Below are 144,179 nucleotides of genomic sequence, written 5' to 3' on the forward strand. Positions count from 1 at the left end.
TCACCTTAAGCTGAACAAAACACAAGATGGAGTGAAACTCCAGCACGAATTTGCTGGGTATGTTTTTTAATAGATGAATGTTCGTGCCTTCTTTATGGAATGTGTACTATCAAATGGTTTCTTTTCTACACCCAGGACTGGGAAATTGTCTGTGAAGGGCCAGCTAGTAAACAGCTTGGGGGTTGAAGCTGCAGGACGCTGTCTGTCCTATGTGCACGCAGTGTGAGAGGAAGAGCCCCAGCTCCAATAAACCTTATTTATGTGATGGTGGAGCCTGCTGAGTTCAGGTGAATGACTAGAAGAGGAGTAAGTTCCTGGAGCTGGCTTTACAGGTGTTTTTGAGTTGCCATGTGGGTACTAGGGACCAAACTCATGGCCTCTGAGAGAGCAGTCAGTGCTCCTAACCAACAGACCATCTCTCCAGCCCAGACATTTCTGTCTAATGACACTAATGTCTTCATTGCCTTGTCTACACTCACTTCTCCTGACCAAACTACACACTTTCCACACCCTTCCACTCTGTGTTTCTCTTTCTTTTCCTTTGGTGTTTCAAGACAGGGTTTCTCTGTGTATCCCTGCTGTCCAGATAGTTATTAAAAATGTGGATAAAAGCAACAAAAAATAATGATGCCCAAACCTGACTGCTATGCTGTTTTCAAATCTCCTTCAACACATTAATTAGTTTATTACTTCTAAATTTGTCCTCACTCAGAGTTTGAGGACATGAGCAGAATGTAGACAAATCATTATGCCAGAAGATAATGTAAACTGAATCCAGTAATTTCCAGGAGAGTCCTTGTTTGTGCCTGAAACCTGAAGAATGTGTGTGGCCTTCACTGTCCATATTTCTCCCAGCATTCTGTTTGTTCAGTTTGGGTGTCTTTGGGGGACAGGGATATGGAATTTGATGATTTTTTTCTTTCCTTTTTTTTCACAGCACATCATTTTATTAGAAAATAACAGTGAAAATCAGCAGCTTAGACGCTATTTATCCTTTCACTTTATTTTTTGCTTAGAGAATCCAGTGAGCAATTTATCATTCATTTATTGATCTGGGGCAGCACTGTCTAGCATAGTTAAGGTCTTAAGTTTGATCCCCAGATGTATAATAATAAATAAATAGTTTTTAACAAAATACCTCATAATAAACAAATCCAAATCACTTTCGAATTTGGTATCACCTTCCATGCAGATAGCTGTGCAATGGACTAAAATTCTGTCCTTTAGGGAGTAGTTTTTTCTCAAAGACTCCAGAATCTTCCTTTGACAATTGATATTGGAATTCACTGATGTAAGTTTTATGTTCCTAATACAACAATAGATGGAAGGTTTAGTGTTGAAACAGGGTAAAAACACCCCTGGTTTTGCAGGCCATGTCCTGGCGTGCTGCTCTCATCAGTCTGGAGTGTCCCCAGGGTGAGTGTGCTGGCTAGTCTGTGTCAACCTGACACAAGCTAGAGTTACCTGAAAAGAAGGAATCTCCATTGAGAGCATGCCTCCATAAGATCTGGCTGTAAGGCATCTTCTTATCTAGTGAAGGATGTGGGAGGGCCCAGCCCTTTGTGGGTGGTGCCATTCCTGGGCTGCTGGTCCTGAGTGTTATAAGAAAGAAGGCTAAGCAAGCCATGGGGAGCAAGTCAGTTGTAAGCAGCACCCCTTCATGGCTTCTGTGTCAGCTTCAGCTTTCAGGTCCCTGCCCTGTTTGAGTTCCTGTCCTGGCTTCCTTCAGTGATGGACATACAATGCAGAAGTGTAAGCCCAATAACCTCTTTCCTCTCCAACTTGCTTTTTGGTCTTGGTGTTTCTTCATGGCAATAGAAACTCTAAGACAGTGGGCAAATTCATTTCCTTAGTGTTCAACCCTTAGTAGGTCTTTTCACATCTGTGTGGAGAACAGGAAGAGGTGACTTTTCATCTTCAGTGATGGTCTAACTCAGCCTTAGCTATATGATGCATCTTAAAAGAATATAGGCACTGGGAACATTAAGTGAGAAATATTTGAGGGTGTGTTGAAATTAATTCTCCAGGTTTCAAGCTCAGGTTCCTGATATTCTTGGGTGTGCAGACAGAGATGTCAATGAAAATTCTTTTTTTTTTTTTTTTTTTTTTTTTTTTTTTTTTTTTTTTTTGGTTTTTCGAGACAGGGTTTCTCTGTGTAGCTTTGCGCCTTTACTGGAACTCACTTGGTAGTCCAGGCTGGCCTCGAACTCACAGAGATCCGCCTGGCTCTGCCTCCCGAGTGCTGGGATTAAAGGCGTGCGCCACCACCGCCCGGCTGAAAATTCTTAGAGGGTGTGATGTTTAGCTTTAATTGGCAACTTGACACAATCTAGATTCTCCTGCAAAGAAAGTTTCCATGAAGCATTGCTTATATCAGATTGGCCCATGGAATGTCAGTGGAGGATCATATTGATTGTACTAGTTGAGGAGGGAAGACCCACCCACTGTGGGTAGCACTATTCCCTAGGTTTGGGTCCTGGACTGTAGAAGTCTAGAGAGGAGCCCAAGTGCCAGTAAACATGTGTGCATTCATTTCTCTTTGTTCTTGACTCCGGATGAGATATGGATAATTGTTTCAAATTCCTGCCACCTTGACTTCCTTATAGTGATAGACTATAACCTGGAATTGTGAGCTAAAGCAGATCCTTTCTACTCTAAGGTGATTTGGGTTGAAGTGTTTCATCACAATAGAAATGAAGCCAGGAAAGATGGAAATCCAGCACAAGAAACTTGTACAAAGGCAAGTCAAGGTGCCCGGTGTTGTAACCGCCATCTGGCAGACACAAGGTTCATTACACCTGCAGAGGAGTGGGGACTTCACAGCATATTGTTTCAATTATTATTAATAGCCAATCCTCACTGGCAGCTTGCCTCCAAAAAATCAACATGTGACTTAGAAACAGAGCCTAGGCTGTAAGTAAAACTCTGTTATTTATTACAAATCCATTTTCCTTGCATGAATATGAAGTCTCCTTTGTGGTAGCTTCTAGACAGCTGGAGATAAGAGGATCTGCTGAACGGCTTGAACTGTAGCTTGGTTGCAGAACATTTTCCTTGTAGGTACAAAGCCCTACAAAGTGGTTCAATTACTAGGACTGCAGCAATTAAACAAATAAACAAAATCTTAATTAATTAATAAGGACAAAGTGCTGAGAGTTAAAATTCTAAAATTAAAACAAACAAACAAAAAAACTATTAAACCAAGATTGGGAAGATGGCTCAGTGGTAAGCAGGAGAACCAGAGTTTGGATCCCAGGACACACAAAAGCGCTGTATGGGCATGGTGGCACACCTGATATTCCCAGAGAAAGCTAGCTAGTGAGACTAACTATGTTGGTGAGGTCTGTATTTGACTGAGATACTGCCTCAAAGGATAAGGTAAAAGAACCCCTGAGGAGGATTCCTGATGTCACCTTTTTGGATTTTATATCATGCACACATGTATATATGTACACGCAAATGCATGAACATACATGCAAACACACCAGCACATACATAACACAAACAAAAAGAAGATGAAGGAAGAGGAGGAGAACTATTGAATCAATCCACAGAGGACCAAAGATGAATGATGTAGTCACAGCAGAGAGAAAAGTGTGTTCAGCTGAGAGCAATACCTGACTTCCATCAGATCTGACATATGAATGTAGAGAAGGTCCAGAGCTAGAGATGTTCATGAGCCACAGATCCTAAACAAGCAAACATCTGCCTCTGTGGGAATCAGAATGTGTGGAGGTCAGTACTAAGACTAAAACAGATGCAGGTTCAGACCATATAAACCCCTCCAGGTCAAAATCTATAGGGTAGTTTGCTCTGATCCTGCAAAAAAAGCATCATTATCTGTTTCAGAAAGACTCACTGGACAGTCCCCAAGCACAGCCTCATCTTTCCACTTGGACTCTGCCATGTCTTTATATAGCATGGACAATTACATGTTTATTATCTTCTGCCCTTTGAGGGGTGCATGTGATTCCACTGAGCTGCACCCTTCCGTCTCTGGGCAGCTCTTCCATCCAGGACATGCCCATGAGAGTCAAGGGGTCTCATATTCCCAGCATGTTCAGAATTGTTATCTCCTTAAAGCCCCTCTTGTATATAAATACTACCCAGACCTCCAGGAGCTGTCCTCACCTTAATATTACAACAGTATAATACACTCAAGACTGTGAACACATAGGCATTATTTTTACCTAGACATAGTTTGAAAATAATTCAATTTCAGGGCACATCTTGCTCTTAGTATCCTACTTTATAAACATATCACTAGATATTCACAGAAACTTTAATATACATGTATTTAAGATTAAATATTAGTTTGAAGGTTATCAGACATTGTTGAAATCATCATAATGTAGTTAGAAGACATCAGTGACTTAGCTGTGCCCCTAGTAGCCTTAATTCTATAGCACTATGTTGAAATATTATTAATACAGCAGGTTGCCTTTTTTTCACTTTCTGTAATATATCTTGTGTACTGTAATGGTGTGATCCTGAGATGAATAGCCTTCTCATGTACCTGTCCAAACCTGGGCCACATCAGTCCCTTCATCCCTCCGGCAGCTCTGTTTGACCACATTGGTCTCCAGACAGGGCTGGGCTAATAAAATCCTGTTGCCCTGATAGTGCTCTTGTGGTATCATATTCCTTAGATTCTTGTTTGCGATGCACATCACATCAGATTGCACCTTGGGGAGCTAAGATAATGAATGCTTGCTACATCCATGTTCTCCAAAGAGCCGGAGAATTGCTGATGCAGTGCAGGGTCTGTGGAAGTCTGTGTTGATGTAGTGATCTGCAGGAACTGGAGAGAAAGAGGATATTTATCTCTCTTCATTACAAGCATGCACACATCCACGAAAATGCACAGGGATTACATTTTTAAGCCAAATGGAGGTGCTGATTTTTAAAGCAGTCAAAAAAGGTTTGCCATGGCCTTCATTATCGATGGTTCCTATGCTCTGTAAAGGTGCTGAGAATTAGACAGTGCTGAACCATGCTCTCTAAGAGAAAACAAAAGATTAGACCTCTGTCTGCATGTACCCACATGTTTCATTTGGTCAGTCATTTATACCTGCACCAACTTATTTGTTTTTCTGTCTAAAACAAATTAATTACCCTGAACCGTGACAGCCTGAAGGGAGACACTTAACATATCATGCCTATTTAAAAATACAGGTTTTCCTGTAGATATGTATGTGTAGCATGTATATGTAGTACCTGTAGAGGCCAGAAGAGGGCACTGGATCTCCCAGAAGTAGAGTTATAGGCAGCTGTAAGCTACCACATGGGTTCTGGGAACTGAACCCAGACCCACTGCAAGAGCAACAAGTGCTTTTAACTTCTGAGCCATCTTCCCAGCCCCTATTGTGGTGCTTTACATTTAGAAATGCTGGCCAGCACTTTAGCACCACAGAGCAAGCTCACTGGCAGGAAGCAAAACACAAAGAACAGGGGGACCTATGGACCAGGGAAAGGGCATTTGTTCCCAGAGAAAGCCCCGAACAAGAAGGTAAAGCCTCAGCCTCTTCTTGTTCCATCTCAGCTAGGAAAGAGCACAGGGTTGGTTTAACTTTTTCACACAGCCCATCTGCAGATGGCTGGAACAACTCAGGGGTGTCCATTTGGGGTTACAAGCAGGCAAGAATGCAAGTATGGGTTCTGTAGGTAATGAAGATGGATCTTCATGGATGCTCCCAGTCCCACTGTTGCTGCAGGTAGAGGGAGGGGCCTGAGGTTGGTGTTTGCTGCAGGAACATTTCTTTTGGGGCTCACCTCTACCCTATGAAGGGCATCCAGGAAAAGCAAAGATGCCCAGAAAAGAAACCTTTGACCTACCCCAACCTATACAGAGTGAGCTGTGCATGAACCTTAATCTCCTCATGGAATAGAGTTGGACAGAGCTCCATCCAGTTTAGTACTAGGGAACATCTGGCTCCCATATGTGACTGTTTTTAAGGACTACTAGATGCCCACAGAAGTTTTAATCTCCAGGTATCTCCAGTTCAATGCTGGCTTCTGAAGACCTGAGATATTATTTCATGGAGTCTTTTAAGTTGTAATGAGATAGTATTAAACAGCAATGGCCTGGATGGCTCTTTCTCCATCTGCATTTGTGTTGCATGACTTATGCAGGTTTCTAATCCACATTAATTTAGGCCTAAGCTGCAGTTCCTTTGAAAAATCACTTTGGTGATTCAGACTACTGCTCATAGTATGACTTCACTGCAAAAAACACAGGACCACATTTCCATACAAAGCTTTTGGAAACCCTTGAAAGAGCATAATGACCCCAAGATATAAGAGAAGTCACTGCTGATTTTTAGTCTCTCTCTCTCTCTCTCTCTCTCTCTCTCTCTCTCTCTCTCTCTCTCTGTGTGTGTGTGTGTGTGTGTGTGTGTGTGTGTGTGTGTGTGTGTGTGTCCTGAACTACTCCAACAGTCGTCAGCTATAAACAAAATTGTCATCCTTTGGTAGATGGAATCTCTGACACTTATTTCTCTCTCTCTCTCTTTTTTTCCCCTTTGAGAAACTTCATCTCTCTTTGTTAGAACACATTTCTGCAGACTGTCAATTGCTTTTCTGATCCTTAATTGACTTCTCTACTTTCTATTTGAGAAAAAAAATCAACAAGGTCACAGAGAAATCTGCACATGTCAAGCAGGTGTGATGCCATCCTTGGTCTAGATTTTGTCACCTTTCAATTTGAAGATGAATAGACTTGAATTGGAAAGGCAAGGAAAAAAAAACAACACATCAAGAGGAAAGAGGCAAGGATCTAAGCAAAAGTAAATAATAATGACAACGACCACAATAATAATGGTAAATGTAGAAGCAAAGAAAACATCCTCAAAGATCAATATGATGAGGTACTCGGTTTTCACTTTTTCTCCCTTTTTAAATTTCCTGAGAATTTTATAAGTGTTTTAATCAAATCTACCCTTTACTTCCTCCCCTTCAACTCCTACATTCCACCTACCACTTTTGTTTTTAAACTCACTGAGTCCATTTAGTTCTGCTGGTATTTGTGCAGGGCTAGCTACTGGAGCATGGGCAGCCTTTCAGGGGTAATATCCTTCCAAAAGATGATGGAAGAATAAGACTGTATTGCTGAAGACACCACATAATTGAGACATAGGATATAGAGAAGTCAAGCTGGTACTGATCTGGAAACATCTCTCTACTGGCTAGCCCTCAGAGTGTTACAATTGTGATTTTATGCATGATACTAGAAGAGAAAAGTAATCAACCGTCTTTTCTTGCTATGAAACCTGTGAGCTACAATAACCAGCCTGGTGAGATCTGCCCAGTGGTGCAATGGTGGCAGGACTGGTATAGGAGTAAGCAACCACGTTCTGGTTAGATGTAAGGCCTGCTCCACAAGGTCTAACTCGTACCTGATATGTTAGTCAGACCAGAACCTGTGGCTAGCTCAGTCATAGACCCTAGGAGAGAACCTACTATTATTTTGATAGCTGATGGAGTGTTTTGCTTTGTATTTTTGTATATGAGTGTTTTGCCTACATGTATCTCTGTGCACCATGTGTGTGTCTGGTGCTATAGAGGCCAGAATAGAGCACTGGGTTCCATGGAACTGGAGTTACAGACAGTTGTGAGCTATCATGTGAGTGCTGAGAACTAAACTCAGGTCCTTTGCAGGAGCAACAAGTGCTCTTACCTACTGAGCCACATCCCCAGCCTCTAGATTATATGGTTTTTGAAAAATGAAAAAAATCAATAAACTTTTAGCAGAAAAAAAGGAGCAGAAAAACAAGATAAATAAAATATAGACATAAAAAGGGACATTCAAACCAGCATCACAGAAATACACGGGAATGTTAGGGACTACCATGAACAACTAATTGCTAATAAATTTGAAACCCTAGAAAATTCTGATAATTTATTTCTCTCTCTCTTCTTTTTCTTTTGAAACAGGGTTTCTTTGTGTAGTTTTGGTGCCTGTCCTGGATCTTGCTCTGTGGACCAGGCTGGCCTCGAACTCACAGAGATCTGCCTGGCTCTGCCTCCCGAATTCTGAGATTAAAGGCATGTGCCACCACTGCCCAGCCATATTCTGATAATATTTTAACCTACTAAATCATGGTGACACAAAACATCTCAACAATAATTAGTAACAAGATTGAATCATTAATGCAAATCTTCTGACAAAGAATTTTTTTCATTGCTGATTTTACCAAAGTTTTACTGAACTAACAACTAATGCTTATTAAACTATCTCAACAAATCAAAAGGGAGGGGACCTGGCAAACTAATTCTTTAAGGCATGCATTACCCTGACATCAAAGCCAGACAAAGGAGCACAGGGAAAGGAAAATGCAGACCAGTATCCCTGATGAACACATATGTTAAAGCTCTATACAAAATCTTACAGACTGAATCCAACTATATATCAGAAAGATTATATTCTATAAACAAGAGGGACTTACCCTAAGCATGCAAAGATTGTTCAATATAAACACATTGATTAATATACCAAGGTAACAGAATCATGGACCTAAATGTGGCCATCACAAAATTACATAATAAACAGTAAAATTCAACAACCTTCAAAATCAAAACAATTTCTAAGAAAATTAGATATAAAATTCCATGTGAGAGGAACTGTAAACTAGTAAAACCACTTTGAAAACCAATATGGAGGCTCCTCAAAAAGTCAGAAATTGAGCTACCACATGATTCAGCTATATAACCCCTGGGCATGTACCCAGAGGTCTCTGTATCTCACTACAGAAATACTCATACTCATTGCCACTCTGGTCACACTAGCTAGGAAATTAAATCAACCTGTATGTCCATCAACTGATACTGAAAATGTGATGGATATACACAATGAAATATAAACTCGGCTGTAAAGAAAAATGAAATGATGAAATTTGAAGGTAAATGGATGAAACTGGAAAAGAAATGACAGAGTGAGGAATTTCTGGCCCAGAAAGACTGACACCATGTGCTCTCTCTCACATGTGGGTCCTAGCTTCAAACTGTTGTTTGAGTGTTCAACCTTGAGCATAAATGGAAGTCAGGAAACTAGAAACAGGTCGTGGAAAGGAAGAGGGTTATAGAGTGTAGGTAAAAATGAAAGTATAAATGGGGACTTCTACTGGGGGGGTGTGCAGAAAGGCTCAGCAGGTAATGGAGTGATGGGGTCAAGATATGAAGGCTCAGGGAAGGTTAACTGAATGAAGTGAGCTGGAAGAAGCTACTTGGGAATGAATAATCCTGCAATACAGGTAAAAGAACACGGTAAGAAAACATGTTGATAAGAATGACCATGGAGCTAAAGCATAGATGGGGTAGGATGGTAGGAAAGAGGAAGGATAAGGGATGGGCTAATTGGACCAAGAATATGTAAAGAAAATTTATGAAATCTCCCTAGTTTGTAAGCTACAAGACTTTAAAAAAGGAATCTGAACAAAGGTACTTCACAAGGGTGAACAATGCTGCTACCAGAAGACATAGATAATTGGAGGAAAATCTCAGTGCCAGGCAAGAGTTACCTCCCTATGAATTATCAGTAGTGGTGCTTCAGGGGCATCTAAAACAATACAGGCCATTGTCATTGCTTTTGATTCCCATTGTAAGTTAGACAATAAGACCCGATTGCTGAAGATGCTATACATTTTGGTGGCAGATTACAGAGAGATCGATCTTGAACTAACCAGAAAGCTCTCTGTGCTGTTAGCTTTCATAATGTTGGTGCTATGAAGGCTGATGGGGAGAAAGGACATTAATGGCCTTAGACAGCACTGGACCCCTCGTGCTACAATACTGACCTCCCAGGAAAGATGTGCCCACTGGTGAGACAGGGACAAGACTGTTTATTCGGTAACTAACCCCTCTCGTGATTGGACTGGAGGCCTGCTCCACAGGAGGGAATTCAAGCCTGGTGCCATGAACATGAGTAAAACTCATGGCTACGGTAGTCACAGCCCACGCAGGAGAACCTACTTTGCTAAGTGGACATGCTGTCAAACTGCCCTCTAAACAGTTGTTAGGTTTTTATCCTTGTGTTAGTACTCTTCTCAACCCTGGCCTGAGAAGCTTCTGATTGCAGTGGATATAGGTTAGTGCAGAGACTCATTACTGAGTCTGAGAATAGTTTTGAGAGTAAGCAATTATGGGTGTCCTGTCATAGATGAGACAGCTATATCAACCTTCCCTCCCAACCCCAAGGCTCAGGGAACATCTTAGAAGAGGGGGAAGAAAGACTGCAAGAACCAGAGAATGGGGAAGAGTGCTGTGAGATGATGTCCTCTGGACATGGCACGCTGTCATACACATGCACTCACAGCAGCTATGGTTACTTGTACAAGATTGAACCAGTTAAAAACTATAGCTCAGTGTGGTGACACCTGCCTTTAATCCCAGCACTTGAGAGGCAGAGGCAAGAGGATCTCTTTGAGTTCGAGGACAGCCTAGTCTACAGAGCAAGTGCCAAGACAGGCAGAGCTGTTACACAGAGAAACCTTTTCAAAACCAAAACCAAAGGAAAAAACCCCACAAAAAACCAACCAACCAAGAAAAAACCAAAATTTATAACATGGAGTGGGGTTGAAGGAAGCTTCCAAGGCTCTACTGCCAACCGAGGAGCTACTGGCAGTTGATGGATGGTTACTGTAGAAGGAAGAGTCTCCATTCTTTATGAGTGTAGCCACTGGGAGGTTCCCCATGCCCCAGTGGATGAACCCATGCCTATGCTTCATATATAAGCAGCTGGTAAAGGACTCATGGGGTTTTATGTATATGCATAATATGTAAAAAGAGGACATGAAGTTGAGAGGAAGATGTGCTGGGGGACATCCAGTGAGAGTTGGAAGTAAGGAGAAGGGATGGCTATAATCAAGATACATTGTATATATGTATGACATTTTCAAAGAAAAAAAATGACCTTCTATCCAATAAAATGTTGGTGACCTATATTAGCATCGGGGCATGCTACGTACAGAATGAATAATGTGAATCTTTCTCAATAATATTGACAGATCTTAGTGTTACAACAGTGAAATATTGTAGAAAAATCTCATTAAGTCATTTTTCTTACCTCAGTAAGACTCATCGGATTACTAAGGTAATAGGAAATAAATGAGGCTTTAAAATTTCTGAATTCCCTTTCAGTAACCACGTTGGTGTTCTCATTGTTACAAATTAACTGCTAGTGCTGTTCATGATAAGAACATCCTATCTCACTAAAGCTGGAGTTTAGATAAGTGTATCAATAAACCAATCTCATCTTCATTCATAAAACTAATTTCTAGATATGGATACTTAGATTGCTGAATCCTCAAGTATAAATGGGACATCTATATCACACCCCCTTCTCCCAAGGCTCAGGGGTCATGATGGAATAAGGAACAGAAAGGTTTGAAGAGCCAGAGGTGGTGGATAACTACAAGGAAATTGTGTCTTCTGGATACAGCAGTGCAGGTGCTCTTGGGAACTCACAGTGGTGGTGACAGCATCCACAAATGCTGTGCAAGTGGTACCAAATTCCACATGGAAAGGAGAGGTGGGCATGAAGTCCCACTCTTAGCTAGGGAGATATTTGTAGCAGATAGCTGATGACTGAGAGAGAGTCAGTTCTCTTTAAGGGTGTGTGTGGCTCCTAGTGGACTGGCCTCCCTCCAGTGGAGACCACATATCCAAGAGTATATAGGCAGTGCAAACTGAACTTGATGTATTTTTTTTCCTTTTTAAAGACACCAAGTAAGGTGTGTAGAGAAGTTGAGGTGGGCCTGGGAGGAATAAAGGGAGGGCTAAATATGATCAAATTGAATTGTACAGAATTTTCAACTAAAATATGAGAACAATATTGTTACTTCAATGTATTAATCACAAAGTTAAAAATAAGAAGGCAAACCATTTTGCATTAACAAGTTTTTAGAAGATATTTGTGTCTTAAATTGGTGTTTAGAAAACTAAGTCTATATTTCATGTCATTTTGTTCTTTGATTCAATTCATTTAGTATTTCTGAATTCATCACTTAAAGTCCCTAAATGTTTTGTTTGCTTTCTATAGTTGGCCCCTCTTGACATTGTGTTCTAGATGTATCTCTACTATATCACTCTGGAAAATAAGAATGTATCTCTAGAGTGGAGTGATGTTTATAAGACAATATAATGGACTGCCAGAAGCATCAAAGGCTGAGGCCTACTAAAATTCTGTGTGTCCATGAGCATTCTGGAGGAGAATAGAAAGTGAAATTTGGTGGAGATTCGGCAATAATTGCACAGCATCCATCTGAAAGTCTGCAAACTCAAGCTGACCGTGCTTGTGAGTGACCTAGCTTCTGATGCCACTTTCTCCAATGGGTTTTAGGAGAACCTGGGGGTATTGTACTTATTATTAAGCCCAGTAGACAGTAGTAACCATGTCTGATTTTCTGGAATCATCTTTATTTATTGATGACTCCATTAGAAAATGAATAAGTCTGGTAAGTGAATGCAGTTAAGTTGCAATATGCAAGTCAGCATATAAAAACTAGTGACATTTTTGTGCACTAACAATGAACTTGCAGAGAAAGAACTGCAGAAAAAAACCCATTCCCAACAATACACACATGTGCGTGTGCACCTGCACACACACCTAGAAAATGTCAGATCAGGCAGGCTAAGACTGAACACAAGGCCCGAGCCCTCTACATCTGACCATGATAGAGAGAATCTCACTGGGCCTGCCATGACATGTCCAGTGTTATAACTCACTGGTCACATATCTTCAACAAAACTCAGTGGTATTGACATATTCTATTAGAAGAAAACCAAACTACAAATCTATATAGTTTGCAGAAGTATCTGCTCTCCAACACATGTAAGTACCATAGTAGAGCTACTTTAGAGGAAGGTCTCTGTTCTAGTTTCTTTCTGTTGATATCATAAAACATTGACCAAAAGCAACTTGGGAGGGAAATGGTTAATTTGGCTTATACTTCCAGGTAATAGTCCATTATGGAGGGAAGTTAGAACAGGAACTCAAGGAAGGAATTTGATAGCAGGAACCATGGAGAAAGGCTGCTTGCTGTCTCCCTTTCTGGCTTGTTCATGCTCTTTTAGCTTTCTTATACAATCCAGGACCACCTGCCTAGGGAATGGTGCCTCCCACTATGGGCTAGATCCTCTAATATTAGTTAACAATCAAGACAATCCTACACAGACATGCTCTCAGGCCAATCTAATCTAAGCAAATCCTCAGTCAAGGATTTCCTCTCAGATGATTCTAGGCTGTGTCAAGTTGACAATTACAGATAAGTAGGACAAGCTCCTAACTTTGTGGGAAAAAATATCAAGAATCCCAAGATCACCAGGTGATAGGGAGGAAAAGAAAAATGCAAGTGAGAAGAGACAAGGATGACTCCTACCACATGGAGACAAGCCAGAATAAGGATAAAAGGCAACAGACTCATGGCTTTTGTGTTCTAGTAATGCTGAATGCACATAGTTGCCTATCTCATATGGAAAAAGGTGTTTCTGTAATCGAGCACTTATACCAAGGTTCATTTGGAATTAATCCAATTCTAAATCTAATCTACATTTAAGAAATTGTATACTATTGGATATTCTAGAAACCTATTTTTCCTTTTATTATGAAATTCATCTAACATGAGCCATCATGAATCTTAGTCATTTTAAAAAGACATTTAACATGGAACACATCATTTAATCTCTCACAATGTGGAGAAAGAGCTAAAATAGCCAAATTTGAAAGGGTGTATTGCTACATCTCAATAGAACTGGTAAAAGACATTTCTGGCAAATTCTAAAAAAATTACTCTTTTAAAATTTCATTCATCAATAAATTATTATTATTATATGTCTTATAAAGTAGGAAGAAAAATGCAGTTAATTTTAGTTTTACAAAGCATCATAAATTTAAGAAAAAAACCTTATGAAATATCACCAGACTTCATATTATTGAGAAATTAGATATAAAATGTAAAGTGTTTTTGGTATTTATCATGAGAGAGATAAGGAGAAATTTAGCAGAAATTAGAGATGACAAAAGGCCACTGGGCTGGAAATGAGAGTCCTATCTCTGCCTCTATTTAATGGTGATGGTATCTCAGTAGACAAGACTTGGAAGTCACTCTTCACTCAGTAAATATTAGTGGGTACCTCCTCTAGTCAGTCAGAGGACACCAACAGAAAAGGAAAAGAGCATACCACACGGTATTAGTCAGGGTTCTCTAGAGGAACAGAACTGATAGAATGAATGAATGTACACACACACACACACACACACACACACACACACACACACACACGAGGATTTATTAAAATGGCTTACAGGCTGTGGTTCAGCTAGTTCAATGATGGCTGCCTAAAAATGGAAGGCCCAAGAATCTAGCGGTTTCTCAGTCCTCACGAGGCTGCATGTCTCAGCTGGTCTTCAGTGTAATTAGGAATCCCAAACAAGTAGGCTCTCCTGCCAGTGAAGGAGTGGACTTGCCAGTGAGAGCAAGCAGGCAAAGAAAGAAAGCTTCCTGGTTCCACGTCCTTGATATAGGCTGCCAGCAGAAGGTGTGGCCCAGATTAAAGATGGAACTTCCTACCTCAAAAGATCTGAATTAAAGTGTATCATCCCACCTGAAAAGACCCAGAGTAAAAGTGGGTCTTCCCACCTCAAATGATTTAATTAAGAAAAATGTCTTCACAGGTATACCCAGACACGGGTTTAAGTTAATTTCTGACATAGTCAAGTTGACTCCAAGAATAGCCATCACAAGTCCACACCTTGCCAACTTGACACATAATCATATGTCCTTGTGTTATGCTTAATTTCCAAATGAAAAAAGAATCAGGCAATAATTACTAATGTAATGTAACTCTCCAGTGTATAATCACAAATATGTTATGTATTTAACCAGGTCATAATTATGCCTAACGTGATATAGCCAGTACAACTATAAACACATTATAAATTTTAGAACAGATGGAAATGTCCCTTGAGGAACATTCCTTTAGTATCTGAAACTTAAATATGATAACCACTGATATTCTCTTCATTGATGTTATATTATATGATAAATAAATCAAGGGAAAAAACTCAAATACCTATACACACATATTCTTAACAAAATGAGATGGAAACACTGATGTCAATTATAATCATCATTTTCTGCAATTGGTCATATAGCCTTAGCTGGTATTTATAATTACTTTCCTCTGCTACCGATTCTAGTAGGCCTCAGCCTTTGATGCTTCTGGCTTCAGCAACCACCTCAGCAGGTCTTGGCTCTTTTCCTGGTGAAGTGACCCATATCTTCATTCCTGAAGGGTCTGTGCCCTAATCCTGCCTGGATTATGATTTGTAATTTCCCATTGACTTTAATTACAGGACATGGTAGCTATAAGAGATTACCTAAATGATCTCCTACAGAATAAGCATAATCTTTTTTACCTACATTGTGAAGAAGCAATCCAATTTTCCCTTGGCAATATGGATCACCAACCCTCCTAACCCTTATTCTTTTCTTAACCTGTTGGTGTAAGGGCATCAGAAGCACCAAGTACCCAAGGAGAAGTCTGAGCTTTCAGTCTAATAGAATATTTTTTGTGTCTCCTGGCAGGTGCACTAACTCCTGTGGAACCAAGACTCATGGGAACAGAAAGCAAAAATATTCCTAGTGGGTCACTAGGGGTAATAGTGTGTGGAGCTACTCCCTTTTCCACCCCGTGACCTGGGCCATGGATCCTGGATGTGGGAGAAACCATCTTGTATATTGGCTGCTGGTTCAAAAAGCATATGCTGCCTTCTGGAGAACCCTTCAGGCTGCTGCAACCTAATGGAACTGTAACTATGTCTTTAAAAGTCCATTCTATTTTTCTATCAAACCATCTGCTTCAGGATGGTGGGGAACATGGTAAAACCAGTGGATTCCATGATCGTGGGCATACTGCTGTCCTTTTCTGGCTGTGAAGTGAGTTTCTTGGTCAGAAGCAATATTGTATGGGATACTATGACAGTGGATAAGGCATTCTGTAAGTCCAAGGATGGTGGTTTGGCAGAAACATTTTGTGCAAGAAAGGCATAACCAGAATAAATATCTACTCTACTAAGGACAACGTACTGTCCTTTCTATGGAGGAAGTGGTCCAATGTAATCAACCTGCCACCAAGTTGCTGATATGCAGCTCAGGTTGTGTGGTAACTTTGTGGCCCATTGTCAAATGTCCATTTTCCAACAAGGCCCAATAGCAGGCCAAGAGCTGTCTTTCAAAGAGAGTAGTTGTCTAAAGACAATGGTAGAACCTTTCTCCTAAATCCCAAAGATCTCTTCTGTGATTCACCTATAATGGCTTTTCAAAGGCTCCAAACAGCATCCCTATCTGCCACTGACATCTCAGGTACCATCAGGTCTGCTGGATCATATGGTCCAATTGGTAGAGCAGCCTGAACAGCCACCTGGACCTGTTGAAGAGCCTTCTCCTGTTCCAGCTCCAACAAATAGCTAGCAGCTTTCTGATTTACTTGGTGTATGGGCTGGAATAACACCCAAGTGAGGAGTGTGCTGTCAATAAATCCAAATAAGCCAACTAAACATTATGCTTCTTTCTTGGTGGTGGGAGGAGCCAGATACAATAACTTATTCTTCACCTTAGAAGGAATATGTTCATATGTCCCACACCTCTGCACTCTAAGAATTTCAGTGAGGTGGAAGGCCCTTGGATTTTGGTTAGATTTATTTCTTATCCTTTGGTGCATATATGTGTTAACCACTGGTCCTAAGTGGTTCCTATCTCCTGCACAGTTGGTACAATCAGCATAACATCATCAATATAGTAGAGCAATGTGATATTTTGTGGAAGGGACATGATCAAGATCCCTTTGATCTACACAAGGCTGGAGAGTTAATATATCTTTGACATAAAACTATAAAGGTATACTGCTGGCCTTGTCAACTGGAAGTAAATTGTTTCTGGTGGTCCTTACACACAGGTTCTGAGAAAAAGGCGTTTTCTAGATCAATAGCTGCATGCCACGTACCAGGAGATGTGGTAAACTGCTCAAGTAAGGACACCACACCTGATGTAGCAGCTGCAATTGGAGTCACTACTTGATTGAGTTTTCAGTAATCAGCTGTCCTTCTCCATGATCCATCTGTCTTCTGCGCTGGCAAGCCAGGAGAGTTAAAGGGAGATGTGGTGGGAACCACCACCCCTGCATCTTTCAAGTCCTTGATGGTAGCACTAATATTTTCACCTTCTCCAGGGATGCAATGCTGCTTTTGATTCGCTGTTTTCCTTGACAGAAGAAACTCTAAAGGCTTGCATTCAGCCTTTCCAACCACATTCCACAGGTCAGAGAAACAATTTCTGAGTATATTTATCCCAAATTACACATGCTGGGACTGGGAAATTACCACAGGATGAGTTTGGAGACCCACTGAACCTACTAGGAGTCAGACTTCAGCCCAAACTCCATTCATCACCTGAACTCTCTAAGTCCCTGTTTTAACTCGAGGGTCACGTGTTCTTCAGGTCTTCAAGAATCAGCATAAATTCTTAACCAGTACCCAATAGAACCCTGGAAATTCTGATTGCTTCCTTCCCCCCAGTGTATAGCTACTCTTGTAACAGGCTATGGGTCCCTCTGGGTAAGGACTGGGAAAGGCTATATGTCCCCCGTCTTAGGGTTTATATTGCTATGAAGAGACACCATGACCACGGCAGCTCTTATAAAGGAAAACATTTAACTAGGGATGGCTTACAGGTTTAGAGGTTTAGTCCATTATCATCATGGTGGGAAGCAAGCAGGTAAATATGGTGCTGGAGAGGGAGCTGAGAGTTCTACATCTTGATTTACATGCAGCAGGAAGTGAATGCTACACTAGGCCTAGCTTAAGCATCTGAGACCTCAAAGACTGCCCCCACAGTGACATACTTTCTCCAACAAGGCCACACCTACCCCAACAAGTCTGCATCTCCTAATAGTGCCACTCTCTATGAGGCAAGCATTTAAACGCATGAGGCTATTGAGGTCATTCCTATTCAAACCACCACATTTCACTTCCTGACTCCCATAGGTTTATAGCCATATCAAAATGTAAAAGTGCATTCAGTCCAACTTCAAAGGTCTCCATAGTCTATAACAGTCCCAAATTTGTTTCAAAGTCCAACATCCAAAGTTTCTTCTGAGACTCATGCAATCTCTTAACTATAATTCCTTGTGAAACAAAAATGAAAAATCAGATCACATACTTCTAACATACACTGGCACAGGATACACAGTACCATTCCAAAAGGGAGGGAAAGAAGCATAGACCAAATACCAGCTGGGCAATCTCCAAACTCCATCTCCGTGTTTGATGTCAAAGTTTTCTTCAGATCTCCAACTCCTTTTGTCTTTGTTGACTAAAACATACCTCTTTCTCTTGGGCTAGTTCTACTCCCTGTTAGTAGCTTTCCTTGGCAGGTATCCCATGACTCTGGCATCTCCAACATCTTGGAGTCTTTAATGCAACCCAGGCTTCACCTTCAAAGCTTCATACAATGGCTTTTCTAGGCCTCCATTCAGGGACACCCCTGACACATTCCTGACCTCATTGGCTTTCCTTAGTTGCAGAGGAAGATTCCATAACCCCTTTCTTCTGTCCTTGACTCTAGAACCATGTGACTGAAGCTGCTAAGTTCTGCTGTTTGCTGGGGCTGGAACATGGCTCCATTGTTCAACTATGTCTTTATTAGTTTTCTGTTTTTGATGTTTTCCTTCACTACTTAAGCTTGGCTCTTTTGAAACTTGTTAAGCCAGCTTAAGTTTTTAATTGAGTTAGGACTACAAAAAGACCAGTTTCCTTATATGACAGCAGAAACAAATATTTGAGAAGATTTATGAAATTTTTTCCTGTTGGAAATATGCTATACAATTAGAACAAATTACAATTTTTTGGGGGGACATTTTTTTTCCTGAATGATTCATCCTTCTTCAGATGTCTATTTGTCCAGTGGTCTTCAGATTCATTAGTTGGATGCTTTTATTCTCCTAGAAAGACAAAAAGATAAAACCCTGCCCCAACCATAACTTTGGGGACTTTCCTTTTTGGTGGATTATGTCTGATCAAATGAAAGACAATTGTTAGTCTTATAAGTTAGTTTGGATTGAATGGCCAGACTGTTTGATGAACTATTGCCTCTCCTAATCAAGAGGTCTCTCCTGATCAAATCTAATATTTATCAATCATGACAGAATCCATAGCTTTTCTTCTCCTGTGGAAACAAAAGCAAAACCTCTTCCCCAATGTAACACATATTCTGGTATCCATTCTGAGGTCAACACATCTGTGAAGTATACAGGCTGATTTAATTAGATAGGTTTATTTTCCATTATCTAATGTCTCTCTGCAGCTGTCATTCTTTTCTCACTAGCATTTAAAATTTTAAATGTAATAAAGCATTGTGCAATTGAACTCTAAGGATCTCTATTACCACTTTCTGTTTATTAAGTTTATCTTTTAAAAGTGTGATTAGATCTTTCTATAACTGCTTGTCCAAAGCCCTGGAAGTCCCCCTCAGCCACTCCTTCTCTCTTCCTGTCCCTCTCTGACTTCCTCAGTCCTCCAACAACTCTATGGTTAATCCTAGTGCCAATCACTGACTCTGTCCTTGATTCAAGGTGGCTTTATTGGCACAGTGGAGTGGCAGTGAGAACAATTCTCCAGTAACACTGCTTCTCACCCTAGAGTCAGCCACCCCCTTGGATTTTTCCTTTCCAATAAATCTCTTGAGTGAGGTTTGGAGTGCCACTGGTGTGGCACTTTCTCAGGAGCCAGAGTGGAGCAGAACAGTAACACTTTCCCTGGGGAAACTTTCCCCTAGCAGAACAGAGTTGTTATACTTCAGGGTACCTGAGCAGAGCTGTAACACTTCTTCAGAGTGAAGCAGAGCTGTAAGATGCTATGCTTACAGTGACTTTGTGGCATTCCTTGGCTCCTGACTGCCAGGATACCTTTCCATCCAAGCTCCAATGCTTATAAAAAATACCCAGAATATTATGGACTGCAGGTCTGGGCCACTGTGGCCTAGTCAAGGTGATACATAAAAATAATCACATTACAGTTGTTTTGGGGATACAGGCCATGGCCAGGTTTTCTGAAACAGTTCATTTCACCCCTTTAATTGGGTGCAGTTTCAAATGTTCCAGCCCTGAGCATAAGATTTCCACAAGGTTGCAGGTGTGGGGAATAGAATTAAATGTTCTTATCGTAGGATTCCCAAGTGAGACGGGCTTTGTGCCATTTAAGAGAAAGGAAACAGTCCACCTCACCTGCAGTTCCCAGACACCAAAATAGGACCAAGTAATCACATGTAAAACTAATAAGTGAGTCTGAATAGAGCTCATCTGTGAGGGGAGACAAACCGGTTCTTCTGTATGTGTTCAACATCTACAGCCAATCTCTACTCTCTAAGCTTTCTTCATCCACTTCCAAAACCCAGTTACCCTTCTTGAGGAGAAGTCATATGTACTGTAGTAAGCATCTCTTCTGTCTGTCTTAGGTCCCCAGGTTTAGAAGATGGCAGTGGTCACCCAGCATAGGAAATTCAGTTAGCTGTGATCCTGTAGTGAAAGAGGTACCTCCTTCAAAGACTATCTCAGGCCTAATTTCTCCTGGGTTCTTCTCACAAGCTCCTCTGCTTGCTGGTGAAGATCAATTCTTCTTGAAGTTGCCTTCTGGGGCTCCCTAGAACCTCACAATTAAAGACCCTCACTTTCTTCAATTTTCCCCCAAGTTTTAGTGTTTCTACACAGAAAAGACCAGGAAATGGCTTCATGTTTTGTACACCCATCCTCATGCTTGTCTGCCCCATGTCTCAGCCAAAAAACCCTTTATCTTTATTAAAATGGTCATGCATTCTTTCTTCTTCTCTTTCCCATAATCCTCTCCTGCAGGCACTCTGCCTACACCCACATCCAGCTGAGCGAATTGTCCCATGGCTCACTAATGATGTTTACTCTTCTGAGCCTTTTCTTTCTCCAAGTTTCATTTGCACAGATTCTGTTGCAGCATCTTCAATGTCTGAAGTCTTCTAGGAGATGTCTTGTCCAGCACTAATCCCATTTGGTGCATTTTGCATTTCAGATGTGGTAGTTTTCATATCCAGAAATTTGATTTCTGTTTTTAAAATAACTGTCATGCTTCTCCTTCGCTTCTGAGTACATGAAATAACATAACGAAAATGATCACTCCTGTTCTGCTAATTCCAACAAGAATGTCTTTCTCAATATATTATTGCTGTTATAAACAGTGACTTTCTGCTTCGCGTTTGATAATCTCTGATGGATGACAGGCTTTGTGAATTTTTAGCTTACTGGATGTTAAATATTTTTTGTATTCATATAAATAGTGTTGATGTATCTACCACCAAAGTTCCTGGACTATGATTAAGTCTTTCAGGATTTTTGTTTTTGTGTTGAAACTTTATTGTTCATGCTAAGATCAGGGAACAATTATTCCAGACTCTCAAGGAATGACCCTTCAGAGTACTATATCCAACACACCATTAACTGAAACAATCTAGTCTTGTTGGGGGGGGGGGCGCTCTAACCCAGGTACTGAGTGAGCCCTGGGCACTGTGATCTCCACAGTCTCTATCCTGGCCTTGGTGGCTTCCTCACATGTCTGCACTGGATAGGTCCCCCCATGTGTCTGGATTGCTCCCTCTATGCAGCCCCTTTACTTCAGACATTCTACCAAGCAAACTCTCACCCTGACCCCTGAGGTCTTGTTCTTTCTCCCAGTTCAGGAAGTTAGCTGCTCTGTGCCAGCTACACCTGCCTTCTGTGTGCTCAGGTACCACAAGGCAAATATTCAGGATGACTGAAAAGTTGCTTCTGTCCCTCAGGATCTGTCTTCACCAGTCTTCAATGTCCAATAGTTAAAACCATTTTCTTGCAGCCTTTTCCTGTTATTTGGTGACCTGAGCAGAATAACAAAGCCAGTCTCTATTAAACTATCAGAACCCCAAACAGATCTCACTGCCTCATGCAGCCACCTTAAAGATGAGGAATGAACAAACCATAAATCCCTTTCTTCAAAAGTGTACAGTTCATTCAAAATGACATCATTACAGATTGACCTCTAATTCCAGAATGTTTCCATCATTGTCTGTGCCTATCAGAGGTAATTTATATCCAGCATCCTTCAGTGGTGAAAACCCAGGCACTTATTTTCTGGCTCTAGGGATTTTCCTGTTCTGGACATGTCATATAAGTTGGCTCATATGGTAAGTGTTCTTTCCTGTCTAGCTTCTCTCAGCAGATGGTCAAAGCTAAAGTAGAACTAACAACTTCCTGGCTATTTCAAATCTGTCTCCAGGGCTGGAGAGGCTGGGGATTATAAAACACTTGCTGATCTCACACAAGACCTTGGCTCAGTTTCAGCACCAACATGACAGCTCACAATCCTCAGAAACTCCAGTTCCAGGGTTCCTGCTCTCTGCTTGTTGTAGGCTTTCCAGTCAGGGAAACGGGACACCAGCACCTTTGTGCAGAAAGCCATTTACCATGTGGTAGCACAAGCTCTGAGAAACTGTTTTCCTCAAAAATAGACCCTATTAATATAGGAGGACATAGCCATATATATAATGACATAGCGTATATGTTCGTGTGTGTGTGTGTGTGTGTGTGTGTGTGTGTGTGTGTGTGTGTGTGCGCGCACGCGCGCGTATGTATGTATGTATGTTAGGAAAGATGCAGCAGGAACTGGAAAACTTAATGATTCTCTGTATTTAGGGAAATCTTTCCAAATCAAAATATGCCCATAAACCAACTGAATAGAGCCTCAGTGGGCATCCAGGGAAAAGAACACAGACAAGAATAGCCCTTTGCAGAAGAGTGACTAATCAAACAAAGAGCAAACAACCACAAACAGCAAGAAAACTAAGCCCTGGGATTGGAAGATCCAACTCCCAGCCTTACTTCATTGTATCATTCAAAGGATTGGGTTTCAACAAAAAACCAGGAGACATACAAAAGAACAGCAAGGGACAGCCCCAAGGTCAGCCAGTGACCACTCTAGCCCTCCCTGGGTTTCTGAGAGCATGCTCACAACCTTCTACATGTTCACAGTTATGTGTTTCTAGACCCCCAAGAGTGTGTCAGAGCTCCAGAAAGCCTGTCAGCAGCTGGTTCTCTGGATTTGCGTTGAATGGAGGCATTATCCCATTGTTTGTTCATCTGCCATCAGCAGCTGAAGAGCCATCTGTAAATCGCCTCTGAACAGTTCTGACAGGTGTCCTCTGGGAAAAGGCTTGTTGCCCTGGGCCAGCTCTAAATCAGATGGTCAAATGAAATAAGCCACCCAAGTGCTGTCTCTGGAGATCACTGTTCATGACAAATGTTGTCAGTGCCCTGGGAATGAGGCTTTGAAAGCCTTCAAGCCTAGATTGCTCACTCTTCTCGCTTCTAGGTTGCTTGCTTCCTCCAGAGCTGGGTGACTAGCCTTCAGAGCTGTCTCGAGGATCCAAAGAAAGTGACGAGGAGGTAGTAAACAGAGACTTCACAGGACCCAATGGGTTTGCTGAGATTCATCTATTTTTTTTTCTTCTTGAGCTTCCCATGAGTCTTTGGCTAACTTCCTAGTGCTCTAGAAATGTGGATATATTTTCCACTCTGCTGCCATCTCTCCTACATAGCTTTTTGAGAATCAATTCAGAGAAGGTTGAGCATAGAAAGTATCATTATAAGTATAAAGTAAATATGTAAAAGGAGTCAGACCCTCTTCAAAACTGTTTTAAAAAGGGAACATGAGGTTGGGTGGGTAGGGAGGTGAGGAGGGCAGTGGGGAGGAAGGTGAATAAGAACAAATTACACTGCATAGGGTCTTAAATAATTAATGCAAATATTATTTCACATAGACGTTTGCTGCATACATAATATATATGTATGTATATATGAGATCGTACTCATTTATTATGTATGTTACAAAGGCTCTTCTTTTTGAGGCTGAAACCCCAGTGTACTTCAGTGTAATTTGACAAGCAGGAACTCACTAGAATATATGAATGTGATGGTTAAGTTTGATGGTCAAGTTGATTAAGAGACCACTAAGTGATTAGGAATGCATGCCCCTGTGTGGGGGAGAGTGTTTCTAGAGGTGCTTAGACTAGTAGAGATCCGAAAAAGATCTCCAGCCCCTAGAACCTCCCTTGATCACTTCTTCAGTCAGTTGATGCACAGAGACCGACTAGCCCATGCCCTCATCCCCATCAATACTCAGACACAGAATGTCCCCGGACAATCATTTAACCCTGAGCATCCTTTAACCACCCTGCATAGAAGGCAAGCTTCCATCTCCATCCATCAGGGAAACGCAAATCAGAATCACCCTCAGCTTCTATCTCACCACAGTTAGAAATGAAATTCCAAAGCAAACAGGAAATCAGACAGTCTTGATCACACTGGAGGAAGTGTGGGGAGAGAGGTAATCCAGCGATATTTAAACACAGGGATGGCCTGTTGATTAGGAAATGCTGGTGAGGGTGTGGGGGAAAGTGAGTTAGCACAGCCTCTGATGGGAAGCAATGTAGATGTCCCTAAAACAATAACAATAAACCCACCAATGTCTCAGTTACAGATCTCCAGGGCTGGTGACCAGAAGGATCAAAGTCAACATGGAATAGAGACACCAGTGTGCCTCGTATACTGCAGCCTGATTCACAATAGCCACACTCAGTAACCAGCTTCGGTGTCTGTCAATAAATATCAGTCAAATTTTTATTATTTTCATTAGCAAGTCTTTCTAAAGCTTGTATTACCAGTCAAATTTTTATTGTTTTCATTAGTAAGTCTTTCTAAAGTTTGTGTCTTATCAGTCAAATTTTCATATTTGGCACACTTATCAAACCATTTTTAAGGATAAAATATGAATTACCAAATTGATAGTAATTAAAATTAGTATTATGTCAATCCCAGCTAAGTGGTTTATCTCTCATTTATTTTTTTCCATTTGTAAGCCATGCATATTAGCACTAAACAGGGTCCTAACTGCCTGCATTGTGATATTTCTGATTCTTAACATGGGAAAGATTCCCCTGCCACCTCCTTTAAAAAAACAAATGAATTTCCCCTTTAAGAGTTCCCGGTTGTCTCCCCTGATCTGCTGACACCGACAGCATAGTGGGGCTGTGCGTGGGTAATCAGCTGCAGTGATGATGTTTGACTGTGCCATCAGAGAGGGCAGGCAGAGTGAGGTGCCCAGAGCCATGCTAACTGCATGCCTGGGCTGCAGGCCACTGTGACTGCTCATGTGCCATGTGGGGAGGGGGATGATCCATAGGAGAATCCTACATGGCTGGGAAGCAGTGTGAGAGGGGGACTGAGTGCCTGCCATGAGCAGGGAAGCAGGATTGTCCTGCCATGAGCAGGATTGCAAAAAACCCACTGAGGCTGTCACTGTGGCAGTGGCAGCTCCACACTGGACGCCAGATATTGTGACTTTTTATTGTTTTATTAAGAAATAAAACTTGGGAGTTAAATATTAGGGATAAACCTGAGAGATCTACAGAGCAACAGAGAGAAGATCACTTCCTTTCTTCTCTACCTTCCCAATCTGTAGTAGAATATTTTAAGGTGTGTTATTTTGTTTATGTTGCATTTGTTTAACTCTGTGAAGCTGTGGTACTGTGCCTGTGCAAAATACCTGATGATCTAATAAAGAACTGACCAATAGCAAGGCAGGAGAAAGGATAGATGAGGCTGGGAGGGAGAGAGAATATATAGAGGGAGAAATCTGTGGAGGAAAGGAGTAGCCAGAGAAGGAGGAGGTCTCCAGGGGCCAGCTACCCAGCTACACAGCAAGACACGGAGTAAGAGTAATATTTATGGAAGTAAAAGATTGGGAAAAGCCAAAGGCAAAAGGTTGACAAAATAAATTTAAGTTAAGAAAAGCTGGCAAGAAACAAGCCAAGCTAAGGCTGGGCATTTGTAATTAAGAATAAGCCTCCGTGTGTGAATTTATTTGGGAGATGGGTGGTGTCCCCAAAAAGAGTAAAAAACAAAATGCAAGACCAATTAAAAAGGCTGTGCATCTCCTTAGGCCCCTCCTTATTCCTCCTGTGTGTCCCTCTAGCTTCCTGAGTCAGCCAGAAAACTTGATGGTCCTCTCCAGCCAACTTAGTGTGGACTTTGCCCTCTGAACCCAGGTCCCACTCCATTTGTAGTCTTGGATCAGCAAACCAAATAAATCTCCAGCAACAGGTAATTCCTTACTGAAGCACTTATGTATGGGTATTTATTTGTGTGGGTGCAGATGTATGTACAGGTGCATCTGCATCGATGCATATGCATGAGGAGCCAGAGGTCAACCTCTGGTGTTGTTTCTCAGGGTCCACCCACCTTCTTTGATCTAGACAGAGTCTCTGATGAGAATCTGGGGCTCAACATAGTAGGCTACACTGGCTGGTGAGCTCACCCAGGAGTTCCTTCTGTCTCTGCCTCCTCAGAGCTAGGATTATGGGCTCATGACAGATCCCTGGCTTTTTTACATGGCTTCTGGAGATTGAAGGACATCCTCATCTTTCTGGGGCAAACAATTCACCAACTGAATTAACTTACAGCACCTATGGAAACATTTTGTAGTCATCATCTGAAAATTCTTGTTAGAGTTCCACCAGCTGAGCTATCTTCGGGCTGGATCCTGTCCAGTGACTTCTCTCCTGTTGTGACTTCCCTGGTTCCTGGTACAAAATATGATTTCTAAAAATATTCTGTGAACATCAGAGTATGTCAGAAGCCTGCATCCTATTTGTCATCCTCTTCATCAGGTGGGTGGCCTGCCACCAAGAAGTAGCATATTATGAGTCAGGCTCATCTTCCTGCTGGGCTCAGGGCCCAGGTGGGAGAAGTGACTGGTCTGACCTGCATCCTCTTTTCCATCTCATTGATGCCAGTTGGAAGTGAGGATGTTGGGGTCACGATAGCAGATTCCTAAGCCCTGGACCTTCCCTAAGTAATGAGAATTTCTGGGCAGCCTGTCACTACAAGGTTAAAGATCAAACCCATGGAAGTGCACACAGTAGCTGTTTCTACATGTCTGTCTAATTCTTGGGCCATTCATGCATGCTGCCTCCAACCAGGTACAAATGATCATGTACTTCCATACATTAGTGCAGGCCCTAGGTGGGCCAAACAGGCACTTTGCACATGTTCATCCCTGAAGGAGACCCCCCACACACACACAGCAACGGTTCACTCCTGGACCCCAGGTTAGGCACAAACAACACCCAAACACCTGTTTTCACAGAGAGATCTTTCATTAAGTGGGAAGAAAAGTTAAAGTGGCTGCTTTCTGACTCAGGCAGAAAACAGCAGCCAATGACCTTGCAGGTGTCATTCTTAAGAAGAAGAAAAAGGGTCTGTGTTAGAATGGGCTAAGATAGGGTGGTATATTTTGATTGGGCATGTTAATTAGGTGAGTTAAAGGGGCCTTTGATTGTTGAACTTTCATACTTTCATAGCTGGACCTTGGTAGTCAGCCTCAGGAGGAGGGAGTGGTCATGAGGAAATAGACCTTGGTGGCTACCTTTAGGAATGTAATCTGTAAGTTTTTAGCAAGGCAGAGGGAATGGGAGAGAAGTGCAAGGCCAGCCAGAGCCATGATTGCCATGTTCAAGCTGGCCAGAGTCCCTTCAATCCCCACAGTCCAGATAGTGCAAGCATACTATCACGTCTATTGCTAGTATTCAAGCACACATGTGAGTGCCTGGTACCTGCAGAGGCTACCAGAAGGGGGCATTGGATCTACTGGAACTGCAGTTACAGAGGGCTGTGAACTCTCACGTGTGTGTGTGTGTGTGTGTGTGTGTGTGTGCGTGCGCGCGCGCGCGCGCGCGCGCGCGCGCGCGCGCGTGCTAGGATCTGAATCTTGGTCCTGGAAAACAAAATAAAACAAACAAAAAAGCCAGCCAGTGCTCTTAGCCTCTGAGCCATCTCTCCAGCCCCAACAATCTTTTTACTGGAAGTGGAGTCCCTGGTCTGAGCTGGCCACCTTTGTGATATGCCCCCCCCCTTCCCCAGAACGGGACACTTTGAGTTTTAGCTACTTTGCTCTGATATCCTTGTCTCCCAAGAGATCAGAAGGATGGAGCTTTTGCCCCAATTAAAGCCTGACATCTGCTTTTGTTTACACATTTATCCTCCATAGAGACTGTACTGGGTGGTTTTGTGTGTCAATTTCACACAAGCTAGAGTCCTCAGAAAAAAAGAGTCTCAGTTGAGGAAATGCCCCCTTGAGATCCAGCTGTAAGGCATTTTCTCATTCAGTGATCAATAGAGGAAGGTCCAGCCCATGGTGGGTGGTGCCATCCCTGGGCTGCTGGTCCTGGGTTCTATAAAAACATGGGCTGAGCAAGCATGGGAAGCAAGCAGCTCCCCTCCATGGCCTCTGCATCAGCTCCTGCCTCTGGGATCCTGCCCTGTTTGAGTTCTTGTCCTGACTTCCTTCAGTGATGAACAGCAATGCTGAAGTGTAAGCCAAATAAACCCTCTCCTCCCCAGCTTGCTTTTTGATCATGGTGTTTTGTTGCAGCAATAGAAACTCTAAGACAGAGACCCACATCCTACTTAGTACTTGTCACACCTCTCAGACTCCCTCCATCTGTGTGTCACCTGTCGCTGCTCTGCCTTTGAAGCAGAGGGCAGTTTGGGAAGAGGGAACTCACATCCCAAAGTTTCAGGGCCCCAGTGACTGAAGTCTTATGTAGCTGCTTGCCACATTCTCTCCTTCACCCATAATGCTCCAGCTTTCCATCACTGCCCAGGCAGCCCTTTGACAGTGTCCAACTTTTCAGTTTGGGTCAACACACATGGCTCTCTGGAGTGTTCAGTTAAGTAGTTATTGAAAGACCTCTTTTCAAATGGGGGTCTCACACGGCTTTCCGCTCGTTAACATCCATGCAAGTGCCTCGTTTTTTTTTCCTTTATTCTGCATCGTGACTGGCAATGACTGTGTTCCAGCTGTCTGCTTACTTGTTATTTGTGTGGCTGATGGACCGTGGTGAGAGCCCTGTGATTGCCAGGGTCATGGCCATCTAGCAAAACTGTATCTGCAGTATCCCAGGGCGCTCAGGACACAGTGGGGATGTGCTTAATGAGTATGGACTGCACCAGACTGCCTGGGTAGCTGTTACAATAACTTGCCCTTACTCATGATCACTTGGAATATTGATTGGAAAGTGTTTTGTTTCATGTACAATTTTAAAGTTTGTTCATATGCACAGGAAAGGGAGAAATGATTCGAATCAGTGCCCTGAATCCAAAAAAATTAAATATTTAAAATATGAAGGTGGTAACATGTCTCCCTTTTCTGTTTGATGGTGACTTTTTAGGTTGCCCCCAATCCCATCAATGTTCCCCTCTCTTTTTCCGTTTCTACAAGTCCTTTTGTCAGCTTGACGAAGACTGGAGTCATTTGGGAAGAAGGAACTTCAGTTGAAGACTTGCCTCTATCAGATTTGCTCTTAGCCAAGTCTGTGGGGGATTTAATTGAGTAATGATAGATATGGGGAGACCTGGCCCTGTGTGGGAAGGTGGTCCCGGGTTGTATAAGAAAGCAAATGAGCAAGCCAGGGGGAGTAAACCAGTGAGCACTTTCTAGAGTCTCTGCTTCAGTCCGAGCCTCCAGCTTCCTCCCTGCCCTTTAAATTATCTACCAGCTGGAAGTGGAGTTCTTGGTTTTACCTGGCCGTCTTCACAATCCCTCACCTGGTAGGGACACTTGCAGGGATGGATTGTAAACTGTAAGATGAAATAAAACCTTTCTTCCCCAGGTTGCTTTCAGTCATGGACTTTCACAACCACAGGAAGCAAACCAGGATGCCATTCTCAGGAAAACAATCCCTGTCCTCTCTTTAAGCACCGCTGTAAGGAAGATGCACAAAACCTGTTGCTTCCAGGAAGGTCAGGGACAAGTCTCTAGGGAATAGCCAGCTCCCGTGTGCATGTGGGAAATGGTGGGGCTGTGCTAAAACATGCACCTTGATGAGTGGGATGTGGGTACTCAGGCCTTTGCAAAGGAGTGCCTCAGATCCGTCAGTGTTCACCCACACACTGCCTCTGCAAAGGCAGAGAAAGAAGCTGAACAGGAAACAAGGGGCATATGGTCACCCAAACAAGAATGGGAAGGTTTCTTTGGGACTCAACAGGGTAATGATGGTACAAAATTGCTTTTTTAAAAAATTAACCTAATGGTGAGCTTTTAGGTTATGGCAATGGAAGGCTGCTGTGGGGGAGTCACTCTTCCTTGGGCCATGTCCATTAGTAGGTTGCTCATGCCCTAGTATATGACCCCACATCTATGAGCAGTGATATGAGAAGTGATAGTTTACAAATTGGACTTAGTGAATTTTTTAAAAAGTAAAAAATAAGGACATGAGGGTGAGGGGGAAAACGTATGATAGGCAGAGTTGCAGGAAGTGGGGATAAATATGATCTATCTATCTATCTATGAATCTATCTATCTATCTATCTATCTATCTATCTATATCTACACATACACACAAATATATATATATATACATAAAATTTTTAAAGAATTATTCAAAAAAACTAGTCTAACGCCCTCTTAAACGTTACACTTTAACAGTTCACAGTCTCTAGGAGATGTTGCTTATACTTCCATCCCAGATAATTAAGATATAATTCCACACTCTTCTCAGCATTTTGTTCTTTCTGCCTTTACAAATGAATGCACATTATTTCAAACATGTACGCCCCGGGTGTATATACCTTTGTATGTTAGCATGAAGAGGCCAAGTAAGACACTGGGTGCGTTCCTCTACCACTGTCTACGTGATTGCCTTGGGAAATGGTTTCTAACTGAAACGAAAACTTGCCCTTTTGGCTAGGCTGGATGACCAGGAAGCTCTCTGGATCCAGCTGTCTCCACCCACCAGTGTGAGGTTATAAACATACACAGCCATGCCCAGCTGTGTGTGTGTGTGTGTGTGTGTGTGTGTGTGTGTGTGTGTGTGTGCGCGCGTGTGTGTGCGTGTGTGTGTGTGTGTGTGTGTATGTGTGTGCGCGCGCGCGCGTGCACTGGGGTTTCAAACCTAACTGCATGTGTTTTCAGAGTAAGCACTCTTACCCACTGAGCCATCTTCCCAACTCTGTATATTGTTTTAAAAGGTGAAGTTCTCGACAAATAGATCAGCCAGTGGATTTTCAAGCTTAGTTTATAGATTACTGTGGGTAATTGTTACTGGACAGGAAGATCCACCCTTACAAATCCAAGTGATGATGACAACAAGTCCCTTGTGATACACAAAAATAGGCCTGACGGCTCTGGTGGCAGGCGTTACCATGCTCACAATGCCTCATCTCTCACAGTTGTATGCTTGGCTTTCCCCTGCGGGCCATGACTAGTAGCATCACTAACCTGAGGCTATGGAATTCACTGGATGGCAGATCTTAGAAAACCCAGGGCAGAAATATATAGTCAACTGTCTCCTAAGGGCTCACATCTCAACCCTCAGAACAAAACCAAAATGATGCTAAAGCTGCAGATACACATGGAGCTGGGTCTAGAGAATCCAAAGGATACATACATTCCCTTCCTGCTAAGAACTACCAGCTACTCACCCCATTACTGCCTCTTGCCCATGAGACACAAAGTTGAAGCTTCACAGTCAAGCACTCAGCCTAATTTTTCTCTGCATAACCATTTGTTGTATATGGTAAGACCGAGTGAATTCTTCCTTCATACCATTGCTTGCACAGGGCTGATGGACCAGGGCACTGAAAACATTCTTCTTAGGATCTCAAAGCAAAAAGAATTATCACTGTTGCTCCCAGGAGTTTCCATCCAGTCCCAGTCAACATTCGTCCTGCTGTCTCTTGCAAGATAATGCCGAAGGTCTGCAGCATGTGGCAGCATCCAAGTTCATCAGCTCACAGCTCGCCAACAGTCCATCATAGCTCTGAGAGAGACCCATATGGCTCCACCCCTCCTTGCTGATGTATGGGTCACTGATGGATTCTTGGAAAGAGCCAGTCATCATCTTCAGTTGTGTGCCCACTGCTGAATCCACCAGACTCCAGTGGATCACTACCACCCTGTAGTCACAGACAGCCCTGGTCAAAGTCTTTGGGTCACAGAACAGAACAGAATGGCATGAACATGGGGAATGGAGTTGTTAGGAAGGAAGTAAACTCAATCAGGATGTGAGGGAGATGAGAGTGAGTGTGACAGAAATAAGTATTCATTAAAAATATGTATATAAAATTTTCAAATAACAAATTTAATAAAATATAAAAAGGGTGAATTTGAATATATTTGTAACTTTGCAAACATTGCAAACAGTGATTTAATACATTTTATGGTGCCTTTATTTATTGAAATAAATAAAGGGCATAATGATTAGAAAGCTAGAGTTTGCATTGGCTGACTTAAAGGTCTGGAGCTGGGTGGTGGGATGTTTACACAGCATGGAGAATGCACACTGATGTTAATTTAAATGCACATTTAAATGTTAATGTATAGTAAATTGATAAGCAATATTATTTAGAAACAACCTTTTCTCTTAGTTGTGTTTTATTTACACTATTGATTCACTTACTCAAACCCTTCTATATAGAGAAGGCAAGAGTGAACCATCCCAGGATTTTGCCAAATGAATAAGTTTCTACCAAGGTATTTTACTTTCTTCTTTTGCTGTTGTGATTAAATATTTTAACAAAAGCTCCCGAAGGGAGAAAGGATTTATTCTGGCTCAGTTCTAGTACAGTCTATCATGGTGGGGAAGTCAAGGCAGCAGGAGCTTGAATCTTATATCACATACATAGTCAGGAAGCAGAGAGCAACCAGTATCTGCTGCTGCTCAGCTCCCTCTCTGCTTACACAGTTCAGGATCCCAGCCAGTGGATGGTGCCACTCACAGTAGGCAGGCTCTGCCATCTTAGGTAATGCAATCAAGATAGGTATGCCCAAAGGGTCATCTCCCAGGTGATTCTAACTCCATCAAGTTGACAGTTAACACCTACCCATCACACTAACAATTCAGAAACAATTAATCATTTGAACTCCAGACAGTCCCATTAATATCAACAAAATTTGTAAAGGCTCTTAATGACTTTATTATTTTATTTATAAAATGTAGCAATTCATTTAATTTTTCTGAAATTGTGTTTTTATGTACCTGCAAGTATGGAAAAAGAAAAGAGGTGGAGGAAGGGAGAGCAGGAAAGAGAGAGAGAGAGAGGGAGAGAGAGAGAGAGAGAGAGAGAGAGAGAGAGAGAGAGAGAGAGGTCCATGTTACTATATTAAGTTGATGCAGATCTGCAGATCTTCCATTGTCAATGGAGCCAGCTATGGTTTTGAAGAGGTGTGTGTGTGTGTGTGTGTGTGTGTGTGTGTGTGTGTGTGTGTGTGTGTGTATGTGTGTGTGTATCAATAACTTCTGGAGAATGAGAATCATGGAGTCCATGAAACTGTCTATACTGGAGCTTGTAGGTATCTGAGGAGTTGAGATTGCACCTGAAGGCACAATGTGTGAGCCCTAGAATGGAGAGAGGCTTCTGTTCCAAGCTGAGAAGCAAACTTCCTGAAATTGAGAGTCTGGGGCAGAGAATGGTCATGGGGCTGGCAGACTACATTGATTGGCATATATTAAAAACTTAGAAAGGGGCCAGATGAGGAAAACCCAGTGAGGAGACAACTGGCAATCCTTTGATGAATTCAACCAACATGGTTTCAGACACTCAAATCATAAGAGAACGAAGTAGACCATGCCAATATGAAGCTTAATAGAGTTTAGAAACAGTAACATGGGGTATTCAGCTTACGTAATCATCTCAGAGGCGTGCTGATCTTATGAACTCTCACTGGAATTCCCTATTAAGCAACATTTAAAGAATTCCAAGATTTTTATATTTAGCTTCTCAACATTTTTCCAAATTATTTCTAGAAACCAGTTTCAGAGGCCTGCTAACCACACAGCCAGGAAGACACAACACTCCCACTCCTGGTACCAGTTCTTTGTGTCAGACTTTTAATCACCATGAAAAATGCCCAAGAAACAATTGACAAGAAGGAAAAACTTATTTTGGTACCTAACATGACAGAGTTTAAGTCTACAGTCACTGGTCTAATCTTTCTCGCCTTGGTGATACAGAACATCATGGAGGATTGGCATGGTGGGTCAGACTTGAAGCAGAGAGAAGAGACAGGAAGGACCCAGGGCAAGACATGGCCTCCAAGGATATGTCCTTCTGTGGCCTAATTTCTCTGGCCAGGTCCAACTAACAAAGTTTCCCAGCACCCCTAAAATAACTCCATCAATGGGAGACCAAATTTTTAACTTATGAGACTTTGGGGGCACATTGTAAATCTAGCTATATATCTTCCTTACATATTACACCTCTGTTAATAACTGACAGTCTATCTGGAGATAACACACAGCAAGTGAAGACTATATATATATATATATATATATATATATATATATATATACACACACACACACACATATATATATATACACACACAGACACAGACACATGTGTACACACACACACACACACACATACATATATGTATATGTGTGTCCATATTTGGGTTGATAAAATGCCAATTCCTTTATCTGTGGTATTTCAGACTCTTCTCATTTTCCACATGAAATATTAGTGTGCTTCCCTGTGTATTATCTGTGGCCCCCTTCTATTTATTTCCAATTGTTATAGATTTTGTAAAATTAAATTAAGGCCATGACTGTTAGCTCGTTCCACCTAATATGCCTTATTCCAGGGTTCTCTATGGAAATAAATAGAGAAATGTTGCATATAACTAGTGAAGTTGATCAGAATTGCCCTGGGCAAGCAGGAATTGCAATATACCACTCTTCTCTCTTCAGAAAACAGACATGACATGGGATTTGGCATAAGCAAGTTTGATCAGGGAGGGGTCTCGTGTGAGGGAATGAGGGAGGTCTCATGTAGGGTAACCTGGACCCCAGTGAAGGAGCATGGTGAGAAGCCTGCATGCCTGGCAGATCTGAGAAAGCTCTTCAGGAAATCTTCACACCATGGCTGGATATAGACAAGGCCCAGCATCTCCCAGGAGTAGGCCAACATGAGGACACTTGCCAGGACAGACTTGGAGGAAGTTGGAGAGACTAACACAAAAACGTAAGAGACAGAGGCAGTGGTTACTTTGTGCTTTGACGTGGAGACCCTACAAGGGCTTTCTCATGTGTTCCGTATGAGACTGATCACTCAAGAACAACCAAGAGCAACGATGTTGTTGGTCTAGTTACCAGTGGACGCTGAGACCCCAAAAAAGGAGTGATTAATTGTACCTTAAAGTTGCCTAGGGCTCAGGATAGGGTATTTATCTGTCAAGTCCCACTGTCAGTTACCTAGGGTTGCCAGCAGGGACATGAGCTCAACTACCCAGGGGCAGGGACAACCTGCTGGCCCCATCCCTAAAGAGAATACAGGAAAAGCCCTTAGTCTATCACCTGACCCAACATACTTAACGGTGAAAAGTCAAGCTGGCAAGCACAAAGGAGGCTTATTGCCCTGAGGATTTGGGCAGAGAATCCAAAGCGTCTGCTTCAAAGTACTAGACAGAAGGAAACACGAGTGTCCACCTGACACTCCCTGAGAGCCTTCCCTCCAGCAGGTCATTCAGAATGATCTCCTTATGACAGAGCCCAGGCAGGGTTGCTATGTGTGCATGCTTTAACAAGTAGAGATGTCTCGGACTCACCTATCCCTTGTTTCTGCCATTATCAGAAAAGCACACGAGTCCTCAAGAGAATGCTGCCTTTGCATCCAAAGAACTGCATTCCTTCTTTCTGCTGCCCACCATGAGATTCTAAAAGCTTCTAAGTTTTTTTCTCCTGAGCTCCACCCCCCAGTCTCTCTTTATGGGATGCACTGAGAAAATCACTTCAAAGTTAATTAGTTAGATTGTCAAGTGAGAAGGCTTAATGGCCCTAAAGTTAGGGAAATAAGGTCCAGGAGTGTTAGGCTTCACAAAAGAGCTGCATCAGCATTGCCAGAAGGGGCTGAGGGACTCGGTGTGGAATCTGCTCTAGGGACAGGTGGTAAGTGCATGATGGGAATCCTCTACTGATGAGACAGAGATTCTGCAGAATAGAGTGGCTAGAGCAGCTTCTGATTGGGGAAAAAGGCAATCTTGGAGTCTGGCACAGGTAACTCGAGGCAGTGTGTTCAAGTAGGGTTTAATAATGGCAACGAGATCAAGGTGGTGTGCTCAGCCTAGTTTACCTGCAGAGGGTCCACTATGTACCCATAAACACACCCGCCTCAGCCATGGGACTTCAGAGTGCAGAATTCCACACTGTGTCAAGTCATTGGTTATTTTCTCATGACCTTATTGGATCTGGCAACACTGCAGAGTTGGCCAAGATGCTGGGGTGATGAATATATGCTTGGTATGAGTGACCTGTACAATACTATCTCTCCATAGAGTACCCATGAGATACTCACCCCATGCTCAATAGACATTACTGCATTCTAATAATTAATTGTGGACATAGTCAGAAGCCAGGGTAAGGAAACTGTCATTGTTTTGAGTGCATTTGTCTCTGTCCTACTTTTAGATTGATGAGGAAGGATTATCTGAAATAAACTCCACCTGCTCTTCTTTCAGCCTAGACATGAAGGAGGCCAGCATTTTAGCTCCACAAAGCAAGCCCCTGGTTATCTCTCGTGCCTCTGGGCTAGAAGTGAGTCTGCCTTACAAGTGGTTTAATGAGTACATTTAATCAGTAGACATGCAACGTACCACATGCAACTTTGTTTTTGTATTCTGCATCCTTCACTGCCTTGTGTGAAAGACAGAGTACCAAAGCAGAGAGAGAAATGAGTAAACTTTAAATATTACTATGAGGGCACCCGGAGAGTTGGCTCTGTGGTTAGGAGCACTGGCTACTCTTGTGAAGGACCCAGGTTCAGTTCTTAGTACCTACCTGGCAGCTCACAATAATCTATAACTCCAATCCCAGGAGATCTGATGCCTGTTTCTAGCCTCTGTTGGGCTCCAGGCATGGATGTGATACACAGACCTACACACAAGCAAAATACCAATACACATAAAAATATATATGTTTAAAAAATATCAGAACCTGGAATTGCCACAGAATGGGTTGGTTGACAAACACAATGTCAATGGCACAGTGGTGACTTTATTGCTTATTCACTGGAGTAAGCTGGTAGACTTGTAAGTGTTCTGCTCAGGTGGCCATTCCTTCCTCAGAAATGGGCACTCAGCCCTTACCATGTTTTCCATTCTTAGCTGAAGTTCTCTAAATGGTAGACTATGCACGTTCTAAGCATGAGAGGAAACGAAGTGGAATGAAGCAAATATCACAAGGCTGTGTCACTCTGAAGACTGAGCTTCTGTCTACACTGACCTCCATATCCCTGTCAGGGAGAAAGCGAACAGGTATTGGCTAATTCACTGGGGCTTAGCTTTGAGGAAACCTCTGTGACAGTAGCCATAGGGTTGTCTGAGTTTGCCCTAACTTAAGAGCCATGTTGTTGGTCTGAATGAGAAATATCCCCCTTGTAGTCTCAGACATTTGAGCACTTGGTCCCCTGTTGATGGAGATGTTGGGAGGGTTAAGGACATGCGGCCTTGCTGGAAGAAGTTCATCATTGACCAGGCTCAGGGCGGGGGTTGTTAATAGCCTAAAGCTTTGAACCACTTCCCGCTCATTCTCTCTACTTCCTGCTTGCAGTTCAAGATGTGAGCTCTCAGCTTTCACCTTCCTGTTTCAGCCAACATGCCTGCTGCCTGCCACCAAGCTGTCTCCATCATTATGACCTCTATTTCTTTGGAACCATAAGCCAAAATAAACTCTTTCATCTATAAGTTGCCTTGGCCATGCTGCTTTATCACAGCGACAGAAAAGGAACTGATGCAGCCATTAAGAAGCCCTGAGTGATTTGAGGGGCAGCAGCTGCACTGTAGAAAAGTACTATGTTGCTCACTACGATTCCCAAGAATGGAAGGAGCCAGGAAGAGGGCAGGCATGGGGCAAAGGAAAGAAAGAGAGAGCTTCTCCTCTCTCCTGGCTGTGTCTCTTCAGCCAGACAGAATGTGATCTATTGTGGGGTGTTGCTTGCCCAGGCCTGAAAAAAAAAAACACTAATGAATACCACTATATCTAGAAGCTCCAAATTTCACTGCCCAAAAACACAATTTATCAGTAAAGCTGGCCACACAACACTGAATTTTGTAACTCCTATATTAATTATCTAAGAATGTATGTGGCAGGTGTAGTAGTATGCTTCTGAAATGGTCCCATGACCCCACTGGAACTGAGCTGTTTATCATGCAACAGCAAGATCTTGGAGACAGTGTCATCTGCTTTTCTGCTACAACAGACAGTGCACTGAGTGGAGCTGGCTGTACAACAAAGATGACTTCTTTGCCAGTAGAAGAAAGTATTTGCATTTTCCTTGCAGCTTATAGAACAGCATGAAAGAAAAGATATGAATAAAATGATAACTGTGAAACAAACAAAACTCAGGGGACCCTGAGGTCCCATTAATATACCATGAGGCATGGCTTCTGCTCCAACACGGTGACAGAGGAGTCATTGTGCCCACACTCACAAGAAAAACCCACAAAGTCAGTAAATTTCTCAGATCCAGAAGAGAGTTGAGTTTTCAGGGCAAGTTGTCACCTGGTTAAAATCAGGATTCTTTCTGAAGTCACAGCCCAGCTCTGCTTAGGTGGAGCAGAAGCTTCTGGAGACAAACTCCAAGATGTAACGATGGTACCAGGATTTGCCAGGGGGTGCCATGGTGTGATGTCTTGGGTGGACTCACAGCCTCAGGGATCTTTCTGAGACCCCACAAAGTGCTCACAAGGAAGAGCTAGGAAAGTGTTGCTGTGGCTCTAGAAGACAGGAGGGCTGGGAAGATGCTTGGTGGACAAAGATCTATGACAAGCTCAAGGATGTGAGTTCTGAACCCCAGCACCCACACAGAAGCTGGCCACAATGCACATCAAAGTCCTATCACTGACAGTGGGGACACAGAGATGGGCAGATCCCTGAACCTCACCAGCCAGTTACCTCCAGGCTCAGTGAGAGACCCTGTCTCAAAATATAAGGTAGAGAATAAAAGAAAACATCCAGTATTGACCTTTGGCAGGTGAGTGTATCCCATATTCCTATGGACAAATACATCATCATACACACAAAATACATTTTAAAAAGAAGGCAAGGAGGGGCAGTCATTGTGATAGGCACCTAGAGCATCCTTGAAAGAAGAGACCTATTCTCCAGGTGAAAAAAGTTAGACCAGACACTCAACCTTCCTTGAGAGGGTAACACTTCCTACTCTGGACTCCAGAACCTTGCCTTTCTCTCCAAAGTGGTAAATAAAGCCATGACCAGTGAAGATCACTGGCCACTCAAATGCTGAGATATAATTACAGGATGAGCGGGTGTTCCCCCTATGCCACACCTGATACACATACCCAGTTCTGGAACCCATATTGGGTCCATCCCATAATGGTCTTCTCAGCTGAAAGACACGGTCTTTCTCTGAGGAGTGTGTAGGGAGGCACAGAGCCAACCTGAGAAACCAAACAGAGCTACAGGGACTCTGAAAGCCCTCGTCCGCAGACACGAGCATTTGATCCAGCCTGTCAGATTATTAACAAAGAAAACTCCCACAATAACGTTTGTTCATCATACTTGCTGTCTACCACAGCACATCTGGCCTTCAAAGGAAATTTGTTTTAAAATATTTTAGATGTATTTATTTTATTTTATGCATATAAGTATTTTGCCTGCATGTATGCATGTGCAGAATGTGCATGCAGTAGCCATGGGAGTCAGAAAAGGGTATTGGAACCCCTGAAAATGGAGTTGCAAATGGTTGTGAGGTTTGTGGGTGCTGGGAATTGAACCCGGGTCCTCTGTAGGAGCAGCCAGTGCTGTTACCCACGGAGTAGTCTCTTTGGGCCCCTTCCTTGGAAATTTTAAGGTATGACAAATGGTGAGGGGGACAGAAAATACACAGCAAGTATCAGAGCAGACTCAGGTGTGATGAGTATTTATCATATTGGGCTTTTTTCTTTTGTTCTTGTTGTTGGTTTTGATTTTCATTTTTGTGTGTCTGTTTTTGTTTCTGGGAGAGAGAGAGACAGAGAGAGAGAGAGAGAGAGAGAGAGAGAGAGAGAGAGAGAGAGAGAGAGAGAGAGAGAGACACAGACAGAGAGACTGAAGTTGGGTATAAGCAAAGTAGGGACTATCTGATAGGAGTTGGGGGAGAGGTAAACATGATTAAAAGATATTTTATGGAAATTTTTAATTGAAAACAACCACTGAGAGAAATGAAGATTGCCTTCAGCAGGCTCCTCTGTAGAGATGGCAAGCCTGAGAAAATCACCAGGGGCTGGAGGACAGGTCAGTGGGAACTCAAAGATGTAAACATGTATATTTAGAATTCCAGAAGGGAAGCCCAAGTGAGGAAGAAATATATACAGTAATGATAACACAGAAACTTTCAAAATCAATAACAGACACAAAACCACAATCCAGAAAGTACAGAGAATAACAACTAAGTCTGAAGAGGCATGTCCCTTCCAAACTGCAGGAGGCTGAAGATAAGGAGAAAAATCTCAAAAGAAGTTATTGGAATCAGAGAGAGAGAGAGAGAGAGAGAGAGAGAGAGAGAGAGAGAGAGAGAGAGATATGGGGGAGGGGGATGAAGAGGAGAGATGAAAAGAGAGAGGAGAAGAGAAGAGAGGAGAAAGGGAGATTTTTTTTCCAGCTGTAAAGAAAAAGTCATGTTGGTTGTAAAACAATGGATACAACTGACCAGTATCACATTGAGCAAGTTAAGTCAAGACTCAGACAAATACTGCCTGTTCTCTTTCACTTGCACACCTGGATTTTGTATATACATATAAAATCATATATGTATATTTGACATAAAAGTAGAAGCAAAACTGTCTAGAGGAAAGGAAATTAATAGAGGAGGAGAAGAGAGGTGAGGGAAGGTGGGGGATGGGGATGATGAAACTTTATTATGTATTTGTATGAAGAAATGTTCCCCATTTAATGTGGTACCATGTACAACAACTATACATCAATTTTAAAAAGGTGTAAAATAAGTTAACATTTTCTACACAGGAGCAAGGGTAAGGATGACATCCGGTTCCTCATCAGGAACCAAGGGCACAGGAGGAGGAGAGTGAAAGACAGACATGAGTAAAAAGATGGGGACCAAAAAAGCACAAGCTTGAAAAACAAAAGTGAGGAGCCCTGGGAACCAGCCACACAGACCCCCACAAGCAGGAGCCATTTAAAGATGGCAGAATCAGAAAGGGTGTGGGAAAGAAAGAAAGGTTAAAAAGAATCTTCCTCTTTTCTCCGTCGGCGCTAAAGCAAATTGTTCACCATGGGCATGAGTGTGTGTTGATCTGTTTAGCATACAGTTAGGTGGAGGAGACACAGTGATAGCAACGGAGTTCTGTTGTTCCAGGGTCGGGTGGGAGCACTTCCTGTGCGCTCTGGGCTTTCCAAGGCTGGCTTTAAAACAATTGCAAAATGAGTGTGGTTACATGCTAAGATAGAAGAAAAATGGAATCACATAAAATGGTCAATTAAAACCAAAGAATACAGAAAAACAGGTAAAAAGAGAGCTAATTTGTAAAATCAGTTAAAAACCCAGGTAGATGTTAATCCAGCATATCCATGACACTTTCAGTGTAAATGCCTAAAGATAGTTAAAAGACAGAGGTTTTTAGAATGGGAAAATCCAATGGCTATAGTCTCCTGTAAATGAATTAGATACATGCCGGGATAGCTGAAGGGTTTATGAAACCACCCTCCCTGAGGGACTACTGGGGGAGTTGTTGGGAGAGGGGTATCATTTTCTCCAGTGGGGTAACCATGGATAAGTAGTTTATTCTCCAGGAAGTAACATCCGACCCTGCTCATGCAAGCAATGCTGATTAAACATAGTGTTCTATACACTAAAAAAGATAACATAGTGGAGGGGTCTCCTTAGGGAGAAGAAGGGTTTCTGTAGAAGAGGCAGGGTTATGAGATGTTGAGAAAGGGTGATGGAGACAAAAAACAACTGAAACTCATTATATATATATGAAACTTTAAACTTTTATTTTTATTTATATGTATGAGTGTTTTACCTGCTTGAATGTCTGCATACTATGTGTATGCTTGGTGCCCACAGAGGCCAGAAGAGGTCACTTGACTCCTGGAACTGGAGTTAGGGAAGGTTGTGAGTTGCTATATGGGCATAATTGAGCCTGAATTTTCTTGAAGAGCAGCTAGTGTTCTTAACCCCTGAGCCATTGCTCTGGCCTCATAGGTATGAAAACCTGAAATAATTAAATAAAAATAAACTCATTAGAAATGCAGAGAGATCAAAGATAAAGGCATAATGATATATATCCCATGCTAACAGTAATTTAAAAAAAAAATTCACAGAACTGTGTTAAACTTGAGCAAAGCAACAAAAATTATGAAGAAAAAAATCAGGTTCATACATAATGGTAACAGGGTCAGTTTTCCAAGAACACTCAATTGTTCTAAATATTTGTCCATCCTGCAGCATCAAAACCATCCAGCATGACGTAAAAGCCGACAGAACTAAAGAGAGAAACAAATTTACTGATGCAGTCTTTCAGTAATTGATAGCTCAGTCTGGCAGAAAATCAGTAACAATACAGTTGATTTGAAAGACTATCAATCAACTTGATGTTTTGACAGGTCTAGAATACCATACACAAAAGAACATCACACACATTCTTCTCAAACTCTCCTAAGACATCCACCAAGGTAGGTTACACTGCAGGTCATTAAATGAATGAACAATGGGGAGAGACCAGAAATCATACAAAAGCTTTTCTCAGATCACAGAGAAATTAAATGAACCTAGAAACAGAATGATGGCTGTACAATCCCCAAGTATCTGGAGACTAAACCCAATTCTAGGGCCAGCAAGATGGCTCAGCAGGAAAAGGAACAATAGAATATTACTCAGCAATGAAAGTAATGAACTGGTGAGACATGCAATCATGTGCTGGATCTCAGAAACATGTCATTCTGTGAGGGCTTCACAATGTAGACCCATTTACAGAAGATTCTAGAACAAGTGGGACCATCTACAGTAACAAAATGAAAACAGTTATGTACTGGGGAGATTATGGAGAAGAGGCAAGCTGCACCCTTGTGCGTGGGGTGAGTGGGCTAATTTTTATTGGAGCATTGGCTGTTCAAGGGCTTGTACCTGTCAAAACAGATGGTCGTTTTACTCTATGCACATTATACCACAAGAGAAAGAGCAGAAAAGAAATAAAAGGAACGACTTGGAAAGACGGACTAACCCAAAATCCACTTTGCAGGAACTTCTAAGAAGAAATCTGTCTGCATCATGGAATAAGAATGAATTCTGTTACCCTAAAATGTTAACTGGTTATATCAAAATCCAACATATCTCCACGAAAACTCACGAGACAGGTTTGACAGCTTTCTGGCCTTTTCTTTTGCAAACTTCCAAGCTTGTAGATAAAGCCTGTTTCTGAGGAGCAACAGGACACAGGCAGGCGTTCATGGGGAGTCTAGGGGCCACTATCAGCTGCCTGCCTGATCCTTCCCAAGGCTCTGTTCCCCCCGAGTCACTGAATTTGCTGTCCAGAGGGTGTGAGGGAGAAAGGGGGGTGCTGATAATCACATGTGACCCCACAAGTCAGGACCCAGGAGTAGACGAGGACCGGAAAGAGTGGACAGGAGGAACCGTGCGAACTATGATGAAGCACCGTGAGTGATATGGCCAGGAGCCCGTGCCACTGTCTGCCCTGGTGGACCCCTGCTGCAACGTCAAAGACCTTCCTTGCAGCACTAGTTCCAGATTTGGCCATCTTCCTTGGAAAGCAGCAGCTGCGAAACTTCCTTCAGAGAGGCAAGAATCAATGAAAGAATTTGCTCAAAGATTCTCAAGTGGAAGTGGCGAAGTAGATTCTGCCCCCAAACCAAGCTCAGCCCGCCGCAGAGCTCCATGGAGCTGCTTTTGAATGTGAAGATACACCTAAAGGGGGTCATACTAAGTTGGAACTGAGCACAATAAATAAATAGCAAAAATAATTTCAACAAATAACTGAAGACCCCTCCCCCTTCCAGCTTGGTGAACCGATGGGCTTACCGGAATTGCTTACATTATGGATGACTGACTCAAAGGCAGTTTCATCCTGTACTACTCCGTGAGCTTATGGAAATAGTACATGAACTTGGAAGGGGAACATGGAAAGGGGTTGGGGGGGTGGTGGCAGAGAGCTGGAGGGGAAGTGAGGGTTAATATGACCGGACTAACTGGAGCTTTAAGAGAACTCACCCCTTTTCACTGTTAGAAGGGTTCCTAAGGAGTGGGCTTGTACCAAACCAAAGTGCCTAAAGGCTAAGGGTATTCCGGACCTCTTCTGAACCTAGTCTTCCTGCACACTATGTGCACCATCCAATTAAGGATTTGGGTTCAGAAATGAAAGCTGAACTCTGTGCCTTGGCATTCCATCCAGATTTATTCAAATCCAACTAAACATCGTGAAAAAAAATCTAGAAAAAAAACCCCGCAAACATCTTGCTCATTAATACAGCTGTACCCAAGTGTGCTCTTGGCCAGAGTGCAGGCTGTGGTTCTAAGCTGTTGCAATGCAGTCTCATGAAGCCTCTGCGCTTTCTTAGTTTGTGTGCCTGCATTCTCAAGGGCGGGGATTACTCCCACCTGTGTCCAAACGCTGCCTAATTAAACCAGGACTACATCGGTGGAAAAAAATAAAATAAAAATAAAGTAAATGGGGGAAGGATGGGTAGCCAACTGCAAAGACTTAGCCTGCAGGAAACAGTAGTGTGTTCCCTGCCCTCCTCAGTTACCGCCCCAGTGAAGTGGATGCTGGGCAAAGGAAGCCCACCTGCTTTCTGAGCCCAGGCAGGCATGCAGGGTGGAAAGGAGCCTGCATCCCTCAGCTGTGGTTTTTAGGAACCTTGCCAAGGATCCCCGAGTGTCAGCCCTGCTCCTCCTCCGCCCCCTCCACTTTCTCGCCCTCGCCAGTGCAGTGGCTCCTGGTAGAACCTCGCATGCCACCTCCCGACCATCCCCGGGGTTGGCGCCCCGAGCAAGGAGCAGGAGCTGCAGGGGAGCGCGGCCCCTTGGAGTTGCTTTTTTCTTAACTAAGCCCTCGCGGAGGGGCGTGCCAGGATCTGCACCGTCTACACTTGCAGTCCTGACTGCTGTGGGTCTGGAGAGCCTTGCAGAGACCCCGCTGGAGCTCAACACCACCCCCCTGGGGTCCTGGCCCTGTGGCTTTGGCGGGTGGCATGTGAGTGAGCACGGCTTGACTTCCCCGCCTCTGGTGCAGGGCAGGGCAGCGTGGACATCTCGCACTCCCCACCCAGCTTCTTGCCCCTCCTCAAGTCCTCCTGGAGCTGCGCCCACTTCTGGTCTGTAGAGACCTGGACTGTTTCCCAGCAAGGCAGCCCTGGGCAGAGCGCCCTCAGAGCGCCTGGCGCCGGCCAGGGCTCCCTCCAGGGTGCGGGCTGCTGCTCCGAGGGCTCTGGGCTGCGGATCCCAGGACTCTGCGCAAGGGAGCTCGCAGAAGCCTGGAGCCCGCAGAAGCCTGGAGTACAGGTCCCCGACTGGAAAAGGAGGACGCCTGGCACATCTCCCCTGAGGCGCGCATCTGCATCGCCAGCCTCCACTCTCCCAGGAAGTTTGCAAGGTAGAGGATCCCAGATTCCCAACTTCTTGCGAACATGAATCAAACAGCTGGAGCCTCCAACAACGTCAGGTGTCCCCCGGGGAAAGGCCATAAGGTAAGAGACCTGAGATGGAGGGGAAAAGACTGTTGTGCATGTCTCAAGAGTGGCTGGAGATTCGCATGCATTAGGAACTGCCATGCATTTCTCCCCAGCACCAGTGTGTCCTTCAGTGGCGACAGTAGATGAATGGCGCGGATTCTTGAGGATGTGTGATATTTAACAGACTCAGAGCCAGCTAGCTAGAAGGGCTCCGTGTATGTGACCCTGGGCTTGGAGATGCTCTGTTGCTAGTCTTCACTGGTTCAGGTCTAGTGAATGCAGCTGTTTGCTTCTATTAAGTTTTCCAGGAGGATAGGACTGCAGGAGGCAGAGCCCCTGAATCAGGTCTTCCAGACTGGAACTCCCAAAGAGACTTTGCGCTCTTGTTGGTGCCACAGACACGTGCTATGTTAACTTTAATAGACCAGTATGTGCCTGCAGTTATTCCTAGGAAACTAGTGCAGTTCAGAGAAGGGTCATTCAGGGTCTAGCAGGAGCCTCCAGAAGCTAACACATAGGGTCAGGGCTTGGAAATGTCTACTTCCCACACTCAAGGGTGCGGATCCAGATAATTCCCGCGCTGGTGTCCAGCTGCAGTCTTCCCTTGGTGGCATCTAGTCACCTGTGGTTGTCTTGTGAGCGGTTGCAAGCAAATTGCTTAGCTGGATACCCAGGAGAGCACACACCAATACATGTGCAACTGTACTTGCCAAATGTTTCAAAGTGTTTAAGGTAGTTTTTAATCTAAAGGCAAATACTTGGAGTATTTGTTATGCCGACTGGATGGAAGCTGTCAGCCTTTATCTTGTGTTTTCTGTGCCTAAACTTGCATATACATTACAGACATGTGGCTATTGGCATGTCAGGAAAATGTTGCCATAAGGATCTGCTTGGTGGATTTTGGGGTGTGGGGTTAGGGTTAGTAATGACATTGGACTCATTTGGTGGCTAAGGGAAGCCATGATCTGCTACATTAATATAAGAGGGAGCTATGGCCATAGTATACTTTTATTTCAGATGAATAGTTAACTGTCATTTTCCCCTTATCAGATCTGGATGAAATATTTTAATCAGCAGGTCATGTGACTGACCTTTGTTCTCATGAACTATGATCCGATCAGTTCCTGGTTCTACATTTACCTTTCTTAATATCCAGAAGAAATGTCTTTTAAATCCATAATGGCTGACATTATAAGATTTTAAATTAAAAAATAATAAAGTTTCACACATTGGTGATTATATAGTAGAGACATCTGTGTGGTTCAGAAGATCATTCAATAATTTCTTAAAAGAAAAAAAGAAAGATAGAAAGCCTTTGGTTCCACTGGCAAAGTGCCTTTTTGGCAGAATTGGACTGCAGAGTATCGACACCAATAAACTCTTCTGGGAAGTGTTGGAACACATACTACCAGCACTTAGAAGGTGCTAGATAGAGAACCCCTTAGTCACAAGCCAAGGATTGGCCCGTTCATTTGTGGTGTGTCTACACAACGTTAAGTCCATCAACCTCATTAACTCAGCAGTAAGTCAAGATCAATCCATCATTCATGTCAATCAGTCAAATGCAACTCTGTGCTACAGCCCAAGAACTGAGGTGCTAAGGAAGATCTTAGGTGATGTTCACTCTCTTCAGAGTTCCCAATAGCCTACCTTTTATGACCTAAAGTCTGTGGTGGCTCTCCACTGCCAAAGTCAAGGTGATGTCAGCTAAGGAGAAAGATGGTAAGTCCTGTTCTTAGAGAAGAGCCCCGTGTAGGGTGCTGTTTTGAAAGTGTTTTACAGGGAGATTGCAATGGTAGAAATGAGGATAATGGTGGGCTGGCGCCCTTCATGATTAAGAACAAGTCAGCAGAGGGTCTTGGTTGTCAACAATGCGCAATACTGTTTGTACTATATGTGGTTTAGGTTACAATGTTTCTAAATAAAATAAAATTCAATAATATAAGCTTCCTTTATTAGAAGTTTGAAAGAAGTTGCTCCCACTGCACCTGCTGCTCTGAGTCATCTTGGGAGATGACCATGATGGACTCGCTTGATCAGACATCATTCATCCACTAATAGAAATAAACCACCTTAAACTGGCCAATCTGTTAGAATTTGTTCTTGCACAGACAATTTTTTTTGTGTGTGTATTCCTATGTGCATGGTGCATGCATGTGATTGTGCATGAGGAAGTCAGAGAATGACTCTGGATGTTGTTTCTCAGCCACCATCCATGTTTAGTCTTTGAGATAGGGTCTCTCACTGGTGGAATTCTCCAAGTAGGCTAAGATGGCTGGCTGGTGAGCCTTGGGGATAGTGGTTCTTGACCTTCCTAACCCTGGGACCCTTTAATACAGTTCCTCATGTTGTGGTGACCCCCCAACCATAAAATTATTTTCATTGCTACTTCATAACTATAATTTTGCTACTGTTATGAATCATAATGTAAATATTCTCAAAGACAGGGATTTGCCAAAGGGGTCACAATCCACAAGTTGAGAACTTCTGCTCAAGGATCTGTATATATCTGCCTCAAACTCCAGTCTTCAGACTTGCAAGCACTTTCCTGACTCAGCTCTCTCCCAGCTCAGTGCAGACAGTCCTGGAGGGGCACCTTGTCTTGTAGGTGGCTACTCACTGTTGGAGTTCAGTTGTGCTGAGACATGTTGTCAGTAGATTTATTCTCAATTACTGAGGGCTCAGGACTGAGAAACAAAAGCTCTTTGTTGTATCCTACATGCTCCTAAGTATGATACAATTGACCACCTGCTGAGGGCTATGGAGGGAAGCCATCATGTTGTCCTCTGCTGTAGGCAATCATCACTGCTACAGAGAAGTGAAGTGAAGAAGGTAAGGCCACATGGGATGATAGAGAAGTATTTTCCATGGGGCCCTAGAGTCACTCTTGAACTGGGTTGTGGTACTGGACAGTGCCTGAGACTCAGTGAGTACTCATTAGCAACCAGGGCTAATTGTTGTGCAAGTAGCCGAGTCTGGACTAACAGGGGGAGACTGCCCATGGTCTGAGTCATGCCACAGCATCCCCTGTGCTGTTATGGACTCCTGGAAACTTACAAGGGCTCTCCATTCTTGAGTGAAGGCAGCAAGGTTGAAGTTTTGTAGACAATGGGAAGCTTCAGTTCTGGGGACCACACTGTCACCTGCTGTGGTGGCTTGAGTGAAAAGGGCCCCCACAGGCTCACAGAGAATGGCACTGTTAGGAGGTGTGGCCTGGATGGAAGAAGTGTGTCACTGGGGATGAGCTTTGAGGTTTCAGTTGCTCAAGCCAGGCCCAGTGTCTCTCTCTCTTCCTTTGAATCAGGATGTAGACCTCCCTTCTCCAGCACCATGTCTACGTGCACACTGCCATATTTCCCGTTATGATGACAAAGGACTAAACCTCTGAACTGTAAGCTAGCCCCAATTAAATATTTTTCTTTATACGAGTTGCTGTGGTCATGGTGTCTCTTCACATAGATAGAAACCCTAACTAAGACATCTACACAAGAAGTAGAGTCAGACAGCCAGTGGGAGAGAGTCCCAGGCAAAGAAGGATTTCCTTTCCTCCTCAGGACTAAGGGAAAAACCATGGCTCTTATGGAGGATTTTTGCTTACAGGCCTGTCCAACCTGAGGCCCTAGGCTGCTTGAAGCTCATGAAAGCCATGACTGTGGCCCAACAAAAGCTTATAAACTTACTTAAAACATGAGGTATGTGCACACACACACACACACACACACACACACACACACACACACACATTGGGTGCACATGTGGAGGCCAGAGGTCAACATAAAATGTCTTCATTCACTGCTCTCCATCTTGATTGCATTGCTCTTCATTTATTGAACCTCCATCCATTGAACCCGTAGCTCTAATTGGCTAGACTGGCTGGCCAGCAAGATCCAGAGATCTTCCTGTCTGAAACCCCAACCCCCTCCTCCAAAACTTGGGATGAAGACACGCACAACTGTACCTGGCTTTTCTCTTGGGTGCTTGGGATATGAACTCGGTTCTTTATGCTTGTGCACCAAGTACTTAAGCCACTGAACTAGTTCTCCAGCCCCACGTTATGATTATTATTTGTGTAACTTGACTGTGCTGTTCTTTTAAAAATATGTTAAATGTATTATTGCCTGCTTTTGAGACCCTTTCCCTTCTACTGGGCTGCGTTTTCTAGATTTAATGTGAGGGGATGTGCCTACTCTTACTGCAACTTGTTATGCCATACTTGGTCGATAGCCTTGGGAGGCCTGACCTTTTCTGAAGGGAAATGGAAGAGGAGTGGATCTTGGGGAGAGGAAAGGTATGGGGGAAGAATTGAAAGAAGAGAGGAGGGAAGGGAAACTGTGGTTGGGATGCAATTTATGAGAGAAGAATAAATAAATAATAATTTTCATAGCTGGATACAATGTATCTTGATCATATCTATCTTCCCCCTCCAACTCCCTTTCCTCTCAACTTCATGTTGGACCCCTCCCCCTCAATGCCACTTCTTTCCTTTATATAACCCACTGGGTCCAATAAGTGCCGTTTGTCTGGGCACAAATGTAAGACCAACCACTGTGACATGAGCAACCTACTAGAAGCCACACCCCTTAGGAAAAGTTAGTCTCCAGCACAGCAGCTATCAGCTGTATGGCTCCTCTGCTAGAGGTGAGCTAAGTAAGGATCCCTTCCCCCACCTATGTTTGAAATTTAACTGTGTTTATCTTGTGCAGCTCTTATGCAACTACTATGAATTTGTGTGTGCAAAAGCCACATCGTATCCAGAGGACAGCATTTCTCAGAATTCTTTCCAGCAGCCTCAGGCTTTTAATTCATTTTGTCTTATTGTCCATGATGTTCCCTGATCCTTGAGAAGAGGGAGCAGGTTGATATTCATCTACGGTGGCGCATTCACAGTTTGCATGGTTCTTGAGTGTGAATGCTGTAGATGATAATGTCCTTTGGCAATGTCAGAAAGTTGGACATGCCTGGCAGCTTTTCTGAAAGAGGAACTAACTTGTGGCTTTGTGTTGTCAGTCTTACTTTAGCATCAAAGCAACGATTGATCAGTCCTCTACCTCTGGAAGCTGTGGAGTTAGCCATCCAAGCTTGCTCAGAGAAACTCAGTTTTACCAGCACATCATGAAATTAGTTCACCTCTGTGTAGGAGTTTTATGTGGGGCTTCCTTGTAGGATCTTCAATGGCTTCCAGGGTGTCCAAGCCACTTACACAAGCCCCTGAGGGCTTCTGCAGTGACAGCCTTCTGTCTGCTGTTCTCTCCAATCCCTGTCATCTCTGAAATGACACTTCTGAAAACTTTAACCAAGCTATTTACATTCTGCTTTTAGTGCTTATTTCACTAAAATGGGGTAGGTTGGGTAGGAAAGATGCTACCTGTCGGCTCATGTGTGTGTCACTTTCACTTGATATGAAATGAAAAAAACATCTATTAATGGAAACCATTTTGGATCAATCAGATGCTATTTTGTGGAATGATGTGAACCTGTATTTTCATTCTTGTATGCCCTTGGAAACACACATATATGTACATACGGATTTTTACAGGTAGAAGGACACATTTATTGACCAAAGTAAACTGGTATTACAATACTGCTAATAAAATTCCTGCACATGTATTTACAAACATACCTAGAAATGAAAAACAATGGTTTACTTCAAAATAACTACATCATATAGAAATGGGGTTTAGAAGAATCATTCTCTTATTTTTTTCTGGGTACAGAATTCGATCTAATACGATTTTGCTTGTCTTTTGGCACTTGAAAAATAGTGTTCTACTGCATTCAGGTCTCATTTTGTTTGTTTGTTTGTCTTTTTCCTACTGAGACATGAAACTGGTTGAGTTCTTGTTCTCTGACTGGGATGTATCATCTTCTCTATCTATTTTCAAGATTGCATCACTGTCTTTGTGTTTCCACACTGAACTGTCACGTGGCCAAGTATGACTTTGTTTATATTTACCCTGCTAGTAGTTCAGAGATCATCTTGAATTTTCAAATGCATCACATTTTGGAACTTTGTGGCCGCTGTCTCCTCAATGTCTTTTTCTCCTGTCTCATTCTTTAATTGTCAGGGTGACAAGTGTCTGTGTGGCTCTGTGGAACTCTGGGCCTCTTGTAAGAATCTGTCTTCCAGGACAAACTGCTGCTGAGACCTTGTGCGCTTGCTTGCAAGAGTCCATGACAATCTGGCCTGTGGGCTCTTGGCATTCTCCTCTGTATGGCGAGGTGGGAAGGAGTCTGGGACCCTCATCTGATTGTCCAGTCATTTCTCCCAACCAGTTGTATGCAGTTCTGCCTGAGTTGCACTGGCTGTAGCATCTCGGGGATGGTAGAGTATAATATAGGCTGGGAAGACAGGGAAGGGCGCTCCATCTACACAAACCCAAGGGAGTCATCCTCTATGCTGGTGCAGCCTTTCCAGGGCAACTGTTTCTGGGTCACCTCCTGTCAGTCACCTTTCAGCTGTGCTGTGGGAGTAAGCCTGGTAAACTCATTGATACCACACAGCCATGCCGTGGGAGTAAGCCTAGTCAACTCCTTGGTACCACAGAGTTGACTGTGGTGGAATCATACTTTGTTCTGTTGTTGGGATCTTGGGACATGGGAGTTGGCATAGTTCCAATCTCCCTCAGGGGGCGGGGGGACCTGCAACAGACACTCATTAGATTATCCCTCTACTTCTTCTCATATTTGGCTATAACTGCTGCTCTACCTTCACATTTAATGACTCTTTCTTTTCTTCTCTATTCTGCTGTCGGCTCACTCAGACATTTGCTTTTGATGCTACTTTTAAAAAATTATTGTAATTTCCACTTTGTTCCTTTTCCATACTCCTGATTTCTTGTTTGAAGCCATGATGCTTTTTCATCTATGGTAAGTACCCCTTTCTTTGATGAACCCCATTACTGTGACCATTTGAGACCCTTGTCTGATTGCCCTAACATCCCAGTGTCGCATCTTGGGATCAGTCAATGTAGACTGCGTTTTTCTCCTTGGGGATCTATCGTATGCCTCTTTCCTTGCGTTTAAAGTCCAACTTTATCTTGGGCATTTTTAGCATTTGGAAATTCTGGATTCTCTTAGGTTTCTCTGATGATTTGTTGCTTGTTCTTATGAATAATTTAGTTGAGTGGCAACCCAAATGCAAATGTTGTTCTTTCATCCTCACTTAGGTCACTGGAATCTTCCCAGTGTTTGTGTGGGTGCAGCTGGAGTCTCAGGAGGATCGAGGCTCAGCACTTGAGGTTGCTTTGCTCTTTTCTTAATTTGAGAACTCCTCCTCCTCTCTCTCACTTTTTGGCTTCTACAGTTAGTGCACTCCTGTTCTGCCCAGAGTCTGGGGCCTCTCCCATGCTTCCATGGCTTTTCCTTCTGTGTTTTGTGTACAGATGCTGACATCCTGTGTGTGATAGTTCAACCAGAGATTATTTTATCCATGCTGAGCATGCAGCTGCACCTTTGTCTTTCATCAGTAAACTTGGTGCCCAGGCTTAGCATCACATGCTCTGTAGGTCACACCCACCGTGGTCCTTGAGTTTCAATTACAAATCAATAACTCACAGTTTATTTCTTCCAATTTTTAGCTCAAACTTAACTTGTCTCTGTGACCTGGGGCTCTGTCCAGGGGAAGAATAGGAACCTGGGCTTCTTTTTTTTCCAGTGTGGCTGCCATCTACCTTCTCCTCAAGAGGAGACTTTGCTTAAATATTTGCTCACCTCTCCTTGCTCATCAGAGCTGGCTCTCTCTTCCCTTTCCTTTCCTGCTGGTTCTCTCTCCTCTCCTCTTCCATACAGCTTGCTTAGTCTAAAGGTTTCCTTTGTTATGCCTGCCCCCAATTAGGAGCAGTGCTTTCTTATTGTTTTAGAATTTCATGCATGCATATAATATCTTGACTAAATTCATCCCCATTCCTTCTCCTTTCCCTCCTATCTATCACTTTTTCCTCCCAGCTTTGTGTGCTCTGTTTAAACTCCACCAAGTGCACTTAGGGCTGCATGTATGTGCATGGGCGTAGGGCTATATCTACAGGAATATGGGTAGACTCTCGAGACTGAAGAAAACCAGGGGTCCTTCCTCCAGCGGCCAGCAGCTGCAATAGTTTCTTGGGTAGGGATGGAACCGTGGGAGCTGGCTTTTGTCTGATTGGTCTTGTGCAGGTCTTACACATGCTGTCACAGCTGCTGTTTGTTCCTGTGTGTAACCACTCTGGCATTCTTGTCATCCACCCTGTCTTCTTGTTGTCTCATCCCTGTCCTCCTTCCTGTTTCCCTTCCTCCTCTTTTGTGACTCTGCTTGCTTGGATCCACAGAGCTTTTTCCTGCTGGGATGTCTCACTTGGTTTCTAAACATTTAGACCCACACTCCACTGGAAGCAAGCAGCCTCCTCGTCTCCATGACATGGAGGCTCTGTCCTCCATTTCCAGACAGCTTGGTCACTATCTCCCTTTCTGGAAGGCCTTTTCTCAAATGATTAAATCATCAGCTGAGTCACAAGCTGCCCTGGGCCAAGAAGAGCTCAAGTGAGCTCATGGCTCCTCGGTGATCCCGCTGTGACACACGATGTCTCCTTCCCTCCCATCTCCTCCTTCCCCACATTGGCAGGAGTACAACGTCCAACTGACTCCTCTAAGAAGTTTCCATTGTAACTTCTAGGACCAAGAATCAGCCCCCAACTTGTTTTCTGCTTTTTAAATTCACCCTTTCTACCTGCTCTGACCTTGGTCCCACCTGTGTCTGAATCCTCTGATTTGATGATCCTAAGGGTGGCATCTGTCACCTTCTGTGGCAGCACCTGATTCCTCTTGTGTTTGCAAATCTCCTATACCTAATATGGACTGTTTGAAGACAGGATCTAGTCTAGCAGGTCATTTCTCTCCATCCCCTCATTTCTTCAGCTGAAGTGATTAATGAGAGAGTCGGGGTGCTCTCCCATGGGCTCCCCACTCCCATTCTTGTCGCATTTGCCTACACCAGACTGTTTTGTGGCTTCTCTGTCCTGCTGGAGGAAGATCAAGGGTCACATCCAGCCTACACTAGGCACAGGGCAGCCTGTTGAGTAGCCTGAAGATACCTCCTCAATGCCTAATATTACGAGAATGGATGTTGCATTCAGTGTGTATCTTCCCCATCACCCTTCTTATACTAAACCAAAAAAGTCTACTTGTTTGATCATTTCTGAAAGAAACAGGAAAGGGCACCATATAAATAAAAAATGTAAATTCTTTTTACTACCCAGGAACTAAATCATCCTGAAGGATTTTAGAAAGTTCAATGTGGTACATAAAAGATAAATTGCCTTAATGACTTCCAGTATATCAGTGAAAATCTATTTATGTTATTTTGGTTTTATATTTTATTGATTTTTAAAATTTTAATTGTCCCCATTTTCTGAGTTAAATGCATAAAATGAATATAAGCTCATGCATAAGTTAAATTTCCAGGAATAGAAAGCAGTAAATGAGTAGTAATTGTTTTCCTGGTTTCATTTGTTGGATTTTTTTTAAGTCAAAAGCTGAATCTTGAGTGTACCACATGGCTGGTCCCTCCCCAAGGGCTTCCAAGTATGACTCAACCAGCCAGGGCTTGAAAATACTTGGGAAAATGTGTTTCCATGATATGGACTGTGAATAGACTGTTTCTCTTGTCATCCCCTACACAATATATCACCACAGCTATTTTACAATATTGATAGTGTGTTACATGCTGTAAGTAACCTAGAGATAATTTAAATGCAGGCAAATATTATACCATCTATACGGCTATAGATGGTTGGTGAACATCTGATGAGTGGGATTTTATGGAACCTCCAAACTGGACACTATCTTTGCATGTGGGCTTGCAAATCTATTTAGTCAAGAGAGTAGAAGAGTGTAATGTAACTCCTTGCTCGTCTTCTGCTGAGTGTGTTAGGGCTTCAGAATGCTTGTCCTGTTTTCATATCACAGCCATCATGTGATGTGTGCCCTCTCCATGTTGACCTTCCTTTCTTATGACGATTCTAAAAAGAATATTAAGGAACTATAAGGCATACAGACATTAGTAATTTAAAATTACACCAGACCAGGTATACACAGAGCCACAAATATCCACGTTCTTCCTTGTATTTACTTATTTAGTTATTTTGAGATAGTCTCCTAGACCTCACATGAGCCTCAAACTCTCTATAGAGCTAAGGATGACCTTTAAGCAGATCCTTCTGCTTCTACCTCCAGAGTGCTGGTGTTGCAGATGTGCTCACCCCACTCACTATTATGCAATGCTGGAGACTGAACCTAGAGTTCTGTGCCTGTTGGCAAACACTCCACCAATTGAGCTACATTCCCAGACCTTAAAATGTTTTGTAATACAAAAAGTCTGATAAAGCACTAGGCCATTTTAAAGCATCTTAACCGCCCATACGTGGAGAGACTTGCCTCAGGATTGTTACTGGAAGAGTCTGAGAGCAGAGAACATGGAAGGCAACAGACAAGACCTTGTTAGCTGAGCTGAGTGTCATGTTTGTCACCTGTGGCATCCCAGAATACTTACTTCTGAGAGTGGAGGACATCCAGCTAAGCCTTAAGGGTCTATCAAGATTTAATTCTGTTAACATTCCAGCCTTCAAAGCATACAGGCCCACTGATGGCCATTAGAAAGCCAGGGCTGAGCATAGGGACCAAAGGAAGTTCTCTAGTGAAATATTCTTAGGAAGGAAACCAGTACCAGTGGGTCCTTCAGCCTCTGGAGTTCACTCAGTTGAAGGACATATCCAGTTGCCCAACTAGTCTCTTTGGGGGTCCCTACCACTGTCCTTTATTTTTTAATGATTACCTAAATAACTACATAATCATATAAAGCACTTACATTAATGAAGTTCACACTCTGTATCTTAAAATCAATATCAAATATGGTGATAACTACTTCATTTGCTCTTAAAATATCAAGACACTGGGAGACTACAGTTAATAACTTAGTTAAGATATAATCGCCTGTACAAATTCACATTGTACAGTCAGTAAGCTCATGGGTAAGTATGCACACACCCATTAGAACACTGAGGAGATTAAGTATCATTCCAGAAAGTTCTAAGTGCCTTGAAATCTCTTTTCTGCCCCCCCCCACTCTTCCACAGGAAAACATCACCTTTTCTTCAGTTATTATATTTTCATTTTCTAACATTTTCTATGAGAATGCTAAAGTGTGAGTACTTTTGTGACAACTTTCATTAAGTGTAGATTTTTTTCAGATGCGTTCATATTATTAGCATGTATCAATAGTGTACTTCGGGCCTATGTGCCTCACATTGGCCAGGTTCTGGATTTGAACCCTAGAACTACCACATAAATCATTTGTTTCAGAGTAATGTGGGATCATGTGTCTATACTGTGATTATTGTGTCTTCTTCTATGATGGACATTTGGAAGCTTCAGGTTTGGGGATATTGTTAACAAGATGTTATAAGCCTTTGTTCACCAGTCTTGTATGGGCGTAGCTGGTATCTCATGTAGATAGGAGTATCTGCAAGATATGGTAGGGATGTGATTAGTGTGTATAGGGGCCATGTCCATGCAAAGGCCAGAGGTCAAATTCTGAGTGTCATTTTTAAGAAGCTGTCTACCTTGTTTTTTGAGACAGAGCTTCTCAATGACCTGGAACTCACCACATAGACTAGGATAGCTGGCTAGGAAGTCCCACATACCTACCTGTCCCTACCTCCCTAGTGCTGGGATCACAAGCACATTACAAGGTCCAGGCTGTTTACATGGCTTCTGGGACTTGAATCCAAGTCCTCATGCTTGTTTGGGGCCACTTTACTGACTAAGCCATCTCCCCAGCTCCCGGATTAGCTTGTTTTAAAAGTTTAAACTGTCAAATTGTTTTCACCAGTGGCTCTAGACTTTTACTTTCTACCCATGTATAAAAGACTTCTAGTCTCTGAATCCTTGTCAGGGCTCAGAATGACTTCTTTTTTGCTGATAAGCATCTCAGCAGGTGTCTTGGGACAGTTGAGATACATATTTTACCAGTGACTGTGTTAAGCAGCTTTTCATGCTAGTTGTCTATACACAGATTGCTGAGGAACACATGGAAATCTCTGACCCATCCCCAATGGGCCTCTTGCTTTCAGTTGGGTTGAGAGTTCTTCATGAATTATCAAGCACATGATTTGCTAAATGTTCCTCCTCTTCCATGGTAACTTTTGAAGAATATAGATTTATACTTGGGAGGTTTGTATGCAGAAGGAAAAACCAACTTTGATCCTTCCCCACCTCTGTATGGAAATATTTGCTGGGTCATAAATACAGATGTCAAACTTGAAAACTTAAAAGATCCAGAAGGATGTCTGGGATGGCATTCCGGCTCAGTTGATCAATTTCACAGGCCTTCTCAGAGAATTAAGTTGGAACTGCTTTCCTTTCTTTTGTTTAAACACCCCTGTTTTATGGACTTCTGATTTGCATTTTGTTTTACTTATTTGAGGTTTTTTTATTCTTTCTTCCTTTCTTAAAGCAAGGACTGAGGTCATTGATTTAGGTCTATAGCCCTATTTAACATAAACTACACACTGTTTTGCTTTTTTAAAATATTTTATTTGTTCTTTGAGAATTTCATAGGTGCATACAACATATTTTGATCTTATTCACACTATTCCTCCTCCAACCCCTCTGCACTGTGCCTACAATGCATTTCCCTGACAATTCCATGTCCTCTTCTTTTCATTGTTTTTCATATTGAGTCCAGCTAATGTGACCGTGGGTCTGGGCCATTCGTCCACTGGAGTTCCAGCAACCTACTACTGGTCTCCACACCCTAAAACAAAGATGACTGTCTCTCATGCAGTAGCTATCAGCTACCAATCACTCCTCAGCTGGAAGTGGGCCTTTACGAGACATCCCCATATATGCTGAGATTATGACTGCCTCAATCTTGTGTAGGTATCTACAGCTACTTTGAGCTCCTGAGTGCAATGACCATGTCGTGTCCAGAAGACAGCTCTCCTCCAGTTCTTACCTCTTACTGCCATAGCTACCATGACATTTCTTGGGCCTTGGATGGTGGAAGCCTGATACAAATGGCCCGTCCACAGCTGAGCACTCATAGTTGCTTATAGTTGACACTTGGACCAGATAAGAGTCTCTGAATTATCACTGCCCATTGCAAATGAAGCTTCTCTGACCAAAGCTGAGAGCAACACTAATCTGTGGTTATAAACAAGAATGTTTAGGAGGCAGTTCGACAGCATTTAGCATGGCAGAAACAGATTTCCCCTTAGGGCCTGTGACCTCCCCAGTCATGGGTCTTGACCATGTTTACCATACCAGATGTGAAATTCCTTCTAAACACGATGTTTACCATTCTAGGTCTGAGTTACCTCACTCACTATAATAATTTCCAGTTCTATTCATTTTCCTAAAAACTTCATAACTGTAATTTTCTTTACACCTGAATAATATTCCATTGTTTATATGTATGGCATTTTCATCATCTGCTCATCAATTGATGGGCACCTGTGTTGGTTCCATTTCCTGGCTCTTTTGGCAGTGATGAACGTGGATGCACAAGTGTCTCTGTAGTAGGATATAGAGTCAGTTGGTTGTGTGCCCAGAGGGGCTACAGCTGAGTCATATGGCAGTTCTATTTCTAGATTTTTGAGAAAATTCCAGACTGATTTCCAAAGTGGCTGCACCAGTTTGCACCCCCACAAATAGTAGATAAGGATTCCCCTTTCCCCATATTCTTACCAACATTTGTTATCATTTATGTTTCTGTTTTTGGCCATTCTGATTGGGGTGACATGAAATCTTAAACTCATTTAAATGTATATTTCCATGATTACTAAGGATGCTGAACAATTTTTAAAGGGTTTACTAGCCATTTATATTTCTCTCTCTTTTTAAAATGAGAACTTTTCGTTCAGTTTGATATCCTATTTTTAATTGGGTTATTGGTTTTCTTGATGTTTTTTGTTTGTATGTGTTTTGTGTGTGTGTGTTTGTGTGTGTGTGTGTGTGTGTGTGTGTTGTATTGTCTAGACACTAATCCTATATTACATGTGTAGATAGCAAAGATTTTTCTCCCACTCTGTGGGTTTTCTTCATTGGACTGTTTTCTTTGCTGTACTGAAGTCCTTTAGTTTCAGGAGATACCTTTTGTCAACTGTCCATCTTACTGCCTGAACTACCGGAGTCCCACTCAGAGTCCTTACGTGTATCTGTAAATTGATGCATATTCCCTTTGGTCCTGGAGAAGCTTCAGGTTATCAAGTCTTATGTAAGGTTCTTGATCAATCTGGAGTTGAGTTCTGTTCAGGGTGAGAGATAAGTATCTAATTGTTCCAAGGCTTTGGATGCATCGTCAAGTTATTATTTGGTTCTCTGGTGTTTTGATGGAGGCACTTCACTGCAAACTTTCCTCTCGGTTCTGCCTTCAGGTACACCATAGATAATGTTTTAGTTTTAATTCAATTCTAGAATAGTTTTTATTTCCTTCTTGATATCCTCAGTGATCATTAGACATTCAGCAGTATACTGTTTAATTTGTGTTATTTCCTGTAGTTTCTTCTGGTAATGATAACTAGCTTGATTCCATTGTGTCAGATAGAATTCAAGATGTTACTTCAATTTTCCTGTATTTCTTGAGACTTGCTTTGTGTCCTAACATATGATTAAGTTTTCACTTTTTCTGAATGTTGAAATCCAGTTTTTTTCCCTAGCACCATTTATTAAAGATGTTGTCCTTTTTTTCTCCAATATATGTTTGTGACATCTTTGTCAAAAAGCAGGTAGCTGTAGTTGTGTGGATTTACATCTGGGTCCTCTATACCTCTGGTCTGTGTGTCTGTTTCTCTGCCAGTGACATGCTGTTTTTATCACTATGGCTCTGTAGTATAATGTGAAGTCAGGTATGTTGATATTTCTTATGGCACTCTTATGATATGTTCAGGATTGCTCTGACTATCCACAATTTTGGAGAAAGTTCCATGGGCTGCTAAAAAAGAATGTGTATTCTTAATTGTTCGAATGAAATGTTCCCTGTTTATCCATTTTACCAGAAGTAAAGTTCTATGTGAAAATGTTGTAAATATTTTAATGTATCCTTTACTATATTAGAAATTCTAATCTTAAAATGAAATAGTACTAAAAGTTGTAATTGTAAGAAAATTTGTTCTATACACCTGTCACATTTTTAGGATATCTTTTGATATAAACACCATTCCCATACATTAGGTTTTTCATATCTTCTTGACAAATCAAGGCATTTATCCCTGCTCAATGCCTGTCTTTGTCTCATTGAGCAGTACTTCATTTAAAGACTATTCTGCCTCGTGTGAACATGGCTGTGCTATGCTGTCCTTAGTCTCCATCTTCATGGACTGTCTTTTTCATTCTGTCACATTCAGTACATGTGTGACCTTAGAAGTGAAGCAGGTCTCCTGCAGGTAACATATTCATGAATCTTTTCATTTAAAAATAGCCATTTTTCAGTAATTCAATCAAGGGCCCAGTGGAGATGGGCACACTTAGCTTTTGCTTGTTGGGAAAAGGTTTTCTCCCCTGTTTCTGAAACACAACTTTGCTAGGTAAGAGATTTGGTTGATACACATTTCTCCTCAGTACATGGACAAATTCTTCTGCTGTCTCCTGTCCTGCAGAGTGCATTCTGTGAAGTCTGCTGACAGCTCTATCTTGCTTATCTCAGAATACCTTCTTCTTACTGATTTCTAGTTGATTGATTCTGTATCTTGGTGAACTCCTTTTAGGGCCAAGTTTGGTGGGAGGACTTTTCTGTATGGGGATGGTTTTCTTTCTACAGACCAGGAAAGTTTTCATCCCCTCTGTCTTTAGATATAATTTCTCTCTGGCCTTTTCTCATCTTGCTGAAAATTATACTATATGTATAATAAATTTTGATGATGCAACATAATTACATCATCTATGATGACCCTTATTATAGATAACTAGGCAGACTCCGTTCTTTTTATTGATGTAAATTGATTTTCTCTTTTTTGATTGGGTAGCTTCAAATGGTCTGCCCTCAAACTAGCTTCTGAAATTTTGTATAGCATTTTAAATTATTTTCTTTCAGGGTTTACATTTGTTATTTTATTTGTACATTGTTTAATAAAAATTTAAGCCATATATTCCTGAAGGTTGATGAACATCTTAAACATTTTTATTAGTTTAAAAATATTATTCATATGTTTGTATCCATGAGTCTGTCTCTCTCTCTCTCTCTCTCTCTCTCTCTCTCTCTCTCTCTCTCTCTCTCTCTCTCTGTGTGTGTGTGTGTGTGTGTGTGTGTGTAGATCAGAAGACAGTGTACAAGACTCAATTCTCTTCTTACTCTACTTATTGAGTCCAGTGATTACAAGGTCATCAGGCCTGGCAGCAAACACCCTGACCTACTGATCCAGCTCGCTAACACTCCATGAGCATTTTCAGGAGGGCCACGCTCTGAAGTACCTTGCTGTCTGTCATTTTATGGATGCTTCATTCTTTGGGGTCCTTTACAGAAGACACTTTAGTTTCTTTTGGATGAGTTGTGACTCTTGAGTCCCTGTGTCTTACTGCTGGTGTTTGCACATATGTGGAGGCAGCTGCAATATTGACTTTTACGGAAAGGATAGGTTTTTCGCTCTTTGTTCTAGCCTGTGGCTTGTATGGACCCCCTTGTGATAACCTTGGGCAAGCAGAGCTTGCTTTCTGGTTCTGTGTGTGCCTGGGCAGCTGACTTCACTCTGAACTCAGATGGGGCATCTGTCTTGGCCCAGCTCTCCAGCAACTCTGTTATGCAGCCAGACTGCTGTGGTGGGTGGATGGACACTGAAACTGCTCTAACCCACCTGGGCCCCAGGGTGGGCTCCCTGGCTAGAAGGTATCACTCCGAGTTCAGCAGTTGGGCAAAGTTGCTGGAGGTGCCTCAAATTTGGATGGACCAATTGCTCCACAGTAGAAATATGTACTTGTGATTCGTCATCCTGTATGAGCCTGTGGTGATTTTAAGATCCCAGGACACACTAAGTTTCCCTTTATAGCAGAGGAATCTTTCTCCCTAGAATCTCAAGCACTTTCGAAGCAGGAGCTGAAAAGAGGGCCACTTTCCAGGTTATTATTGCATGGGGCTTGCCAGAACTGAATTTATCAGACAAACAGAGGGTGTCTGTGAGGCTTTGTGACAAGAGATAAAAGAAACAAGAGAAAAATCAAACTTTCTGGCATCGGGAGATACACTGGGGACAGAATGGAAATGCTGCTTGCTCTTCGGTTTTGTTTTGTTTTGTTTCCAGAGGAGTGTCAATAAGACTCTTCTGTGTTGGCTAATAACGTTTTACTGCTAGACCTGAGGTTTTGTGACCAATCAGCTGGGCAGTTTGCTTTGGCATTAAGTGAAGTTCAAAACAGGAGGACAAGAGCCTGGACCCCCAGGGGAGTCAGGAAATCTAGGTTATATCCATAATGTGTCAGGCTTTTTTTTTCCTTTTAAGTACTTTGTATGGGTATTGATTTATTTTCTTTTGCAATCAAATGAACTCTACCAAAAACGCTGTGTAATTCACAAAGCACCTTGCAGGTTTCTGTAAGCGCTGGGCCTGACCTCCAGCCCTGAATGAGTTGACCAGTGTTACATGGAATAGCTTAAACTCAGGAAGCAATCAGCAAGCATGTATTTAAACACTTCTAAACAGAAATATCTGAGTTTTCAAGGTAGTACACCCCTTTCTGGTCTGTTTGAATTATTAATGGTGGGATTGATTGAGTTAAAATGCCCTGTCCAGTTTAGGGTGCGTTGACAAACGCCAGCTTTCACTCAAACCTAGGCTCCTCTTTCTTCCAGGCTGGCTTGCCGGAAGTGTAGTTGCGTGAGCTGGAGGTGGGCAGGGCTCTCCTGGAGCTGGGTGGAGCTCTCTTTGGAGGTGAGCAGGTCTCTCCCTAAAGCTTCTCCTCTCCAGCATATTCATTCTTCATCTTGAGTTGACTTGTCTCGGTTTCTCACTTCTCCAGGTTTTGGATCAGGTGACTTGCAGAAAGGTAGATACAGTGTCACATGGGGGTGGGTCTCTATGGATGTGGTGCATACACACGGATGACCATCGTTTCTTATGGGGAGCTTCCTTGAGAATTTCCCTTGAGAACCATACAAAGTAGTGAGAGGTGGCTGTTGCCTTCTCTCCAGCTGTGACTGTCACTGGCGCTCTTGTTTCCTGTGGTCCCCCTCTATTAGTCACAAACTTGTCAATGTGATCCTTCCACAGTGACTGTTGACTTTCTCACCCCACATGTACCATTTCCAGTTCAGGAGAAACAGCCTCATTTCCCCACCATCCTGAGTACAGAGTGCTCACTACATTACAGTCTTCTCTTGCCAGCGCTGAAACTGAGAGGTGATGGTGGTTTCAGCTTCGTGACCCAGACTTTTTCTGGGTGAAGGGCAGTACAGATGCTAATGGGTACCTACACTCCAGATCACAGGGGTGCTGTGGGCTCTCTGAATGGGTTGTCTCAGCCCATTATCTGGATGTGATGAGTAAAGGCTATAGGTTTCCTTATGCTGATCCAGTCTAATGAAGATGGCAGGGGCTAAAGAGGATTAAAAATGCATGCTAACCATTTTCATACTATTTTATCACAGATGACTTGACACTGTAGGGACACTTGGCAGCCATTTTTTTACAGTTTGTAACTGTGGAGGTACTGGTGAAGTTGTTTGCCATTCTGTTGGCATTCGTCTTTTATTTCTTTGGATTCCTGGCAGTTGAAGGTACCTGCACGTAGTAATACCATCTCAGCTCTTCCTACATGCTCACAGGGTGATTCTGGCTTACCTGATTTTAAAAGGGGTGTTTTTGAGACCTGGGTGGGGTAGGACACAGCACTGTACTTTTGACCATGTTTTGTCAAGAGAATTCATGCAGCTATAGCAAGGGAAACCTCCTGATTATTTACATTCTGAGAACACCAGTGTACCCTGAGTTGAGGTTTTACATGTTGGCTTTGTTTGCAACAATCAACCATCATACAAAAATATTAAATGGGGAATCCTAGAAATAAATAATTCCTAAATTTCTAGCTTCATGCTTCTCTGAGTAAGGTGTTATCTCTCCTGCTGCCCAGCTTCAAAATGGGTAGGTGGAGTCATTGCCTCCTGGGGGCTGCACCCTCATCCCCTCTGGTCATTCACTCCATCCTCTCAGTGATCAGATGCACAGTGTGGCCATTCTTGTCTCCCTTGGTGTACTTGATAATGACTTGAAATGCAAGGGCAGAGATGCTGGTAGCTTGGGAACACTGAAGAGCAGCCCAGAGAGAGCATGCTCCCTATAAGTGAAAGGTGCACTGTAAGAAGAAACTGTTTCTCTTTCTTTAAAGATTTATTTCTTTTAGTTTATGTGTATGAGTGTTTTACCTGCACGTATGTCTGTGCACCTTTTATGATCCTGGTATCTGTGGAGGCCACAAGAGGCTGCCAGATCCCCTAGAACTGGATTTATAGGCAATGTGAGCTGCTATGTATAAAGGGTAAAAACATCTCAGTTTGGCAAATGCTTGCCAAGAAACCCCCAACCCAATTCCTCAAGAATAACTTCTGCCACTTACCAGTCTATCTGAAACTGCAGAGGCAGGACTAAAGCCAGAAAATTGTCCACTGAGCCCCCACCCTGATATTCTCTTTCTTCCCTTCAAGCCCCCTAAATCCTCTAGCCCCAGGTGCCATACTGCAGTCTCCACTTCCTCCGTGAGACCGTGACCCTTCAGTTGTTCCGATTGAAAGAACAATTCTGCTTCTGGAGATGACCGTCTTCTGTCTTCTAGTTCCATGTTCCCTCTATCACTTCCTATCTAATAATGCAGGTCCTGCCAGCTGAACTCTAGACCCCTAGGAGAACAGTAAGTGCTCTTAACTGGTCAGCCATCTCAAGCCCAGAAGAGGTTTTGAGAGAAAGGCTACATTCCCATTACTTGTGGTAAAATTGCTTTGTTTTATTATTGATTGTTGTCCTCTTACCATGACTAATATACAAATTCTATTTTATAAGAAAAAAAGAGCCATAGTGCATACAGACTCTCCATGCTACCCATGATTCCAGGCATCCACTGAGTGTCCTGGAGCATGTCCTCTAGGGCTAAGGAGGACTGCTATACTACAGTTGTGTATTCACACATAAGAAATGGGGTTTTTTGATAGGAGTCTCTTTCTTTCCCTACTAACTCCCTGCCTGTGCTGCTTTGAAAACACTTTTGTGCATCTGAGTCATCCCAAATTATCTGGAGTTTCTAGCTACAATGCAGATGGGTAGTCTGAGTGGAGCATGAGGTTCCTTAAAACAACTCCCAACGGATGCCTGTGCTCACACTCTGGGTGACAGGAAACTCTTTCTTTGGCTGACTAATCCATGGTACCACGCACTGTGTATGAATACCAAGAGTCTGTGGACATTTTGATGCTGTGGAGAAGGTCTTAATGGTAATTTGATTACTATAGTCTACTATTAATTTGAGCTGTGATTAAAAGTTTTGATGTCATTTATGTGGAAAGGGGGATTGTAATAGGAACAAGGGCTGGGGTTTTCATGCTTAATTTTGCTACAACTGCCCCAGGCTATGAGCAGGCTTCCATGTGTCCATCCTTTGCCCACTCTCATTAAATGTATGTTGTCTTAGCTGGTCTCCAGAGGTCTAGTTTATGCTAACTTTTTAGTTTCAAATATCTCTTATATTTATGTGCCCGTGTTCTTATAAACTTGGCAGGAAATTCTGTATTTATTGTATTTTCTTCTAAGAGCAGAAAGTAGACCCTTGTCCTTAGTGGATGCTTGGTAAATATCTGCTGGGAACACATATGGAGCCTGAGAGTGGAGGTGCCAGAGAGCCACCAAACAGTGAGGAAACTGGGCGTGGGGGGGTTAAAATTTCTCCATGAAATCTTTATTGCTTAATGATATTGACTTATTAGCATGAAAAGAATAATGTATCCCATAATATACATGAATAATGCATTTCTCATTTTTAACTCTTCCAAAATCTAGTAGTAACAGTTGAGGAAAAGTTGTAAACCTTATCATTATTTTAACACCAATTGTCTAGAGAAGGGGCAAAGCCGACCTGTGCTCCTACACTGATACATTCCAGTGATTTCACACTGGGCATCTTTCTTCTTTGAGGTAGAGTCCACTAAGACATTAACAAAACCACTTCATCTTCCCGATAGTGTCTGCTGTACAACTTTGTAATGCACCTGTTTTGATCCTGTCTGCATCAGAATCAAAATCAAAATAATGATTTGAAAAGTCAGCAGTTGAACTGTAAGCTGTCACTAGGCTTAATCTCCTGGCTTATGGACGGGTCTTTTGAAGAGAGTCAAGACAACGATGAATGAGAAAGACAAAGACCACACTTTGAAATTTAAATAGTGTGTTATTACACACAAAGAAATTTTCTAGATAGAAAGAGTAGGGAGGAGGGGAAAGAGAGTTTAGTTGGAAAAAAATGATTTTTGGTACATTTCAAAGGTGTCATGAGGCAAATTATGTAGTTTTTAAAGTAGAGAAGTAAATGCCCACATTTTTCCTTACTAAAGTACAGCTCTTATATTAACTTATAAATTCTCTAAATTTCCATATTTAATGCAACTTTAAAATAGCAATGAGACAATCAAGTTAATACTGAGATCTTACACAACTTTCAAAGAAGTTAGATAATACATGTTACAGAGAGTAACCTCAGTGTTGCTCAGAGTATTGTATGAACAAGGGAAAGTAGCTAGTCAAGGCGACTCATTTTGTAAAAAGGTATTCCAAGACCCAAACTGAGCCGGCAATCCTACTGGCACTGGAAGTTCACTAACACAGATAGTGACTGTGTCTTTTCCCCATTGGCTGGGGTCCAGGATCATAGTCTTTTGTGAATGGTTACTTTAAAAGAATTGGCATGAAGGAATTAAAGGAAAGGGTCTGAGTGGGGTGGGTGAGGTGGGGTGTGGTATAGAGGGGTGGAGTGGGGTAAGAATTGGGGTGAGGTAGGGTAGGAATTGGCTGTGGCGGGGGAAGTCAGCAACTTCAGGTCATCGAACTCCAGATATTCAGGAGACATGTGAATAGATAAGAGTTTTACAAGGTTGTGGAGATTAAAGTGATTGTATAAACATTTTACAAAATGGGAGATTCATAGAACAGCAACCCTGGGTGGGCAAACTACCCTTGATAGAAAAAGAATTCTCACACATAACTGTATGTTTGATATCAATTGAAACTTTGAATGCTTATTCTGAAAAAAAAAAAAAACCCACACCAAATGTTTAAGTCTAAATCACTCTGAATCTAAGTTTCCTTGGCAGTATTGTTGCTTTAAAGGAGACTTTCTTCATCATATTTGTTTTATATGTTTATGAACTGAATACTCTCAGGACAGGCAAGGTCACCAGTGCCTGTAAAGGTGGCATCATGAAATGTGGGACTGAGTAAACATTGAGACAAAATTGAGATCCTTTAAAATCTTTAATATATTTCAATATCTGAAGTAGAAGTCCCAACTTACTGGTCAAATTGATGCTACAGAAGAAAAATAATGTTTTGATCTGACTTCCGTGTTGGGAATAAATTAACTCTAAAGTGAGCCTGTGATCAATTCAGCAGTTATCACACAAGGTAAAAATACAGCAGCACAGTCTAGTTTTATGTCAACTTGACACAAGCTAAAGTCATCTGAAAGGAGGGAACTGCCATTGAAAAAAATGCATCCATAAGATCTGGCTATACCAAGCACCAGGCCAAACTCCAGGGGTCCAGTCGAAGACAGAGAAGAGGGATTCTATGAGCAAGGAGCATCGAGATCATGATGGGGAAACCTACAGAGAGGACCAAACCGAACTAGTGGGATCTCATGAATTTTAGACCAACAGCTGTGGAGCCTCTATGGGTCTAGACTAGGCCATCTGCATAAGCACGACAGTTGTGTAGCTTGATTTGCTTAAGGGGACCCTGGCAGTAGGATCTGGATCCATTCCTGGTGCATGAGCTAGCTTTTTGGAGCCCACTACCTATGGTAGGACACTTTGCACAGCCTTGATGCAGGAGGAGGGGCTTGGACCTGCCTCAACTGAATGTACCAGGCTCTGCTGACTCCCCATGGGAGGCCTTACCCTGTTGGAGGAGTGAATGGGGGTATAGGTTGGGAAGGGAGGCTGGAGGGGAAGGAGGAGGGAAGAGGGGGATTTTTGGTTGGTATGTAAAATGAAAAAAAAAGAAGATCTGGCTGTAGGGTATTTTCTTAATTAGTGATTGATGGAGGAGGGCCCAGCTCACTGTGCATGATGCCATCCTTGGGCTGGTAGTCCTGGGTTCTGTAAGAAATCATGCTGAGCAAACTATGAAGAGCAAGCCAGTAAGCTTTACCCCTCTATGGCCTCTGCATCAGTTCCTGCTTCTAGGTTCTAGCCTGAATTCCTGCCCTGACTTCTGTCAGGATGGACTGTTAAGTATAAGGGGAAATAAACCCTTTCCTCCCCAAGTTGCTTTAGTTGTGGTGTTTTATCACAGCTATAGTGATCCTAACAACAGCATAATGTAAATAACACCATTTGTTGAGGGAAATAAAATTTTAACTCTCTTTTGTTAATTGTGGTAACACACGGGACTGGAAAAAGATGTCTTCAGTAGGAATTAGGGGAGAAAGTTTATTCAGGTCTGAAAGGACTGGGTCTTACGTGCCAGGAGCATGTGATCTTTTGTTTAACCTGAGGATGGCCCTGGGAGGTGCTTCTGCAGAGAAGCCTCAGACAGAAGGCAGCAGGATCAAATGACATTTGAGATGACGATCTTATCTCATCCTTGCAGTCTATGAACCTAAGTGTTTGATTGATCCAATGTTGTATGCCAAATGGCCAAAATTTAGGAAATTCATCAAAATCCCCACAGTTGACCATTTGTTAACTGGCCTCCCTATAAGTTGGTTTTCTGTGTGCTGCATGGGACCACCATGCCATGAATGCTGGGTCTGATTTATTCACTGAGAATCACTGGTTTTTGTTGGTTGATCTCTATTCATCTCAGAACATTCTCTTCCTCTCTAAAAATGTCTCTGGACTTTGTATAGTTGATGGTACCAACTACAAACAGTAATGGTGACATCATAATTCCTATATATTATCATTCCTTTTTTCTCAACTTTGCCTGTGATTTATTATATTGTTTAGATTAAGGAGTACTGGGTGATATGCTGATGCATGTATACAATGTGAAGTGGTTAACCTCCATCAAGCTAGTTGACATGTCCTCTGCCCCCACGTGGCCTTATGCAGGGCCCTTGGTACTATGATAATCAATCATATGTCTAGTGATAGTTGCTTTGTACTTGGGGTCCACAATCAGGTCATTTACCTTAGAGAAGAATGAGGGCAGAGTAGTTCACAGGCATCCAGAAGGCCGTGTGTGTGTGTGTGTGTGTGTGTGTGTGTGTGTGTGTGTGTGTGTGTATGCACTCATGTACATGTGAATGCTTGTGTATATAAGTAAAACATCTAGTCATTTTTTCAATCATCAGTGCATGTTAGCACATTAAATAGTTTGAGAAAGGCCTCCACTGCTGAACTTTAAACACACACACACACACACACACACACACATTTCCCAATTTTAGTTTTAGTTCTGAATGTATTTTTTATTTCCAAGTAGCCTCTTGATAGCAAGTTTCTGAAAGTAGAAGTGGAGTCTGTTCAGAGACAGACACACAGACAAAACTCACATTGCAAAACAGAGCTGTGCCTGACAGGAAAGTGTTCAGTGTGCAGCTGTCAGCATCTGTGGGTTCTGAGGAATACACCTCAACAAAACTCCAAAAATCGGGGGCTGGGATGAATATTCTGACAGTCACGTGACAGTGGCCTTGGGAAAAATAGGAGTGCTGAGAATATGGAGTTAGTGAAATAAGAAAGAAATTGTTCCCCAGGCTATTGATGAGAAAGATGAGCGAATCCAGAATGCAGCAGTTTAGAGCATGCAGGAGAGGGCAGGGCCTGGTTTTCCTGGTTATATGGTTTCCAGTTTATATGAAGTATGGTGTGAGAGATTGGCTCCCCCAAAGCGATTTCTCTGCAAGATGCATCATGACCTGATGTCCCTTCATAACCTTGGGTTTGGAAGAAAGCAAATAAATATGATTTCTAACTGCTTAGGAGAGGATAAAGCAGAAGGAAGTGATGGCTGTAATACATTTGCCTGACGTATTTATTAGGATTCTTTCCTAGAGCGTCTGTCAGGGAGACTCTGACAAGGAGACCCATTTCACACTCTCAGCCATATTCTCTGAGTTATTTTAGAAAAGGGGGTTTAAAATGCAGATTCATGAATTACCTGTGCAAGCCTGGGCTGTGTGTGATGCCTCATGATCACTCCGGGTCCATTTCTCATCCCACTCTGCAGACAGGAGCCCCAGTGGCCTGGGATTAGCTGTCCACTGCATCAGCTCCCTGATGTTTCAATCCAAGATGAGAAATAGCCTGGCAATTTGCTTAAATCCCTCATTAATCCTGGATCAGAACTCCCCAGGGCTGTTGGGGAGGCTGTTCATGCAGAGAAGATGCAGACTTGGCAGTAAGTGACAAGCAGAGATGTTCTAGAGGGAGCCACCTGCTTCCTATTTGGCTGAATGTGGGGAGAAGCAGCCCACCATGGTTCCCTTTGGGAGCTGGGAGTGTTTCCTGGTGAATGGTGCACACTGAGTCTGTACTCTCTGTCCTGTGTACATCGATCTGATGGCAGGAAGTTAGATGCAGGAGGCAAGTTTCTGCTTTCCCTGGGGTTGTCTCAAGGAGGAGAGAAGGGAGGAGGCCCCACAGAGTCCTCTTCATCATAACTAGGAGAGACTTGGGTGCTTTGAAGGAGCTGGCAGAGCTGGGCAGCTTCTCTCTGAACCTCCTGCTGAGACGCAGTCCATCTTTCTTTCATGTACAGCTACATGGCATTTAGTGAGACTCAGACTCATTCGCTCATTCTAAGGATGTTTGAATTTTAGCCCAATTTATGCGATTTAAAATTTAGTTTTAGATTAATTTATCTTTTGTGTATGAGTGTTTGCTACACACACACACACACACACACACACATATATATATGTCTAGCATGTGTATGTGTATGCAGTACCCTTGGGGTTTAGAAGAGGGCATTGGGTCTCCTGGAACTGGAGTTATGGATAGTTGTGAGGGCTAAGAACTCAAACCTGGGCCCTCTGCAAGAATGATGAGTGCTCTTAACCACTGAGCCATATCTCCAGCACTTCATTTATGGAGTGTTTTTAATGACCTTTTCGTATAGCAAGTCAGTTAACCAAATCTTAAGTCAGTAATGATCAACTATTTTAAAGACATGAACACTAATATTGATCTGAAGAATGATATCAGCCCTTCCTCCCGAGAACACACACAACTACTGAATGGAAATACACACACATATCTATAGGCCTTATGTTTTATATAGATTTTTCAATCTACAAGTAATAATCAGATTGGTAGACATTAACGTTTTTAGCCCAACATCTGTGGGGAAGGGGTGAATCCAGGAGGGGTTGAGGCATAAATATAATCAAAACAAAATGTATTGTATAAAATTTTCAAAGAACTAATAAATATTAAAACTAAAGTAAAATACAATAAAAAGAAGGCCATGTGCATGTCTCGAGTGTGTACTGCACTTTTCCTAAACACAACTTTCTCTTCTTTAATGCTTGATTCATTTCTGATAAACATTTTTCTCAATAAAATCCAGCTTTGCTTTAAAAAAGAAATATAAGTGGTAGGGGGAGGGAGAGAAAAGGGGGGATGAAAGCAAGGAGGAGGGCCTCACTGCCTAGCATTGTGTCTTATAAAGATGGGGCTCTTCACCCACAGTGGCCTCAGCATTTCCAGAAGAATGCAAGAACATCATCTCTAGCTCTCTGCTTTCCTGCATCTAGTCTTGTGGGATGACCCTAGTCTGTGGGCAGGGCAGGGTCCATAGGCATGAAGAGAAGAATGAAATGCCAAGTTTGAATCTAAGTACGAAGTGGCCTGCCCATCACCATATGAAATAACTTTCCTAGACACCTACTGTGGTCTGGCTCTGATCCTTGATGACAGGGAAAAGATGCAGGTCTGACATGCTGGGAGTGTCATAAAGAACTGACCTGAACTTAACTTCCTGAGGCTAAATGTCACCATGGAAAAAATCAGTGAAACTAGAAGAACTTTATTAGGGCCAGTATAGAGTGTCACCAGTATGATACGTGTACTGTGTAGTACACATCATAGACATGGCACAAAGCACAAAGCCAGGCAATATGGACACATAGTCATGTATTTATGACCAATAAGCCTATTTTTTAAGGCGCAGCCACTCAATTTGGGACATATCATGAAGTCTAGATTAGATATAAAGATTTGGAAGTTGAAAGGATGTTGTTACGCTTCCCTCCTCAAACACTCTGAGAATGATGATACGAACTTACGCACATTGGTAGAGGAATCTGGTGAGTATATCCATTTAGGAAAACTATCATCATGTATCATTGTGTCCCAGTAGTTTCACTGCTAAGCACACATCATTCACCAAGAGAAATATACAGAATACTCATAGAATCATCAGTAAAGTAGCTGGCCATTGAATACACTCCTGATGGCCATCAGAGTAGCCTGGATCAGTATGCTTCAGTGTTTTCCATTTACTAGAACATTACATAGTTACATGGAACAGCACAGATGGATCCCATCAACATTTATACTGTACATGAAGACAGTAGTCAATCCAATCCATACATGTTCATCTGCCTTTTATCTTGACATTTTACAGTGAAATGGGCTGAGGAGATGGCTCAGCGGTTAGTATTGGATTCACAGCACCCATGATGGCTCATATCCTCTTGTAACTCCAGTTTCAAGAATCTGATGTCCTCTCTGGCCTCCTCCAGCATCAAACACACATATAGTTTATATACATAATACACTCAAAACACTCATGCACATTCAAAATCATTTTTATGAGGTATATTTTTACATTTAAAAAGAATGCAGAAGTACACAATTAGTGTGCAGTAAGAAAATGAAATGGTTTTCCTGTTCTTTACCTACTGTAACATGGCATTTGTAATTGAGGTGCATCAGAAGACAGGGAGATGTGTTGTCAGTGTTGTGCAGAGATTGTCACCTTCCCATGATCTGCTGTCTGTGCACATCTTCATCATCAATCTGCACCCAAAACTACACTCATTGTGCTATGCTGACAATAAACATAAATCTAGAAGACTGAGCTTCTGGATCTGCAATCACATGATAGTAAAGACGATAAAAAATTGTCTCTGCCACTCCATCCTCTCTTGTTCTTTAACATGGAGCTAGCACTGAGCCTGTAGCCTTTCACATCATCAAGGAGCTGGGGTGTTTGAATGATAGACATTTGATAACCCTGAATGCTTTAGTTCTTCTTGGTTTTAGAGAATTGATTTTAGATGATGAATTGTGGTTAAAAACAGTTTAATTTCAGGTCAAGATATGATTATGAATTCCACTTTAAATCTTAAACCCCTGCAGAACTCAATTGCAGTGACACTCATAAACACTGCTGCCTACAGTTGATGGGAGGTTGGTTTTCACTGACATGCCCCAAGACTCTAAATACATACAGTGCTCCATTACCAACGGTCCACACCCAAATGGTCTGTGATTGTTTTCTTGAATGCTGAGCTTCACAGGAAGAGACAGGCGGAGGATATAAGTTTGATTATTTAGATTTACTAGAGTTGAATAAGACAACTTTAAGGAAAGTCCTACTACATCAGACCAAAACTAAAGCTAAGCTAAGCAGCCCTAATTTATTACAAGATAAAATCCTTTGTATCCTTTGTAGAAAATAACAAGTATCAGTTAACCAGAGTCCTAGAAAGAAAATGAAGTTTAAACTTCACTAAATCATAGGTAACTAATAAATCCCCAAACCTCCACTATCAACAGTTGACCGTAGGCTTTTCTTGTCATCATGGATGTTATTATTATGTATTTTAGCCCATAGGTTCTGCAGAGCAGAGAAGAGGGATGAGTTGGATCCATAGGGGCGAGTAGGCAGTAGTGACAGGTAGGAGCTGATTGTGTAGGGTGCATCACAAGCCTAAATTTCTCTGTCCTTGGTACTGTTTCTAACACGGTTAACATGTGATTCTGCCCACCAACTGTTAGCTGCATGAGGCATGGCTCTTTGCTTTGGTAGTGGATATATCGTGACTGCCCAGAACAAGCCTGTGCAGATTCAACACACATTTATTGACTGTGCTATTTCAGCATTTTGTATCCTTGTCTATCTTCCATGACCTATCTTCCACTTTTTCCACATATTAATCTTTTCCAAACATTCTCTGTGACTCCTCGGGTTTATCTCAAGTATAGATGCTATAATTTTAAAATCCGTGGACACATACTGTTTTTGATGTTACAATGACCATAACCTGTAGACCTTACAGGTCTAAGTAGTTCCAATTTTGCATTCTCTCTTTGAGAAATGGATGCTATAACTATTTTCAAAGTGTTTTTCTATCTTTATTAGAACTTAGTACTTTCTCCATGTGGAGAAAGAAACATTGGAAAAATTCAAGCATTTTAACCTTTATTATTTCCAGTGCAATATTTTTCTATTGTACATTCTAGTTAGATGTATTTGCCAACATATCATTAAGACTATTTGCATTTATTGTATAATTGGCTATGTGCTGAACTTGGACTATGATTCAGTTTGTTGGTGTTTTCACACCCTCAACGCCTCGGTACTATTTACACTTCAGTCTTTTTAGTTAACCTTTCCTGTGTTAGTGATCTGACTACAAGTTCTAATGAAACACAGTACTCTAAGCAGGTAAGGATTTGCACAGCAACACAAATATGAACCCAATGAGAACAATGATTTGAATGCAATCACAAAATATCTGAGATGATTAAAAACATTATAGAAATTTTCATCTCACTAATAATGAAAACAAATTCAAGTTAATTAAAATAAAAATGTGTTGTCCCATCAGCAGTGATTGGGAAAACCATTGTTTTCAGCACATCCCAGTATTGTTAGAGCAGAACACACTCACTCTGGATCAGGAAGTGAGAAGTGTACACACTCCAGAAACGAACATGTCCTGCACGGCATGAATGAGGGGCAGGGGAGGCCTTCTACCTTAGGAAATGGCTCTCAAAGGCTGGGGGTACAGATGTTTACAACTGTAATAGTAACATGATTAGCCCTTGTTATGACCTGGGACGGGATTAGTGACAGACACCACTGGAAGCATGCTGCTAGAAGACCCTGCGGAGGGTCCGGGCAGGCATTCAGCTTTCTGTAGCCAGGGAAAGGTGGAGGTGTTACACAGTCATCTCTAAACATCAAACAGGAAAACATCTCATGACACGGGAGCAGGCGGAGAAGGTGTGTGGAAACCTCCCGGTAGGGGATGCTATGTGAAAAGTAGGAAAACAGCCTCCAAATGAATCCCTTTGGTAGCTTATCTTTGCGAGACAAATATCTGTCACTGTGCTGCTCGCACCCTCATGATGATGTTTCCAACTATCTGACGCCCATTGTCATTAGCTGTAGGTCGATAACTCTGTCATTGTGATGTGTAATTATTGAAATGCAGAAGCTGGAATGTTGTGGAATCGTTTTTTAAAATCGCCTTCATTAATGAAATTCCATGGGATCCTGGTATTTCGTGCAGCTCAATTAATCCGATTGTATCTGGTGGCCAGGCTCCCAAAAGGCGTCTCAGCATCCCTCTGCTTCGTCTCTGCAGTGGGGCCCATGTGTTTTGGCACAGCCTTTGCGATTGCACTTTTCTACTGAGTATGAAATTGGAAGCTTTGTGAGACACTGAGTAGATAGATGAGCTGAACAAATTATTCTATTATTCAGTACAATATCTCTAATTGATGTAAGCTTTCTTGTCTACAGTATTTTCCCCAGCACTTGCCCTCTATGAACCTCTCATCAGACATCTCCAGGATGACTATGTCCTGACACAGAATCAGTGTATGACAAGTAACACGTTCAGTCCCCTGGAACACATGCAGTCCGTGAGAGCTTTGTGGCACTTTTGTTTTGAAACACTGACCTGCACATTGAAAGCTAGTTAGTAGAACTCACTTCTATCTACTGAATGCTAGAAACACCACCAGTGGGAAATGCCCTTATGGATATTCAGATCCTCTCATTAGGGGGCTATGGCTTTCGTTGAGAGACACTGTAGTCACCAGAGTAGAAAATGATGAAAGTCAGCCAGCCTGGGATTCACTCCAGCCTGCTGGCTGAGAGCTCTTGTCATATTGGATGTGACTTTAACATACATTCCAGGGAGGAAGGAGACTGCCCCAAGTTTGGACCCTTCAAGGAAATAAGTGACAACATTTAGTAAGTTGGAAACAAAATAAATTTTTCCCAGGGAGATCCTTCACTACAAAGTCCAGGCCAACACCCAGGTAAGTCACAGTCATCCAAACAAATCTGGACAAACTGATGAAGGGAGATGTCACAAGACTCATACCCCAAGGAGTGTTCACTTGGTTCTGTGGGTGAAGCCTAGACTATCAAGCCAGAGGCCTTTCCACTGGCATGGACTGTTCAGAACATAATGTTTCTTTCCAATAGCAAACTGTTAGGGAAATGGACCTGGGTGTATCCAGTGCCCCTTTAATGTGGGAAGAAGTGTTGAAGGGGCTCTGTTAACATGGTCAAGACAAGCATGAGTAAGATGCCCTGCCTTGGGTAACTTCTGTTAAGCTTCAGGGTCTAACACAAACACAGTTCTTCTCTAAAGTCAAACTAAAGGCTCTACTAAATCTCCTTTGAACATGGAAAGAAATGTGGAAAATCAGAATTGTTAGAATAAAATGTTATAAAGGAATGCACATGTTAGTCTTGTCTAATTCAACTACTTTTATCACATCTTCTTCAGAGAAAGCAAACAGGTCCAGTCAGTGACTCAGGAGCAACAGCTTCCTGAGAGAAGATCAGTTTGACACTGTGTAACATTCAAGCATGCACACATACATACAGACACACAGACACCCACCCACTTACATACATATACACATACATAAGACAGATACACATAATGAACATATATACATTCAGACACAGAACATTTCACATGTGTACATGAATATACATACATACACGTATATATATTTATAGACACACATACAAATATACAAGAATAAATGAACATACATACATATACATATACTTACAGATAGACATACACAGGCAGACAGACAGATACACAAACCTATATACACGCACATATACCCACCAACATGTATATATACACACATGTACATGCATAAGCAAACACATATACAAACACACACATACACATATCATACCAACTCTCTCTCTCTCTCTCTCTCTCTCTCTCTCTCTCTCTCTCTCTCTCTCTCTAATTCCTGCCAGTCAGACATAGCCATGATTTCAGTGGGGGTTAATGAGGATGTCTTAAGGTTGAGGTTCAGAGATGTCCCAAGACCATTGAGGGATTTAAATTTATGAGATAAAAACAAAAAATGCATAAGAACAGAAAAAGGGAAAGTGGAAATGATTATAGAAAAAATAGCAAAAATGTCAAGCTTGGAAGTAAGTGAGTGATGGTGCGGTGATTGGCAAAAAAAGGAAAAAAATCCACTGTGACTGATACAATGCTTACCAATGCTGGTCATGTTCAGCACAGATATGGTACATGGTGTTAACCAATGTTAATATGTACATATATGGTACATGGTGTTCACCCATGCCAGTACACACATACTGGCATGGGTGAACACAGTACACTCAGTGTTCACCAGTGTCAGAACACATGCATATAGCACATAGTATTTACCAGTGTCAGTACACACATATATGATACAGTGTTCACCAATGTCAATACACATATATACATATGGTACATGGTAGTCTCCACATTCAGTTCATATATGGTAATATTGTGGTGCTTTGAGTGAGAATAGCTCCCACAGGCTCATATATTTTCATGCTTAGTCTCCAGCTTGTAAATTGCTTGGAAGAATTAGGAGATATGTCCTTGTAGGAGGAGGTGTGTCACTGGGGGTAGGCTCTGAGATTTCAAAATCCCACACTAGGCCTAATCTCTCTCTTTCTCTGTCTCTGTCTCAGTCTCTGTCTCTCTCTCTCTCCCCCATCTCTCTTCTTTATGTCTCTGTGTCTGTTTGTCTCTGTTTCTGTCTCTGTCTCTCTCTCTGCTTGCCTGTCTTCAGATCAGGATGTAAAGCTCTCAGCTACTGCTACAGCACTATGCATTAACACCATGCTCCCTGCCTTGATGATAAGGAACTAAACCTCTGAAACTGTAAGCAAGCTCCAATGAAACGCTTTCCTTTAAAAGAGTTACCTTGGCCATGGTGTCTCTTCACGGTAATAGAAAAGTGACTAAAACAATAACATTTCATATTTATGAATCTAAGAATGAATATAGGATTGGAAACATATCGTGGGAAAGGCAGCAACATTTCCACTGGGGTTATTTTTGCCCAAAGACACTGGGAAACCATGCACTTTCACCCCCATAGATACAATACACTTCTAAGAATGCCAGGGCCCTAGGGAGGCAGACAGAGCACCTGCCAGCATGTGTCCATCCTGAATCTCTGAGGATGCAGCTGGTGGTATCTTCCTTCCTGCCAGCCTTCACAGTGACACAGAATGCAAGGAGAACTCAGTGACGTTTGCATGAGCCTCTGCATCTCTTGTCCTGCTTGTGCTGTGGTACAATGTTTACACAGAAATCTAATTTCATTGACATTTCACTTTAACTTATGTTCTGACATAGATTTTCATATTCTTGTCTACTTGAAGTAGTCAAAGTGAAGCATAACACAGTCATACATTGTATGTTTGGTTACAACTTATGGAAGATTACCTTCATCTTGGTGTACTTAGCAATGTTTACTGGCTTTGATCTGTCTGGGATTACATCACAGATTATGTTCAGCTGTTACTCCTTCCAAATTTGGAACTTGTAACCTAAGCTCATATTCTCAGATTACTGATGAAATGAAGACTGGGTGACAATAATAAGCATGTCTCCATGAGCCTTGTCGAAATGCCTCAGTTCAGTAAAGATTGACTGCCTTCTGTTTGTGTTTCTGCAGGGAGATATTTCAGCAGGATGTGGCCATTATGCTTTCTTGGGGCTTTGTAGCCTTGGTTACATGAGATATATGTAGAGGGTTGAAGAAACACTGTAAAGGGTGTAGAGTGAGTGAAAGAAGATTGAAAACATTATCTGTTGTGTCCACATCCTGGGAGATTTATGATCAACTAACACAACCGAGGATCACCTGGGAAGAGAGAGTTTCAGTTGAAGGACTGCCTGGATCAGTGCAGCCTGTGGCTACACCTGTGGGGAACTGTCTTGATTGCTGATTGACATGGGAGGGCCCGGCCCATTGTGGGTGGAGACCAGCTTGCAGTGTTAGAGAGGCTGAGTGACCAACACTAGAAACAAGTCCTCAAGTCTGCTCTGCAGAGCAGCTAGTCATGACCATGGAGGACTGAGGGAATCCAAGGGATGTCCCAGGAAATGGACCAGTAAGAAGCCCTGGGGTCTGCTTGTCATTGATGTGGCTAACTGTAGTCCTGTGTGTCACAGTCAACTCTTATCTGTGCATCAATTTAGTTATAAAAGTCTCAGAAATATATGGGTACATTATATGTGTTTTATTGACACAGGATTTTCTCACGGTTCTGTGGTCTGCGCCGGGCCTTTAGTGTACCATAAAGGGAGCATGGTGTCATGGAGACAGATACAGTCTGCTCTTGTCAATCTAACAAAACAGCAGGAGTGGGTTGACCCCTACAGTCATTGATCTTCTCAGCCAAGGGCTTTGGATCAGGTTTATAGTTTACCTGGCATGATTTACCTCTTGTAAAGTAAGCCTCAACTTTGGTCAGAAGAAATTGGTTGCGTCCATAATCATCATGCCACTCTATCACTAATGGGCACATCATGCCTGGAAAGACAATCATTTTTAGCACTCAGGGTCTATAACTGGGTAAAGACCATCAAAAACTTTATCTTCCAAGCAGCCTGTGTAATATCTTCCAGCCCTGTGAAAGCTGATCAGCAAGGAGGAAGCTTCCAGTTCAGTTCCAGATTGATTTCTCTATGACTTGCAACGAGTGTGTGGTATCTTCAACAATAGACTCTTACCAACTACTTGTGGTAGATAACCAAGAACATTGGACTGTATTGTTTAGGGGACCTACAGGGTCTCCCTAATGGATAACTCACAGGGAGGTATCCCACAAATAGCACTGATGCGGTGTCTTTCTATGTAGCCCAAGCTGGTCTTGAACTCACAATCGTGAGTTCATCATCTCAGCATCTCAGCTACCTGAGCGTGGACACTGATGATTGTGTACCATAATGCTAGGTTATTATTTCTTACATGCTTGTGGGACTCACCAATGAAGCCATTAAACCTGTAGATTTTCTTTATGGAAATGGTTTTAGCAGAAAATTCCGTTTCTCTAACAGATGTAAGACAATTTAGGTAAAAAATGCTTTGGAGATTGACTTTGGTGTTACATATTGTAGTGGTTTGAAAAAATGGCCCCCATAGCCTCATATATTTGAATGCTTAGTCACCAGGGGGTACACTATTTGACAGGATTAGAAAGATCAGGAGGTGTGGCAATGTTGGAGGAAGTGTGTCACTGGTGGTAGGTTTTGAAGTTTCAGAAGCCCATGCCATGCCCAGAGTCTCTCTCAGCCAGTGGATCAGGATGCAGCTCTCCAATACTTCTCCAGTGCCATGCATGCTGCCATGCTCCCCACCATCATGATCATTAACTAGACATCTTGAACTGTAAGCAAACCCCCAATTAAATACTTTCTTTCATAAGAGTTGCCTTGATCATGGTGTCTCTTCACAGCATTAGAACATTGACTAAGCCATATATCTTTCAAACAATTTTATGTTTCATTACAGTTGATTAATTTATTGTCACAAAGCATTCCTTATTATTAACATATGTATCATGGTTTAAGTATCTGTAGACTCTAGAGCAACTCCACTGTACTCATTTGTACTTTGAAAAGAGATTTATGTTGCTTATGTCTATAACTGTTTTATCTGCATGTAAGGGCATGCATACAGGACCTGTGAAGTTCACAAGAGTGTCATATCCTCCAGAACTGGAGTTCAGATGGCTGTGAGCAGCCATGTATGTAGTGGGAATCAAACCCAGGTCATCTGCAAGAGTGGCCAGTACTTTTATCCAGCGAGGCGTCCCTCCAGTCCTTCATTGTACTTTATGCCAGTTGCAGTTCTGTATTTCTTCCTGGTTATTTCGGCTAGACTTTTATTTATTTTATTGACCATAAAGAACTATCTCTTCTTGGCTATTGCTTTGCTATCACGGTTGGCTTGATTTTCACTCTGATTGTGTGTTGTTTCTTTGATTTTATTTACTTTCTGTTCTAGTTTTTCCGATGGAAATTAAGATGCCAATTACAAAGTATTGTTCTGTCCTGATATGGTCACTTCATATAATAAATTTCCTCCATGAATTGCTTTTAAAATACCCCAAGTTAATATGTCACAATTTTATTTTCATCCCATTCAAAACCTGTCATAGCTTTGTGATTTCTCCTTTGATTTCATGTTTAATTTCTTCTTTGAAACAGATTGTTTAAAGAGCTGTAACTTGGTTTCTGAATAGGTGGACATTTTGCAGAGCCCGTGCTGTTATTGATTTCTAGTCTTTTTTCCATTATAGTCAGATCACATACTCTCTGTGATTTGGATGACTTTAAATGTGTTGAGACTTGCCTTGTGGCCCAGAAGAGAGCCCATTCTGAGAGTGTTCTGTGGGTAGCCACACAGGCTGTGCACACCCCTTGCCATTGTGGAGTGTGCTTTGCAATGGAAAGGCCATCATAGAGGTAGCAGCGTTTGGTGTCCAGGTTGGCTCTGTCCATGTTTGAAAGAAGTTTGGGAACCTTTAGATGTAACTGTGGATTTGCAAGTTGCTCTTTGAAACACTGTTGGGTTTTACTTCCAGCATTTGAAACTCAACTGTGAGTTACACAGATCTTCAGAGTTATCATATAATTACAAAATGCCTCTTTAGCTGTAAGATTATCTATTTTAAAATTTACTTTGTCTGATAGCAACATAACTACTCCAGCTTTCTCTGGGCCAATGTTAATGGGGTTTCTAATGATGAATTTGGTTTTGCCAGAATTAAGGTCTTGTATTTGTTCCTGGCCTCTGGAAGGGAATCTCCAAGTCCTTAGCACTCCCTGAGTGACAGGAGGATCCCTGGATCCTGTGGGTCTCTGAACCATGCCTGATGTTTTATGGTAAATATATAATTGATGTAAAAATATTGGTTATGACTGGTGGGACACATGCTGCCAAGCCAGCCTCTGGGATAAGGTGGGGACTGAGCTTAGAGAGCTACTAATGAATGCATCAGTTAAACAAGCCTGTGCAAAAGAGCTCCCGTCAAAGGTCTAGTGAGCGCCCCAGGTTGGCACCATTCATGTGTAGTGTCAACACCAGGAGAATGTGATTTCCAGGGGATAGACTGTACAAGCCATGTGCTTGGAATGGCTCAGACTCTTCCTAGTAAACTAATAAGCTACAGCATGAGTGGAACATCCTTAAGTTCAACTAGTCTTTTCAACAGGGTTTTCCGACACAACTCCCTGTCTGTGAGCATCTATACCAGAAGCATAGATGAACATGTTTATGTCTTTCTACACTGTCATAATTTATTAAAGAGTAATACATTCACAAGGATTAGGGGTTTCAACGGCCAAAATATTTCATATAATCCCATCTACCTGGGTAACCCTGCCAAGGCGAGTGCAGGCTTTTATTCCAATCTTGATTACTGGTATTAACTGCCATATCACACAGTACACAGTATATGTGATATCTGTATGCATTATATGAGTTACAGAATGAATATGAGTTAGAGAGCTGCAGCAAAATCCAAGAGGGTTCAGAAAGTGGCCTGTGTTGACAATATAAAGAACCAGATGAGTGCTGAGGGGCCTGGTCTCTTCCCTTCTCCTCTTCCTTCCACCTTTGGACTCATTTGCAGGTTGGTCCCTTCTGCACACCTTGTCACCTTGGTTTCTGTAACTCTTTGTTGTTTTAGAGAACATCACCTATTTTCTAATTCATCATCATATCATATCATCAAAATCCAATAATAACTGGAGATTTTCCCTCTTTATCCCCATGGCGTCTTTAAATACACATTTTATTTCTATGTATGTTCTACCACATAAATAATAGGCCTTCTGGACTTTAAAGTATAAGCTATTACATATGAACCTTCTAAAGAGAGGTGCATAGTTCTTTGTCCTCCAGCCCCACTCCTACACTCCTCAGAAGGATTTAAGATTAAATGCATATTCACAATTCTCAGGCTTTAGTTTTTGTCTCATTGACCATTTCAAAGTCACGTATGTGCAGTAGTCACTGGCAAAGACATCAGGTCTCATCAGACCTGTTTGGGGCCAGGACATGCGGCCCTGGGTAATAGCAGACACTGCCTTCCTCCAGAGGGAAGGGAGAGGTACAGTTGTTGACAGCTGCTAGTGGTCCCACTGAAAACACGTGACTCCTCTGCAGAAAGTTTACCTTCATGATTAATGGGATGTACTTGAAATTTTTGAGTCTTGCTCAGTGTGTTCCAAACTGACCTTTGATTTCTCTAAATACATATGTTTTACAGAACTAACGTATCAACTGTCAACCTTCTAAGCAAGGAATTATTCACACATTTACACGAGAAAACCTTCTGAGGTGGCTGGCTCTTAACTTCTCCTGCACAAGCTTGAGACCTGAGTTTGACTCAGAACCCTCACATGAAAGGCCAGATGTGGTGCTTATGCTTAATATCATTTGTAAAAAAAATCCTAGGGAGGCAGAGGCAGGAGGATCCCCCGGGCTTAGTGGCCAGCTAGCCAAGCCTAATTGGCAATCTCTAGGTCCTTGTGAGAGACTCTGGCTCAAAAAAGAAGATGGATAGTTCCTGAGCAAAGATGCCTAAAGCTAATCTCTGGTCTCCACATACATAGGCAAATCTGTTAAGACATACCAAACCTGTTAAGACAAACCAAAGCATTCACACACCTACAGATATACACATATCAGCACATAAATATGCACATACTTACACATACATATACACATAAACACACACCTGTATACACATACATATACATATATACCTATATATACATACATACACATATACATATAAATACAGAGAAAACATTTATTGAAGGTGTATTTTGTGGCAGCAGAGGATCTGGTGCTGAATGGAGCAGATGCCATCTTGTCTCCAGGGAGCTTCTGCCTGTATTTATCTCTGATTTTCATACATGAGCTCAGATTCTACATCTTAAATCCAATAAAATGCCCTGACCATTTCCTGAAGCTCTTGTGCCCCACTCACTAGAGCACAGGTGCCTGAGATTGGCCTCCTCCTCAAAGACAACATCATCTGTTGTAGTTGTTGATTACAATGAACTGTATGTGCGTTGTTGAGATTTACTGCCTCAATTATTCTGGTAATTACTTGTGAATTTATAATTTTAGGTAAGAATATAATTATCCCTTCTTTTTGACCATATCTTATACCATATGAATCCAAAGCAATGGGAACAGGATGTGATGGAAAATGTTGACTGTCAACCTGACAGGTCAATCACTGGGTACGCCTGTGAGGGAACTGTCAGCTTCACGGGTTATAGGCCAATCACTGGGCATGTTTGTGAGGGAATTTCTAGATCTGGTTAACTGAGATGTAAAGACCCATCTTAAATGTAGGCAGCACTGCTCCCCAGCTGAGGTTCTGGACTGAATATGAGGGGATGCAGTGTGAGCAGCTGCCTCACGCTCCTGCTGCCATGCCTTCCCCGCCATGATGGACTGGACCCTGGAACTGTGACTCAAAGTCAACCCTTCCTTCCTTAAGTTGATTTGTTGGGGACTTTGTCACAGCAGAGTAAAGTAAGTAGTACCCAGGAAAAATCACATGGATTGTACAAAATATGTTTCCTCTGACAATAGCTAGGGCATGTATGTATTAGGTGGATAAAAATGCAGAATGGCAGTAGCTGTGTGAAGTCCTAGAACATGAACTACTTCCTGAAATTACCAAGGCCCTGCTGCCATCACATCACCTGTGTGTGTGGGTCCAGCGCTCTTCTTGTTGAACTTCTCATGAGGGAGACTCAACAAGGCAAAGTCTGTGTGGTTCTTTGTACAGTGCCGAGTACACGGTGTCCAACCACCTCGTCCCCTGCTCCAAGGGCTCTGTGCTCTGTGTGCTTCCTCCAGACTCACTCCCACCTCAAGCCACCCATGTGCTAAAGCCAGCCAGCATGCAGCTATGGAAGAAGAGGGGACAGTTTCAAGTCCTGGCTCCTGTGCCCAGCTGTGCCCCCTAGAAAGGGCCATGCTCAGGGGGAGGCCCTGTGCAAGTAGACAGGAGAGGGTGCTGGCACACTGGGTGTCGCTGAGGGCTATGTAAATCCTGGAATGCTGAGCCTTGAGGATCTGTCTGTGGAGACGGAGGAAGGAAGGGAGGGAAGACATTGAAAGGCGGCTCAAGGAAGATATTTTAAAGCTTTTGAGGAAGGACGTGAAAACCATGGACCTCTTCCAGGAAGGTAAATAAACAACGCCTCGTGCACTGGAACTCCGGGGTCCTGGGGAGGCAGCCTCCGTCCTCAGACTGCTCATAGTTCGCATGAAGTTAACCCAGTTCTTCTTTTCCAATATTTATTTCTGCGCCTCTGAACCTCCCATGTCTCACATACTGCTTTCTTTTCAGAGGAGTTATGGCAGAGAGGAAGGGCAAGTATTGATCTTATCTCTCAACACTAGGGCAAGTACGTGGAAGCTTTAAGCAATTTGTCTAAGCTCCAGTAGTCATGTGACTTCAATACCAATCTCTTGGACTGCTCGAGACGGACCTGAGAGAGCTGAGCCGGTCACCTGTGCTCTGGTCTGGTCGGCCAAAAGTTTGGAGTGGGACACACCTAAATCCAGTTGCTGCTTCTACACTGACACCTCTGCCTTTTAACCTGTGGCAGGGGTCACAGAGCCTTGTGAGAGAGAGCCCCAGAAAGTTCAAAGAAACAATCCCCCAACCCAGCACTCCCCTGTGCCTGCGGATGTGGAGAATTATTCATGAACTATCTCAGGCTTTATTGAAAGGAGTTTTGTTGTCAGCATGCCAAAATTGTATTGTGATTCTCAGAGAGTTAATATCTCCCAATAAGAATTCTGTTTGTGTTCCAGATATCTGACAAAAGATAGTCAGAAAAGACAAACATAAATATTGGCTTCTTGCTGCTCTTTGAGCTTGGCTGGTCCCCTGCCCCCCAACTAAGGCATGACATCCGATTACCCATCTTTCAGCATAACTTATTACTCTTTTACTCAATTATTGATGCTTCTAGATGTGCTAAATCTTATCTATGGCAGCGCCGCCTCCAGTGCCCGGTCTGTTCAGAAAATACACAGGAAGGAAGATTTTAATTCTTATTTCTGAGCTGAAATACTTTCTTAAGTTGGAAAGTAGAGTTGTTCATGGATTAACAAGGCCCTGTATCTTTTCTAAGTACTTGGAAGAGATGTTTTCAGAGTGTTGGGAAATCCTCCTGGCTGTGCCGCACATTACCACCAGTGCCACTGTCTACTTCTGAGCTGCTGTCTCTGCCTATATTGCTACAGTAGCTCAGTGTCTGGCTTCTCCTCCTCCTCCTCCTCCTCCTCCTCCTCCTCCTCCTCCTCCTCCTCTTCCTCCTCCTCCTCCTCTTCCTCCTTCTCTTCCTCCTGGTTTTTGTTTGTTTGTTTGTTTTACTTTTATTGATTCTTCATGGATTTCACATCATCTCACTTACTTCCTCATCTCCTCACAATTCTTACAACCTCCCCACCCCCTGCAAGTCAAAACCAAATTTAAAAGAAAAGTCAAAAACAAAACCAAACAAAGAAACAGAAGAAGAGGAGAAGGAGGAGGAGGAGGAGGAGGAGGAGGAGGAGGAGGAGGAGGAGGAGGAGGAGGAGAATCATCATCTTGTCCTGGAAGCTGTAGTATGGCCTGTTCCTGTTGTGTCACACAGTTTACCCTTTAGTCTGTTCATCTTTACTTGCAAGTGTTCATTGCCATGAGTCATTGGTCTGGCTTGAAGCCTCTGCTACACCACCAATAATGGGCTCTCACTGGGGCTCCTCTTTGACATCCTGTTGTTGTCCTGTGTCAAGGAGATCCTGCTGTTTTGGATCTGTAGATTCGTCCCCTTCACATGCCCCAATAGTTCATAGATTTGGTGGATATTGGGGTAAATCAACTCATATCCCTGATTCTGGACCTGGCTGGTAGCTGGGTTGGTCATCTCACTAGCTTTCCCTCATCATCACTACCCAGATGAGCTCCCTCAATGCAGCCTACAGCAAGAAGTGGGACCAGTTCTCCTAGTCTCAGGCCCTCAGATGTGGGTCACCCTCACTGATATCGTCAGGGCCAACTATATTGTTTTGCCCAGGCAAAGTGCAGGGCCCTCTCTCCCAATTGCTGTAGGGGGCATAGGAGGGGCGGGGTCAGCTTTCCTGCTCTCATGCCCTCAGGGTCGGCTCACCTTCCTTGGAACCACAGGGTCAGCTCTAATGTGCTTCTCAGGTGAGGTGCATGACTATGGTGAGGGGCGGGGCCGTGTTTCCCGAGTGTGGGGGCAAGCTCTCCCCTGAGGGGTAGGACCCACTCGCCTGTTGCAATATCCAGTGAGGGGCAGGACCAGCCATCCCAGGGCCAGTGAAGGGTAGGGGTGGCTCAGCAAAGCATATTTCCAATGACCCTCACCGGTCATGAACATCACCTCAGACCCAAGCTGCAGCAGGACCACAGATCCAGACAGCAATGCTGGTCTTGCCCCCAAATGTCACTCCTGGCTGAGCAGGCACAGCAGTCCTGGAACACATACATACCTTGGATCTGATCTCTCCTCTACTTAAGACCTGTTCAGACCTTTCCTATGCTTAGACAACCCAATGCCAGCAGCAACCCTTAATCCCAGGAGATTCACAGCTGCCTCCCTCACTTCTGCCCACTGGCCTGTTTACTCTAGAACTACCTACAGGCTCTCTGACTGTCCTATGCCAACCTGTCCCAGCCTAGAGCATCTGCCCCCCTGTTCCTAGGACAGGCAAACTATGAGAAGGGTTAAAGTGTCCACTTGACTGTGGCATAGAGTGCCCAGATTAAGCGTTAGTTGGAACTGTTCTGTGTTTCCAGTTGCAATTAGCATTAAGATCTGTCTGTGGAGACTATAAAGCGAATGTCCTTCCATGGTGGTAAGCATCAGCCAGTCACTGATGCCGGCGCAGAGCTAAGCAAGAGGAAGGAGGCACTTGCTTCTGTCTGCCAGAGCTGAGAGGTTTCCTCTCATCTTCTTGGCCTGTTTCCAGAAATTTCTGCCAGCCACTCCAGTTCTTAGGCTACTGAACTCACACTGACTAAGGCTGCCATTTCTTTTGAGTGTGCTTGCATAAGGCACACTGTGGTATATCTCATAACTTACACACACACACACACACACACACACACACACACATTTACAAACATGGAGCTATATATAAAGATAGGGAGTTATCTCCTTTATATTACATAATACAACATATAAAATCATCTTTTATATAAACTATATATAAATACGAATGTGCATATATAAATCAGTTGTAAATGTTACAGTTTCAGTGAAAGAAGATTCTAATCTCTAAGAACATACAGTTTTATATGTATACAGAGGACCAGAGTTTGATTCCTAGCACCTACATGGTAGCTTATCCACATCCGTAACTGTAATTTCAGGGCCTCTGATGTCCTCTTCTGGCCTCTGTGGCACTACACTTTCTACTGCTGAGTGGCACTGAGCACTATGTCGTGCTCATAAACTTATGCAGATATACACATACATATAAAAATTTTAAATAATTAATAATAATATATAGTTTTGTATGTATATATTTAAAATATGCAGATTTGTTCATTTTTAATTATCTTTGTGCATATAAAATTACAGATATACATATAAATGGTTATGCATGTCAATATAAATTTGTGCATACAGATGCATATATAATCATACACAAATGTATAGGCATAGACAGACAGGCAGATGTGTTCTGAACATATCTCATTTTGGCTCTTTTTTCAGGGAGATCTTGATCCTGTACAGACTCTGCCTCTAGGCATCTGCATGCCTTAGCCCCAAGCAGTTCAAGTTTTTACTTAATGTGTGTGTAAGGCAGTCTTCATGTCCATTTGACACGTATTGCTTCCCACTCCCTCACACCCCTTGTTTCTCTTTTCACACCACGATGCATCACTTCTAATACAGTGGTTATTTCTCAGGGGTTGTTATCTCCACACTTGGACTGCATCTTAACAGGCTCTGCCAGCAGGGGAAGGTGATAGGCACATAGCGTGGCTATCAGATGCTCAGGAAACAAGTCGTGGGCAGTCAGAGCAGGAAAAATGACATGGGACTGGGAAAAACCAGAGTTGACTCGCTCTGTAGCAAAGAGCCCTTAGGAAGATCTACCGTGGGTGTGAGATTGAGGAATGAAGTGACCATCTAGTCATTTGTAGTTCCATTTTTAATTATTGGCAAGATGATATGTGACAAGTAATAAAGTGGAGATAGAGGCAGTTTTAACAAAATAAAGATTCCCATGAACATTAATGTTTCCAATTTTAAATGTCAGAATTGGATTTCTTTCCCAGCAGTATATAAAATAGAGGTCCATTCTACATCTGATGGTACTTTAGACTTGATAAAATATGTCATTTACATGGTAGCTGGCTCCTTGTCAATGGTGTCATTCTTGGTCTGGTGCTTATAATCTGTTACTGATTGTTATCATTGTCCTGTTAGGACACTTGGGCCGTGGCCAGCAAAGTGTGTCTGAGTCACTTCTGATAGAGGCATGGGGAGGGTATTCTAGGAGTTCTCTCCCTTCCTCTGCTAAAGGAAAGACATGGATTTGACGTATTTGAAGAATGACATGCTTGTAGCTCAAGTAGGCATTCTGTGACTGGATTATAAGATTCCCTTGGGGGGAGAGAGGTGAGCCCCTCTTTACCATTGCTCTTTCCAGCCATTGAGCTGGAGTCCTGCCTGACTCCACTGCTTGCCCACATCATGTGCCCCTTTCCATCCTGCAGGTTCTACGTAACTCTGGTGACACCTACATAGGACCTTTCTGGAAGTCTCTTCCTCAGACTTAAAGACATTAGACTGCTGTGACTAAAAAAATTCTAAGTCCTTTAGTGACAAAAAAATTCTAAATCCTTTATTCATTCATTGTTGTATATTATAGACTGGCCAATGCCTTTATGGGTCTTGCATCATTCAAATCTCTTGGGGAAATCTATGGCTATGCTTACCTCCCAGCTGTATGTGGGTTCCTGGAACTAAGGAGGAGAACTGTACAAAGGCCTTATACAATAGCATCTAGGTAAGCAATGACCTGTAAGGAACCTGACTTCATGTTTCTCATTGCGTGTCTACTGGCTTTTGTTCAATTGTAGCTGAAATAAAAGTGAAGTACCACTACTTCCCTTTCTCTTTATAAAATAGGCTTTCAGCTCTGGCCTGTGTCTGTGCATCTGGCCCTGTGCACATTTAGGAATAGCTGTTCTCTTTGTTATATTGGTGTTGTGTGGGCAAAAGGGTGGGAAGAGACTAGAGAAAAGACAGCATCCTTTGACAATACAGAAGCACATCTGTGGAGATGTGCACATCTATGGAGATGTGATTTATCAAAATGGGTCTTAGGCTGACTGTTAAAGCAGTTTGACCAAAGACTTCTGGGGCTTTCTTAGCCCCCTCTTCCTAGAAATATTTGTCATAATACAGAACCTTCTCCTGCCTCAGTAAAGAGACTGTGGTAAGTCATAGGTGACATTTATCAAAACGTTTCTATTAGAAATGAGAACACACTAGTATTTGTTGTTTCAAATATCATAGGCATGAGTTGGAAAGGTCAGTGAGATGTGATGAGGACCACACTGAACGTGAGCTGTGGCAGTGGAATGGTAAACTGAAGAAGTCCTGGAGAGAGCATTGGCTGTCTGAAGACTCATCATGATCCTGAACGTTAGAAACCCAGGCAGCATTTTTGAGGTCTGAGTTGAGTGTGGGTGATGCGCACATGATGAGCCATTCCTTAACCTCTCTGAAACCAAGGTCATGAATCTCAGTGGCAGGAGGGAGGGGAATTCTAACAGACTTTATTGTGTGCCAAAGTTAGGTACACCTTTTACCCCTACACACATCTTACTTCCGTTTGCTGGCATCAACGCCTTCCACAGCCTAGATTGATTCTATGACTTGAAATAAGACTCTGGAGGCTGTGGGGGAGGGTGAAACTGGAGAGAAAAGTCTGTGACCTGTGGGACAGCTAAGGGACAGAGGATTTCCTGTGGTAACCATAGGCAGGAAGCCAATGCTGGTTTGAGCAACATCCCAGTTCCTCCTTCAGCTCTATGGATGTTGTCTGTAACTTTAATGAGGTATAATTGATGGATAAAAGTCGAATATATTTGTGTCATGGAAAGTGGCTCAATCTGTCAAGTTCCTGTCACACAAGCATGAGGACCTGAGTTTGATCCCCAGAACATACGTGGAAAACAAAACAAAAACAGGTGTAGTGGCTTACATCTGTAATTCCAGTGCTGAGGAAGCATAGACAGGAGCATCTCTGGAGCTCACCTGACAGCTGATACTAATGTATTCTGAGGTTTTTCCAGGGAGAGACCCTGTCTCAGAAACAAAGTGGCTAGTTTCTGAGAAATAGTACTGGAGACTTCTACATATACACAAGTCTATATATACATCTGCATGCTCATACACAGGAAGACACACACACACACACACACACACACACACACACACACTATCTACTTCAGGTATTCATACATTGTGAAATGATCACTTATCATGTTGTCATCATGTGTGTATGTCTGTGTGCACATGTGTGAAGATCTCCAAACTCCTCTCTCAGTAAGTTTGACCTGTACACTGCGTTGCCAACTGTACTCATCATGCCGGCCATCGTTCTTCTGATTTGGTTTATTCCATTCACTTCTCCTGGTTTCTGTCCTGTAACCCAAGCTTCTGTTCTTGTTTAAGGTTATTGCAGATATGTAGTTTATTTAAAAAATGTAAGGTAAGAGTCTATTTTTTGAAAGCTATTATTATAAACTATATAGGATAATCAGGAACATAGGTTAATGGTTAGTCATTTCTAACAATCAAAATTGTATGTATGCTAGGTATGCTTTCCAGATCATACAGAGATATATTTTAGATACATAGATGGTCTTCAAACCTTTCAAAGACCTATAGAATATGGGATTTAGAATGTTTTGTTCACTTAAATTTTTTCATGACAATGAGACACATCTGTTCCTGGCAGCACTAATTTAGAGATATGGGCATTGAAGAAACTCCTTATGGAGTTTACTTTCATTGTGGCAAGGTCAGCCACTCGGCAAAGAAACTGTTCTTGCCTTTGACTGCTGACAATGTGTTGTGCAGACACACAGGGAAAAAAAAAAAAGACTGTTGAATTTTGCCAAAACAAGGCATGACAGTCCAAAATTCTTGCTTTATAGAAGAGTCTGCCAGATACTCTAGGTCTGTAGGCTCAAGATGGATGCCCCAACATTGCAGAGGAACTCTGGGTGACTGTCCAGGCAGCCAAATGTCTCTGTTCTGGGTTTTTGATGGAGTTGAAGACTAGATAGTTATAGTTGCAGTTTTCCTTAGATATGATAGAAAGTAAGTTAAGTATAAAACTTTGGATTCACTAAAATAGGATAGATAATGCATTATTTTTTGAATATGCTAACTACAAATGGACTGAATATTGTAAATTAATTATTACTTGATAATTATTATAGTATACAGTCTTATTATGTTTAGGTTAAAAACCTTTATTTTTATTTAGACAAAAAAGGGGAAATGTAGTAGAATATTTTAAGGTGTGTTACTTTTGTTTATGTTGCATTTGTTTAACTCTGTGAAGCTGTGTTACTGTGGCTGTCTAAAACATCTGATGGTCTAATAAAGAGCTGAATGGCCAATAGCAAGACAGGAGAAAGGATAGGCGGGGCTGGCAGGCAGAGAGAATATATAGAGGGAGAAATCTGGGAAATAAAAGAAAAAGAGATGGAGGAGTGAAAAGATCTAGCAGCCAGAGAAGGAGGAGGATTCAGGAGCTAGCCACCTAGCTACACACAGCAAGCTGCGGAATAGGAGTAAGATACAGAAGTAAGAGAATAGGAAAAGCCCAGAGGCAAAATGTAGACGGGCTAAGTTAAGTTAAGGAAAGATGGCTAGAAACTAAGCCAAGCTAAAGCTGGGCATTCATAATTAAGAATAAGCCTCCGTGAGTGATTTATTTGGGAGCTGGGTGGCAGGCCCCCCTAAAAGAGTCAAACAACAACAACAACAACAACAACCAACCAGTGCTCTTAACTGCTGAGCCATCTCTCCATTCCCAGTATCTTAATTTTTAAAGGAACAACTGACTGTAGAAAGACATGTATGCTGTGATTGTGGTACTAAGGGAAGTACATGCAGTGGAAGGAAAGACAGCCTGACAGAGAGAGACAGAGACAGAAAGACAGAGACAGACAGAGAGACAGAGAAACAGAGACACACAGAGAGAGACACACACAGAGAGAGAAAGACAGAGAAATCTCCTGTGAGCATCACAGATGGTCATGCTGAGAGAGGTAAAGACAAGAAATAATGGAATCCAATCCTAACTCCTCCTGGCAAGGATGTGTTGTAAAGCAAGTCTGCCCCTGCTTCAACACCAGACAGCTCTTCGGACTCTGAATCTCCACTGCTGTGACATTTCAGCAGAAGAAGTTGGTAGTGGCTTGACTAGAAATGGCCCCCATGAGCTCATAGATTTGAATGCTTGGTTACAAAAGAGCGGCACTGTCAGGAGGTGTGGCCTTGTTGGTGGAAGTGTGTCACTGGGGATGGGCTTTAAGGTTTCAAAAGCTCAAGCTGGGCCCAGTGTCCTTTTTCCTACTGCCTGCTGATCCAGACACAGACCTCCTGGCTCCTTCTCCAACACCATGTCTGCCTGTGCACCTCCGTGCCTCTTGGCATGATACTGGACTAAACCTCTGAACCTGTAGGCCAGCCCCAGTTAAATGTTTTCCTTTATAAGAGTTGCTATGGTCATGATGTCTCCTCACAGCAATAGAAACTGTAACTAAGACAAAAGGGATGTGGATTTCCAGGAAGGTGAGCCTTAGTCAGAAGATCAGTTTGCATAGCTTTCCTAAGGCAAACCCCGTGAGAGCTAGGCCCTCTGTTTCAACTTGGAATGAAGATAATATCACAAATTGTAGAAATAAGGTGTTGCCAATATGTTTAAGAATCTAACTTTTCAGTGTCATCTGTTATGTAAACTGGTCTTTTCATCACCGATATGGCTCCAAATATATTCAGTGGCTAAGCAGATGAAAAGAACAGGAAGATAATGAAAACTAATAAAAATTGAGAGAACCATTATCTCCATAAAATATTGTAAGAAAGCTACAAAATGATCACAATGAAAATCACATTCTCGGATTTTCTATCTAAAGCATAAGCATTCTACATTCAAAACATCGAGAAGTGGGCTTTTAAAACCTGAGACAGTTTGCAACCAATTCTATGTGTTAACACATTTAGCATGTTATGATGACTAGTTCATTAGAAAATCAACCAGACAGTAATAACATGTTTATTGAACATCTAATCCATGACAAGCAGTGCTACTTGCCTTGAGGACACAGCTGTGAGGACACGGACTCACTGCTGGAGCAGAGTCAGGAACTGAGCAGAGCAAGCTGACTGGTCTGTGGTCCAGGTGGGCCAGCCCCATAACTCAGCTTACATAAGGCCTCATGTGACCAATTATATCCATGACTGCAATACAACACAAACGTGTAAAAAGGACAGCCACAGTACAGCACAACAAAAGCGTAAGGACAGTCATGAATGTAACTCGACACAAAAGTGTGAGAAGGACAGCCATGAGTGTAGCACAACACAGAAGTACAAACTTACTTAGAGCATTATGATCCTTTTCCGGGAGCTTTCCTGCGGTAGCTCCACAGTGCAGTTCCTCAGAGTAAACATTGTAGATCGTATCTCAGGACCAGAAGATTGGATGTGCCTGGTCCAGACATGCCTTGGGGCTACCTGAAAGGCAGCTAGAAGAACACCCCTCTCACAGCCTTGGGGCCTCTGTCTGTCCTTCCTCAGTGTAGCGGGGTGTGACTCAGCAGCCTGCATGCTCGGCCATCAGCATCCACAGGAAGGCAGGCAGTGAGAGTGGGTGATTGTGACACAGCCACAGCCTTGCGAGTCAGCTCAGGCTCTGGTTCAGTATGTGATTTTGAGACATTAGAATAGAATGAGGCAAAATGGATTTGGGCTTAGCAATAATGCCCTTGTCCCCTGGTTACAGCTTTAATCAGGTATTAAATTGCACAAACCCTTTTCAATTATATTAATTTAACTCACCATCAGTGACCATGGATTGATGCTTAGCGTTAGCTATGAACCAAGAGCCCTCAGTGAAGTCAACAGCTTAGGAGGTGCTGTTTTAGCTCTTGGAGGAGCTAAGAAGGGGTTCCCAAGCTCCAAGAGTTGGGCTTTGATTCCTTATCACAATAAAATCTGCTTTAAAAATCCCACTTTTATTTTTTGTTCTTGGAAAATTAACCTGTGTACATATTTAGATGAATTACCATGATTGGGACAGGTTAACAACATGCTTGGATTTGCATTCTTGAGAATTTTGCAAGTTTTCCTGAATTTCCAGAGCTCACATCAGTCATACATGGAGGGAACGTGTTCCTTAGCCATTCTTGCGGCAGAAGCTGAGGGAGTCAACCAAGAAGAAGCAGAAGTGTGGAGTCCACTCTTAGGGTGCTCTTTTCTCTGCATGCAGGTTTAGAAGTGACAGCACCGGTCCATCCTGTGTTCCTGCTTGCAAGCAGTGGCTTTGGGAACTAGACCAAGTGGAATTAAGCATACCCATTATGGCATTTCATCTCATTCCAAGTTCAATGTCTCATGACTTAAGCAGTAGCTCACCCACGGATAACAAAGGCTTAGAGCACATTCTACATATACTGGCTTAATTAGGCAAGAGAGAAACTGTAAGTTATTTTGTTAAATGCTGACTCTTCCATTTATGTGAAGAAGAAAATGGGCCAGCATTCGCTAAGCTGAGGCTGTTTATATTTGCTATACTATGTCCACACACATTTTATGTGAGAGTTCACCTTTTTTCTATGTTTTGCAGAATCACATTGGAGAAAATAAACATCCTGAGGACTAAATTAAACTAAAAATGATTTGAGCACAGAGATGTTAGCAGGGCCAATATTTATGAATTTTCAGTTCATTTTACTGTTATTTTGAGAAGGCACTGGAGACCTGCTGTGTGTGAGCATGAGTCTGGGTTGGGTGTAAGGACTGACAGCAAGCAAGCAAAGACATCTTGCTTTTCATCAGACTTGTTTGTGGTAGAAGAAGGGACGCCGTCTTGAAAGAGGCGACCCCAGTTTCCACAAAGAAGACATGGGGTGATGTGTGAACTGAGGGGAAGTAGCCAGCAATGGTGTGGTGGTTTGAATAAGAATGGCCCCCACAGGCTCATATATTTGAATGCTCAGTCACCAGGGAATGAAATTGTCTAAGAATGATTAGGAGGTGTGTCTTTGGTGGAGGAAGTGTGTCACTGGGGTTTGGGCTTTAAGGTTCCAAAAGCCCGTGCTAGGCCCAGTTTTGATCAGGATGTAACTCTGTGTAGTGCTCCAGCACTATGTGTGCCTCCATGCTCCCCACCATGATGAGAATGGACTAAGCTTCTGAAGCGTGAGCCAGCCCTAATTAAACACTTCCTTTTGTAAGAGTTGCTGTGGTCATGGTGTCTCTTCATAGCAATAGGACAGTGACCAAGTCCAAAGGCTTCTCAGAGAAGTGGCATTTGTGATTTAGGGAACCTGCAGGTCACAAGAAGGAACTGAACTGGAGAGGCTGAAGAGGGCAGGCCATGTGGGCTGGAGCATGGTCCCCAAGCCTTTCATGTTTTCCTTCTTTTCTCACTATGTGACAGTTGAGATTGAAGCCAGGGCCCTGTCCATGCCAGGTGAGTCTTCCACCATTGAGCTACCTCTCCAGCTCACAAGCATTTTTTATAAAGGGCCAGAGGACAGGCTTTTGGCCTTGCAGCTTGCTGAGTTGTGATGACTCTACTTTGCCCTAGTGACGCTAAAGCAGCCACAAATGGCACAGAAACCAATGGTGTGGTGTTGCGGAAAGGCTTCCATGGACATCAATATCTGCATGTTAGATAACTTTTATGCATCATAAAACAGTGTCCTTCTTTTGACTTGCTTTCAATCACTGAGAAACATTAATGTCATGCTTAGCTCAGGACTATGGATAACACGTAGTGAGCAGGACGAGTGTGTATATGTGAGTGTAGATTGCAGACTTCTGGGCCAGAGAAAACAGAGAGAGCTAGGCTAAGGTTCATTCAGTAGTTGGATGCTCTGTGAGCAGAAGCCAGGTTACTTGAGGTGTTAGTGAAAGGAGGATTTATTCTACCAGAATTGTAAGCTATATGTAGACGAATTTCTAAATGGCCTTATTAAATAAAGAACACAGAGCCAAATATAGGGGTGAAAACCTTAGAGATCAGGGAAATAGGGAAAGCCACAAGCCAACCTTACCTCACTAACTCTGCAGCTTCCAAATGCAAGTTACTTCCTGTCTACCCAGGCTTTATATGCCTTGCTGTTCTGCCCTCTCATTGGCTATCTTAGCCTAGCTACCTCACTTCCTCTTCCTACACAGCTCTGCCACTTTCTGTCTGTCTATACAGACCTCCAGGCCTCTATGTTTGGTACTGGGATTAAAGGTGTGTCACCACACTTGGCTCAGTTCCCTAGTGTGGCCTTGAACACACAGAGATCCTGCCTGTTAAGTGATAGGATTAAGGGTGTGTGCTATCACTGCCTGACTTCTTTGTTTACTTAAAATGGCTTGCTATTTCCTCTGATCTCCAGGCAAACTTTATTTATTAAAGCACAAATAAAATCACCACAGCTATAGAAGGAACTAAGACAGAGGAGAGATGGGCTCGTGGCAACCGCATTCAGTTCCTCTGGCTGCAGCTACCAGATGGATTGTAGTGAGCATACATGGAAACAAGCAGGTTAGTTGGGCAGCCCGAGGTGCAGACTAAGGGCATGAGAGAACTGAGAACATATGTCATGGATGTCATCTTGAGGTCAGCTGAAGTCTACCACTCCTCTACCACCTCCAGCTACTGATAAAACATTTGACACCATAGCTCCATTGCTTACAATAGATGTCCTATTCCCTTCCATACAGAAGTAAAAACAAGCCTGAGCCCTCTGTTCTCCATGAGAGGAACAAGCTGACATCTGTTCCTGAGATTTCCCATCATGATGGCTCTTGTGGTCACAACCACATCTGATTTTTGAGGTGTTCTTTTACACACAACTTCTACTATATGTTTCTAAGAAATTCTGCACTGCTCCCAAGCCATGTCTGATGCTGAGGATGTCCCACTTTGAGTATACAGAGTATACCAGGACCACATCTCCTTTGGTTCTGTGCTCAGTGAAGATGACCAGGGCAGATCCTTTTCTACCCATTTTAATCAAGTCAGCTGAAGTTCAGCAATATGAGAATTCTTTGAAATTGACTTTTAAGCTAACCTCATTTATTGGAACTTCAGAATTTTAGTCGTATATCGGCACACATGGTGCACAGCCATGCATATAGCAAACACTCACACACATAGAATAGTAAGTACACAGTCACACATTTCAATGCTAATTTGAGGTTTGGTTACCTGGTTAAACAAAGACAGACCATGCATATGCTCATTCTATCACAACTATTAGTAAGTGCTCTGCACAAAATCACCATTTAGTCAGTGATGTTTTAGGCAATGGACATTAAATTGAAAAGCAAGCAAAAATGGCTTCCTTCTCTTAGTGTAAGTGCTGTGAAGGTGTTTCTTGGCCTTGTTAGGCTAGCAGAAAAAGATGGTTCTAGGTGTGACATTCATGAATCCTGGGGTGCAGTGATGGGAACCCCATGTTCCTCCCTTACGTACTCTTCCTTATCAGTTCCCTTCTTTCATCTTAATTTTTCAACCAAGTGGTTAATGACGAGAAAGACAAGTGCTTACGTGGCTTTTCAGCCATGATGAACCGCTATCGGAAACATTGTTTTAAACAGACACTTCCTGGTGTCATTCAAACACCTATGAAACCAAAAGGCTGAGTTTGCCCTCTGCTGGAATTCAGAGTTACACCTCTGGCAGTTTTGTGAGTGTGGGGAAGAATGGATGATAGGTTTGGGTTTTTTGTTGTTGTTGTTGTTGTTTTGGGTTTTTTTTTTCTGGCTCACACATTAAAAATTCAAGCCTCCTTTTACCAACTTGGTTTATCCCCTTCAGTATAAAATCTAAATATAGATCAGCTCACCTGAACCAAACGCTCTCAAGGAAGAATGTCAGCATGAGCAGAGGACAGCTTTGAAGAACAGATGAGCTGATGGTCAGCAAAGGCATTGGAGCGGGGATGTTTGCCTTTTTACTTAGTTTCTAAAGTCCGTATTATTGATGAAAGTGCAGTCCCAAGCCTTGGCTAGGTTTCAGGTGCTTAATGTAGTAGGAACAGCCACGCCAGAGTCTAGGACAGCATCAAACACAAGGCTTGAGAACAGATCTCTGAGTGAACAGGGAAAGGCAGGCAGTCTCACTAGCCTTCAACAAAAACTGGGTTACACTGGCTCATCTCTCTATAATCTCAGCAATTGTGAAGCTGAGACAAGAGGGTGACCCTAAATTTGAGGCTAGCCTAGGCTATAGGATAAGACATTGTCTCATAAACCCCCCTCCCTAAATTAAAAAATAAAATATAGGGCTATAGGGCTGGAAGGCGGCTCAGTCAGTAAATTGCTGGCAGATGACCTGAGTTAATTCCTGAGTTAATTCCCAGGACACACGGCACAGTAGCTTTCACTTACAATCCCACTGCAGGGGAGAAGATGGATGGACCCATGGGGGTTGATAACCAGTCAGTTGAGCTGAATCAGTGAGCTCCAGGCCAATAAGAGAGTAAATGTTACTCCTGAGAAATAATATCCAAGGTTGAGCTCTAGCCTCCACACATGGGCATGGACACCTGCAAGTGCATGCTCATGTGGAGAGAGAGAGAGAGAGAGAGAGAGAGAGAGAGAGAGAGAGAGAGAGAGAGAGAGAGAGAGAGAGAGAGAAGAGAAGAGAAGAGGAGGGGAGGGGAGGGAAAGAAGGGAAAGAGAGGGAGAGGAGAGGAGAGGAGAGAAGAGAGAGGGAGAGACAGACACATACCCTAAAACTGGTTTCACAGTCTGAGTATTCATGCCACACATTCTGGCGTGGGGAAGGGGGGGGGGCAACTGCAACAGTACAGACTTGGAAACCCTAGAGGGGAGAGAGAGAGAGAGAGAGAGAGAGAGAGAGAGAGAGAGAGAGAGAGAGAGAGAGAGAGAGAGAGAAAGAGAGAAAGAGAGAGAGAGAGAGAACACAGGAGCCTTCAGCTGGAACATATGACTCCTTGGGTTGGCTTCAGGCACAGGAAAGTATAGCCCTAATTCATTCTTTCCCATATGAACACTGATTAGTCCCTTTAAGCCCTCTGTCTTCAAAACTTTCCACCTAGCATACGGCAAACAGGTATTCTCTGTGTGTGTGTGTGTGTGTGTGTGTGTGTGTGTGTGTGTGTGTGTGAACAATGGGACACAGACTTTAGAAAGCAGCACACCAGGCAGATACTGACATAGATCAGAACAACAAACCACTGCATGTGGCTTCCTGGCTCACGTTTTCATTGCATTTGGGCAAAGGTTCAGACACAAAATAGATAGACTGATTATCTGTCTGAGCTGAGGTGAGAGGGAGAGAACAGCATGCTCTAGACCTGATGTTGCCACACTCTTCAGACCACAGCACCCCAAAGAGTTGTGCTCTGCTTTTAACAACACCAGTGAAAAGCAAGTGCAAAAACCACACCTGCTTCCATAGAGAGCATTACATAAAATGTAATTACATAAAATGTCCCTTCTGGTTCCTGTTCTGGTTCCTGAGGCCAAGGTGCTCCCCAGCAAAAATAGAAGAATGGCTTTCTTTTTCAGTTTGTAGGGAAATAGTCAGTGGGTCAACTCTTAGAAATATTTGAGTTCTCTTTCAATAATTCTTCATCAAGCTTAGTTGCTTGCAACTACTTCTGTGCTCAGCCTTAGCAGAGCATAGACTGCAGGGTCTCTGAGGAGTGTAAAGCATGCCTGGGCTTCAACAGTTGAGGGGTGAGGAGACTGCACAGTCAATGAAACATTTGCTATGTAAGTGTGAGCCCTTGAATTAGATTTCCAGAACCCACATGACATGTTGGGCATGGTGTTGTATGCTTGTCATCCCAGCACCTTGGAGGTGGAGACAGGAGGACCCCTGGGGCTCACTGCCCAGTCAGCCTAGCCTACTGGGTGAGTTCCAGGTAAAAGTGAGATACTCTTTTTCAAAACCCAAGGTGGACAGTGACTGAGGGAGACACCCAAGATTGACCTCTGACCTCCACGTGTACATATCCTTCCTGCACCCATGCATGCACATCACCCACACAGTTCCCTGCATATCACATGAACAGTTGCATGTGCATGACTGCATGATACGCTACAACCAAGCCATGAGATCTGGCCTCTGTGCCATGAGCAAATCTCAGCTTTGTCCTTGTTTCCAGTTAAAATCGCTCTCAAGGTTCAGATAAAAGGTGCTAACAATGCTCTGCCCAGTGCTTCTTAGATGAAGGCACCAAGTCGTCTCCCCCCTGCACTAGTCACAGCCACACATGCCCTACACAGGCAGCACTCAGACATAGACTATACCACCAAGGAAATGTCTGCTTCGAAACGTTGAGATTCAAAACTAAGAATTTGCATGGCTCCTTTTAGATTACTGTGACTTTTAATCGTATTCAGGGGAGTGAGAGGAGCAGACAGAATTCTACTTCAGCAAAAATGGAAGTGATTGGGGTGTTTTCTTTTACAAAGTGGAGAGTCATCTGATACTGTAGGGTGTATGTACTTTGATCAGCTAAACATAGTTTTCTGTTCTTAATCCAGGGAAGTCCCTGTAAGAGCCGTTAGATGTTGACTGTCAACCGTGTGCCACAGGTATTACGACAATTCACTCATTTAGTAAATGGTACAACTCTGCAAGACAGGTATTGTTAAATAAAGGTTTGGGTAGAGAAGGAGACTCAGATGCCTAAAGTGGATTAAGAACATAACGTAGTTAAGGAAGCAGGTTCTGGATTCGGATTCATGTGTCTAGTGTTCAAACTCACATCCTGCCACAATTTCTCGCCATGGAACCAATTAAAATCCACTTGGCACTGTTGCAATGGCAATCTTCTACCACCTTCTCTAATGAGTAAAGGAGCCATACTCCTTTGTAGCCTCTGGGGTCCGTATGAGAATCTACTACCTGTGTCCTAGGTTGGCACTGTCAAAGCCAGTTCAAGAAAAGAAGGAACTTAGGAAGAAAAAGTCAAACATAACCATGGAGGAGAGAGACTATGGCCAAAGCCAAAGTCCCCATAAATGTTGAGGGGAAAAAAGGGCCCACACACTAATCTACACCTGGTCCTGGGCATCCAAAAGATGATGTGGGGTGAGAGTCTCACTGTGTGCTATGTGTCTGCACTCAACATAGCCCTTGCAGTGAATCAACTGGTGATTGGAGTGAGCAATTATCAGAGTCCAGGGCACTGAGTCAGACAGAGGAGGATGTGGAGCCATCTGCAGAACAGTGGGCAGTTTCTTCCATCTGTGTGACACTCCGCTGTGGTAATGACTCTGCACCACAGGTGTTGATGAAAATCTGCAAAGCAGTCACAGATCTGAGGGTGGCTCTGCCATGGTCAGTTTGGGTAAGAAGGATTGGAGGATGTGTCATGTGTCACTGTTAATGAAACCCAGTCAAATAAAATAAAAAGAAAGAGGAGAGTGAGATACTGAGCATTCACATTTCATTTTTATTAAGATGACAAAATACTCTGAAGAAAGGCCATTTAGGGAGAAAGGGGCTGTTTAAGTTTAAAATTCCAGGTCATAGTCTATCGTTATGGGGAAGGCAAGCAAGGCTTGAGCTGGTCATATCACACCCACAGTCAAGAGCAGAGAGAAATGAATGTATGCATGCTTGTTTGCTTACTTGCTTGTTCTCTTGCTTGCTCGCTTGCTCGCTTGCTCGCTTGCTCGCTTGCTCGCTTGCTTGTACTCGGTCAGCTTTCCTCACTCATGGAGTTCAGGGCCCAGCCCACCAAGTGTTGCCACCCTCATTCAGGATGGCTCTTTCCACCTCACTTAATTCAAGACAATCCCCCACAGACATGCCCACAGGCCAACTCAGTGGAGATAATTGCTCATTGAGGCCATCTTCCCAGGTAATTCAAGGTTGTGTCAAGTTAGCAATCAAAGCTAACCCTCCCACCCCTGTGCAACAAGGGGTGTCTGTGAGAGTGTTGTGAGGGGTGGGGAAGATAGACAGAGGAAAGGAAACAAACTGAGGGTACATGGCTTGCAGTTACTGCCTTCCAACACCTCCTATACCTTCGTTTCTTGGTATAAAAGGTGAGAAACTTCCATGAAACAGTAAGGCGGAAACTGTCAGTGCAGGATTGAAGAGGGTTGGCTCCCTCCTGCAGCTACATAGCTGTCATATACTTAATTTAGCTTAAATTGAAAGGAAGTAGTATGGCTACTCCAGTTATTTAAGAGTATTAGTGAGATTCTCTTCTATGGAAGAGTTTTGGAAGCAGTTAGAAGTAAGAACAGCATGTCAGAAACATCCATATCCAGCATGGGTGTCTCTCAAGCTCTCCATCAGAGCCTCTTTCTGTGGCTGGTGGAAACGTAGTTGTACCTGGGTCAGGAGATCTGGAGAATGCCCAGCTTTGTATTTCTAATGAGTTCCCAGGTGACTCTGACTCCATGGGTCACACTAGCCAGCATAGTTCCACAGGGCTTCTTCATGGTTGTGACAGGTTTGCATACTACCCAATAATACTGTTCAATTTCCCACTTCAGAGATTATAGATTAAGTGAAGGGGCATCATTCTTACCCTGGTGTGTTGCTGATAACTGGTGAAAATAGGCAGTTTACTAATCTGATGATCATACTTTTTAATCCTTAAATATGATGCAAAGGCTTACATCATCAGCCATCTCTTAGAGACTGTAGGAAGTATGTTACCTCTTTGCTGAGGCATGAGAGTATAGTTTTTGAGCAGAAGTTTGACAGTGAAAAAGATGTTGTGTGTCCAGGTTAGCTGATGGTGCCTGAAGACCAACTGCTTGGAACAAATTACCACATCCTGGCCCTGAGTCCCCTCCTAGCCAGACTATCCAGTCTCAGAATACCTCAACTAAGGCAACAACACATATGGGAAGGCTGTTTGTCCTGTGCCTAGTTACAGGCTCTTCTCCTACAAATACCCCAATCCCAGGGGTAGAAAACCCTGTTTGCAGTAGCAGTAGCATAAGTAGATTATTTGGAGTCAAGTGGGGTAGGGCTACAGAGATGGTTCGGTACTTGCTGTTCTTCCAGGGGACCTGAGTTTGGTTCCAAGCACCCATGTCAGGCACCTCACAATTGCCTCTGACTTCAGCTCCAGGGATCTGACACCCTATTCTGACCTTTATGAGTGTGGCATTCACACACAGGCATATATAAAAGTATATATATACACACACACACACACACACACAAATCAAAGTATTTGTTAAGTCAAGTGCATGGAGATTCCTGAATAGGTGTATGATGAGGAACACGGAAGTCTTCCAAGTGCATGGAGCACCAGAGCCACACTGAAGACCCCTCAAGTGACAGATGGCTGTCCCCACCACAGCCTCTCTGAGCCAGGGAATCCAGATCTGGCTTTAGGTCTAGTTTGCACCTTTCCAACTCCCAGGCAATACCTCTGAAAATGTCCTGGGGTCTACACTCTGAAAGCCAGAGGTCTTCATCTTCAGTAGTCCTTAACAAGGGTGACTATTTAAATTGTCTCAACTATGTACCTTTACCTTGGTCCACACCAGCAGCTTTGCATAACCACCATGCTCCAGGGTCCCAGTGAAAAACCATCAACTGCATAGAGAAATCTGGCTGACTTTGCACCAAGGGCAAAGCTTGCTCAGGATTCCAGTAGTATGAGCTGTTTGATACTTTGGTGAACTGTTCCATCCCTACCTGCTTCCTTCAGTGTGGTGCAAACATCCAAGATTTCAGTGATTTCACTGATCTGAGTAAAAAGAATACACTGTCCAGAAAACAGCATGGAAGGCCTTCATATCCTGTGCTTTCCTCCTGTCCAGTCATAGCGATGGGAAAAGTCATTGAAAACTTTGGATCCATCAAGGATGGTTCCTTACATTTCTTTTGTTTTGTTTTTTCGAGACAGGGTTTCTTTGTGTAGCTTTGGAGCCTGTCCTGGATCTCACTCTGTAGACCAGGCTGGCCCGGAACTCACAGAGATCCGCCTGGCTCTGCCTCCTGAGTGCTGGGATTAAAGGTATGCACCACCACCGCCCAGTGGTTCCTTACATTTCTAAAAGCAACATGCACACATTGTATCCTATAATTTGATTGTAGTACTTGCATGAATTAGGCACTACATAGAATATTTCCTAAGTGTGGATTAAATAGTTTTCTTGCCTTTTACAGGAGGTTCTGCTTCTGATGTTATCTATGCCTCAAGCATAACAGTTCATACTCATTGTAGCAAAGTTTTAGCCTCTGGCTTTAAATGTAAGAAAATGACTCAGAAATGAATACTCAAAACTGCAGGTGGAACATTCTGAAATGAACAGCCTAACAAAGCTGGGCGTGGCCACATAGCTCTCCCATCCCAATGATGGGGAGGCAGAGATAGGCAGATCCCTGGAGCTCACTGGCAATCAGCCTAGCCAAATCAGTGAGCTCCAGCTTTAATTAGAGACCCTGTCTCAAAAGGGGGGTGGTAATAGAGTGATTGAAGAAGACAGTAATGTTGACCTCTGGCCTTCTGATGCACATCTGCGTATATGCATGTGCACACACATACACCACGGAAGACCTAGAGCTGAGGATGAAGGGGGATGACCCAAGATCACACTGCTTCCTAATTCTGAGGGAGTGCTGTGGAACTTAGACGCCTTGCATCCAAACATTTCTCCTCAAGACTCAGTTAAAATTCAGCCCAGGGTTTGAGGGTCCAGCAATAATGTATCTGCTCCTTCAACCCACACTGCACAGACCAGCAGGCTTTTCTCATTAGATGCCAGAAGCATGATGCTTCTGGGGAGCGGTAGCTTGACTGTACTGCTGTGAGTGGCATGAGGCCAATGAGAAGCAGAGTAAAAACTTCCCCCTGGGGAAAGAATTCAGCCAGGTCTACTCAAAGCAGAATGCCCCACTCCTCTGTTTCATCAGTGTGCCGCAGATGGAGCCTCAGAAGAAGGCTCCAAGTTCAATGACAGGTCCTCTCTCGAAAAGGGGGAGGGTGATGGAGATGTCTTTAAATGGCACAAAACAGGATTCAATAGTTAAGCATGCTAGCTGTTCTTCCCAAAGATCTGGGTTCAGTTCTCAGTGTCCACATCGTGGTTCACAACCACCTGTAACTCCAGTTACAGGGGATCTGGTTCCCCCTTCTGACCTCTGCATATACATCTATCAGGAAACATACTTATACATGTAAAATGGCATTAAATATCCTAAAAAATGAATTCCTAGTATACAAATACTTTTTATCGTTGATTATGTAGAGAGATACATGCTTTGAAGATAATGGTGCCAATGATTACATCACTTGCTTGTGTAACCTCTAGGAAATGTCAGCATGGAGGCTTTCACTCACAAGACACCAGTCATCTTCATAACCAAGCCCCTGGCTCCAGAGCTCAGCTATCTTGTCTTATTGACAGTCCACTTCACTTTTCATCCCCACTCCAAGTGCTGGGCTGCTCAATCTCATGTTTCTCCTGTTGAATGAGGCATTGAGTTAAAAGCTCCAAGTACAAATTAAAGGGTAACTTGGCATTACCAGGAAGATTTGTGACCTGGTAAATAACACGAGGGTTGGAGATGAATGAGTTTGCAAGAACTACTCAAACCAAATTGGTTTTGCTCATATTTTAAAATCTTTTCACATTTTGCTTATATATTCCACAGAAATGCATAAATCTCAAAGCAACTAGCATCAGCTGAAAAAAAAAAAGAAATACTCTAAGCATTTACCATGAACACAGGATATTTGAGAAAGTGGGCTGAGGAAAATCGTGAAGAGTACTAAGCTGAGAAGCAATAATGGATGAGCTGTGCCTCCGATTTAACGCCTCCAAGGAAAGAGGCCAGATCAGCTCGACACAGCGCTTTCTCCTTCTGTGTCGCCTTTATTTTCCTGGAGGAACTGCGTAATACAAAGTGCCAGTTATTATGTTGTGTTTTAGAGAGCTCATTTTATTTTTAAATTACGTGTCTGTGTCTGGGTAGGGTCTATGCATGAGAGTGCAGTCCCCGCAGAGGCCAGAAGACAGCATCAGATCCCCTGGAGGAGGAGCTATGGCAGGTCGTGAGCCACCTAACAAGGGTGTTGTGATCTGAACTCAGGTCTTCTAGAAGAGCAGTGCGTGCTCTTAAATACTGAGGCATCTTTCTAGCCCCACTATGTGTTCCGTTTGGGTTTCTATGTGATTCCCTAATTTACAATATGTTCAGCTTCTCTTTTCATGAGTGAGCCAATAGAAATGTGGAGCAAATGATTCTGAGAAGGAACATGAACACATAAAAATAAGAGTTTCTCATATAAGTGGTGTTCCTGAAAAAAATCAGTGTCATATGTATATATACGGATTTTGACTCATGGTGAAAAATATCCCCTCTAGGAAGCTGCAGTCTGAGAAGAAGGACACAGTAGCAACTCCAAACCCAGCTCCCTATCAAAGCAATTTAATATTGCTCCTGTAAACTTCTCTTTATTGGTCTAATGTGCATGTTTCTTCATCTTGTTGTGTATTATAGATTATACCTTTTCTAATAATTCACCATGGCTTTAACTAAGATTATTGATCAGTAATTAACTGATCTCTTAAATTCAGCATTTTCATGAATACTATTTGCTCCAATTTCATTAATACTCTTTCTCCTTTTCTTGGGAGACAGAGGCTTTCTATTCTGCTACTCTCAATTCATATTTTTCTGTCATGATGCATTCCTGTTATATGATATTGAAAACTGCCTCCCTAGTCTAAAAGTATGTAAGTATTTATCTTATTTGTCTAGTAATCCCCGTAGGCCTTTGCCTTTTTTATTTAAGCCTACAGATCATCCAGACTTCACTCTATACTAGAGATTAAGGAATAGAGAGGCCTTGAGTTTCTTCCAAATGCTTAACAAGTTGTTGGAAAACATTTCACAGCTTCTTCTTTGAAATGTTCTCACATGTATCCAGTATATCTTGATCATATCCACCCCACTCCCCCTAGCTCCTCTCCAGACCCCTCCATCAGCAACTTCCTTTCCAACTTGATGTCTTCTTTTCCATCTTTTTTTCTCTCCTTGTAATTCAGTGAGTCCTGTTAATGCTGCCTTCATTGTCATGGCTGTGAGGTTCTTTGCTGAGACACACTCAACCAACCAGTGGCCACTCATACCCACAGAAAAGAGTCTCCCTCTCTCAGCATGAGTTATTGACACTTCATACAACTGTTGATTGTATGTAGATTGAAATTGATTGCAATTGTAGATTGAAAGCGCACTCATCATATAGTAAGTTGTTCTTTATATTTGTAGCTTTGGATGAGAGATGTATTTAAGTTTAGAATTAGATTCAAATATAGGTAGAAAGCTATGGCCAAATTGGTATTCTTGTAATATTCAAACTTTTTCTAATTTTTCCACAAATACTTGTTACCTTGAGAATTTCTGAGAGGCTGATAGAAAATTCCTTTTGATGAATGAGAATTGACCTTGCCATTGACCTCCATAGACACATCTCTCCCTTATTTCTCTGTGTCAGGAGTCTGAAAATTATTCCCTTAAATATTTCAGGCCTCATGGCCGCATGTCTTTGACACAACCATTCAGCTGGATTCTTGAAACATAAGCCAGGTGTTCTAGCTAGGGTTTTTTATTGCTGCAATGAAAAACTATGACCAAAAAGCAAGTTGTGGGGGAAAGTATTTATTTGGATTACACTTCCATATTATGGAGGAGTGCTGCTTACTGGCTTACTCCTCATAACTTGCTTAGCCTGCTTTCTTATAGAACCCAGGACCACCAGCTCAGGCATGGCACCACCTATAATAGGCTGGGCCCTCCTACATCAATCACTAATTAAGAAATGCCCTACAGTCTTGCCTACAGCTCAATCTTATGGAGGCAATTTCTTAATTGAGGATCCCCCATCTCAGATGACTTTAGCTTGTGGTGACATAAAACTATCTATCTAGCATGCCAGGTATGGATGATTCCCACAGGAAGCAACAGCTCCTTCCAGCCAATCCTTAATGACAGACACTACAATAACAATTACACATCATTCTTATACGTCAAACAAATGCTCCTTTTCATCTCAACTTTTTCAAAATTTGGAAATATAAAGTCTATTTTTAGATCATGGATCAGCCAACACTAAATACAGTACTGGGTCGGGCCAACTGGCTGTAGCTTGCTGGTCCAATCCATACAACAGCTCTTAAAACATTGGAAGACAAGTTGCATCGTAATAAACTTCTTATAACTCCTAATTGACAATTAATATGCTTTTAAATACATCGTTTTGAACTGGCATGGATATAAATTATTTGTGGTGAATGGATGTGAAGCTATCTGTATAAACAACTGAGCTGCAAGCTCCTCAGGATGACACACATAAACAGGAGAAAGAAAGTACCTGCAGGTCTCTGAGTCAGACAAGCTGTACATCATTCAAGTTTTCTCTGAAATGTTTGGTAATCAGGGACAAAAAGGAATAAATTCCAGGTTTTAACTCCATTTGCGGATTAAAGATGAAGGCAATTCATCACAGGAAAAATAATCTAGTTCAAGGACATTTCTAAGAGGAATTTGGTTTTAACAAATGAATTTGAAGTTCTCTGGGGGATATTTATCACTGTGATTGATAACGCATTATGAATTTTTATCCTACAACTTGTTCTCTTATTAAAACATGCCAGATTGGGGATCCTGTATTAGAGGCTCTTACACATTGAGTTCTTCTTCTTTCATTAGCTGAAATTCCTTTTATTAAGTAAAAGTAATGCCCCCACTTACTTACTTGCTCTAACCTAGCTGTCTCAGCTCTTAGGCAATCAAGGGCCCAGCCTAGGGAATTGTGCTGCCCACAAAAGGCTAGATCACTTAACAATCAAGATAGTCTGCCATGGAAATGCCCCCAGGCCCACCTGATCCAAACAGGCCCTCTCTTCTCAGGTGCTTCTAGGCTATATCAAATTGACAAAGCTAACTTTCAAAGAAAGAAGATTAGGGTGATTTTCACTATTCTGACTGGCATTTTGCTGTTAGTTTGAAGGAAGTGTTTTCTTTTGCTATGTGGTGCCACTTGGTAGCATTGGTGAGTTTCTTATTATGACACTAGTTTGGCTTGATGTTAAGATATTGCTACAGGTGCCTTCTGACTGGCATGTGATACAGTCTTCACTCTGTCTTCTGCTTCACATCTGCCCCTGCTCTCTGTTCATCTGTCATACTCAGCTACAGTCTCCCTTTTTCCTTTTTTCCTCTTGGATTAAAATACAAAACAAAATAACATTTTCTTTCCTCCAGAAGTATAAAATTAAAACACTGAATTTCTCTTCTTTGCTGGTTACAAACAATATAATGTAAATGTTTTGCAAACACATTTAGTAAGTTAAAATGTGACCGATTTCTTATTTTAAACAAATACTTTGATTTTACTTAATTTAAACCAGCCTCCTTATTGCCCTGGGTACCTTCCTGTTACTGCCTTGATTTTGATGACACATCGGTTAATTTTAATGCTCTTAATTATCATGATTGTTTAAATTTGTAATCTGCCACATGATGTCACCCCAGAGGTCAACCTGCTGGGGTCCTCTCTTATTTTTAACCACCCCTACACGTAACATTTTTCACGGGGGAGGGGGATAATTACTATTGTTCTTTCTCAAGTCCAGAGACTATTTCTTCAGCTATGTCCAATCCTGGGCTAAGACCATGCTGTGGTTTTTATTTCTTGAATTTCAGGTAGTCCCAGTATTAGAATTTGCATGTTGGCCTGTCACCATGGAGATGTCTCTGATGAGACTCCTTTTCTCTCATTCATGGTACCTTGATCGTGTATTTAGGATTTCTGTGCTGAGCTCTTTGCTGACCTAGCATGCTGCTGACTCCGCCTGTTTCTGGGGACTTGCTATCTGCAATGCACACGGTCTTTTCTGTCTCTTTGCACACTTAATAACTGTGGTTTGCTAGATCCTGGGTTTGTTGGTGAAGACTTCAGTTTTTGCAACCTGAGGATGATGGATCTGTGCTCTGGAGGGCGGGTACCTTCAGGCTGATCACCTTGAACTTGCAAAGGTTTGGTTTTGTTCTTTATTGATGTAGTTCATTGGATATGGATTCTAGGATTTTTAAGTGATACTCTACTTTGAGCCCCTCCACTGTGGAAGGAGTTAAAACCTAAATTCTATCTTCTTCTTCATGGGCAGCAACTCTTCCTCCTGCTTCTCCTCCTCCCCTCTCTGCCTCGTCCAATCTCCGCTCTTCATGGCTTTTCTCTGCCTTTCTTTCCTCTTCTTTTATCCTCCCCCTTCTCCCCCTCCACCTCTCTATCCCCTGTCTCTCTCCCTGGCTACCATGAGGTAAGCAACTTCTCTCTCTCTCTCCTTGTCTGTCTTATCCCTGTCTCTGTCTTCCTGCTTCACTGTCTCCCCCTCTCCTCTGCCTCCGTCTCCCATCCCTCCCTGGTGCACGGTTTTCCTCTGCCTGCTCGTTTATCATGGCGCTTCTGTATTGGTCAGTAGAGCCAGCTGTCCAGGGATCACGGAGTCTCAAACCTTGAGCCCAAACACATGTTGCCTTCTTTATTGTTTTCCTTAGGTATTTTGTCACAGTAACAAAATCTAATGAAAACATTTGATGTTGTTCTGTGACTTCTTCATTTGAAAGTGTCCTTTCTCACGTCTGGACACTGGTATCTGGGCCTGGCTAGCTCTAAGATCAGCTAGGGTTTGATAAAGATTTCCGACTTGATTGGCAGGGAACCAACAGGAGTTTCCTGGGGTAGTCTTGTGCTTGTGGGGGTATGCTCCACATTCAAGTAGGCAGTCAAAAATTTGCCTTCATCCTTAGTTCTATGTGTCAGTGCCTGGAGGTTGGCCAGAGGGGAGAGCTTGATTCAAGTCTCTCCCCCTTTACACATTACCTAGCACGTGCTTGGACATCTATATTCCCAGCGATGCATTCAGACTTTTGAGAGGTCTCATAGGCACTTCGTCTCGTCTCCTGTCCTAAACTCATCAAGGTTTCTGGCTAGTGTGTTGGCTCTCACAGTATGGGAAGCTAATTGTGGGAAGCCTCCATCATGTCGACTATTTTCTCCAAGTCAAAGACTCTCTGTACTGAGCACAGGACCCTTCATATACAGACAGCCTCATGCTGAGGTCTCAGCTCAGCCGTGGCCATTCTCCAGAAACATGTTCTAGCTTCTTCATGCAGTGGACACTGGGCTGGGGTTCACACTGTGTCTGCAGCTGATGACTGTAAACTCTGTACAGCTGGGGGCGGAGTGAGGACTGGAGCTCCTGCACCTTCTGAAGGTGATGCATCACGGAGCACCAGGCTTTATCCAAATTAGACTGTTTTCTGGAGTGGGTAATCTCAGGCTTTGTGTTCAGGTTGAATTTTCTGAGTCTTTAATTTTGTCCTTTTGGTCAGTTTTTCCATTATTTTAACAGATGAGAAACATTAGGTTTGTACTCTGCCACTTCTGCTGACACCCTGCTGTCTTTATCTTACTTTATTATGAAAACGTTGGCACGCACCTGAGGTGTGTGATGTGATAAAGCACACAGCCCGGCCACAGGTTGATTAGGTTTAAGAGGATGCCCATTGGATCCTTGCCCTGTATAGTGCCTCGTGTGGGTCACACATCTGAGCCCATCTGTACATGCGTATCTGCCTCCAGTCCTGTTCACGAGGGCACTGTCTGCTGACTCATCAGAGTGCTTGGGACTGAGATCACCAAGGGCTGATGTGCCTTCTTCCAAGGGGAAGGAAGACACTGAGAATTGTTGAGAATCTGTCTGTCACGTCTAGGGTGGCTGCAACCCAGAATCAGCCCCACGCATCCATGGTGGTGTGTGGAGAGAGATCTTCTTTAGTAGACAGTGGCCATAATCATTGTGTTTAAAACTTGTGAGCAGGATTGGATTTTGAGGGCCTGATGCATTTTCTGTCCGCTTACTTGGTAAGTATACAAAATACTGGTGGCAGTGACAAATATATATCCTAAAATAACTCCTTTTCCTGTCATGAAGAAGCCTCTATGATGGCTCCATGGGTAAAAGCACTTGCCACACAATCATGATGACCTAGGTTTGAATCACAGAACACATGTAAAAGCAGGACATACAGTGTGAGCATGTCACCCCAGCGCTTCAACAAGGAGATGGGAGGTGGAGACAGGGAATTTCTGAAAGCTGTAGACCAGCCAGCAAGGCAGACACAACAGAAACAACAAAGAGACCCTGCCTTGAACACGTTAGATGATAAGGACTGGCACCCAGAATTGTCCCCTGTGAATACTGTACATACATACAGATTGTCACATGTATGCTCTGGCATGAGAGCACTCATACTCACACAGGAGAGCATGCACACAGAGAGATTGTATGCACATCAAAAGATAGAGAATATTATTCTTGACAAAGCCACATTTTCAAGCCAAAGCCTAGACTAAACCTTTCATCTGAAAGTATAGAACATCAGCATTTTCAAGAGCAGATTAAGGGGGAGTGAAAATTATTTAAGTGCAGGATTTGTATAAAAACTTCTCAAAAAGTACACAACAACAACAAAATAGGTTGAATAAAACCCTTGGTAACAATTACAAAAGAGTATTGAATCTAACTATTTTATGCTTCTCAACATTTATGTCCTAAGAACTCAAACATTCCCCTCTTTCTCTCTCTCCTTTCTCCTTCCATCTCTCGCTCCTCTCCTTCCCCTTTTCCCTCTGTCTGTCTCTCCCTCCTTCTCTATCTCTCCTTTTCATCTCTCACTTTATCACTCTTTCTCCCTCCCTCCCCCTCCATCTCCTTCCTTTATATAAAATTACTGGTGCTATTGGCTACAATTGGTACTCTCTCTGCGACCACTACAGGCAGCAGAGTAGTGATCCACAGGAGGCAAGAAGGTAGTTTGGTTCAACACGACACGGTAGCCAGTGTTGGTTCAGATTTCAGGAGTCTGACCCTGAGTGGTTTATTTTAGGCATATTTAAGCACAGCCCAGTTTAGTGAAAAAAATTTCCTGGAGACAATTAACTCAATCTCATGTGCACAATAAAGCTTAAGACATGACTACATCAAAAGTCTTTGTAAAGTATTTGTGACATCTTCCATAAAGATGGATTCTATAGATTGATGACATGTGACACCTTCCATGAAAATAGGTTATATAAATTGACAAGCTCATGATAAAGGTCTGGGGGAAGATCAAGTATGATCTTGGTCACACAAACTGCACAGGTTACCAGGCTATTAACCACATCTGCTCCCAGCCTTCTGGGAGATAACAGGTTATGCATCCCTCCCGTTGAAGGGACAACTCTGTGTATTTAACATTCCTGGTTTCTCTAATGCTTCTCTGTGAGCACAAGGACATCCATGCCTCCCACGCAGTACTAAATTCCACACAAAATCTAAAATTCTTTCAGAAAGGAATTATTTCTCCAGTTAAAAGTGTCACCTTCCCCATCTACCCAGACCCTGCTCACAGTTTTCTAGTGTGTGACTTTGATGGGACCATGATTCTTCCACTGGGTTTAGGGGTTCTCTGAATGCTAAGTCGTTGGAGATGGTGGCTGTCCCCTTGGACACACACCCATCACTCTCTACAAGTGCAGAGTTGGTGTGCTATCCAGGCTGATTAGGGTGCTTCCGTGGGGTTGTGGCTGCAGAGATGCCTTGATCGTTGGTTTGCCAGGTATAATTCATGTCAGATCTGCATGTGTACAAGCCTTCTTGAGTAGACTCCATCTGGGTTTTGGAAACTTCTTGTGGTTTGGGGGTCCATCGCCTGTGGTGAAGGGTGTGTAAAAGAGTGAATGAATCCTCCTCACTGCTATCAGGAGCTCTCAGTTGCCCCAGAGTTTGTCTAGGTACAAAGCTATACTGATGTGATTTTTTTTTCAAGGCCCATTTGCATACTGATGTGTTTGTTACATTTCCTTCTAATTGGTCATTAGCATATGTCTCCTAAGGACAGTTTGGGAGGCACTGCCAGCCAAACTTGAATTACAGGCTTTTGGTTTCTGTTGATTCTCCTTCTCTGTCTTGCTTGAAAATGACAATTTTCTTTGCCATCAGCTGAAAGAGACTAAGCTGAGTCAGAATGAGCCTGCTAATTGCAGATGTGTAGAAACTATAGTGCATCTTTGAGGGGGCAGAACACTGGAGATTTAGTCACCCAAGCCAGGCCCCTGCTTCCTGGCTCTGGAAAGTCACTGCAGGGCATGGGTCCACAGCAGCTACAGCAATATGAAGATGAGCCTTCCAGCATCAAGGAGCAACAGCAGTAGTGACACTGGCAATGTGTTCTTTCTCCAAGGCACATCTGGAGCTGGCCTGGGACTGTGGTCTGCAATCAACCCAATTAGGATACACTCCCAACATCACATCAAGTGATCCCACCACCCATGAGCCACCCTTTCTGAGAGACCTTTGCTCCTTGGAAGGTCTGCCTGGGGATGCTTTTTCATGTCTGTGGGAGTTCCGTCCACTGATCTTGCATACTCGCTGATTGGTAGAACTTCCTTCATGACTGCTTTAAGCCGAGATGATAAATAAAGATGAGCTTGCTGTTTCCTTTTCCATACATAGATCCCTGACTGCAAAGGGGAACGAATGTGGTGGTAAGTGGTGGAGGTAGCAGAGGCAGCCTAGGATATCGTCTGCCACAATTAAGGCAATGCTGGGCTGTGTTGTGACAGTTTACGGTGGTGGGTGGTGATACAGTGACTTGGTGTTTACACTCAGTGACGGCTGGTTCTGTCATTCAGAAACCCACTGCTGTAGGGATGCATTCTGTGGATCGAGCAGATGTCTCTAGCATTGCCTGTTAAGCTGCTCCTTTAAATCACAAAATGAGAATGGATGCATAGAACATAGCAGAATGGAAAGCATTTGGCTCTGTGACTCCCCCTTTGTGCCATGTGGGTGTTGCAGTCCATGAGGCCTGAGGTGGGTGAGTGATGACTCACAGAGACAGCGGGGCTGACCAGTGTGACCGTGCACTGAAAACTGCAGTTTTGTCTGGAGTCCCAGCCTGCATTCACTGCCCTGCCCGAGTCTCGTTCCTGTTCCCCAGCAGCTCCCCCGGGCCTAGAAGAGTGGCTACCCAGCTAAGAGTCCTCCACACAACCTGTCCTTGAGTGTTTTCCCTAAGTTTGCCTGAGCTTTTTAAAACATGTCCATTTACTAAACTTTCTTCCAGCATGTGAGCCTTTCCACACTTCCTCCTTCCTGCCATGGGCGCTTTCTGTTGTCCTTCCGGTCATGACCCTGGAATTGTTTACATGGCTTCCAAACTCTTTACAGTGTCCTTAAATTTATCTCTTCAGCAGCCAACATAGTATACACACACACACACACACACACACACACACACACACACACACACACACACTCATGGTATTCAGGCAACACTGGGAACAGATGAATTAATTGTCAGTGCCTACTTTTCCTGTTTTAATTATGTAGGCTATGTTAATTTTTAAAAACATCGCACTGAGATGCTTCGTCAAGTAGCAGGTGGTTTAGAATTGCGTTTTCATTGCACTTCCCCGTGTCAGGCAGAGGAATGCTGTTCTCTCCAGCTATCTACCATGTGCTAAATGTTCCTCTGCAGTTACCACAGGCAATTATTCTTTTCAGATCATATTTAGGCAATTAGAACTTTTAGGACAATTAACTTTATATATTAGGATGAAAGCCCTTATAAACTTAAGGCGATAGGATTGATGTTATTAACAATAACAATTACCATGAGCCGTGGTCCCATTATGGTTTGTGTGCATGAAACTAATCCCAGCTGTAAAAATACTGGAAGTGATCATCAATGCAGTTTACTGTCCCCAAATGCAAAGCTTCTGCGTGGCCTCACCCAGTAGAAAATTTGACCAACGTCTCATTATAAAGCATAGTAATGGGGTGCTAGGAGTTCCAGACTGAACACCTTCATTTTATTCCAGGAACCTACAGTGGAAGAAGAGAACTGACCCCCCAAAGCTGTTCTCTGACTTCCCTTGCATACCTCAAAAACCCTCTTCATAATAATAAATAAATAAAATAAAATTTAAAAACCTGATGATTAGTTGTTGACACAAACCAGGATCTGAACATCTCTGGACATCTCTGTAAAGAAGATACACAAATCACCAAGACTGAGAAGGAAAATGGCCAGATGTCTCTAGTGAACAGAGAAGTTCAAATTTGATCAAACATATCTATTATATTGCTATTAAAAATAATCTGCTTGTTAACTAGTGTAAGTAAAGTTGGAGAGATGTGTATGTTTCTGGGTAACCACTTGGAAAGAAAGAGGTACCTTGAAAAACTACAAACCAAACCTCGTGTCATGGGGGAACCCACAGCTGAAAACAAAGCTGTACTCCATGCCAGGTCTTCTGCAAGGTGGGGACACAGCCCAAGAGCCTGCCCTGATCTTCCTCCACCATCACCAGTTGGAACATCATGATGCTAGTCAACAGTTGGCATTTGTTGGTTGAAAATAAGACAGTAAAAACCAGAAAGCCAGATCAGATGCCAGGCTCCACTCTATGATCTCAGCTCCGTAAGTATGGATAACTCAGCCCTCCATCTACTACTCTGGCCGTTATCTCTCCTCTGCACTGGTATGCATCAGACACCAGCCCAGCTCACTCACACTATCAACTCTTGGATTTGCTCTCATTTTGCTATGTCTTTAAGTGGTGTGTCTAAATAATACCCCAAATACCAGCCTGCAGGTGTGCAGGACTTTTGCTAAATGAAATTGTAGATACAAACAGACTCTGCCTATACTTTTGCAGGGAACACAAGCTGGATGAGGTAGCCTTAACACCGTTTTCCTTTCTTGTGTGTTTTCTTTTTGCATGTGTATATGTAAGCCCCCATGTGTTTGCAAGTGCACACACATGTGTATGCCCATGCATGTTGGGGCAAGAAGTTGACATTGGGTAGCTCCCTCCATCTCTCCATCTCTCTCATTCTTGTGTCTCTGTGAACCTGGAGTTTGCCAGTTCCTTTCAACTGTGTAGCCAGCTTGCTCCAGGGACCCTCTGCCTCTTCCTCTTGAGCTCTGGGGTCTCCAGGTCTTGAGCAGGGAGGTCTCCAGGCCTATGGGCACATAGATTAGTGAGAGGACCAGACATCCCAGCCTCATGGTTGCACAGCAGGCACCTTCCCCACTATGCCATAACCACCTACCTAGCCCAATATTGCTTTTCCTTTTGATAGTTATTTTTATTTATGTGCAGGTATGTGTTTATGTCATGTTTATGAGAGTAACCATGGTGGATCCCCAAGAGCTGGAGTTACACATGGTTGCGAGCCACCCCATATGGGTGCTGAGAGACAAATCCAGGTCAAGAGCAGTGAGTTCCCTTAACTCCTGAGCCATCTCTTCCATCTCCTAATACTGCTTTCTTATATTTTAAATTCTCCAAATACCTTAATGAAAGATGGCCTTAATGTATTGTCTTCTTTGTTTAATCCACCCACCAGGCACTGACTTCTCTTTACAGTCTAGGCTTCTTTGAAGTAAGGGCTTTACAACCTTCTCTCGGTGCAGACTGCTTCTGGCTTCCTCCAGTCTGCAGCTCAACAGCTGTACTGAGATGGAATCATCATAATATAACGTTCGCCCAAATGCATAATTCAGCGTTTTGGAGCATGCTTGTAGAGGTGCAGAACCATCAATGGATCCAACTTTAGGACAGTCTGTCTCTCTTTTGCCTCTTTAACCCTTGGACCAATTCATAGCCAGTTCATATACCTCCAAGATTTTTAGTTTCTGTGATTCCCTGTTCTGTATGCTGTCCTGAAGCTTTTTGTGGACATCTTTCATACAAGACAAGGTGTTTGTAAAACTCCATGTGTATGGTAGCATGTACCCATACCCATTTCCTTTTAATGACTAAATAGCATTTCACTGAATATGATATACAAAACCACATTTTGTTACACAATTAGTTTTCCCTTTTTGAGTCTGTGGGCATTTTGGTTCTTTCTCCTTTGGTCTATTATAATTAATGCTGCTCTAAAGTTTATGCTTGCATATGTTTTCATTTCTTTTGGGTCTGTATTCAGGGCTTCTCAGACCTTATGATAAACTGGCATCTACAAGGGCTTTAATTTCCTTGCATGCTCCACCATGCTCATTATAATCTGACTTCGTTATCAGAGCGAGTCTGGCTGCCGTGAAGTGACAGCTCATTGTGGCTGTGAGTTTAATAGTCTCAAAGTAGAAAAATAAGAGCCATGCTTTCACGTCTTTAAATACAGGTGTGCGATTTGTATAACGGGAAGAAATGTGTGTGGTGCATATGTTTCTCCACCTCCAGGGAGGCCTGCACTGCTCAAGCTCACAGGGTTTGTTCCTGGTCACCGAGGAGGGGCAGGGTCTTGCATCTTTCCTTGTATATAATCTCAGTTTAGTTCTAAGAACCCCAGGGGGTGAGGGTGGTGGATCTGGGCACCTGCATGGTGGCCTGAGTACCCACCAGCTCTTCCAGTCTGACCTGCTCAGAAGCAGAAGATCTCTGTCTCCAATGTTCAGGAGGCAAAAATGATGCATCTTTAACCATGTGGGGTAGTAACCACACCATGCTCTCTACACTCAGGCAGTGTGAAACATGAGCATCGCATCAGAATGCAGGGATGGAAGAATATGAGTAATCAAAGGGCTCCATTGGTGTCAATGGCCATAGCAGTGTACACACACACACACACACACACACACACACACACACACACACACACAGCCTGAGGGGGTAATGTAGAGAGAGCAGCTGGGGAAAAGATAGAGCAGCAGTGACAGTGCTGGGTAGTACTGGGTGGTGATGGATGCTAGACAGTACTGGTTAGTGCTGGTGCTATGTGATGGTGGTGCTGAGTGCTGGGTACTAAATGATGCATTTGGTACTATTTCCTGTTCTAGATTCTGATGGGGTGGTTGTCTTATTGATATTCTTCTCAGCAAAAGACTTCAGGACTGAGTTTCAGAATGCAAATGAAAGGACTGATTTCTTCCCCCCTTGTTTGTGATGCTGGTGTCACCTAGTAACTACAGCCTGAGTGACAGTTGGGATACGGATGACAAATGTGTCTATAACTCAGTTACACACATCCTGGTATCTCATAGTTCATTTTTACCCCCTTTGTTGATATGTGAAACAGACTTTCGAGTTTTTTAAAGGAGCCGTTTTTCTACTTGGGCTGTGTATGTTGTGGGGGAAGTGTGTGCACACATGTGCACAGGTAAGGCAGAGGTCAGTCTAAAGTGGAGTTCTACCATAGCCATCCAACTTCTGTATGAGATAGACTCTCTTCCACAGCACCTGGGACTCGGTGAGCAGGCTGGGCTGGCCGCCAGCAAGCTCCGAGAACCCGCTTGTCTCTGCCCTCCCAGCACTGGGATTACAAGCAAGCACCACCATGGCCAGAGTTCCAGAGGTCAGGCATGCATCCCCATGCTTGTGCAGCGAGCACTTTACGGACTGAGACATCTCCCCAGCCACTTCGAAGAGTCCTTTCTCTGTGGTTCATGTTTTTAGAATCCTGCTGTTAGAATTTAGATCTGTCTGTTCTTCACTGTGTCAGCTACCCCACAGTGGCAGGGCCCCCTCACCGCAGGGCTCCCTCACCGCAGGGCCCCCTCACTGCAGCTGGCATCACTATGAGCAAGGGCTGTGGGCAGAGAATCACCCTCTCCACAGATATCCATATGGAGTCTTCCATTACTAACTCGTCTTTGGGCCTCGTTCTCCTTTATTTCTGTACCGTGCCCTTTACTCCCTTCTGATTGGAGCTACAGTATTGCCATCTGCAGTGTTTGGCCATAAAGGGCAGTTTTTCCCTGAGTGTGTTCTTTCAGCTGAGCGCTCCATGTGTGCAGAATGCAGAGTCTTGGGCCTGGGGCCAGACCTGCTGGATCAGTATGTGACCTGGACTTCTGTATCGTCATAATCCCAGGGGAACTTGAGTGGACCTTATGTCAGGAACTGTGTTTGGACCACCGACAGTTGCCTGCAGCATAAGCCTCATGGCATGGCAAACAGTGTTCTGAGCTACAGCCCCAGAAACTCACTTCTCTGCAGTATGCTTCACAGTGACAGTGAGAACAGACACACATCATCTTTATTTAAGTTCCTTTAAATGACCAGTAAAATATCAAGTGTGTTGTTTTTTTAATCTAACATACCACTGGTTGTCAGATTAATTCTCATTGATTTAGCAAATCTTCTGCTTATTTACAGTTTTAGATGATAATGTCACATTGGCTGAATCTCTTCATTTATGTGAATTTCTTAGAGTTAACACATTTAACAGGGAGCTCTTAGCTGGGCAAGAAACTGATGCCTGGGTCTCCTAGCTAACTGGAGGACTTGACTCAGAAGACTCAGCACCAAATTCCTGGTACACAACGATCATGTCCCCATTGATAAAGCCCCCCTCTCTGGGGGAGGATGGATGGAGGTATGTGGGTGTGGGTGTCGGTGGGTGTGAGATGAATGCGCATGTGTGGCAGGATAAAGCCCCCCTCTCTGGGGGAGGATGGATGGAGGTGTGTGGGTGTGGGTGTCGGTGGGTGTGAGATGTCCCCATTGATAAAGCCCCCCTCTCTGGGGGAGGATGGATGGAGGTGTGTGGGTGTGGTGTCGGTGGGTGTGAGATGAATGCGCATGTGTGGCAGTCAGAGAGCAGCCTTAGGTATACTTCCTCTGCTGACACAAACTTTATTTTTGGAAAAGGATCTCTCATTGGCGTTAAGCTCACAAATAGCCTGGCTCCTGGCTGGCCAGCAAGCCCCAGGGATCCCTTACCCATTCTCCCCTTCCCAATGCTGGGATTTCAGGCATGCACCACCCTGCACTTTTACATTTCCATTGGTTCTGGGGAACCAAGCCCAGGCTCTTGTGTTTGTGTGACAAGTACTTTGTGGACTGAGCCACCCCCCTAGCCCAAGGAAATGTATCTGCTTAAATCTTCTCTTAAATTGGGCTTCAAAGACCTGTATATAGAATAATTAATGATAATTGGACCTTTATCTTGCCCTATTAGACCTCTGTAGCTAGATACCTATGGCATTTAAAATATATCCATTCATTTAAAGTCATATTGGGTAGTTTCATTTAAGTTTCTGTGATAAAATATTCCAACAAAAAGAAACATAGGAGAAAAATGGCTTATTTAGCTTCTAATACCAAGTTACATTCCATCAATGAGGGGAAATCAAGGCAGGAACTCAAGCAGCTGGTTACATGATTCCTGCAGAGAGAAAACAAGCACATACCTGCTTCCTTAATTAACTGCAAGCCCTCTCTACTCTTAGATAGTCAGGGTCCCAAATCTAAAGAATAGTGCCTCCAACAAGGGGCTAGGTCTACCTACCTGAATTAACAATCAAGACAATCCCCTGCAGACATTCCACAAGCCAACCTGAGCTAGACAGTCCCTCAGCTGAAACTCTTTTCCTGGGTGCTTCTTTGTTATAGCAAGTTGGCATTTAAAATGAATCATCATACACATCTCATCTAGGAAAAAAATGAATGACAACATTAACCCCACTCTTATAATGCTGAAAGTCTAATATTAGAGATTTAAAAGTTCACAATAAGAAATTAACAGGGATTTGCATCTTTGGCACGTGACATGTGTGGGGTTCTATTTTGAAGAATTAAGAGAGCTTGTTGTGGGTGGGTTTATTCTGGACTGGAAGTCAGGAAAGTCATGGATATGAATGAGTGGATTATGAAAGTGGCTGCTACTCAGGGAAGGAAGGACCAGTGAGGGGACACTGACCCTGAAATGGCAGAAAGGGTAATATGTCATTGTCAAGAGAATCTGAGAGGGATAGCGGGCATCATACAGACACCAGGGAAAGGGACACTTGAGCAGGCAAGAGCAGGGAGCAATGGAAGGAGAGGCAGGGGCTGGTATTTAGAACTGATTTTTTTCATTTGCACATGAGAGCTGTAGGTCAGATTCTGCAGAGACCCATAGTCCAGAGGTAGTAGTAGACATGGAAACTGTACCTGATTGAGACAGAGCCCAAAGGGCTCACACTAGGAGCAGAGAGAGAGGGGCTATCAACAGATGTGAAGCTCACACTCTGCAGACACAACCCCTGACAGGATTGAGACTGCCCACTACTGCCTAGTCAAACTGCTTGCTAGGAACAATATCCAGAGGGAAAACAGAGTTTGGGGCCAGGATTGTCCTCACCAATGTAATGATGGTGTGAAGAATCCACTCAAAAGGTACTGAGAAAGGTATGGGAGTAGCTAAAAAGGGATACAGACACACAGAGACGTGAGAACTGAACTAGAGTTACAGACATTTGTGAGCCTGCATGTGGGTGCTGGGATTTGAACCCTGGTAATTTGAAAGAGCAGCCAATTATTTTAACCACTGAGCCATTTCTCTAGCCCCTGAAATGAGGATCTTACTGAATGGGTGGTCTCTGTAGTCACATAGATGAAGAAAGATAGAAGTGAACAGAAAAATGCAGAGAAGATGGTCATGAATGCAATCTGTGTGCAAACATCTCAGATGTGATGAAACTTCTAGAGAAGAGGAGAGAGAAAGCTAGAAAGAAAGCTGCTGTAATGAGATGCTTCCAAAGTAGCAGAAAAACCAACAGGTTGAAGACACATTCTGAACTCTGGACGGATGGAAACCAAGACAAGAAAATCCTAAAGCATGTTCGACATAGAGTAAACTCTCTGAAAACTGGCCACAGAAAATGTTAAGAGCAGACAGGGACAAGGTATCCATTACCTTTTCCAAAGTAGAAACAATAATGTCAGTTAAATTAAGAGAAGAGAGAGCTATGTGACAGCAAGCAAGGATACATGCGTTTATTTACCTCTGCTCTTGACTGTGGATGTCATGTGACTTGCTTTCAAGTTTCTGCCTTGACTTCTCTTCAGCGATTGACTGTCATCTAGAACTGTGAGCCAAGTAACTCCCCCTCTTCTTCTCTAAGCTACTTGACCTCAGGTTGTTTACCATAGTAACAGAAATGAAACTAGAACACTATCCAGTGACATTGTCAAAGGTTGGAAGATTTGGAGCTGGGAGGTTGTTTGTATTGCTGCAGTGAGACGTTTCATAAATAAACCAGTGACCATCTGCAGTGATCTAAACCAGCCATACTCCTTCTAACAAACCAATTTCTAGGTGTGTGGCCCTCAGGCCTCTTTCATACTTGTGGATCAAAATAATTTCAGGGACTGTGTCATTATTTATGTGCGCACCTGTCTAGCAAACAATTCCAAAGCCACTCAAGAAGAGGAGGGACCCACTATGATGTATGCACACCAAGGAGTTCTAGACAGCCGAGAAGATTAGCTGTGGCCACACACAGCATCTGTGTCTCCCCATCCTATGCCCTGGTGACAGAAGCCAGACTCAAAAGTGTACACATTGGCTGACTCCATTCATAGAGACTTTAAAGCTCTCAGAAACTAGATAGTTCTAACTAGAGTTAGAAGGCAGTAGAGTGGATGCCTGGAGCAGGGCGTTTATATGGATGGTGCACTGAGGAAGCTTAGGGGTACCTTAAATGTCAGGTTTCTAAGCTGGCCAGGACTGCCTGGATGGGCTCACCTAATGACTGTAACTTAATAAACCTGCTTATGTACTTCTCCACTGATGTACTTCATCAAAATGGATTGTTTTATTTTTAAATAGAGACAGGAAATTTAAAGAGAGAATATTTAAAGTAAAGGAAATGGCAGATAGGGACCCCTGTGCAGAGAATGAGCAGGTGAATACAAAGACTGTATCAGGCTGGTGCCTAGAGTGTAGAGATGGTGAACGTGGGGAGGGGAGGATCGGGAAACAGAGAAGGGAGGAGCAGGGGAAAGGGAAGGGAGGATGAGGAGAGAAGGGGAGGATGAAGGGGAAGAGAAGACTCGGACAGGAAGGGGAGTCAAGTAGGAGAGGGGAAGAGAGAGAGTGGAAAGAACAAGAAGAAAACAAGTGAGCTGTCTTCAGCGCCTGGAGAGGATGGGAGCTGCCGCTCTCCGAGATCCCGAAAAAACATGCTCTGCTCTTTCAGGCATAGAAAGAAAGCCCCAGAAGAAGTTTTGCTGCAGACATCATGTACTTCGTACTTTTAACGTTTCCAGTTGAGCATGTGGGGAGGGGCAAGCAGGTGCCATGAGTGCAGGCACTGAGAAGTGACAGTGATGGGCCAGGCAGGAGGACACCAGCTCTGGATCTGAGCAGTGGCAGGAATGCGGAGCGGCCACAGGGGTCATGCTGAGGGGCCACGGGGTCATGCTGAGGGGCCACAGGAAGGACCTAGGGAGCTGAGACAGGAGGGCATCCAAGGATGGCTGTGGGTTTAAGTTTGCAGTCCATGTTTCTCGGTGATTCTAGAATACCCATGGAAGTCATACAAGCACACATTTCTTAACTTTCTCTTAATTAATTACCTGTATTGACTAATTGATGCCTGTTTATATTCTAGCCTAGCAATGATAATTGATGGATTAACTTTTTAAGGTTTTATTTTTATATTATATGTATGAGGTTTTTGCCTACATATGCACCCTGCACATGTCTGGTGCCTGTAGATGCCAGAGGGTGGCATGGAATTCCCTGGAACTGATATGATTATGAGCCCCATCTGGGCCCTGGGAATTGAACCTGGATTCCCTGCAAGAGCAGCCACTGCTCTTAACCACTGAGCCATCTCTAGCCCCTGGATTAACATTTTTAAGCCTGCTATATTTACAATATTGCTTGGGACAGAGCAGTGGAGAACTCAATAGGCCAGTTACATTAGAAACACACACACACACAAAAATTCAAAAATGTATTATCTATTTTTAATTTCCTATCTTTTTAAAAGAAATATACATAGATTTTGACCCATTTATTAATCATTGTACACCTTACGGGAAATGAGTGAGGTGTACTTATGAATGTACCTCTAAGCCGCTTTCATTGAATGACTTAAGCTTGGTTATAATTTTAAGCTGTCTTTGATGATTTTTTTTTTGGTGCATGTAAGTTTTATGATAAGCCAATTAAAATCCTTCTTTGCCTAAATCTCTTTCCCCTGTACATTAGCCTCAGTCTGTAGATGCTTGGCCATTTCTTCAACAGAGCTCAAAAGTATATATTCTTGTGCTTCTGACCTTGCAAGGCCACCGTGTAAGAGAATGCCATGTCACCCACAGCCATGATGGCTCTCATATGCTTAGCTGTGGATGATTCTAAATATCCACCAGTTTTTACAGGGTTTTTTGATATAAACACTCTGGTGTTTAAAACTGCAGAGAGGCCAGTTTCCTGAAGGAAAGCCAGTAGGGCTGACCCAGCAAGGGATCAGGTCAGAATTCTCTAGTTCCTGAAGAGCTTATGATTTTAGTGGATGTAGGTGATAAACCCCTGAAACTGAACAGGGCTGGAGACAGATGAACTTAGCACACTCTAGGAGGCTTGATCCACTTCAGTGAAGTGAGACATGGACAAGTCTGAATGCCATTTGAATAAACACTTAGGGTTTCTCACCTCTATTTTCAGCAGTAGAACAATGTGCCTCGGCTTTAAAGGGCATCTGTTGTAGAATGTGATCCTGTCGGTTCTTGGAAGGCTGTTTGAAGGCAGGTGGCAGCACAGATGCCCCTTCACCCATTGCTTCAGTTGTTAAGGACATTCGGGTGGTTCCCTGGCTGTTGGTCAGTCAAGTTTTGAGAGTCTGAGGATGCAGAGAAATGGCGGGCATGGTCATTTTCAGTTTAATATGATGCATGCATACATAGACAAGTACAATAACTTAAACAGTGCTGCACTAACTGTGGGAAAGATGACTGACCAAACAATTAAATGAAGTGATGTTAAATACCTCGTACATGTCCTAAGAAGATGCCAATGTGAGGTTGTAAAGGAAGATGGGGATGGTGCCTGTGTGAGTCCTAGTGATGCTAACTCAGGAGGTTTTGTTTTTTGGTTGCTTTGGTTTTTGTTTTGTTTTCATATGGCATATGTGTGGTCCATGTGTGTTTAATGCATGTTTTTGCATTTGTTTTGACACACGTGTGGTGCTGCATGTGCATCTGTATGTGCATGCGTGCAGAGACCTGGATTGACATCACTAATCATCTCTGAATGTGGCTCCGGTTTATTCATTGAGACACGGTCAAACTCAGTACACACTAGTCTTGGTAGCCAGCTCTTTCTGGGGCTCTCATTTCTATCTTCGAAGGCTGGAATTATAGGCAGGCTGCCATGTCCATCCTTCATGTGAGTTTCTGGAATTTTATTTCACTAGTCAGGTTTGTGAGCACTTTAACCACTAAGCCACCTTCCCAGCCCAGTACTCACTAATTTACAAGGATGAGCCATGTGAATCTCCACTCTATACCTTGCTCCCCTCCAAGGTGCCCACATTATCCCACCTCTCACAGTCAGTGTGGGGCTGTCTAGATGCCCTACCTCAGTACCTGCCTCCACCACTGAAGGGCTCATCAGAGGAGAAGCCATCTCATTCTTTGGATGTGGATCTTGAGACATCATTGTCCCTTAGGAACTTGGGTTTGGCATTCCAGTTCCCACTAGAATTGGCTCCCAAAACTCCAGTGACTAGTGCTTGTGATTCCTTCCCCACTCAGTTTCATCACACATACCCCTTCCTCTGTACTAACATTCTGAGTGATTCATGGCACCCCGCTGCAGAAGCTGTCTTCCTGGATCCAGGTCCCTGGTGGTCATATTATATCAATTCTGAGATGTAGTTCAACTGTCACCCCTCGCTTTAGCTCATTCTGTTATTTACCCTGACTACCCTCCAGCACTGACATCTCTACTCCTGAACACATCTATACTATCATTGTCGTGATTCACATTATTAATTAATTATCCTCCATCAGATGCTGAATTTTCAAAGACTGGGCCAAGTGTTCAATAATCAAACCCATCACATCTCATTAGTGTGGTGATGTATTTGAAGTTAATTTGTCTTATTTCTGAATGGATTGAGAGAAGACAAAGAACAATTTGCTACACAGTTTCTCTATATGGTTGTTGGCATGTATGTGTATTTGGTAAAGTGAATGCCCATCATTCCTATTTTTCCAGAAGATATCTTCTTGAAAATTCATGAGTAAATTAAGTTATATAAGGTGAATGATTCTTTCAATAAAATATAAATGATTACATTCTAAAGAAAGCCAGTAATAAATTTAATGTGCCAAAAATAGGTTATGGTTAAGAATAACTATGTTTTTTCCCTGAAGCCTTGACTTTCACTTTGATAAAGTGGGGTTTTTGAATTTCTTTGTGGTGTTCACCTATTGAGATGGATTGGATGTAAAATCTGACTCCTGTGTTTGAATCCTTAGTCCCTAGCTGGTAGTCCTGTTTATGGAGGCTGTGGTACCTATAGGAAGTAGAATCTCACTGGGGGAAATGGGTCCCTGGAGGGTGGGTCTTGAGGGCTGTGGATCCCCCTGACTTCCTATCCTGTTTCTGCTTCATGGTCTGCTGAGATGTGAGCAAGCAGCTTCATCTTCTGCCATCATACCTCCCCTGTAAGGAAGATGGAGTCATCTCAAACTGTGAGCCAAAGTAAAGCCTCCCTTCCTTCAGTTTCTTAGCTAGGCATTTGCTTTTTGAGATTATAATTTAATTACAACATTCCTCCCTTCCAAACCTTCCCATATACTCTTCTCTGCTCTCCTTCAAATTCATGGCCACTCTCTTTTCACTAATTGTTATTGCATGCATACATGTACATACATATATGTTCCTAAATATAACCTGTTTTGTCTGTATAAAGCTACCTGTTATGTATTTCTTCAGGGCTGACTGGTCGGCATTGGGCAATCAATTGGTGTGCTCTTGCCTGGGGAAGACCACCTGTCCTGCTCCTAGGTTCCCTCAGTTGCCTATGGTTCTTTGTGCAGTGCTGAGGTTTCACAGGCTTTTCCCATCTACTTTGGCATATTCATTGCTGTTATCCTTGTTCAGCTCATGTCTGGACAGTTATGTTGGTGAGAGTTATTGGGTGTAGCTTCTGATACTGCTAGGAAACACCATCTCACAAAATATTCCCTGGCCCTCTGACTCTTACAGCCTTTCTACCTCCTCTTCCACAACAATCCCTGAGGCCTAGTTTTGAGGTTTTATCCACTGGGACTGGGCTCCACAACTCTGAGATTTGATGGGTTATGGTTTTCTGTAGTGGTATCCGTCTATTGCAAAGAAAAGTTTCCTTGATAAGGGGTGAGAACTATATTTATCTATGGGCATAATGACAAATGTTTATGGATTGTTGTTGAAGATTATGCTGGTTTACTAAAATAGTGGTTGTAGGTTCTCACTCAGTGACCACAGCTTCACTAGCACTGAAGAGCTAGCTAGGTTTTCAGTTCCAGGCCTGGTTTCCGTCCCGTAAAAAAGCTGTAAGTCCAATGAGAGAGCTGTTGGTTACTGCCAAATTAGGTGTGCCACTACTGCACTCAGGGTTAAGGTGCCATGTTGGCCATTGTTGTGGTCATAGGCATCATAGGCATCATAGGCATCATAGGCATCATAGGCATCATAGGCATCATAGCTGGGTAGGACTGTTGGTTGCCTCCTTTGGAAGCTTTCATGGTGCCTTCTGGTACTACGAAAGCTAGTTCTCAGGAGGAGAATTCAGGTCAGTTCTAGCTCAGAGGTCTCTGGGCCCTGTTTCAGAAGTGCAAAGTATCTTCAGCAATAAAGATTTACCTTCCATCTCTGGAAAGCAACCAACAGCAACAGCAGTAGGCTACATGTTTGGGAGTCTCTTGGACAGCCCTGATCAACAACACAAGAGAGGGATTCTCATGTCTGGCATTGGGGTTTTTGTTAGGTGGTCTTTGACTCCCAGAGAAAGCACTGTCAGACCAGATGAGAAAAGCTCATTGAAACTATATATGTATATCTATATGTGAAGTTACATGTATTATAGGTTTTTATTTTTGATAAATAGTTAATAGTATGATCCCTTGTGTCCTTTTCAGAAACATCCTTATTGTTACTATACCTACCTACTCTTCTGTATTCACCTCCTTCTATCTAAGGAGCTCCATCTTTCCCATTTTCCTGATCAGATGACTTATACCCTGATATTCCCCCACTCTATTGCAGCCCAACTCCCTACCCTGGCAGTCCCATTTACTTGCCTGGTTTCTGTATTTACTACAGGTTATGTGATCACATCTGAAGATTTAAAGCTAGGACCCTCCAGGACAGCCCATGAGATGCTCTTCTTTCTGGGTTTGGGTTACTTCACTGACTATGATATTTTCTAGATCCATCCATTTACCTGAAAAGTTTGTGATTTAATTTTTCTTTACTGTGGAATAGTATTCCATAGTGTATATGTACCACATTGTTATTATCTATTCATTGCTTGAAGGACATTTAGGTAGGCATTTTAATTAAAAGGAAGATACATAACACACTCAGGTAGTCACATTTTTTTATATTTAACTTTTAAGTAATATGTAAAAGAAGGGATTTCAGATAAAACAACAGGCATTTGTTCTTGTGCTGTAAGTATTACCAAACTGCAAGTATGAAAGTGAATATTGAGCCAAAATTATCAACTTAAACCAGAGTTGCTTTAATTAGACACTAAAGCCAGCAGCTCGGAGGTTAAGGATGGAGTAAAGCCTAGACATATCCAATGGCTGCTGGGTTACAGATCTGGAGTCAGCCTTCCAGGGCTCAAGGGATGTCACATGTCAGTGATGAGCAAAGGTAAGTGCCCTGCAGCCTAGCGAATGTGGTGTGTCTCAGAAACCCAACTGGAAATCTTAGGTCCCACTGCTCCTCCCATAGATAGCAAAGGAAACAGGATATGCCAGTGTGGAAACTAGAGAGGACAGTTGATATTGGGAGTGAACCCGGGGACTACGTTTGTGTTTGCTGATCTTCAAATGCCCTGGCCAAAAACACACTGTAAGAACTTAGAAATTAGAGCAGTCAGAGTTAGATGAAGTCCTGAGATTGCTCTGCCAAGGATGTCATCTGTTGCTTTATAAGAAGAAGGAAGGGGGCCCACGTCAGCACACTTGCTCTGGTTCACTGTGTGATGCTCGGCACGGTCCTTGTCAGATGTAAAATCTCTATCTTCAACTTGCCAGCTTTCAGAACCACGAACCTTATCATTTACAAATTACTCTGTCGTATTTTTATAGTGACAGAAAAGACTCAGCTAGCATCCCTGCTCACAAATGAAACTGTAAAAAAAGCGACTGTGGTGGCTGGGACAGGAAGAGGTTTAGAGAGCCATGATTTCCTGAGGGATTTTCTTACAAAATGTATCATCGAAAATTACTATGAAAGTTGGTAGTCATCCCATTTTAAGCAATTTTTTTCTTATTCTCCTGCCTTCTTTCTTTCTGATTATCCTCACTCCTTTCTCCCCAACATCCCACAAGGCACTGGCTGAAGCAGAGGAGTTACTGGGAAGGAGTAAGCACAGCCATGTGCTCAGAACCTCCAGGCTACCTTATTCCCTTCCATTCTGACTCTTTAGGTCTACCTCTCACTCAGCCTCACTTCCCTGTAGGCTTTGGACAATGGACAGAAAGAACGGAGCTCAAAGAGCCTAGAACAGCAGGGCTCATGACTGTTGGGTGAGCTTTAGGGACAGTTTCTCAATGGTTACTGGTTTCTTAGACATGAGGATTTTGTTCATCCATTCCATTTAAAGGGTCATTAAAAGGATGCAATGAATATGGCAAGGTGAAAAACATTTTTTGTTTTGTCTTCCCCGCCTTGTGAGGGAGGCCAGTGTGGACAGCTGTTGAGTTACTTTTTGGTTGCCATGATGAGAAACATGACACCCCAGAGTGACTTAAAAGGAGTTTATTTTGACTTATGGTTCCAGAGGAATGTGTCTGTCATGGAGGGGAAGCATGGCTGCAAACAGCAGCCGTGATGGCAGGAACAGGAAACTGAGAGCCCACATTTTCAGATGCAAGCAGAAGGAGAGAGTGAAGTGGAGGTGCTGTAGAAACTTTCAATGTTAAAGGCCCTCCCCGCAGTAACACATTGCCTCCAGCAAGGCTCAACCACCCAAACCTCCCCCAACAGCACCACCAACTGTGGACGGAACAAGTGTTCAATTGCCCAAAACTACGGGACAGTTCTCATTCAAACCATCTAGTGGTAACCTGAGTCTTCTATGGTCAGAAGTTGATGCCTACCCCAGATTCAGATGCCATGCCATAACCCTGGAGGAAATGAGTTAAAGCAGTATTAGGAGCTAGTGGAAGAAACAGAGAGGAACCCCATGAGTGGCATTACTGTCTTTACAGAGACCCCAGAAAGCCACCTTCCTCCTCCAGCCACTCAGGATACCCAGAGGCTTTATGTGGGACCAGAAGAAGCCAACCCACTGTAGGGGGACACCTAGTATTAGAGGAGGAATATATCCTGGGCCTCTGTCTCTGGGAGAATACATTTCTGCTTATAGTATCTTGTGGTCAGTGGCCAGGAGAGAAATAACCCTAGTAGAAGAAATTATCTCCAGAAAAGACCATACATACACTGTAGACAGGCATACTTTACTGACTGCTTTCCAAGTGTTTATCCTCAGTTTATTTCCTCCATTCATCTCTGTAGCCCAGATCTGCAGTTTACACCTATATACCAACTACCAAAGGCTTTGAGTGTATGTGATTGTGCTCTACATACACAATGTATTGTGCACATCTATTGTATAGGAATCAGCTTAAGCCACTTCTAAGTCCCAGCCTCCTGTTTCTTTTCTTACAGAAGATTTTTTTGGTGGATATTAAAAAGGCGGAGGAAAGTTTTGAAAATCCTTACCAGACTGGCTTCCGCCATTGCCCTTCCCTGGCAGGCGAGGGCGCACTTCACACACCTCCACAAGCCTGCCTTCATCTGGGTTTTGTAGCGCTGTAGGTCCTTCTGTAAAAGAATGTACCAGCCCTCTGTGCACACACTCTGGAGCTCTCTGCTGTGTGGGATAATGCTGAACATACCTTGGTGGTTGTGAATGATCCTGGGAGCGCTCTGGGTTGGCGATCCTAGAATCCAGACTTGGCCACCCTGAGAGAAAGCTGGGGAAATAGACGTGGGCTTGGAGTTCCCCTGGGCTGTACCTTGGGAGGAGGGTGCTGGCCTGAGAGATGGGCTGAAGAAACAAAGGCACTATCAGGATTGTGGCTGGGCTGAGGTCTGGAGGGCTTAGGCTAGGGTAGCAGGCGCTAAGATGAGGCTCTAAGGACCCAACATGTGGCTCTGTAAGGTGCAGTCATCATTGCCATGCCACTGACTGTAAGGCACCCTGGTGCAACCATGGAGACATCACGTGTGTCCCATAGTAACCTGAAACCACATTATTTATCAGCTGCCACGCAGGCTCCTCCCGCTTGCCCCTAGCTCCTCCGCCAGACTCTTAGCGGACGTGTGGAGTCTGGCTCCCTGCGCCACTGCTCCCTGCTCTGCCGGGTGCAGACTGGGGCTGGTGGCTGGCCATCCCTCCTAATAGCAGCTGGCTCCACCCACCAAGATCACCCTGGAACCTGTTTGTAGTCACCCTCTTGCTGGCCAATCCCCCTGGCAGCTACGCTAGCTGAAGCGTGCTGCAGCCCCGGGCTTCCAGGTCCTGCTCAGCAGAGGCTGAGGCCAGCACGCGCACGCGTGTACACACATACACACACACACACACACACACACACACACACACTTCTGGGTGTCACCGCCCTTGGGGACCTGCGCTGCTAGCCAAGCATCCCCGCCCAGAGTCCTGGAGTGCACAAGGCACTTGCCACGTTGCTGTCACTCACAGCGTGTTGAGAGCCAGCTCTGAGGACACGCACGCCTTTGCTCACAGGCAGCCACATCCTCGCTCCGCGGCTCCCAGCTTGCTTTTTGTTACAAGCCGCACCCCCAGCGCCTGACTCCTGATTCCGCTTTCCCGGCAGCGACTGGGAAGAGTTGATTTCAGTGGGATCTACCTGGGAACCTAGAGGGACAGGAAAACCAGGACGTGGCAGAATTGTGTTTTCTTCAAAACGCCATCTCCACCCGGTAATCACGGCTCCGGTCCTCACTTGGGTCCTCACCAGAACAATGGATTAAGTTACTCTTCTCTGGGCCAGAAGTCAGGTTCAAGACTTGGGACAAAATGAAGGAAAAGGCAATGATCAAGACTGCTAAGATGCAGGGCAACATGATGGTGAGTGCTGCTGTTGGCAAGGTGGGAATCCAGCTTGAGAAGCAGTGTGTGGTGGGGCAGACCTCGGGAGTCCTGAATTTCCCGGGAAGTCGGAGACCTCCTTGGTGTTCATATATTGCAGAATTTCCCACTTGAACCTGAGGGTGTGAATGATCCAGCATGTGTGTAAATGGGATGTTGGCGGTTTGGCGGTTGCTGTCTTCTGGACATGTGGCTTTGTTGCTTTGGGCACAGTTTGCTCTCTGGCTTGTGTCTGCTGAGTTTCAAATACATCCCCAGGGCTGTTCTGAGGCAAGCACAGAGAAGAGAGGTCCCTTAAGACAGGAAGTGCCCCTGGGCCCTAATGCCCTCCCTAGTCTCCTGGGTGCAAGTCAGGGCTGAGACCTGTGGGGTTTCAGCCTCCCATATACTCACTATGCCAATATGTGTGTATCTCTGTCCTGGAGGTACACAGTGCATCCACAGCCGCCAGGCAGGCAGGGGCCTGTTTCCCAGGTTTGGGAAAAATGATTGTCCCAAAGATGATTGACTCTAAGGTAGGGGGCAGTGATTGCAAGTGCCTCTGAAGGATGGAAGACCTCTGGGGATGCCCAGAACCTCAGGGCTGCAGGTCAAGGGGCAGTTTGGCAGTGACAACTTTGTCAACTTGAGGATCACTGCCCTGCCTTCCAGCAAGACGACCCCAGCCTGCTTGTGGCTGGCTTGTCTGGTATCAGTATCCCTACAGTTAGTGCCAGTTGCCTGAGGCATGGACCTAGAAGTCAGAGTGCAGGATTCTTCTGGTAAGGACAGAGAGGTTGCCATCTTGTTGAGCGGAAATCCTGTGTATATGTTTGCTTGGGTGATGTTTTAGACTTTAAGGTGTTGATATTGGATAAGGGCTCCTTGTGTTACCCTGTAGGTTTTTGCTTTTGTATGAGGCAGGGGCAAGGAGGGATTGCCATGCTACTTCAGAATAATCAGCGAGCAATGGAAGAATGCTTATCTAGCTAGGTCTGGAGTTGTTGACAAAGTGGGTCGAGTCTGGGGTATGCTGGTGGAGAGATGTGCGTGCTTGGGAGAACCAGTCTGCCCAACTTGAAGTCTCTCTTTAAATGAAGAGAGACCAGAAGCGAGAATGTACTCTAATTGTAAAAAGTGCCCTACCCTCAGCAAGGCACCTGTTGCCTGGCATAAAGAAAGCTGCAGGTTTAGCTCAGAACCTGACTTTAGGATGGAAAGAGTGGCATGCATGGACTATGATGATGCCACACAAGCCCTCATTCAGTGCCCCTGCTCGGTCTACCTGACTTAGTCGCCTGTTTGTGAAAAATATATCTGCTTTCCCAAGTTCTTCAGCCTTCTTTTGGTCTGTTATGATAATCAGCATAATTTTGTACGAACAAGTCATAAGTGTGTATTAAGTAGACTCACTGTATAATGTCCACCCACACCATGGTCCCTTTTCATACCCTGCTATAACATGCTAATAAAACTGGAACATTTAGGTATGAGGCTAGAGACATGGATTAAGATTAGTTATGTAAATTACATGTTATCAATGCTCATAGAAATCTAATATCAAATGAGTATTTTTAGTCATAGCTGGCATGGTATGCTGTAGTATAGAGATATCTTTATACTATATCTCTTAAAAATGTCTGAAGTCCTCTCTTCACTCTCTCAAAGGCTAAAAAGCTTGCTCATTGTGTGTCTTGCTTACTCTTTGAATATGGTTACCCACATGACACCTGTACTCATCCTCCTCCCTGTCCCCTTCCCTGCCTTGGATATTACTGACATTAGAGCCAGTTGAACTGAGCCCAGGGGATTCTGCAGGAACCAGCATTTTATCTATCATCTGTTGGATCGAGAGCAAGATGAGATGTGAGCTCACTGTACTTTCAAATGCTCTGTCAACTCTTAAGTCAATAAGTACGAGTCTGGTTTGTCACTCATTTGAATCTCATGCTCTGGCTAAGTCTATGACACTGGCTTCCGTCAAATGACACTTCCACACTTGCTCATTTGGGGCTTGTGGATTCCTAATTTTTCCTCAGTTGCCTTGGAAGGCTTGTTAATCACAGTCTCGCCTGGGTTGGATGACTGGCAGTTCTTGGCACTCCAGGCTTGATTGAAATTTAGGTGATATTTAACATTCACTGTAGGGACTGCGTGATTTATGCCTGGTTCTGACAGGTGAGTAGCTGGACATCTCACCGCCTCAGAAAGCAGCAGAGTGCCTCCCAGTGAGTGGCTTCAGGGCATCCACATGTGCGCAGAGACAGACCAGACAAACCTGAGCACTTATGTTCTTAGAGCTGATTTTGTGAGGAGAGATAGAGAGGCAGAGCCCAGTGGTTGTGGAGATGCCAAACCCAGTTACAGTCATGCACTGAATGCCTCTTCAGCCAGCTCTTCCCACATGCAGTTCTATGTGCAGCCCTCCCAGGCTTGCAAACCCATGCATCACCAGGAGCCCCACAAAGACTAGACAGCAATCCCTGGCTGGCCCTGTCCACACCACATTGCCTAGTTGAAGACTCAGGTTTACCGCAGACTGTATTCCCCATACATTCTTTTAGAAGTTCATCTCCAGTTGCAGTTGGGTGACTTAGAGAAGGCAGATGTGTTTGTAAGCTCCCTGAGACAGAGGAGCTCTTTATCTAATAGAGGCTGCACCCCTATAATTCATCTCCCAAGCAGAGCTATTTTATTTTGTGCTAGTCAATGAGAAATAAGAAAACGACACTGGTGAAATCAATCAAGTTTTTCCTTGAAACATCTTAGGTCTTCAACATGCACATTTTCAATCCAGTGTCCATTTATTGCTGGTGTGTTACTATTCCACTAACGTTCAGGGGTGTCTCCTCTTGGAGTAGGTCCAGTGGGAAGTTTTACTGTATGAAGGCCATTGCATCCTGTTAAATCTCCGTGCTCTGTTCCTATGAGCTTTTCCCTGACATCAAGTTTCTAGATAAATGTTGTTCAGAACCAAGGCTTGCTCTGGTTCTCAATGCCTGTCTTGGTGGATCCTCAAGCATGTGATAGGGTTTATGTATTTTTTTTGGTGCCCAGAGGTCTACAAGGTGCCTGGATCCTTGAAAATCTCATGGTCAGTCAACAATGGTTTTAAAGGAAGCTGGGGCCTAGGAATTCTTGGCACAGGGAAAACCAAAGTGTGTTCCTTGTGGCTTCTGGAACCCAGCTGGAGTCTTTTGTCACTGGATGGATGTTCCTGTGACACTGTGAGTCCAGCAACTATTCACAGGCATTGCTTTCCCCTTCCTGTTTTGGGTAATTCTCCTGAACCAGAATTGTCCAAAGTCAGGGTTTTCTTTCTTTCAGGCTCCAGTGAGCAAAACAGTCCACAGATAGTGGATATAGTGAACAGAGAGTCTTTGAGGTTTTTAGGCCACACCATTCTGTGGACCCCTCCCTAGAAACAATAGCTCTGCTTGGGAGATGAGTTATAGAGGTGAAGCCTCTATAGATAAAGGATCCTCTGTCCCAGGGAACTTATTGGCACTCCTGCCACTGCCTCCCATTCCTCGGTGACATGAAGCTCCTCACATCAGCTATCAGCAACAGGCATTGATGTTTAGTGTTTGAAGATGATATGCCTTCTGAAAATGGGTCCAGGCATAACTCAGAAGGTCCAAGTTTCTGAGCATCCCCCTCTATGTGCCCATCATGGAGACTCAGGTTGATTTCCCCTGCTTTCTGACTCTACAGCATCTCTTCCTAACATCTTCCTTCTCAGAACTCTTCCTAAAATACAGCTTACTATCTATGCAGGAAAGGCGGCTGGACATCTGTCCATGCCACAGTAGCTTACCGGGAGCAAGAACAATCTTAAATACGTTAACCACAAGTAAAAGTGTGCAAAGTTGGGGCTGGGCCATGCCTCAGTTGTGAATTGATTGCCCTGTGAGCATGTAAGCATATAAGTGTTTAAGCATGCTCTGAGTCCAGCACCCATGTCAAAAGTGGGGCATGGGTACACCCTTGGATGACCAGCCCTAGAGAAGCAGAGACAGAGGGATCCCCAGAGCTTCCTAGCCATGCAATCCAGCCTAATTGATAAGCTCCAGGTTCTAGTGAGAGACCCTGTCTCAACAAAGTAGAAGAGCCTGAGAGGGACATAGGAGATTGGCCTTCATAAGCACACACACACACACACACACACACACACACACACACACACACACAAATATGAAAGTTGGTAAAATTAACACAAAGAAATTCTCAAAGCCAGAAACAGGTAGTCAGCTCAGGATTCTTTATAAATTGTCTTAGGTAGAGCTTCAGTGGAGAGGGCTGTCCTGTCTTCTCCAGAGCCTGAGTGGGACTTTAGCTCATGTGGCCTCTGGGTCTCTGTGTTTGGACCCATCAATATGCTAAATTAATGACTTGCTGCCCAAAACCACTCCCCTTTCTAGAACCCATTCTGCACACCCGCCACTCTGCTCTATTCCTGTTCACTGTTAGTGTTAGAGCTCTGTTATTACCGGGAGGAGTGGTGCACTGTGGGATATTACAGCCAACTACAAACCCCATTGGTGGCCGTTCTCTAGGGCTGCTCATCTTGGGGCATCTGCTAACCAAAATGTTAGGAGAACTTTCTGGAAGACCATTCAGGAAAGACTGAGGTGACTGTAGGTGACAGCAAAGCTCAGTGTCCTATTATATGGAAACATTCCTTCAAGTTCTAATGGATCAGGCAGCCTGAGAGCAGGCTCCATACACATTTTTAGCCTAAAATTAAAGGGTTTGCCTAGTTCATGGAAGGAAATAACTCTGGCCTTCATGCCCTTTTGATTTGGAGAGGAATATTAATTCACCTCTGAACATTTGTTTCATTTCACTTTAATAGTTTAAAATAAATTTACAGTGTGGGAGAATTTAGTGAAGTCTTTTGGTTGCAGGAACCAGTGCTATCTGGTTAGCAAGAGTGCACCTTGGAACTGAAGCACATTCCAGACCCCCTAGGTCCTGTGCATATGCTGTGCTAAGCCAGCAGGGGCACACAGGACCAGTCAGCACCCCTTTACCATCCAACTTCTCCCCCCAGAGGATGGGAGATGCTCTCCTCAAGAGTACCGTGGGTTTTAGAATGAACCATCTGGAAGAAACCCAGGGGCATCTATGAGCTGGAAAGTTGAGACTCACCAACTGAGAATGGAAGCTTTCAACCCCACAATAGCACCACCATTTTGTCCAACACCTCATGCTCAGGGGACTTGGAGGTCAGTTATCTGGGCTGTGGCCAGCAGGGAAGGATTAATGGTGCTTCTCATCTGCCACTGGGGCAGAGGCCAGTGCACATTGTCATCAGGCCCAAGGAAATAACCAGAACATTGACTGAGAAGCCTCCTGAAAAATGCACAATAAAGTCTGGTTTCAGGATTGTGGGGGAGGCAGAACTGAAGAAGAGACAAGTAACAAAGGCAGAAGAGGGAGAGAATGCAGAGACACCCAGCTGCAGTGGAGAGCTGGAGACAGAGTGGGAGGGAGTGCCGAGGAAGCAGGCAGAGGTGTTCTTGTTTCCTTTTTAACCAGTTCATACTGAAAGACTGCACATGTTCACAGGGTTGGGATGTGTGTGTAATACTCAAATCAAGTCAAACATTAACATTCTTTTAGTTGATTTTTTGTCTTTATTTTATGTGTATGGGCGTTTTGCCTGCATGTATGTCCATGCACCACATGTGTGCAATGTCTACAGAGGCCAGAAGAAGGCAATGGTTCCCCTAGAACTGGAGTTACAGACAGTTAGGAACTGCTCTGCGGGTGCTGGGAACTGAACACTGGTCCTCTGAAAGAACAGCCAGTGCTCTAACCACTGAGCAGTCTCTCCAGCCCCTTCCTTTGTTTGTTTTAAATTAACTTCTCCTTCTCCCTCCCCCTCTCACAAGTGCCATAGCTCACCTGTGGAGGTCAGAGGACAACTTGCAGCTGTTGGTTCTCTCCTTCCAGCCTGCGATTCCTGGGGTTGAACTCAGGTCCTCAGGCTTGGCAGCAAGTGCCTTTACCCTCTGAGCTCTTTAGGGCCCTTCACCTTGTCTGAGGTCCACCTGAAAATTTATTTTCAACCAAATGGAAACGATGTAACAGTAGCAGAGAAGCTGTCGGTCAAGGTAGTAGAACTACCAGGGAAGGTTCTAGAATTTTCCATAAATTATGAAGTTCCATTGAGCTCCCTTCCTTAGTCAAGAGTGATTGTACTTCTGTCTTTTTAGTGTTGTCTTAGGACACACTGCAGAAGTGACCCTCCAAGCCAGAACACAGACACTGCTGGCCTTGGATTTCCCACCACTGACCTTACCTCATCTTTCTACCTTACCCAGATGCCACTGTTTAGAGGTAAAGAGAGAAAGTGGGTAAAGGGGAGAGAATACACCTTGGCCGGTGAAGGGCTTGCTTCACAAGCTTGGAAACTGAATGCAGTATCCAGAACCCATGTAAGAAAGCCAGACATGGTGCTGTGGGTACTGGGCAAGTAGAGACAGGCAGATTCCTGGAGCTCACTGGCTAGCCAGTCTAAACTGTCCTGCTAATTCCAGGCCAGTGAGAGATGATTTCACAAGAATTGGTGGAATGCACCTGAGGAATGACAGTGGAGGTTGACCCCCTGGCATGCACACCCTTACACACACACACACACACACACACACACACACACACAGAATAGATGACACAAATATGTATTATGACCCAGGTAGGGTTGTCAATAAGTGTGTGCACACTTTAGCTTTGTTGTGCACCTTGCACATACCCAATCCCTGGTGCTCACACATCCCTGGAATAGACTGTGCTCACTCCGTTGGGCACAGCTGCAGATCTGCTGGGGAAAAGACGCTGTGGACACCATCGCTTTGATTGCGCTTGACTTTCCGGCTATTAAGTAAAAATAACAGCACTGTGATAAGACAGGGGTGCCAAGGATGCTCCTGTTTCCAGTGGAGTGTTACTCATCTGTGAAAATCAAAGGGCACTGTCGACACGCTGGGCTGGCTGTGGAGTCAGCTTGGCACTGCACTGACTGCACTGACTGCCATTGCCATGGGCATAACCTGGGGGAGAAGCTGGGGCTGGCAGCGTCTTCAGTGGAATTGCAGCTAAGAATTGGAGACTTTCCCTCTCTCCTCACTTCTACCCTGACTAGAGGAGACTTATTTCAAATACTTGTTATTGTCTGCTGTTGTTTACATATGAAGAGCACATAGGGAAACATCCCGGCCATGAACCCACACAAACCAAACCAACAATCACATGTACCTTCATTCCTGCAAAGTGCCTTGATTAGATACCAGATTCTCAGTGCTGAGGCAAAAGGAAATTAAACACATATAAGAATAATTCTTTGCAGCTCATGATCTATTCTGAAATTCTCCCTTTCCTAATCATGTAGAGAAACACACACAGCCCAGAAGATGGGCAAGACTCTGGGGAGCTTATGAATGGGGAGCTTATGAATGGGGAGCTTATGAACCACCTCTCCCTGGCTCTGCCTCTGCAGCATCTCCAGCCTCTTCAGCAGCAGCTGCAGGCGGGGACATTCCTGCCTTTCCTGACACCATCTGTTTGTTAGTGTCTTCCAGCAGGGAAGAAAGAAGACCTCCCTCAGTTCACAGCAATGGGAGGAAAGGAAGAAAACCCACTGTATTAGTTACCTGTCTCTTGCTGTGACAAAAATAATAATCAAAGGCAATGTAAGCAAGGAAGAGTTTGTTTTGGCTTACAGTCCTGGGGGAATAAGGCCCACCATTGTGGGGCAGCAGCTCTGGCTGTGAGAGTGGGAAGTAGTTGGTCACATCATGTTTCCTGTTAGGAATCCAGGAGGTGAATGCTGGTGCTCAGCTGGCATCCTCCTCTTTGTCAATCCACCCAGCCAACCTTTGGGCAGGTCTTCCTCTTTGGAAACATATGCAGAGGTGTGTTTCCTGTGTGATTCCAAATCCAGTCGGATTGACAGTGAAGACCAACCATTACCAGCCTGCACTGCTGGAGCTACCTCAGCCATGGAGAAAGGTTTCGTGGGAGTGCCTATCCAGACACCTGTAGAAAATTCGAGAATGCTGTAAGGCTTTTGTCCTCATTGCAAGGCCAGCCCAGTCTGCACTCTGGAGCAGTAGAGAATATTTCTCTAGACAGATGGAATTTTACAAAAATGCATTGAGCAATTCAACTTCATTAACATAACTAGAGAAACACAAATTGAAATCACAATGAGAAAACATCCAGTGAAGTCTGAGGGTGTTTTTGGTGTTGGGGTTTTTTGTTTGTTTGTTTGTTTTTGTTGTTGTTGTTGTTTTGAGACAGAGATTTCCTGTGTAGCCTTGGAACCTGTCCTAGAAATTGCTCTGTAAACCAGGCTGGCCTTGAACTCACAGAGGTCCATCTGCCCCTGCCTCTCGAGTGCTGGGATTAAAGGCGTGTGCCACCATCCCGATGGGCTTGAAGGCTGAGGTTTTAAAACG

This window comes from Peromyscus eremicus, chromosome 3, assembly GCF_949786415.1.
Source record: "Peromyscus eremicus chromosome 3, PerEre_H2_v1, whole genome shotgun sequence".
NCBI lineage: Eukaryota > Metazoa > Chordata > Mammalia > Rodentia > Cricetidae > Peromyscus > Peromyscus eremicus.